The 138,041-nt window shown below is 39.1% G+C and overlaps 4 protein-coding genes and 1 pseudogene across 22 annotated transcripts; 3 read left to right on the top strand and 2 right to left on the bottom strand.

Moving 5' to 3' along the window:
* Positions 1-27,967: 27,967 nt before the first annotated feature.
* On the bottom strand, positions 27,968-69,244 carry LOC138891565 (uncharacterized). 9 transcript variants are annotated; one of them, XR_011407932.1, is made up of 7 exons: positions 69,110-69,243; positions 68,924-68,999; positions 68,132-68,193; positions 65,128-65,439; positions 64,941-65,046; positions 63,519-64,071; positions 27,968-28,201 (listed from the first exon to the last, which is right to left on the bottom strand). XR_011407932.1 is itself a non-coding variant. In XM_070175059.1 (5 exons), the coding sequence occupies exons 2-5, from the start codon at positions 68,926-68,928 to the stop codon at positions 63,994-63,996; spliced, it is 501 nt and encodes a 166-aa protein (XP_070031160.1). In that variant the 5' UTR covers positions 68,929-68,999; positions 69,110-69,242; the 3' UTR covers positions 63,231-63,993. The 9 variants fall into 9 exon arrangements, 2 of the variants coding, with proteins under 2 accessions (XP_070031160.1, XP_070031161.1); XR_011407929.1 differs by lacking the exon at positions 68,132-68,193 and having other exon boundaries at positions 69,110-69,242; XR_011407931.1 differs by lacking the exon at positions 68,924-68,999 and having other exon boundaries at positions 69,110-69,242.
* A 915-nt stretch (positions 69,245-70,159) lies between these two features.
* On the bottom strand, positions 70,160-100,764 carry LOC104086744 (OVARIAN TUMOR DOMAIN-containing deubiquitinating enzyme 12-like). Of its 11 annotated transcripts, XR_011407922.1 has the most exons (17): positions 100,334-100,757; positions 98,045-98,388; positions 97,790-97,959; positions 96,364-96,437; positions 95,633-95,687; positions 94,195-94,269; positions 93,814-93,887; positions 93,688-93,736; positions 91,410-91,494; positions 89,537-89,593; positions 87,796-87,867; positions 86,170-86,210; positions 85,944-86,036; positions 83,896-84,817; positions 78,445-78,508; positions 76,400-77,935; positions 70,160-70,433 (listed from the first exon to the last, which is right to left on the bottom strand). XR_011407922.1 is itself a non-coding variant. In XM_009591074.4 (13 exons), exons 2-11 carry the CDS (start codon positions 98,370-98,372, stop codon positions 87,797-87,799), a joined length of 1,038 nt encoding a protein of 345 aa, XP_009589369.1. In that variant the 5' UTR covers positions 98,373-98,388; positions 100,334-100,764; the 3' UTR covers positions 85,725-86,036; positions 86,170-86,210; position 87,796. The 11 variants fall into 11 exon arrangements, 3 of the variants coding, with proteins under 3 accessions (XP_009589369.1, XP_009589376.1, XP_009589385.1); XR_011407923.1 differs by lacking the exon at positions 78,445-78,508; XR_011407924.1 differs by lacking the exons at positions 76,400-77,935; positions 78,445-78,508.
* On the top strand, positions 83,107-84,814 carry LOC104086781 (COBRA-like protein 7; annotated as a pseudogene).
* A 3,423-nt stretch (positions 100,765-104,187) lies between the features above and the next one.
* On the top strand, positions 104,188-104,827 carry LOC138892731 (uncharacterized). The gene is made up of 3 exons (XM_070176467.1): positions 104,188-104,357; positions 104,420-104,522; positions 104,759-104,827. The coding sequence occupies exons 1-3, from the start codon at positions 104,188-104,190 to the stop codon at positions 104,825-104,827; spliced, it is 342 nt and encodes a 113-aa protein (XP_070032568.1).
* A 15,723-nt stretch (positions 104,828-120,550) lies between these two features.
* Positions 120,551-123,753, top strand: LOC104086763 (annexin-like protein RJ4). The gene is made up of 6 exons (XM_009591099.4): positions 120,551-120,701; positions 121,246-121,391; positions 121,954-122,175; positions 122,264-122,476; positions 122,882-122,983; positions 123,314-123,753. Exons 1-6 carry the CDS (start codon positions 120,629-120,631, stop codon positions 123,515-123,517), a joined length of 960 nt encoding a protein of 319 aa, XP_009589394.1. The 5' UTR covers positions 120,551-120,628; the 3' UTR covers positions 123,518-123,753.
* The last annotated feature ends 14,288 nt before the right edge of the window (positions 123,754-138,041 follow it).

Raw genomic sequence — 138,041 nt, 5'->3', positions numbered from 1 at the left:
ATGATCCTAATATGAGAAGCGCCACAACATGTCTAGGTCTAAGTGCCTAGACATCTTACGGGTGGCACAAGTTGGGGTGAGCCTCATGGGCGAGTTCCACCAACAGACACAGGATCGTGCTTGAAAACCTAGGAAAGGAGATGGGCTGTCCTGCAGTGAGGGGAACTGTAAGCACCGCACGGGCAATTCGGTGCCGCTAGCGAGCGTAAGGGAGTCGGCCCATGACACGTGGTATCAGAGCTGATTAAGGCCATACTATGCCATGGAACAATGTCAAGGTAAGGGTGGAGATGGCAAGTGCATGTTGGATGTCAGTGCTGAGATCACGTCAAAGCAGAGATTGATGTTCATATGCCACCAGAGTTCGAGAACCCGATACTACTGGTCTAAGAAAGAAATGGGTGATTCCATTTTCTTTCTAAAGTCTAGGGTGCTACTGAATGAGGTGATATGCCGATGAGTCGGTTGGTCAAGAGAAGGCCATGTTTGCCAGGTCGTGTAGCCATATTGCAAAGAGTGGGAGCCATGGACTATAAACATACGGCATGATCATAGCGGAGATCTTGCTAAGGATGCGTGCAACGCATCATTTGAGTGTCTTTCCTACGGGTTAGACTTTTGGACTGCCTGAGGGCATTGCCAAGGCGAGGAGACAGATTCGAGGGTATAGCAAAGCTTCGAAATTGGGCGAATTTCCAAGTTAGAAGGTGTCATTATGTAAATAGGTATGCCGAATGATCGGGGACCGTTGAGAGTCCAAGTGCGAGGCACAACCGAACCGGGAAGCCGTGCTAGCAGGACCAAGAGAGTACCTGTCTATAGGGCGAGTATTGACGTACTACCAGGCACATTGGGTACTTGCTGAGGAAGTGACAGTTGGAAAATAAAGAGCTTTGTTCGGGAATGCGGCGATGCTATGACTTTGAGAATGTAGTACTCACTAAGAGTCGTCCCAAGAGCTGGCCGAAGGCCAAGTGGGACGACAACGCTGAGAAGTATCCTCCACATTGAGTATGGGAGGATCCGCCTATGCAAAGAGGCATAAGGGCGAAGTTGTGAGTCTGGAAGCGAACACATCTTCAAGGTAATGAAGGCAAGGGAAAAGCTACGGGAGCGGAAGGCTACGGGAGCTATGCCGGAGGGTGTTTGAAGGCTATGTGAGCGATTGAGCTACTAGAGCCGCACAAAAGAGCACGTTGATGTGCTTATCATTGAAATAAAGCTTCAGACAGACATGAAGGATATGAGGATCATGGTGTGATTGACTAGTGTGGGTTAATCACAAAGTTAGACACCAGAGGGTGCAAGTGCGGAGACACTTTCCAAGTGAACACCGAATGGAGGTGAAGTGCAGAGGCACGCTTGGAAGATACTGGGGGGAGAAGTGTATGGGGGCATGACTCCTTTGGAGACAGGACTTCGAGGAAGTCCAACCCACATGACAAAGGGAGCCACGAAGTACATACCTGGGGGGGCAGACTTCGGGATGTCGTAGGCCATGATGTGTCATCGGGGATGATGACATAATGAGTGTGGGAGGATGTCACAACCCGCACTTTGGGGTTGTGATTTCGGCCAAGAACTGGTGAGAAAAGGCTCTTCTAATTGTCTAACGTAGATCTGTCTACTCGGGCAACTTGGGCTTTTTAATTTTAAGCATATATAAGGGGGTATAGATGATGAAAGATCCGACCTGCCTCCCCCATACGTGCTGCCATCGAGCCGTATTGAATGAGCTACCTTGGGGGAGACCTCAAGGGACTGCCTGGATGACTCAAAGGAGTGTCCTAGGTATCCATATGAGTTAGGGAACTCTATGGACAGCGCAACGCCTTCGGGCTAGCATTGGGCATCAAGTAGGCGCTGGAGGCTCGATGTGTGGGATGGCCTGCCCCGTGGGCTGTCGAAATATTGGAAGGAGACCTTCGTGCCGATTGTATACTTGATGCACCTATCTTAGGGGTATCATGTGTCGACTTGTGAGCATGGCTTGGGTTCAACCATGCAAGAAAGGGTCCGTTGGCCTAAACGTGCAGTTGTGGGACGACACTGCACTATTCAGGATGGAAGTGTATCGCGAGGGATATGTATGGGCATGGCATGAAAGAAGCGCATGACAATGGCTAAGGACTAAAGGTTGCCCTACTTGGGTGAAGCACGAGCTAGTTGCAGATGCACTAGGCGAGTGTCAAGCTTGAGGATTGGGCTGTGCACGCGAGAGCGATGCTCAATCTTGGGCGAGGGACAAGACATGTCCTAAGCCAACCCCCAGGGAGCACATGGATTATGATCCTAATATGAGAAGCGCCACAACATGTCTAGGGCCAAGTGCCTAGACATCTTACGGGCGGCACAAGTTGGGGCGAGCCTCATGGGCGAGTTCCACCAACAGGTATAGGATCGTGCTTGAAAACCTGGGAAAGGAGATAGGCTGGCCTACAGCGAGGGGAACTGCAGGCGCCACACGGGCAATTCGGTGCCGCTGGCGAGTGTAAGGGAGTCGGCCTATGACAGTAACACTCCTTAAACATTTAAATAAATTTTAGGACTTGTGCGGATGATTTGGTGAGATTTCAAGGGATCGTGTGAGTTTCCATGTTTAGCGAAAGTTGGAATTAAATTTTAAAAAATTATAAAGCATGTTCTAGTGCACGCGCTATACCACCTGCAGCACAAAGACTTTGTGCGTTGGAGGGTGCGCTGTACCACCTACACCACTGGGGTCTTATTATGCATTTGGAGTGTGAAGCACATGTTGTGGCATGATACCAAAACTAATATAAACGCGACTTAGATAAAATGATTATTTTCCTCACAAGTCTTGAACGATTTTGAGAGCTAAGAATGACCCCAAGCCCTAGGAACACCAAGGTAATTGGTGTTTTATGATATTTTTGACTTAATTACATCAAATTATGGGATATTATAATAAAGAAAACCTTGAATGATGATAGATTCTCTTAGAGTAAGTCTTTAAGACTTCAATCTTTGAGCTTTTGGATTAAAGCAACAAAAAAGATAATCTTTATACTCCGAATCTATTATATGGGGGATTGTTGAACATCGTAGTAAAATTTATAACAAATTTTATCCATAGCTTAACGACTAGAACAGGAATTAAAGAGAGGAATTAAGAAAGTCTATTTTTATAGTTCTTCAACCCAAATTGCCGATTTAAAAGGGATAACATTATTAAAATTTAATTTGACTAGTATTCTGTAATTCGCTTGCTGAGGAGAATCCATCGATGGTCATGGTCCGATAATTCTAACGAGTTGACTGGAGTTAACTTGTAATGACTAGACATGTTATTTTACTTTCTAGATCTCTGTTCCTCTAATTAAGACTCCGCGTATATACTTTTACTATTTTAAGACTTGCGGGGATGGTTGGTTTGGGTTGAAATCAGAACACTTAGTTCCTTAATAGTGGCCTAAGATGGCCAAGTGTGACTTGAGTCAACATTTTGAGTAAACGATCTCGGAACAGAGATATAATGGTTCCAATAGGTTCATATGACAATTTTGGACTTGGTCGTGTGTTCAGATCGAGTTTCGAGTGATCCGGGAGCGTTTCGGCGCCTAATGTTGGAAGTTGGCGCATTGAAAGTTTTCAAGTTCTTTAAATTTGGTTTGAATTAGACTTTGGTGTAATCGAGGTCCATTTGGGATTCCGGGCATGGAATTAGGTTCGTATGATGATTTAAGACTCGTACGCAAAATTTAGCATCATTTCGAGTTGTCTAAGTATGATTTGACGCGTTCGGAGCTAGTTGAAGATGTATGAAGTTCATAAGTTGATCAATTTTGTTTTGGGGTGAGATTCTTAGTTTCGATGTTGTTTACATGGTTCGAGGGTTCAAGCAGGTCCATATTATGTTTATGGACTTGTTGGTGCAGTTGGACGGGGTCCCGAGTAGCTCGGGTGTGTTTCAGACCACCCATAGCTAAGTCCAAATTGCGAACGCGGAGAAGCCCATGCATTCGCGATGAAAGAATGGGGCTGGGAGAAATGGTTTTCTACGCGTTCGTAATAAGGATCTCATGATCGCGATGCTCTGGGCCACTAGTCATCGCATTCGCATACCTGGGTCCGCGATCGCATATGAGAAATGGGGTATGGGGGGGTCAGCTGGCCAATTGCCCTTCGCGTTAGCGAAGGTTTGGTCAGGCAAGCCTTCACGTTCGTGTGTCCTTCTTTGCGTTCGCGAAGTACATTTTCAGGGGGGCTTGGTAGCTTGCCTTCGCGATCACGATGAAGGATCGTTGGGCAGTAGACTTGATTAAAAATGGGACTTTGGCTTATTTTGTTCATTTCTATCATCTTGTGGCCGATTTTAGAGCTCTTTGGAGTGGATTTTTTTATCTAGCACATTGAGGTAAGTAATCTCTACATAGTGTGAGTTTAATATATGGATTATGGGTATATTTTAATATATAAAATGTGAAAATTTTAGGATTTTGTTGAAAAATCTAGGTTTTGATAAAAATGGGATTAGACCACGAAAATGATTATGGAATTGAGTAGAAATTATATATTGTGTTCGTGAGGTTATGGGTAATATTTATTTATAAACTTTTTCGGAATCCGAACACGTGGGCCCGAGGAGTAAATTTCAAGAATCTTCCAAAAGGGGTTGGGTAATTACTCTAATAGTTAAATTATAAACTTTTGAGAATATATTGATTCATTTGTACAACCTTTGGCTAGTTTCAGATTGCTTGGCACCGATTTGAGGCTTTTAGTGTGAATTGTGGACTGGGAAGAGGACTTGGAGACGAGGTAAGTCTCTTGCCTAACCTTGTAAGAGGGAATTATCCTTGTAGGTGTTTTAAATAGTTATTTGCCAATAATTGTGGGTGCTACGTACGTAAGATGTGACGAGAGTCCGTACGTAGCTAAAATCATGCTTATGTCCGAGTAGACTTAGGACTTTACCATGTATTACTTGTATTATTTGCACCCAACTTGTTAGTTTAATTACTTGAATTTATAATTGAAATTGGATAAAGGTTTTCAAAAGACTAAGCTTCATTACTTTGAGTTTGGCAGAATACTTGATTGTTAGCGGAAATTATGCCTTCTTTGAGTATTATTTCTATGTAGTAGTCATTGATCAGAGTCTGTAGAGTTCTCTCTATTCTTGTGAATTGGGCCGAACGCCTTGACAGTATATTAGATACATCTATGGTTCGCGTCGGTCGACCCTCGACAGTGTACACACTATTCTGGATCAGGCCATACGACCTCGACATAAATCGTGCGTGATATTGCTCCGAGTCCGATTATACTTGATATTTCTTTCTTGATCTGAGACTTGAAAATTACTTGGTGGCTCTTATGTGTTAAAGACTTGGGCTGTGATATTTGGAGACTTTAAATTGATATTATGTTTATGAATTACTAATTAATGTTTAATATCTCACTGTTATTGTTGTATTTCATGCCTATTTATGATTTCTACACTTTATTTATTGACCTCTAGTAAGTGTCGATGTCGACCCCTCGTCACTACTTCTTCATGTCTATACTAGATACTTACTGGGTACATGTTGTTTATGTACCCACGCTACATTTCTATACTAATCGTGTAGGATTTGAGGCAGGTGCATCAGATAGCCAGTCAGGCGCGTACCCCCGCTATCCGGAGACTTAGTGGTGAGCTGCTTCCTATGCTCCGTTCTGTAGCACCCGGAGTCTCCTCCTTGTTGTATTTACTTTTCTGTCTATCTTACTTCAGACAGTAGAATAGTAGGTTTTGTATATTCTACTAGTTTGCTCGTGCACTTATGACACCGGATTTTAAAAAAAAAATTTCTAGTAGATACTCATTATTTTTGTTTATTAATTTCACTACTTCACTCTTATGATTACTTTATGCTTATGTTGCTACAGTCTCCTACTATTTTTTCTTTATTAAATAAAAATAAATGACTTTAACAATAGTATAATGAACAATTAAATGAATAATTTACCGTTGGCTTGCCTAGCGGTGACATTGGGCGCCATCACGGCCCATAGTGGGGATTGGGCCGTGATGTAACTTTTGGGTCAACCTTTGACTACAAGTTTTAATTGTGATAAAATTAAGAGAATATTCACCTATGGATTGTTGACCATTCTTGTCATGACCCAAATCTCACATGTTGTGATGGCGCCTATCGCAATACTAGGAAAGCCAACAACCACAATAAACCACACATCTTTAAATTTGAAAACATAAAAAATAAGTTTAAGAGTAAAACCTCATAAATACTGATAAGAAAATACCGCGACTCAATACAATATCCCCCAAAATCCGGGTATCACCGAGTACTTGAGCATCTAAATAATAATATAGTCTGACTGCTAAAAACACTGTCTAGAAGGATAGAATAGTACAAGTAAATGAAAAGAAGGAGAGTCAAGGTCTACGAACGCCAAGGCAGCTACCTCGATAGTCTCCGACAGATAAAGCTCCAAAAGCTAGCAGCTGCCATACCCGGAAGTACCTGGATCTGCACATGAAGTGCAGTGTATAGTACGAGTAAAACCGACCCAATGTACTCAATAAGTAACAAGACTAACCTTGGGCTGAAAGTAGTGACGAGCTCAACAGGTACAGTCCAAATACAAAATTTATTAATACAGAAATGTAGACATGCTTTCAAGTTTAACAGTTAAGCTCAAAACAGATATAATGTGCCAAGTGTGACTGAAATGAGGAATGATACATCTCCATATCTACATGTAAATTATGCATGCCAACTGCAATGCAACACAATGATAAAATCATATGCACACTCTCGGAGTATCAATTCACTCAGTCGTCCCAGTCACTCAATCCTCACAATCACTCAATCCTCACAGTCACTCAGTCCTAACAGTCACTCCGTCCTCACAGTCACTCAATCCTCATAGTCACTCAATCCTCCCAATCGCTCGGCACTCGTGCTCGACACTCGCGCTCGACACTCGCACTCGCACTCGCACTCAGTAGGTACCTGCGCTCACTGCTGGTAAGTTAGACTCCGGAAGGGCGGATCCTGCCCAAGTGCTAAAATAAGCCAATCATGGCATGAATCAATAAATCTTGCTGCAGTGTACAACCCGATCCCATAAATATCCTCACAATCCGGCCCTCGGCCTCACTCAGTCATCAATCTCTCCAGTCTCTCGGGCTCACGAATATAATGACAATCAACCCAAACAATGATGATATGATGTATCGATATATGGAAACATAGACTGAGATATGATATGCAAATGATATATGTGATTGAGTACATGATTGCAAATTAAGCAAGTAATTCAATAGCAACGCGGCCTCTGTGGGTCCCAACAGTACCAACATATAGCCTAAGCATGATTTCTAACACGAATCACAGCTCAATTTCTATAACACGCGGAGAACATATTGTTAATAACAAGATTATCTGACTACACAGTTCCACGGAATCGACCGAGTCATAATTCCTACAGTGCACGCCCACACGCCCGTCACCTAGCATGTGTGTCACCTCAACACCAACCACATAACACGTAATTCAAGGATTCACACCCTCAAAACTAAGTTTAGAAGTATTACTTACCTCAAATCGTGCAAATCTCTACTCCAAAAGTCCATTTGCCTCGCGAATCAGCCTACGAACGGCTCGAATCTAGCCACAAACAACTCGATATAATAAACACAAGCTATAAGAATCAATTCCATATGATAAACCTAAGTTCTTAAGAAAAAGTCAAAAAGTTAAACTCAAAAAGTCAACCTCGGGCCCACATATCAGAATCCGATAAAATTAACCAAATCTGAACACTCATTCAACCACGAGTCTAACCATACTAAAATTACTCAAATCCAATCATAACTCGACCTTCAAATCCCCAAATTAAAGCCTATAAAGTTTCTACAATTTCCCCCAATTTTTCCAACCCAAAATACTAATCAAAATGATGAAAACAATGATATACTCATGTATATTAACCAAATCCGAGTTAGAATCACATACCCCAATCAATTCCTTGAAAATCCCACCATGAATCGCCTCAATCCGAGCTCCCAAAGTCCAATTATGAAATATAACTCTAACCCTCGTTTTTGATATTTAAGAGTCTGCTCAGATTCCCTTCTCGCGATCGCGGGAAATGCTTCGCGATCACGAAGAACAATTCACAAGCTGCCAAAAATTACCCTCCGCGAACACGAATAGCCCCACATGAACGTGACTCACAGGCTCAATACACTACGCGATCGCGGACCTACTCACGCGATTGCGAAGAATAAAAACGCTTGAACCCAGTTTCTTCTTTCCTCTTCGCGAATGCGACTTAACCCACGCATTCGTGATTCACTGGCTTCCCAATCTACGCGATCGCAAACCATATCACTCGATCACATAGACAAACTCCACCAGCTGCCCAAATAAGTCTTCGAGGTCACGAACCTTCCCACACGATCACGTATAAGGAAACCAGACCTGCAACATCAGCAATCTTCTAAGTCCAAATTCCAACCCGTTAACCATCCGGAATCCACACGAGACCCTCAGGACCTCAACTAAACATACCAACAAGTCCTAAAATATCATACGAACTTAGTCGAGGCCTTAAACAATACCAAACAACACCAAAAACATGAATCGCACCCCAATTCAAGCCTAATGAAACTAATGAATCTCCAACTTCTACAATCGATATCGAAACCTATAAAATCAACTACGATTTACCTCAAATTTTTTATCCAAGTCATAAATAACACAACGGACCTATTCCAACTCCTGGAACCAAAATCTAAGCCCGGTAACTACAAAGTCAACTCTCAGTCAAACTTGTCAACTCTCCAAACTTCTAATTTTCCAACTTTCACTATTTCAAACCAAATCACCTATGGAACTCCAAATCAATATACGGACACACACCTATGTTCAAAATCACCATACGGAGCTATCAGAACCATCAAAACTCCATTCCGGAGTCGTTTACACATAAGTCAACATCCGGTCAACTCTTTTAACTTAAGTTTCCAACCTTGGGACTAAGTGTCCCAATTCATTCGAAACATCCCCGGAATCGAACCAACCACTTCGGCAAGTCACATAACAAAAAATAAGCATAGAATAAACAATAAATGGGGAAACAGAGCTACAACACTCAAAACGACCAGTCGGGTCGTTACATCCTCCCCTCTTAAACAATCGTTCGTCCTCGAATGGGTTTAGAATAGTACCTGGAGTCTCAAATAGATGTGGATATCTACTCCGCATCTCCCGCTCGGTCTCCCAAGTAGCCTTCTTGACTGGCTGGCCTCTCCACTACACCTTCACTGAAGCTATGTGCCGATCCAAAATGGCCACCGGCTCCACATCATAAGTCAAATCAGCATCCAACTAAACCGCGTTGAAGTCTAAAACATGAGACGGATCGCCGACATACTTCCAGAGCATGGATACATGAAACACTGGATGAATACTCGATAGACTAGGCGACAATGCAAGCCTGTAAGCCACCGTCCCAATCCTCTCAAGCACCTCAAATGGGCCAATATACCGAGGGCTCAACTTGCCCTTCTTCCCGAACCTCATAACACCCTTCATGGGTGAAACTTTGAGTATCACCTTCTCTCCCACCATGTAAGAAACATCACGAACCTTCCGATCGGCGTAGCTCTTCTGTCTAGACTGTGCCGTGTGTAGCCGATCCTGAATCAACTTAACCTTGTCCAAAGCATCCTAAACCCAGTCAGTACCCAATAGCCTAGCCTCACACGGCTAAACCAACCAACCGGAGACCGACATCGTCTACCGTACAAAGCCTCATACAGATCCATCTGAATGCTATATTGGTAGCTGTTGTTGTAGGCAAACTCTACAAGCAGTAGAAACTGATCCCAAGAACCCCCGAAATCCATGACGCAAGCGCATAGCATATCCTTCAATATTTGAATAGTGCGCTCAGACTGTTCGTCCGTTTGAGGGTGGAATACTGTATCTAACTTAACCTGTGTGCCTAACTCTCCCTGCACTGCTCTCCAAAATTGCTAAGTAAATTGCATTCCCTGATCTGAAATGATGGACACCGCCACACCGTGAAGGCGAAAAATCTCAGGGATCTAGATATTAGCCAACTGCTGTGAAGAATGAGTAGTCCCAACATGAATGAAATGCTCGGACTTGGTCAAGCAATCCACAATCACCCAAATAGCATCAAATTTCCTCGAAGTCCGTGGGAGCCCAACTACAAAATCCATGGTGATATGCTCCCATTTCCACTCCAGAAGCTCAATTTTCTGAAGCAATCTGCCCGGTCTCTGATGCTCGTACTTCACCTGCTGAAAATTTAGGCACTGAGCTACAAACCCCACTGTGTCTTTCTTCATCCTCCTCCAACAAGAGTGCTGCCTCAAGTCCTGATACATCTCTGCGGCACCCGGATGAATGGAATACCACGAACTGTGGGCCTCCTCAAGAATCAACTAACATAGCCCATCCACATTAGGCACACAAATCCGACCCTACATCCGCAACACCGTATCATCCCTAATAGTAATATCCTTGGCATCACCATGCTGAACCGTGTCCTTGAGGACAAAAAAATGGGGATCATCATTCCGATGCTCTATGATGCGATCATATAAGGAAGACCGAGAAGCCACACAAGTTAGAACCCGAATGGATTCCGAAACATCTAACCTCACGAACTGATTGGCCAAGGCCTGAACATCTGATGCAAGCGGTCTCTCACCAACATGAATAAATGCAAGGCTACCCATACTCACCGCCTTTCTACTCAAGGCATCAGCCACCACATTGGCCTTCCCGGGATGATACAAAATGGTAATATCATAGTCCGTTAGCAGCTCCAATCGTCTTTGTTGCCTCAAATTTAGAGCCTTTTGTTTGAACAAGTACCGGAGACTCCGATGATCCGTAAATACCTCACAAGACACATCGTAGAGATAATGCCTCCAATTCTTCAATGCATGAACGATGGCTGCCAACTCCAAATCATGAACATGGTAGTTCTTCTCATGGGGATTTAACTGGTACGAAACATAAGCAATCACTCTACCCTCCTGCATTAAGACACGCCCAATACCAATCCGAGAAGCATCATAATACACTGTACAAGAGCCTGACGCTGAAGGCAAAACTAGAACTGGAGCTGTGGTCAAGACAGTCTTAAGTTTCTGAAAGCTCTCCTCACACTCATCTGACCACCTGAATGGAGCACCCTTCTGGGTCAACCTGGTCAAAGGCGCTGTAATGGACGAGAAACCCTCCATGAAGCAACGATAATATCCGGCCAAGCCGAGAAAACTTCGAATCTTAGTAGTTGAAGACGGTTGGGCCAACTCTTAACTGTCTCTATCTTCTTTGGATCCACCTTAATCCCCATTAGAAATCACGTGCCCCAAGAATGTCACCAAACTGAGCCAAAACTCATACTTAGATAACTTGGCATAAAGCTTCTCATCCCTCAACCTCTGTAGTACAATCCTCAAATGCTGTGCATGCTCCTCCTGGCTATGTGAGTACACCAAGATATCATTAATAAATACTATGACAAACGAATCAAGATATGGCTGGAATACACTGTTCATCAGATGCATGAATGCCGCTGGGGCGTTGGTCAGCCCAAAAGACATCACAAGGAACTTATAGTGACAATAGCGGGTCCTGAATGTTGTCTTCAGAATATCCGAGTCTCGAATCTTCAACTGGTGATACCCATACCTCTAATCGATCTTAGAGAACACCCTCGCTCCACGAAGCTAGTCAAATAAATCATCAATGCGCGACAAAGGATATTTATTCTTTATTGTAACCTTGTTCAACTGCCTATAGTCGATGCATATCCGCATAGTACAATCTTTCTTCTTCACAAACAAAATTGGTGCACCCCAAGGCGTCACGCTAGGCCTAATAAAACCCTTATCAAGAAGCTCCTGAATCTGCTATTTCAATTCCTTCAACTCTGCTGGTGCCATACGATATGGAGGAATAAAAATGGGCTGAGTTCCCGACACCAAGTAAATACCAAAATTAATATCCTTGTCGGGTGGCATGCCTGGCAGGTCTGCAGGAAACACATCCGGAAAGTCTCACACTACTGGAAAAGAATCAATAGTAGGAGTATCAGCACAACATCTCTCACAAAGGCCAAGTATGACAAACACCCCTTCTCAACCATCCGTTGGGCCTTCAAATATGAAATCACCCTGCTGGGAACATAATCCAGAGAACCTCTCCACTCGATCCTTGGCAACCCCGACATAGCCAACATTACAGTCTTAGCATGACAATTCAGAATAGCATGACATGGAGACAACCAATCCATACCCAAAATCACGTCGAAATCAACCATAATAAGTAATAAGAGATCAACTCTTGTCTCCAATCCTCCAATGATCACCACACACGATCGATACACACGGTCCACAACAATAGTATCGCCCACCGGCATAGATACATGAACAGGTGAAACTAAGGACTCACGAGGCATATCCAAATAACGAGTAAAATAGGATGATACATAGGAATAAGTAGAACCAAGGTCAAATAATGTGGAAGCATCTCTATGGCACACTGAAACAATACCTGTGATCACTATATCTCAAGAAACGGCTTCGGGCCTGGCAAGAATAGCATAGAATCGAGCCTCACCACCACCTGATCGGCCTCCCCCTCTAGGGAAACCTCTAGCTGCCTGATCCCCACCCCGAGCTGGCTAGGCGAGTGGTGAAGTAACTGGTGCGGAAATCATCACCTGACCCCTCTACTGAATTAGGCCTCCAAAGCGACGGGGACACTGTCTCCACACATGCCCAAACTCTCCGCACTCCAAGAAACTCCCCGTTGGTGGTGGGGACTGAATCAGGCCCCGAGAACCAGAATAACTGCTGGAAGGACTTGACATATATGAACTCTGAACCGATGGAGCACGGGATGAACTTTGAGCTGGGAGTGCATTGAGAGATGACTGACCCAGACGAGCATTGTATGAACTATGGCTAGCTGATGCGCCACGATGAACTAGATGAGCCATCTGAGTGGGCCTATAAGGACGACCCCTGCTGTGGTAGGACTGCCCCCAGAAGGAACACCGCTGAAACGACCCGAACTACGAGGCCTTCCTGTCCTCACACTCCTAACTATAGACCAGCTCTAGCCGTCGAGCAATATCAACCATCACATCGAACCTAGCACATAATGCATTCTTCCGAGTCATAACAAAATGCAATCCATAGCTGAGGCCATCAATGAACCTCATAATCCTCTCCCACTCTGTGGGAACCAACCAAATCGTACGACGAGCCAACTCGGAAAATCTCATCTCGTACTGGGTCATGGACATACCCTCCTGCCATAGCTACTCAAACTGCCTACACAATATCTCCCTGTGGATCGGTGGCACAAACTTCTCCAAGAAGAGAATGGAGAACTCATGCCATGAAAGTGGTGCAACATCGGCTGGCCTATTCCGCTCATAGGCCTCCCACCATCTAAAGGCTTCCCTCGTCAACTGAAAAGTAGTAAATGAGATCCCACTAGTCTCCAGAATACCCTCCGTGCGAAGAATCCACTGGCACTTATCCAAGAAGTCCTAAGCATCCCCTGACTCAACCCCACTGAATGTTGGAGGCTTGAGCCTCCCAAACCTCTATAGTCTCTTCTACTCCTCATCACTCATTATGGGACCCACCTGGGCCTGAGCAACTACAACCGACTGGGCTGGTATTACCCCCAGTGTTTGATGTCCCTGCATCACCTGCTCTGGAGTACGGGCAGCGGGAGTTTGAGCACCTCTCCCGGCCTGAGAAGTGGCTGGTGCGGCCGAAACTGAAACTGCCTGAGTAAGGCTAGTGCAAACATTCAATATCTGGGCCAACGCCTCCTGAAGGCCTGAAATCACAATGGGCACAACTGGTGCCTCAGCTGGTCCCACCGGCTCAACCACATCTGGAATCAGCTCCTGAGCTGGAGCAACTGGTGGATCTGTAGGTATTGCTTTAGCTGCTGTACGAGCTGCACCTCAGCCTCTACCACGTCCCCGGCCTCTCATGGCCCTAGCTGGTGGTACCGGTGGCCGTCTGCCCGGTCCGGTAACATGTGTCCTCACTATCTATGAGAGAATAGAATAATAAGAGTTTAGTTTCTGGATTAAACAAACTCGCCCGACAAGAATACAAGAAAGTGAAGTTTTCCTAATGGTTTGGCAGCCTCTCGAAGATAAGTACAGACGTCTCAATATCGATCTGCAAGACTCTACTAAACCTGCTAAAGACTCGTGAGACCTATGTAACCTAGGCTCTGATACCAACTTGTCATAACCCAAATCTCACATGTCGTGATGACGCCTATCACAATACTAGGCAAGCCGACAACCACAATAAACCACACATCTTTGAATTTGAAAATATAACAAAATAAGTTCAAGAGTTAAACCTCATAAATACTGATAAGAAAATACCACGACTCAATACAATATTTCCCAAAATCCGGGTGTCACTGAGTACCTGAGCATCTAAATAACAAAATAGTCAGACTGCTAAAAACACGGTCTAGAAGGATAAAACAGTACAAGTAAATGAAAAGAAGGAGAGTCAAGGTCTGCGGACACCAAGGCAGCTACCTCGATAGTCTCCGACAGATAAAGCTCCAAAGGTTAGCAACCACCGTACCCGGAAGTACCTGGATCTGCACACGAAGTGTAGAGTACAGTAGGAGTACAACCGACCCAATGTACTCAATAAGTAACAAGACTAACCTTGGGCTGAAATCAGTGTCGAGCTCAACAAGTACAATCCAAATGCATAATTTAACAGTACAGAAATGTAGACATGCTTTCAAGTTTAACAGTTAAGCTCGAAACTGATATAATATGCCATGTGTGACTGAAATGAGGAATGATACATCTCCATATCTACATGTAAATTATGCATTCCAACTGTAATGCAACGCAGTGATAAAATCATATGCATAATCTCAGAGTATCAATTCACTCAATCCTCTCAGTCACTCAATCCTCGTAGTCACTCAATCCTCACAGTCACTCAATCCTCATGTCACTCGGTCCTCACAGTCACTCAGTCCTCACAGTCACTCAGTACTCACAATCACTCAATCCTCCCAATCGCTCGACATTCGCACTCGCACTCGTGCTTGACACTCGCACTCACGCTCGCACTTGACACTCGCACTCAGTAGGTACTTATGCTCACTGCTGGTAAGTCTAACTCCGGAGAGGCGGATCCTGCCTAAGAACTAAAATAAGCCAATCATGGCATGAAGCAATAAATCCTGCTATGGCATGTAGCCCGATCCCATAAATATCCTCACAATTAGGCCCTCGGCCTCACTTATTCATCAATCTCTCCAGTCTCTCGGGCTCACAAATATCATGGCAATTAGCCCAAACAATGATGATATGATGTATCAATATATGGCAACAGAGACTGAGATATGATATGCAAATGATAGTTGTGACAGAGTACATGATTGCTAATTAAGCAAGTAATTCAACAGCAATACGACCTCTGTGGGTCCCAACTGTAACAGCATATAGCCTAAGCATGATTTTTAACACGAATCACAGCTCAATTTCTCTAACACACGGAGAACATATTGATAATAACAAGATTATCTGACTACACAGTTCCACGAAATTGACCGAGTCATAATTCCTACAGTGCAAGCCCACACGCCCGTCACCTCAACACCAATCACATAACACGTAATTCAGGGATTCATACCCTCATAACCAAGTTTAGAAATGTTACTTACCTCAAACTATGCAAATCTCTACTCCAACAAGCCCTTACCTCGTGTATCGGCCTCCGAACAACTCGAATCTAGCCACAAACAACTCGATACAATCAACACAAGCTATAGGAATCCATTCCATAGGATAAAGCTAAGTTCTTAAGCAAAAGTCAAAAATTCAACTCAAAAAGTCAACCCCGGGCCTATATCTTAGAATCCGACAAAATTAACAAAATCCGAACATCCATTCAACCATGATTCCAACCATACTAAAATTACTCAAATTCGATCACAACTTGACTTTCAAATCCTCAAATTAAAGCCTATGAAGGTTTTACAATTTTTTTCCAATTTTTCCAACCCAAAACACTAATTAAATGATGAAAACAATGATATATTCATGTATATTAACTAAATCTGAGTTAGAATCACTTACCCCAATCACGTTTTTGAAAATCCCACCAAGAATCTTCTCAATCCGAGCTCCCAAAGTCCAATTATGAAATATAACTCTAACCCTCGTTTTTGATATTTAAGAGTCTACTCAGATGCCCTTCTTCGCGATCACGGGAAATGCTTCGCGATCGCGAAGCACAGTTCACAAGCTGCCAAAAATTACCCTCCGCGAACGTGAATAACCCCACATGAACGCAACTCATAGGCTCAACATACTACGCGATCGCAGACCTACTCACACGATCGTGAAGAACAAAATCGCGTGAACTCAGCTTCTTCCTTTCCTCTCCGCGAACGCGACTTAACCCACGCGTTCACGATTTACTGACTTCCCAAGCTACGCGATCGCAGACCATATCATGCGATCACATAGACCAACTCCACCAGCTGCCCAAATAAGCCTTCGCGATCACGAACCTTCCCACACGATCGCGGAAAAAGAATCCAGACCTGCAACATCAACAATCTTCTAAGTCCAAATTCCAACCCGTTAACCATCCAAAATCCAACCGAGGCACCCAGGACCTCAATCAAATATACCACAAGTCCTAAAATATCATACTAACTTATTCGAGGCCTCAAACCACATTAAACAACACCAAAAACATGAATCACACCTCAATTCAAGTCTAATGAAACTAATGAATCTCCAACTTCTACAATCGATGCCGAAACCTATCAAATCAACTCCGATTGACCTCAAATTTTTCACACAAGTCATAAATGAAACAAAAGACCTATTCTAACTTCCGGAACCAAAATTTGAGCTCGGTAACCACAAAGTCAACTCTCGGTCAAACTTCTCAATTCTCCAAACTTCTAATTTTTCAACTTTCGCCATTTCAAGCCAAAATCACCTACGGACCTCCAAATCAATATACGGACACACTCCTAAGTCTAAAATCATAATACAGAGTTATCAGAATAATCAAAACTCCATTCCGAAGTCATTTACGCATAAGTCAATATCCGGTCAACTCTTTCAACTTAAACTTCCAACCTTAGGACTAAGTGTCCTAATTCATTCCGAAACATCCTCGGAACTGAACCAATCACCCCGACAAGTAACATAACAAAAAATGATCATAGAATAAGTAATAAATAGGAGAACGGGGCTACAACACTCAAAACGACCGATCGGGTCGTTACAATTTTAAATCTATTTTTGCATAGTTGTAGATGATTACGAGATTTGAGATCGTGGTTAAAATCTATTAATGTTGCTTTAGTTGTAAACTGAGGTAAGTGAGATGTTAAATTTTGGATGCCTGCTTTTTAAAGCATAATTTTGAAATATATTTTATTTTTCTGGTCCATATTTTGGGATGAGTGTGTGCTTGGTAGAGTCGGGGTCTTAGTGGTTAGCCGCATATATTGAACTTTGATTGTGATTTTGAGACCTTGTATAGGTCCTAATGTTTGAATTAAATTTGTGTGCAAAGTTTGATGGTGATTCGAAATGTCTAAGTACGATTCAAACGCATTCGGCAAAGTTGAAAAATTTGGAAGTTAAGAGATAGATTTAATCTTCGATTCATAGTTTTATTGTTATTTTTTATGTTTTAAGCCTTGTACTATGTTTGGATAAGGTATTCAGACTTGTTGCTATAATTGGAAGGGAGCCTGAGGGGCTTGGTTGAGTCAGAGTGATTTCAGATCATTTCGGGGTTGCTTCAGCTGCTAGTTTTCTGGTGTCTCTGATTTGCTTCGCGATCGCGAGAGGTGTGTCGCGATAGCAAAGAGTGTTTTGGATCTGGGAGCCTTGTGCTTCGTGTTCGCAAGGCTGTGTTTGCATTCACATTCGCATGGTGTAGGGGAGCTGGTCAGGCATTCATATGGAGTAGTTCGCATTCACGGAGAAGAAGAGGCAGGATGAAGGCTTGGCCTTTGCGTTCGCGAAGGACATCTAACTTTTGCGTAGGAGGGTGGTCCGTCGGTCATCACGTATTCACGTTCATAAAGGTCCCGTCGTATTCACGATGAAAGGATTTCCAGGTGGTGGACTATTGTGCTTCACGATCGCGAAGAGTGTCTCGTGATCGTGAAAGGTAGTGCTGGGCAGTATTTTTAAGATGTTATTTTGGGATTTTTGCCCATTCTCTCATGTTTTGAACCCTCGGCTTGGAGAGGGATAATTATTTAATGAGATTTTTATACAAGGCAAGAGGGTAAGTAATTTTTACTCATTTGTGATTATACTTAACCCTTAAATTAAGGATTTAAAGTGTAGAAATTGAGATTTTTGGTATGAACTTAATAGAGTAAATTTGGGGTTTTTAACAAGAAATTGGAACCCGATTTGAAATTTAATTATATATTTTGACTCGTGGGGTTACGGGTAGTCGGGATCTACCCCTAGACTCGAGTTTTGATCGTGTGGACCCCGGTTGACTTTTGTTGAATTTTTAGAAATAATTAAAGATTAAAGCTTTTATTATGTGGGATTGATTTCTATAGTATTATTTGACTCATTTGAGTAATATTTGACTAGATTCGAGTCATTTGGAGGTAGATTTTAAAGGAAAAGTAGTTTTGGAAGGTTGAAGGTAGAGGTGTTTCACGGGCGGGTTGGGACGGGCTGTACACAAAAAAAACCAGCTCATCTGTTTAACGTTCCGAGCTGGTAGCGGGCTGAATTAGCGGGTTGTACTTTTTCGGATTTTTTTTGGTCCGTCCGGGTTCGGGCTTAGCAAGCTGGACCGGGCCGGGCTATTTTTTTTTTTTTAAAAGTAAATTTTGTCTTTCTTATTCAATGTTATTGATACTTAAGTGTTTGCAAACTTGTAAAGTTTAGAATTAAACTTTGAAGTTTAAAGTTTTAAATTTTAAATTTGAATTTTAAATTTTAAAAGTTTAAAATTGAAATTTGAAAGTAAGTGGCTACAAAAATTATTTAATAAGGCCAATAGGTAATATGTAAGGATCAGGCTCAGAAGGCTTTCATTTGATATTTTTATTGAATAATATATAATACTTCAAATTAAGTTGCAAGTTCTTTTTTGATTTTTTTATTTTTGAACTTGCAAATTAAAAGTTTACAACAATTATAAAAAATAAGAAATAGTACATCACATGCTTTGCATCATTTTTGTAAGTTCATCCATGTCAACATGAGGTTCTTTGAATTTGACCGTCGGCAACGGTCCAGAAAATAAAATAAAAAAATTTGTAACAGATACCGGGTTAAACCAGGTTGTAGCCCGTTAAAAACCCGTTAACGGGTTAGCGGGCTTAGCGGGTTCCGGTGCACCGGTATCAAAAAATTGTTCGTTTGAAACCCGCTCCCCGCCCAACCCGTCCCAGCCCGCACCCAATGCTACAGTACCGGGCTGAACCGGGTTATAAACGGGTCAGCTCGGCCCGATTAACAAGTATAGTTGAAGGTGTTACCAGGTGGAGGTAAGCCTCTTGTCTATCCTTGTAAGAGGGAATTTTGAAACATGTGATCTATTTGTCACTTATTGCTTGATTTAGGAGCCACGTATATGCGAGGTGACAAGCGTATATGCGTAGCTAGGATATGACCATAACCGATAAAGTTTGGCTTATGATATGACTTATTTGGATTATGTGAATTTGTTATTCATGTTTCATTTATTCTATGATCATGTAATGACTCATAATTACGGCTTAGAAGCATGCTTAAGGTTATGACTTGTTGAATTGGGCAAAAAGAATTATTTTGCCATGTTGAGCTTTCTTATTAATCCTTAGTCATACACTTCCCTTATTTGACTCGTGATTTGGTGGCTAAATGGATTAATATACTCATGTTAAATGTTATGACTAGGCTGATGAATATTGATAGTGTTCATTGAATTATTATAAAAAATTAAATTACATGATTAGCCATAGCCATCTTTTAGCCATGTGAGCTTTTATCCATATTTCTATTATTGTGTTCCGGTGCCTCTTAATTATATCATCTCGTACACATATGCATGAGTTGGAGAGTTGAATATTTAGAAAATGTTAGAATTTTGGCATCAAGGACATTCTGAGAGGATATTTATTATTGATGGTATTATAATCGGATAAGGTTACACGCCGCAACTATATTATAATTGGATTGGGTTGCACGTTGTAGTGATAATATGATTAGAGAGGGTTACAAGTCGCAACAGTTTCATTAGTAGATAAGGTTTCACATTTCAACAATGCTTGAATATGGATCTGTTACTCTGAAGTCAGGTGATTACCCCTGTTATTTTGGACCTTGTGAGTACAGGCACCCAGATTGGTGCTAGTTGGACACTTGCCAAGTATCAGGTATATAGATTTGTGCAGTGAGATATTGACATTGGATCATGAGCATGCATTCGCATCCTAAACACATGCAATGGCTCTTAATATACAAATATTGACTGATTTATATTATGATTATAAAAAGAATTAAGATAATTGATATTTTATTCTAACTTTTTGTTTGAAAAACATGTCTAAATTCCAGATTTATTCTGCCTATACTATTAGATTTGATTGATGATATCACGCCTTATTCCATGTTCTAATTATGTTTCCACGTGATTATTAGACTGTTAGAAAGTGTCAGATTCGACTCCTCATTATTACTTCTCGAGGCTAGACTTGATACTTACAGAGTACCATAATTTTGTAATCATACTATATATTTGTATATTTTTGTGCAGGTTTTGAGGCTGGTAGCAGCGGTACCCTTCGAGCTGAGTAGGAGTATTTGTTGGAGACTTCATGGTGAGCTACTTACTTGATCTAATCCGTAGAACATGGAGTTCCGCTCTCCTAATTATCTAGTTTTGTCTATTTATTTCCTTTGGCACATATGTTATTGGTAATGTGAGACTATTTACTCTTGTCAGATGCTTGTGATGTTGTGACACGGGTTTTCGGGGAGTTGTAAGACAATTGTGATCGTGATTAAACCCTGTCTGTGATTTATGTACTTTGTAATATTTCGAGAGATATTCCACTTTTTATTTATATCACATCTTAGTTAATGACTTAATAAATGGATTCAATTATTGTTGTTGAGTGCTGGCTTGTCTAGCAAGCTGATTAAGCGTTATCACGAGCATTTGTGAGATTTTGGATCGTCACAAGTTGGTATAAGAGATATAGGTTCTAAGGATATCACAAGTCACAAGCAGGCCTAGTAGAGTCTTGTTGATCGGTACAAAGACACCAATATCTATCCGTGAGACGCTACAAGGCTTTAGGAATATTCAGCTTTCTTGATTTCTTATCATGATTTGATTATTGTCTAAGCCTAAATCTTACTCTTCTGCTCTCTCATAGATGGTGAGGATGCCCGCTTTAACAGCAGCAGGTGAGTGAGAGGCCGTACCATTAGCTGCAGTCATAAGGGGTAAGGCCAGGGGCAGGGCCAAGGTTCTCACCAGGAGTCGTGCAATCACAGCCATGGGAAGAGCACTCACTAGAGCCCATGAGTGCACCAGGGTGGTGTCAGCAGATTAGCTAGATGATTAGTTGAAGGATAAGATAATTGATGATTATGTTGAGGCTCCAATGCCAAATTAGCATTCGAAGGGTTTTGTTGCTGCACCGGTAATTTAGGAGGTTATGGCCAAGATAGTTAGCTTTATTGATGCATTGACTCATGTTGGAGTAGTTCTAGTGGCTCCTGCCATATCTCAGGTTGAAGGGGGAGTTCAGACCTCAGCTAGCATGCATCAACGATGATTTAGACGTCGGGAGTACTGCCAGCTAGCGGAGAGCATCCTATTATAGCAACTATACTTGTGATTATGCCTGCTATGTCTTTTGATGAGCAGAAGAGGATGGAGAAATTTTAGAGTTTACATCCTCTACACTTTCATGGTTATTCTTCAAAGGATGCTGGGATTTTCTAGACAGATGTCATTAGATGCTTCACAATTTGGGTTTGGTAGAGTCCAATGGGGTGGACTTCACTACATTCAGTTGAGAGGGGCTGTCAGGAGATGAGGGTAGACTTATGAGCTTCATAGGCCAGCAGGTTCTTGTCCTCTTACTTGGATTTAGTTCTCATAGTTGTTTCTTGATAGGTAAATCCTTCACACTAGGAGAGATGAGTTGAGAGGCCAGTTTGAGCATTTTCAGTAGGATCACATTACTGGGACTGAGTATGAAGCAAGATTCACAGAGATGTCTTGTCATGTTTCTTTCTTGATCCCCACGAGGCAGAGAAGATAAAGCAATTTATTAAGGGTTTGAATAATGGCAGAATTTCTATGGCTAAAGAGTCAGATATTTGGGAATGCTTTCCATCAGGCTATGGAGATAGCTCAGATAATTGAGCATATTCGTAGTCAAGGGAGAAAGGATATAATGATAGATAAAAGACCTCATCATTATGGTAGATTCAGTGGTACCTCATCTGGAGGTAAGGGTCAGTTTGGTAGAGGCCATCATGGTAGGCCAACTCATTCTGCGCAACATGTAGCCCATGGAGTAGTGTCTTGATCATCTTTTGGCACTACAGTTCCATCATCTTTCAATGCTATCCCAGTGAGTTCGTACCGTGCTCCGTCTATTCAGGCTTCTTTTAGAGGGTATTCAGGTCATTAGGGGCAGATTCAGATTCAACAGCCTAAGTCAGCTAGGGGTTGCTATGAGTGTGAAGATTTTTGCCGCATGAGGAGGCATTGCCCCAGATTTTTTAGGGGCACAACTCCATAGATTTATTAGCTAGTGGTTCCCGCATTGTTCCATCCCCTACTTAATTAGCTAGAAGGGAAGGACATGCAGCTAGAGGTCACCCTAAAGGAGGGGGCTAGGTAAGTGGAGGTCAGACCGGTGGCGGTCAAGCTCATCACTATGCTTTTCAGAGTATACCCAAGGCGGTGTTCTTAGATGCTGTGATCAGAGGTATGGTTTCGGTCTGTCATAGAGATGCTTTTTTATTGTTTGATCCAGTTGCTTTTGTGTTGTTTGATCCGACATCTACTTATTCATATATGTCATCATATTTTGCTTCTTATTCGAATATACTTCGTGGTTCTCTTGATATTTTTGTTCATTTCTATTCACCCCTTGGTGATTATATTGTGGTGGATTGTCTATATCGGTCTTGTGTACATTAGGGGTAATGGGACTAGGGTTGATTTTATATTACTAAATATGGTGGATTTTGATATGGTTTTGGGTAAAGATTGGCTATCTTCGTATCGTGATATTCTTGATTGTCACGCTAAGACTATAATGTTGGTTATGCCGGGGTTACGAAGGTTGGAATGGAAGGGTTCTCTTGGCCATACCCCTAATAGGGTGATCTCATTTCTGAAGGCTCAACGGATGGTTGAGAAGGGGTGTTTGGCATAACTGGCCATTATTAGAGATACTAGTGCTGTGACTCTTACTGTTTATTTAGTCCGAGTAGTGAGCGAGTTCTAGATGTGTTTCCTGCAAACCTACTGGGCATGCCACCCAATAAGGATATTGATTTTGGTATTGATATGGTGCCAGACACTTAGTCCATATCTATTCCACCATATCTCATGGCTCCAACTGAGTTGAAGGAATTGAAGGAGCAATTATAGGAGTTGCTGGATAAGGGATTTATCAGGCCTAGTATTTCTTCTTGGAATGCATCAGTGTTGTTTGTAAAGATGAATGATGGTTTTATGAGAATGTGCATTGATTACCGGTAGTTGAACAAGTTTACTAACAAGAATAAGTATCCATTACTATGTATTAATGATTTGTTTGATCAGCTTCAGGGTGTCAGGGTGTTTTCGAATTTGAGATCGGGCTTCCATCAAGTGAAGATTAGGGCTTCTGATATCCCTAAGATGGCTTTCATGACTCGTTATGAATTTTTGGTGATGTCTTTTGGTTTGACTAATGCTCCAACAACTTTCATGCATTTGATGAACATTATATTCTAGCCATATTTCAATTATTTTGTCATTATATTCATTGATGATATCTTGGTATATTCCCGTAATAGGGAGGATCACGAGAAGTATTTTAGGATTGTGCTTCAGATTATGAGGGAGAAGAAGTTATATGCTAAGTTTTTCAGGTATGAGTTTTGGTTGGATTCGGTGGCATTCTTGGGTCACATGGTGTCTAGTGATGGTATCAAGGTTGATCCCAAGAAGATTGAGGCGGTTCAGGGTTGGCCTAGACCTTCTACAACTATAGAGATCAGAAGTTTTGTGGGTTTGGCTGGCTACTATCATCGCTTTATGGAGGGGTTTTCATCTATCACAACACCATTGACTAAGTTGATTCAGAAGGGGGTTCCTTTTAGATGGTCTGATGAATATGAAAAGATCTTTCAAAAGCTCAAGACTGCTTTAACTACAACTTTAGTGTTGGTATTGCTCATAGGATCAGGGCCATACACAATGTATTGTGATGCTTCATGTGTTGGTCTTGGCACGGTGTTGATGCAGGATGGCAAGGTGGTTTCTTATGCGTCGTGACAGTTGAAGCCCCGTGAGAAGAAATATCCAGTTTATAATTTGGAGTTGGCATCTATTGTGCATGCACTCAAGATTTAGAGACACTACTTGTATGGTGTGTCATGTGAAGTTTACACTGATCATCAAAGTCTTCAGCACTTGTTCAGGCAAAAGATTTGAATTTGAGGCAACAGAGATGGCTTGTGGGTTGTTTGGCATTCATTCCAGTTGAGGAGAGGCCTTTGGCTATGGATGTTCAAGCCTTGTCTAATAGATTTGTGAGATTGGATATTTTCAAGTCTATCAGAGTTTTTGCTTGTGTTATTGTAGCCGTTTTTGTTTGAGCGCATTAAGGTTCGTCCTTATGATGATCCCCATTTACTTATCCTTAAGGACACAGTGTTTCAAGGTGCTAAGGAGGTGGTCATTGGAGATGACAGTGTATAGCAACTCCAGGGTCGGATTTGTGTTCCTAATGTGGATGGTTTGATGGCGTTTATTCTTGAGGAGACCCTTTGGTCAAGGTATTCTATTCATCTCGGTGCTACGAAGATGTATCGTGACTTGAAGCAGCATTATTAGTGGCAAAGGATGAAGAAAGACATTGTTGGACATTTTTTTTATAGTGTTTGAATTGTCAGCAGGTCAAGTATGAGCATCAAAGACCAGGTGATTTGCTTTAGAAGATAGATATACCGGAGTAGAAGTAGGAGCACATTACTAGACTTTTTAGTGGGGTTTCCATGGACCTTGAGGAAGTTTGATGCTATTTAGGTATTGTGAAGAGATTTACCAAGTCTGCGCATTTCATTCCGGTGATGGCTTCTAACACTTCAAAGAAGTTGGCTCAGATCTACATAAGAGAGATTGTCCATCTACACGGAGTACCTGTTTCTATCATTTTAGACTACGGTACTCAATTTACATCTCACTTTTGGAGAGTTGTTCAGCGAGAGTTAGGTATGCAGGTGGATCTTAGTGCTGCTTCTCATCCATAGATGAATAGCCAGTCCGAACATACCATTTAGATAGTTGAGGAATATGTTGAGGGTGGTGGTATTGATTTTGGAGGCCATTGGGATCAGTTTCTACCATTGGCGGAGTTTGCTTGCAATAACAATTACTAGTCCAGTTTTCAGATGGCTTCGTATAAGGCTTTATATGCTAGACGATGTCGTTCTCCTATTGGTTGGTTTGAGTATGGTAAGGATAAGTTGTTGGGTACGGATTTGGTTCGTGATGCTTTGGATAAGGTAAAGTTAATTCAGGAGTGGCTCCACATAGCTTAGTCCAAGCAGAATAGTTTTGCTGATAGCAAGGTTCATGATGTGTCTTTGATAGAAGGTAAGAATATTCTTCATAGAGTTTCACTTATGAAGGGTGTGATGTGATTTGGGAGGAAGGGAAAGTTGAGCCCTAGGTGTACTGGTCCATTTGAGGTTTTAGAGATAGTTGGTGAGGTAACTTACAGACTTGCCTTGCCACCCAGCTTGTCGGGAGTTCATCTGGTATTTCATGTTTTCATACTTTGAAAGTATTACGAAGACAAGTCACATGTGTTAGATTTCAATCCAGTGCAGTTCGATGAGAAACTGGCTTATGAAGAAGAGCCAGTGGTCATTTTGGATAGGCAGGTTTAAAAGTTAAGGTCAAAGGAGATTGTATCAGTGAAAGTCTAGTGGAGAGGTCAACTAGTTGAGGAAGCGACTTAGGAGACCGAGAATGATATGCAAAGCAGATATCCTCATATTTGCGACATTCCACGTATGATTTTGAATCCACTCGAGGATAAACGTTTATTTAAAAGGGGGAGAATGTAACGACCTGGCCGATTATTTTGAGTATTAGAGCCTCGTTCCCCTATTTGATGTTTTCCGTATGATTTTTTTTTGATGTGTTATGACTTGTAGGGTGTCACGACTCAACTCCCACCGGAGCCGCGATGACGCCTAACTCTATATACTAGGCAAGCCAATATCCACATAATAATTATGCGTTTGAATAAACATGATTTAATAAACTTAACAACGGAAATATCATAATTATCTAATGAAAATAATAACAATACCGCTAAAACCATTCTCAAAATCTGGTTACATGAGCACTACTGAGTATCAAAATATAAACCAAAATCCTTAGTACAACTATCTGGACAATAGAACAATAATAACGGAAATAAAGGAAAGAGAGTCAAGGTCTAGAATTGCAATCAATCGTCCGAACCACATCAAATCAACTCCGAATGACACCAAATTTGCAGGCAAGTTCCAAATGACGAAACAAACCTATTTCAAGTCTCGAACCCAAAATCTGAACCCGATAGCCATAGAGTCAAACCATGGTCAAACTTAGGAAAAATTCCAAACTTTCAAACATTTAAATTTCGACGAACGCGTCCGATTCATACTTAAACATCCCAGAATGATGCCAAACTTTACGCACAAGTCACAAATCATGATACAAACCTATTCCAAGCCTCGGAATGCTAAACGGACATCGATAACACCGAACTCCACTTCAAACCAAACTTAGGAAATTCTAAAACCTTCAAAATGCCAACTTTTCATATTAGCGTCGAAATGCTCTCGGACCACCCGATACTCAACCCGAACATACGTCCAAGTCCGAAATCATGATACAAATATATTATAACCTTCAAATCCCGATTCTGAGGTCGTTTACTCAAACTTCAAACCTTAGTCAACTCTTCCAACTTAAAACTTCCGAATTGAGAATTTTCCTTTCGAAACAACTCTGAACTTTTCGAAATCCAATTCCGACCATACGCACAAGTCGTAATACATGAAGTGTAGCTACTCAAGGCCTCAAACCGCCGAATGACACTCTAGAGCTCAAAACAACCGGTCGGGTCGTTACAAAGGAAGTGACATATTTCACCATTTCAGCCCTTCTTCTAGAATTAGGTTTGGAGCCACCGGTGTGTGGAACTGTTTGTTTCTTTCGATTTTAAACATTTCTTCTACACATGTTCTAAAAACAAGATACATTTCAGTAAACTAAGTGAATAATCATATATTTATGCATTTCAATGTGAGTTTTCAGAAAAATACCCGAGTTTCTTCTTTATAACGGTAGTTCACAAAGAAAGTCCATTGATTCCGAGTATTACCTACTGGAACATTATCCATAATCTCATCTTTGGTTTTAAGTGGGTCTTCAAACTCATGCCACATCTTCTGCCTACTTGCCGCCTACTTCTTTGCAATAGAGCAATAAACATAATCTCGTGCAACTTCCTCAATGGCCATAAAACAAAATTGAGGCTTCAAAAATAAATCTTGGTTAATTCATCTTTTATATACAAATATAAAACCAAAGACAAAAGAGAGATATAGTTATAAAGATATAGAGCTTATACCTTTGTAATATTATTAAAGCAGTCATTAAAGTATGACTTACGCATATCCGACCATCTCTCAAAGCTAATAGGAAATATAGTACAATCAGTTGCTAAAAGGCCACATACACCTGCAAGAAGGCCTTGTGCTTCGCCAATCGGATCCAAGCAATCAAACTCCACCACAACACGTTCTCCCCGAGGTAAACTTAATGCTTCTCTAGTTTTCAATTTGAGCCTTTTGGTATCTCCTTGTGAATCTGTAATATAAAAAAACAATAAAATTGCTTATGCTTTAGTATAAGGGACTATATGAATAAGTTGGAATAATCGTTAACTTCTCAATTAAAGAAGAAGCTAATTTTTTATACTATGCAGATAGTATAATCTCAAGAAAATTTCTTATTTCCTACGTTTACCCCATTTTCCAGAACTTGTAGTGTATATAACAACAGATCTTGTGACCTTGAACTTCTCAAATACTGTGGCATCTATACCACTTATCATACAGCATCTGAAGAGTGCATAACCAAGTACAACAGTAAGCCTTGTTTGTTAACTTAGGTGCAAGAAGATACTACAAACACCTTGTAGCCATCTCATACTCAATAAAAACTTCTATCACAGTAAGGATTCATCTGACTATGAGAAGAAACGTTTCTGCTCATGTTATGGGCAGAAACATCAATTTGCATGCACAGAAAGAAGCTAGCATCTAATTTTAGAAATAAGAAGCCTAACTACTAGATATAGCCTCAGAAATAATTTTCTTAAAACTTAAAACATCAGTTTTCAAGTTTAAAAGCTGTTGATTGATTGATATTTATGTTTTTACTACTTTTTATAGTTCAAGAAGTCATTGAGTTCGTATTCTTCACAGAAACATTTTGAAAATATGTTTCAGAAGAAAAATGAATTTTGGAATCTCTTACAACAGAATGAGCAACAAGTTTGGAACCGGCAAATAGCAAGACATATAAAAACTAAGAAAGCATGAAACCCTCAATGTTCAACCTATCACTGATCTCACAAAAATTGAGCAGAACATTCACAAGATTGTCAAAATCATTTCGGCACATTTTAGGGGACAGTGTTCGGGTAACGACCCGATCGGTCGTTTTGAGCTCTAGCACGTCTTTCACTAGTTTGAGACCCTGAGCAGCTTCACTTCAGGTATTATGACTTGTACGCGTGGTCGAAATTTAATTTCAGGAAGTTCAGAGTTGATTTGGAAAGAAACAAATTCTAATTTCGGAAATTTTAAGTTGGAGGAATTGACTATAGGGTGATTTTTGAGTAAACGACTTCGAAATCGGGATTTGAAGGTTTCAACAGATTCGTATGATAATTTTGGACTTGGATGTATGTCCAGATTGGGTTTTGGATGACCCGAAAATATTTCGGCGCCTATTGTGAAAGTTGGCATTTTGGAAGGATTTCATAAATTTGGGTTGGAGTTCATTTCAATGTTATCGATGTTCGTTAGAATTTCTGAGTCTGGGAATAGCTCCGTATGCTGATTCTGGTATTGAGAGCGCGCCCGAATGTGGATTTGAAGGTCTGTAGGTCATTTCGGGGTCATTTGGCGAAAGTTAGAACTTTGAAGGTTTTTTTAGAAGCTTGACCAGAAGTGGACTTTTTGATATCGGGGTCGGATTCCGATTCCAAAAGTTGGAGTAGGTCCGTAATATCAATTATGACTTGTGCGTAAAATTTGGTGTCAATCCGAGTAGTCTAAGTACGTTTCAGTGCATTTTGAGTGAATAGAAGAACTTGAAATTCATAAGTTTGATTCAATTGGTTTTGGAGTGCGATTCTTAGTTTTAATATTGTTTCGGGCATTCCAAGAGTTCGAGCGAGTCCGCTATATGATTCTAAACTTATTGTTATGTTCGGGCAGGGCCCCGTGGGCCCCGAGTATCAATTGGACGAGGCTCGGACTAAGTCGGAAGCTTGGAGTAACAACTGAAGCTTCCAGATTTGTCATAATCACACCTGTGCTTGGCCAGCCGTAGGTGCGGGCTCGCAGGTACGAGCCACGAGTCGCAGATCGAGAAATGGAGGGTAGCCCAGAATTCGCAGATGCGGAAGATTGGGCGCACTTGCGTGAGCGCAGGTGCGAGAGACATGGTCGCAGGTGCGGCTAGACTAGAAGAAGCGACCCTCCTTGTCCGCAGATATGGAGCCCGGCCTGGTGATGGAAAGGCGCACCTGCGAGGCATTTGCCGCAGGTGCAGGACCGCAGATGCGTCCCAAAGCACCGTAGGTCCGAAAGTTGCTGGGTAGTGAGGGTTCATTTAATACGGGACTTAAGCCATTTTTATCACATTTTCATTCACTCTTGGGCGATTTGAGAGCTTTCAAGGAGGGGATTTCGACCTAGATTTGTGAGGTAAGTAATTTCTACTTAATGTGAGTTTAATACATAGATTATGGGTAGATTTTAACATGAAAATTGGTAAAAATTGTGAGATTTTGATAGAAAACCTAAAAATTTATATTTTTGGATTTTGACCACGAGTTTGGACATGGAATTGGAAATAAATTATGTAGTTTAGTTCGTGAGGATATGGGTAATAGTTATCTTCGAAATGTTTTGAAATTCGGGCACGTGGGCCCGAGGATTTCTTTATTGATTTTTTGAGAGGAGCTGGAAATTATTATAAATTGATTAATTATGAGTATTAGAGTACATTTTGATTGAGTTTCATCTTAATTGACTAGTTTGGAGCGACGAACACCGGTTTGAGGTGTTAGAGAGGCCGGTTATGGAATTTCGAAGCGAGGTAACTCTCCTGTCTAACTCTGTGAGGGGGAAACTACCCCTAGGTGTTGTAATTGATATTTTCTACTTGTTGCGTGGGCTACGTATGCACGAGGTGACGAGAGTCCGTACGTAGCTATATTCATGTTATTGTTCGAGTAGACTCAGGTTCATGCCATGCTATAACTGTACTATTTGAGTTGTCTCTTGCCTATTTGGTTCCTTATTACATGTTAAAATTTGAGACTAGACTTGTGTAGAGCGGTAGACTCGTTATTGTAGAGATTGGATGAACTTTATGACTTGCCACGGAATAATTGTACTTCTCTTATGAATTTCCCCCGCATTATGCGTTCTCATCGATGGGCTTTCCCCAAAGCTTTCCTAAAACTCACATGTCCCTTCGTGATTGGGGTCAAGGACCCGTAAAAGCTTTCTTATTCTAATGGGAGAGGGCCGTTCGCCTCGGCAGGATAGATATATCTATGGTTCGTGCCGTTCGACCCTCGGCAGTGCGCACACTTTATGGGATCAGGCCGTTCGCCTCGGCAGGATTATGTAACACACTCACATGGGAGCATGCCATTCGCCTTGGCAATATATATAATAGATGTATCTTTGGTTATATATCGGATTATATAGGATCGGGCCGCATGCCTCGGTATTTCTGTCAAAATCCTTCTAGGGATTCGTGCGTATTAATTGTACAAAGGGCCAGTGTATCTGGGAGTTTTCCTGATTTAAATTATGGGGATCCATCTGGTGAGGTCCATTATGTATATCTATATATGTACTCCGAGGGAGGAGGTGACTGCTAATCGAGAGTTGAGTTTATTGTTGAGAGGAAGACTGTACCACATATTTATATTTGTTTAATTCGCGTATTTATTCTGCCCCATATCTGTTTTACTTATTACTGTATTTGCCTTATTGGACCACTAGTAAGCGTCGATGTCGACCCCTCATCACTACTTCTTTGGGGTTAGGCTAGATACTTACTGGTTACACGTTGCTTACGTACTTATACTACACTTGCTGTACATTTTTGTGCAGGTACATATATGTGTAGAGGCCATGTGAGAACAGAGGCATGTATATATGCGGGGACCTTGGTGAGCTGCATTCCATTTGTTGACCCGCAACCAGTAGAGTCTCCTTCAGAGTATTTACATTTTTCCTATCCAATTTGTATTCCGGACACCTTCTGTATTTTATTTTATATTCCTAGTTAATGCTCATGCACTTGTGACACCGGATTTTGGGATGATTATGGGTTGTTCTGTATTGAATTTGTTAAAAGTATTATTATTTACTCTGTAAATCCCCATTCCTTACGATTTAAATTGAAGGAAAAATATGATTTCAAAAATATTAAAATGAGAACCTAATTGAGTAATTATTGTTGGCTTGCCTGACAGTGGTTTTCGGCGCCATCACGACCTTTATGGATTTTGGGTCGTGACAAGTTGGTATCAGAGCATTAGGTTTACTTGGGTCTCACGAGTCATGAGCAAGTCTAGTAGAGTCTTGCGGATCGGTACAGAGATGTCTGTACTTATGTTCAAGAGGCTACAGGGCTGATAGGAGTACTTCCCTTCTTGATTCCTCATTGTGCGATTTGTTTCCTTTGAGGATTATGCCTTTATTTCCTTCCTACTCAATCTTATGCGACGTGAAGTGCTTGTTATCGATTGGGAATCTAGGAATTGTAATGGTATTGTGGATGTGGTGCAGGATGTTTCTCCTTGCTATTTGATCGGGCTATTGTCGTTGCCTTGCGGAAGGATGTTCTATCATTTCAGTTTAGTAATCGATATTGCTTATGGTTTAGAGATGGGGCACTGATTGTAATGATGATTCGTGCATTGCAATCACACAGTGCTGGTGTAATGGTAGGGTGCTCATGTATGGCCCGCGACAATGAGTGACTTGAAAGGAGGATTTCTCAATTCCCGGCTTAGAGGTTCAGCATTTAAATTCCGGCGGAAGGAAGGCAATCAGACTATGGATGTTCAGGCCTTGGTTGATGAAATGACGAGACTTGGTATCTTCTAGCGAGGTGAAATTCTCAATTGTGATGTAGCATTGTCGTCCTTGTTGAAACATTAAGGTTCCCCGGTGTTATGGTCTTCTTTGATTTTTGGCCTTCGGGGCAGGGTGTTGCGAAATGGTGCTTGAGGAGCGGTTGTTAGAGATAGCGGTGTGTCACAGTTCAAAATCGAATTGGTGTTTCTAATCTTGATGGCTCGAGAAAGATGATCTTCTAGGAGGTTTAGAGTTGGTAGCGACTCATTTATTCAGGTGCTATAGGTATGGATTTGACTTAGGGCAATATTCGGGCAGTGAAGTATGAGGAAGGGAATGTCGGGAGGTGTTTTGCGGTGGTTGAATTTCTATAAGGTCAAGAATGAAAAGCAACAGTCGAGGATTTGCTTAAAGGAGAGGGTTTAACCAAAGTGAGAGAGTGGCAGAGTTGCATATGGGTTCTGTGGTAGGATAGCCACATGCCTTGAGGAAAGTTTACAACAATTTGGGGATTCATGATGGGCAATGACTAGGTTCACGGATTTTATTTGGATGCAACATGACTTCGAGTTTGGGATGTATTGTTGCACTTTCAACTGATGTCAATAGGGGAGAAGGAATCTCGGTGGGTCCCAAGGTTATGTAATTGTAGCTTCAAGCTAAGTGGGAGAGCCCCACCATTTATGATTGGATTGTGTGGTTGTCTACTCGTGCGGTTTCTGGTTATCGGTGTATTGGTGGGTTATTACGACTAAGAAAAGAAAAAATCAGTGGTAATTTGAGCAAAGGATTGGAGGAATGTGTGCTAAATATGGCCTTATCAGTTCATGTCCAGGTTTTGGAAAGACTCGGAGTCTATGCTTCGTGTGGACGCGATGTATAAGGAAAGGAAATCAACCAATTGCTTCTTCGAAAGGGTGTTCATGTGCTAGCAGAGCCTTGGAGTTCGATTATATTCGAGGGCAAGACAGAGTGGGTGACTCTCAACAATAGTCCTAGTAGGTTCAAAAAACAAAATTATTAACAGTGCGGTGCCTAAGGATTTCGAGCCAGTAGTATGGTTAAGTATTTGAGTTTTTGCAGTGGATTATGAAAGGTGGCTTGGAGTATTCTACATTATCGTCGATCTGCGGTGTGGCATTTAAGGAATGGGAGAAAATAACTTCGGATTCATAGAGGGGTTTTCAGAATGGGTGTACCAGTTGAAGATGCAAATATGCGCATAAGGAGGGTATGAGATGGTTCGTGGGTTTTGGAGACAATGTGGTCTCGTGAAATAAGGTCACTCAGGATGAGTGCAGATTTGGGTTCATGATGTTTTTAATGGAGCTATCATTATTTCTAGGGCAAGTCCTGAGTAAATTAGAAGAAGTGGCTCGGTTGGTAATGGTTGAATCTGCACGGTTATGGCAGTGGCCAGTCTCTTCAGCGTGAAGTTATTCATGTAGTATGTGGTTGTACACTTGGGCTTGAGCGCCACCACAACTTGGTTGGTTTGGGAGGTATTCGATTCGTAAGGCTTTGTTATGTAAAGGGATTTTCGGAAGAGTTAAGGCAATTTATATTAGGACATGAGGTTATATTTTCTGCGGTTTGGGAATTAGGTTGCGTGTTCCATTGGTTCTTCCAAAATGAGCTAAGTAAAAGGTTTCTATATGATGAAGTGTTTATCCTATTAGTGGATCAGGGGTTATTATGGAATTGCGATACTCTCACATATTGGCATGTTAGGTGCAGTGAGCGGCATGGGAAATTAGAAGCTAAGGATCAAGGTTGCGGTTCGGTGTTGATAAGAATATCACGAGCTCGGATAAGCAGGGACGAATTCAGATGTTTAGAGTAAGCTGGTATTGTCCTTAGCGTCACCTGAGATCGGTGTCCTATGTAAGAGGCTTTGTGTACTGATTTGCAGCTTCTTGATTTGCTTTACAGCATTAGTGTGACCGGTGGTATGGATGTGCACACTTGTTACCTGGTGCGGAGGGTCGTGGGAGTGTATTCCACGGAAAGATTGTATAAGCGTGACATGTTGTCACTTGATTGGTTAAAGATTTAAAACCAAGTATGGAGATTGTGGTACTATCACTAATATGAGAATTTATGCCTGAAGGGCGCTCGATTCATTTGGTTGTGGAATGTGGAAGTTTATTCCGGATTTGACGGCTGTTCTTATGTGTCGTGAATAGGTCATTGTGGGTCCTTGAGAGGCTATTAAGCCAAGCATGGTATGATCAGAATTGGTTGAGGTCCGTGGATGGATCTAAATGTGAATGTGGGCTCTATATCAGGACGGATGTGCTCATCTCAGCATATCGTTGTTTTCGGAAGGGTCTTCGGGCCTTGGATGTTATTCCTGTCGTCAGCTATCTTGTGTAATATATATTATACCAAGTGGGTTGTGAGGTGGTTTGATTATCCGCACTCGTGTTGAGATCCTGTATGGTTTATGGTATTATGTGAGCAGGATGGCTCTCGAGATGCAGATCATATATCGCACCTTAGTGGTGCTTGCGTTTTGTAGTGCGTGATGCTACCCGTCTCCCCAGGATTTGTATTATGCACTTGGCGTGCTTATGGTTGATATTCAGGCATTTCGTGTGTATGAGCGTTACGGCTCGAAATGTGTTTTCTTTAGATTATTATGTGTGGATCAGGTGGCACGCCGCCACAAGTATATGGTTGGATCGGGTGGCACGCCGCCACGGATATGTTGATTGGATCGGGTGGCACGTCGCCACGGGTATCATGGTTGAATTGGGTTGCATGCCACAATGGTATCATGTGTGGATCGGGTTGCACACTACAACAATGTGTTATTGAGTACAATTTCCCATATCTATTATTTTTCGGTTGTTTAATTAGTTACGTGGGTTGAGTAGTTCTTTCCAAAGTTCGTTTTTCCTTATGTATCGCCTTCGAGTCTGTAGCTTGTTGGCACATTGTGGCATCATATGAGATTTTTGGCAGTGTCTGAGGTGGCGTATTGCCTGAGAATCTTGTACTGGGTGAGACGAGATTATTGGACCTGGGATCAGTGCGATCAGATTTATATGAATCATTTTAAAGAGTAAATATCGTTATTCAGTCCAGAATGAGGTAATGGTTCTTGTTGGGAGGAGAGACTCCATAAATTGTGATTCGGCAGGTGGTTATGAGATTTACACATCTTCTCTGTCGTGGCAGTATTGCAAGAGTTGGAACAGGACTTATATGGGTCATGAGGTGTGTTGTGATCATCGGATTCGGGGGATTTTGGCTGTTGTTATCAGGGGATGTTATTATGGTCATGTGAATTATGCGGTGCATGGTGTGGATTCCGCGGAGGTATGAAAATATGTATTGGTGCGTCGTGTAGTGATTAATATGGTGTTCGTATGTTGGAAACAGACCTGGTAGAGGATTTCAGATGTTGGAATTTGGCTCTAAGGCTTATTTGACTAGATAAGAGGGAGGATTTTCAGGTTTGACCGAGCAAATGTTCTCAACTGGGTTATGGTAGCACGGGTAGGTGCACGAGGTGTTAAACAACGATCTCAGACAACTCCAGAGCAGTTCTTAGCATGTTCGCGGACGAACATATGTTTAAGTGGGAGAGCATGTAACGACCTGATCGGTCATTTTGAGCTCTAGCGCATCATTTAGCGGTTTGAGACCCTGATCAGCTTCACTTCAGGTATTATGACTTGTACGCATGGTCGGAATTTAATTTCGGGAAGTTCGGAGTTGATTTGGAAAGAAACAAATTCTAATTTCAGAAGCTTTAAGTTGGAGGAATTGACTATGGGGTAATTTTTGACTAAACGACCTCGGAAATGGGATTTGAAGGTTCCAACAGGTTCGTATGATAATTTTGGACTTAAACGTATGTCCGGATCGGGTTTTGGATGACCCGAGAACGTTTCGGCGCCTATTGTGGAAGTTGGCATTTTGGAAGAATTTCATAAATTTGGGTTAGAGTGCATTTCAATGCTATCGATGTCTGTTGGGATTTCTGAGTCTGGGAATAGCTCCGTATGGTGATTCTGGTACTAAGAGCGCGTTCGGATATGGATTTGGAGGTCCGTAGGTCATTTCGGGGTCATTCGGCGAAGGTTGGAACTTTGAAGGTTTTTTGAGAAGTTTGACCGGAAGTGGACTTTTTGATATCGGGGTCGGATTCTGATTCCGGAAGTTGGAGTAGGTACATAATGTCATATATGACTTGTGCGCAAAATTTGGTGTTAATCCGAATAGTCTAAGTACGTTGTGGTGCATTTTGAGTGAATAGAAGAACTTGAAGTTCATAAGTTTGATTCAATTGGTTTTGGGGTGCGATTCTTAGTTTTAATCTTATTTTGGTCGTTCCGAGAGTTCGAGCGAGTACGTTATATGATTCTAAACTTGTTGGTATGTTCGAGCAGGGCCCCGGGGGCCCCGAGTGTCAATCGGACGATGCTCGGACCAAGTCGGAAGCTTGGAGTAACAGCTAAAGCTCCCAGATCTGTCATAATCGCACCTGCGCTTGGCCAGCCACAGGTGCGAGCCACGAGCCGCAGAAGCAAGAAATGGAGGGAAGCCCAAAATCCATAGATGCGGAAGATTGGGCGCACCTGCGTGAGCGCAGGTGCGAGAGACATGGTCGCAGGTGCGGCTAGGCTTGCAGAAGCGGCCCTCCTTGTCCGTAGATGCGGAGTCCATCCAGGTTAGGGAAAGGCGCACCTGCGAGGCATTTACCGCAGGTGCGGGACCGCAGATGTGGCCCAAAGCACCGCAGGTGCGAAAGTCGCTGGGCAGTGAGGGTTCATTTAAGTAATTTCATTCACTCTTAGGCGATTTGAGAGCTTTCAAGGAGAAGATTTTGACCTAGCTTTGTGAAGTAAGTAATTTCTACTTAATGTAAGTTTAATACATAGATTATGAGTAGATTTTAACATGAAAATTGGTAGAAATTGGTATTTTTGAATTTTTACCATGAATTTGGACATGGAATTGAAAATAAATTATATAGTTGAGTTCGTGAGGTTATGGGCAATAGTTATCTTCAAAAAAATTTTGAATCCAAGCATGTGGGCCCGAGGGTTGCTTTATTAATTTTTCGAGCGGAGTTGGAAATTGTTATAAATTTATTAATTATGAATATTAGAGTACATTTTGATTGGGTTGTATCTTAATTGTTAGAGAGGCTTTGTAGTCGGTTATGGAATTTCGGAGCGAGGTAAGTCTCATGTCTAACTTTTTGAGGGGAAAACTACCCCCTAGGTGTTGTAATTGCTATTTGCTACTTGTTGAAGGGGCTACGTACGCACGAGGTGACGAGAGTCCGTACGTAGCTATATTCGTGTTATTGTCCGGGTAGACTCAGGTTCATGCCATGCTATAACTGTACTATTTGAGTTGTCTCTTGCCTATTAGGTTCCTTATTACATGTTAAAATTTGCGACTATACTTGTGTAGAGCGGTAGACTCGTTATTGTAGAGATCGGATGAACTTTATGACTTGCCACGAAATAATTGTACTCCTCTTACGAATTTCCCTCGCGTTACGCGTTCTCATCGAAGGGCTTTCCCCAAAGCTTTCCTAAAACTCAGTTGTCCCTTCGTGAGTGGGGTCAAGGACCCGTCAAAGCTTTCTTTATTCTAATGGGAGTGGGCCGTTCGTCTCGGCATGATAGATACATCTATGGTTCGTGCCGTTCGACCTTGGGCAGTGCGCACACTTTATGGGATCAGGGCATTTGCCTCGGCAGGATTATGTACCACACTCTCATGGGAGCGGGTCGTTCGCCTCGGCAATATATATATATAATAGATGTATCTATGGTTATATACCAGATTATATGGGATCGGGTCGTACGCCTCTGCATTTCTGTCAAAATCCTTCTAGGGAATCATGCGTATTAATTGTACAAAGGGCTAGTGTATCTGGGAGTTTTCCTAATTTGAATTATGGAGACCTATCTGGTGAGGTCCATATTATATATATATATATATATATATATATATATACACACACACACACACACACACACACTCCGGGGGAGGAGGTGACTGCTAATCGAGAGTTGAGTTTATTATTGAGAGGAAGATTGTACCACATATTTATATTTGTTTAATTCGCGTATTTATTCTGCCCCATATCTGTTTTACTTCTTACTGTATTTTTCTTATTGTACCACTAGTAAGCGTCGATGTCGACCCCTCGTCACTACTTCTTTGGGGGTTAGGCTAGTTACTTACTGGGTACACGTTGCTTACGTACTTATACTACACTTGCTGCATATTTTTGTGCAGGTACATATATGTCTAGAGGCCATGTGAGAACAGAGGCATGTATACATGCGGGGACCTAGCTGAGCTGCATTCCATTTGTTGACCCGCAGCCAGCAGAGTCTCCTTCAGAGTATTTATATTTTTTCGGTCCAATTTGTATTCCGGACAACTGCTGTATTTTATTTTATATTCCTAGTGAATGCTCATGCACTAGTGACACCGAGTTTCGGGATGATTATTGTCACGACCTAAAATTTTCACCTTCGGGACCGTAATGGCGCCTAACATTTCACTTGCTAGGCAAACCAACGTTAGAATAATGTTAGCCATTTTAAAACAATTTAAATTAATTAATAACAAAGAAGCAAATGCGGAAGTAAAGTCTGAAATATAGTGAATAATCCGTAATAATAGCGATATCTAAATACCATCCCAGAACTAGAGTCACAAGTGCACGAGCTTCTAGAATAATACAAATAAAAGTCTGAATAAAATTCAAGCTGTTTGAAAAATAATACACAGCTAAGATAATATAGAAGGGGACTTCAGAACTGCGAACGCTGTGCAGTTATAGCTCAAGTCTCCACTGGTAGTTGTAACCGGGCAAATCTACAGTACGCCGCTGGGACCAACTCCAAAATCTGTACAAGAAGTGCAGAGTGCAGTATCAGTACAACCGACCCCATATACTGGTAAGTGCCGAGCCTAACCTCGACGAAATAATGATGAGGCAATAACAAGACACGTATGTAAACCACCTGCACAAATATATACAAATACAAAGTAACAATAATACAACAAATAACAATTTATAAATTGGGAGGGAACATGCGAAGGGGAAGGATATAATAATTTTAGCAGGAGGAGTGTTACATAGCAACCAATTAATTTATCAACTATAAAATGAGCAAATGATAATATGAAAATGGCACGGCACCACCCTTCGTGCTTTTACTCTCATTTGACACGGCATCACCCTTCGTGCTTTTACACTCACAAATGGCACCGCAACACCCTTCATGTTCTTACACTCACAAATGGCACGGTAACACCCTTCGTGCTTTTACACTCACAAATGGCACGGCAACACCCTTCGTGCTTTTATACTCACAAATGGCACGGCAACACCCTTCGTGCTTTTACACTCTTCCTTATCATGAAAATAATAATATAAATTCGTAAGAGTATTTAAGTACGGGGATATACACTTATCAATCAATTCAATACCAAAATATCGACTTCACCTTCCAAATATTCAACAATAATTAAGTGAATAATAATTTCACGAATAATGATCAAATAATCAATAATAAACTTAACCAGGAATATCTTAATTAAATAAAAAATTATTCACAATAAACAAAATTCCACTCGCATGCTTTGACTCAACCACAACACATAAGTACTCGTCATCTCACGTATACATTGTACCCGCACATTAAATCACGTAGCAAATAGACAATTAAGTCATACTCCCTCAAGTCAAGGTTAACCACGGCACTTACCTCTCTTTGCAACAAAATTTCAAGAATCTAATAAACCTTTGCCTCGCAAATTCGTGTCCGAAATCCTCAAATCTAATCATAAACAATTCAATATACTCAATACAAATCGTAGGAATTAATTTCATATGAATTTACAAATTTTCCGGATAAAAATCATAAACTCATTTTAAAAATTAACAGTGGGACCCACATCTCGAATCGCGGAAAAACTCACGAAATTCGAACACAAGTTCCGATACGAGTTCAACCATACAAAAATTGTCGAATTCTGACATCAGATTGGCTTGTAAATCTTCATTTTACATTTTTGAAAGATTTTATAAAAAAATAATTTTTCTTCCATAAATTCATGGATTCATGATGTAAATGAGTATGGAATCATGACATATAATCAATATAGGATAAGGAATACTTATCCCAATATCTTCCCGTAAAAATCGTCCAAAAACCGTTTTACCCGAGCTCAAAATAGAAAGTGGTGGAAAATGGGTCGAAACCCCATTTCCAGAACTTAAGTTCTGTTTTCCCAGATTTTTACTTATCTCGATCGCGAACATTCACACGCGATCGCGAAGAACAATTTTTCCACTACCCAAATTAATTCTACGCGATCGCAGACACATTCACGCGATCGCGAAGCACACGATTCTAACTCTACGCGATCGCAACCCTCATCACGCGTTCGCGTAGAACAAACTCAGCAGCCCTCCAGTTAACCCTACGCGATCGCAGATATCTCCACGCAATCGCATAGAATAAAACTCCACTGCCCAACTAAGCCTACGCGATTGCAGACACATTCACGCGATCGCATAGAAGAAAAATAGAATCAGATATCAGAAAATTCCAGCAGTTGTTCAAGTCCAAAATTTTGATTCATTAACCATCCGAAACTCACCCGAGCCCTCGGGGCTCCAAACCAAATATGCACACAAGTCAAAAAACCTCATAGGAACTCGCTCGTGTGATCAAAATACCAATTTAACACCTAGAATTACGAATCGGACACCAAATCAAATGAATTTTTTAAGAAAACTTTAAAACTTCTTTTTTCACAATCGAATGTCCGAATCATGTCAAATCAACTCCGTTTCCCACCAAATTCAACAGACAAGTCATAAATGACATAGTGGACCTACAAAAATTTTCAGAACTCGAATCCGACCCCGATATCAATAAAAGTCAATTTATAGTCAAACTTTGAAATCTTTAATCCTTTAAGCTTCTAGTTTACGCCAACTGACGATAATTCAAGCTAGGGACCTCCAAATTAAATTTTGGGCATACGCCCAAGTCCCAAATCACAATACAGACCTACCAAAACTGTCAAAACATTGATCCGAGTTTGTTTGCTCAGAATGTTGACCAAAGTCAACTCAGATGAGTTTTAAGGCTCTATTTCACATTTTAGTCAATTATTTCATATAAAACTTTTCGAAAAAATATACGGATTGCGCACGTAAGTCGAGGAATGATAAATAGTGCTTTTTGAGGTCGTATATCACAGAAATAATTATTAAATTTAAAGATGACCTTTTGGGTCATCACATTCTCCACATCTAAAATAAATGTTCGTCCTCGAACGTTGTTAGAAAATGTACCTGAGCTGGTGAAAAGGTGTGGATATTTACTCCGTATGTCCGACTCGGACTCCCAGGTAGATGCTTCTACCGGCTGACCTCTCCATTGCACCCGAACTGAAGGGTAACTCTTAGACCTCAACTGTCGGACCTGTTGGGCTAGAATAGCTATTGGCTCCTCTTCATAAGTCAAATCTTTGTCCAATTGGACTGAGCTAAAATCTAACACATGGGACGGATCACCATGATATTTCTGAAGCATAGACACATGGAACACCAGATGAACCGCTGATAAACTAGGTGGTAATAGAAGCATGTAGGCCGCTTCACCCACCCTTTCAAGAATTTCTAAGGGTCCAATATACCTAGGGCTCAACTTACCCTTCTTTCTGAACCTCATTACACCTTTCATAGGTGAAACCCGGAGCAATATTCTTTCTCCAACCATGAATACAATATCACAAACCTTACGGTCGACATAACTCTTTTTCCTAGACTGAGCTGTGTGAAGTCGATCCTGAATAACTTGGACCTTATCCAAGGCATCCTGTGCCAAATCGGTACCCAACAATCGAGCCTCTCCCGGTTCAAACCATCCAACTGGCAAACGATATCGCCTTCCGTATAATGGCTCATATGGAGCCATCTAAATGCTTGACTGGTAGCTATTATTATAAGAAAGCTCTGTAAGTGGAAAGAATTGATCCCAAGAACTTCCAAAGTCTATAACACAAGCTTGTAGCATATCTTCCAATATCTGAATAGTGCGCTCTGACTATCCGTCTGTCTGTGGATAAAATGTTGTACTCAACTCAACCCGCGTGCCTAACTTACATTGTACAGCCCTCCAGAAGTATGAGGTAAACTGCGTACCTCAATCTGAAATAATAGACACGGGCACACCGTGAAGGCGGGCAATCTCACGAATGTAAATTTCAGCTAAACGCTCTGAAGAATAGGTACTGCCACTGGAATGAAATGTGCTGACTTGGTCAACTTGTCCACATTGACCCAGACTGCATCGAATTTTCTCTGAGTCTGTGGGAGCCCAACAATAAAATCCATAGTGATACGCTCCCACTTCCACTCAGGAATTTCTAACTTCTGAAGGGAACCACCATATCTCTGATGCTCGTACTTAACTTGCTGACAATTCAAACACCGAGCTACATACGTAACTATATCCTTCTTCATTATCCTCTACCAATAATATTGCCGCAAATCTTGATACATTTTGGCGGTACCTGGATGAATAGAATACCTAAAACTGTGGGCCTCTTCCAGAATTAATTCACAAAGCCCATCCATATTAGGCACACAAATACGACCATGCATTCGCAGAACTCCATCTTCCCCCACAATATCCTGTTTGGTATCACCGTGCCGCACCATTCCTTGAGGATAAGTAAATGAGGATCATCATACTGCCGCCCTCTGATGCGCTCATATAAAGAAGACCGAGCGACTGTGAAAGCTAAAACCCGACTGGGCTCCGAAACATCTAACCTCACGAATTGATTAGCCAAAGTCTGGACATCTACAACTAACGGTCTCTCACTAACCAGAATATAAATAAGGCTGCCCATACTTACAGCCTTTCTACTGTTGGTTCCCCAATTACACGCAAGTATACGTGGCCGTCAAGTAATAAAGTACTCAAAAGTCAGATGTCGAACCCACAGAGACTTAGATTGATCATTAACTAAGCAAACTAAAATCAATTAATTATCCAAGCTATTTAAGAGTCACGGTTTTCTATTAATCTACTATTGTGGAAATTAAACAAGTAACAACTAATTTATCAAGAATGCAAATGCGTATGATGAGATTTTACTTCAGAGGAAATGAAAATTCCAGGGTTGTGGTTGGTTTATCAATCCTATTAAGTTTAATAATTACACTCGTTAATCCAGATTATCTATGGTTGCTAATTAACCGGATCGTTTATATGAATAGCATGTTCCCACAATACTACTCGCCTGCCCATAATATATCAATCCTATATTCCTATGGTATTGAGTCTATCATAAACGAATATAATACGGTATTTAATTAAGCAAGACTGTTAGGTATATTCCTATCCTAATCGCGAAATCTTCCCCTGAGCGACGGGTTCAGAAACAAGTTCTCTCTAATTCTACTCTAATCTATACACGGCTTTCCTAATCATAGCATAGATAGTAGGGTGAATTGGTAGCTACAACAATTCACAAGTGAAAACTAAAATTAAAGAAATAACCACAAGATGATAATTCGAATTAATGAAGATGTAATTAATAAACGTTAATAATCATGTCAACCACAACCCTAGAACGTAGAGTGCTTATCCACTCATGTTCGTAGTAATAATTTTCCAAGTATTTTGCATAAACAGCAAAGAAAAGATAAAGGGATGAAGTACTATATGATTTTCTTCTCCAAAAGTGGTTCCACTTGATGTTCTTGCCTCCGGTCGCAAAACTCCCCTAAAATGGTATTTTTTGACTATTTATATGTGTAGGGAAGATACCTAAATGAAATAACAAAGTCCAAAACCAAATAGGAGACAAAATAGGCTTTAAAAATCTGGAACCCGCTCGCTACGGACCTCGCCTCGCGAGGCAAAACGCACAGTCAACCTCGCCTCAGACCTGGCCTCGCCAGCCCTGTAGCGCGCTTGGCATCTCGCATCGCCAGCTCTGTCGCGAGCAAGATGGCTAGCGTCGCTGACTTCTTTGCTGCTTCAATCAATTCTGTTGCTTTTGCCTAACATTCTCTTTTCAAGTTTTTGTCTTCTTTCTCAATTGTTACACTTTTGTATTCTTTTATAATTAAATATCCACTAATTAAATAATCATACTTCTTTCTTGTTGTGTATAAAATACACACAAAATATCTACTTTGCTCCTAATTTCGTCTTCAATGTTCCTACACATAAAATAAACTCAATTAAGCATGAATATAATATAGTTTATCATTAAAGCACCTAAATTGCAAGGTAAGTAATGCACTAAAAATATGGAATTATAGCCAGACATCACTACCCCACACTTAAACGTTGCTCGTCCTCGAGCAATCAAACTACACTTTATATAGACACGGCCTCTTTAAACAATTCTCCTAATTCATCACACCAAGAATCCTTAAAATAGACTAATCACAAGGGTATAACATGTTCACCTCAAGATTTGACTCACAAGTACCACACATTATTCACAACTCACTCACTTACTCTAACAAAGAGGTCAATTACATTACCTTTCCTTTATGAATCAAGTGCCCTGATACAACAAAAGAGAGTAGTTCCACACACAATAAAAGTTTAAGAACAATTAGGATCTCAAGATAGAAAGAACTCAATCACTCTCAGAAATAACATTCATATGCTACAAAAGATGCACCATAGGCTTACCCGTAGTGTACTACTCTACTAATCGAGCTCATTCAGTCTAGGATCAAGCAAGACTTTAATTGGTTGTAATGTAGGCTGCGGGTTGGATAGGATACATTTGGATATACGAGTGACTACACATCCCTAAGCACTTTTATACAAATACTTTAACGTTCAAACCCACTACTTATGTCAAACCATACTCCACCTTCACATCAATATATATTAACTCCATACTTCTTTTAAGCGCAATTACGTCAAGAATCACCACGATCAAGGAATATTTTCCACAGCGATATAACTATTTTTTCCTCTTTTTTTTTTTCACTTCAAGTGGCTCTTATTTTTTTTTCAAAACAGTGCACCTTTCTCTTTATTTCATTAGTTCCACTCAAAAGCCAAACCAACCACCCCACTCTTTAACTTTTATAAAGTTCATTTCAATTCAAGTGCTCATGAAAGGTGAAAAGGTTCAAATAGATGGTTAATTCAAACAAGTGGGTAAGGCTTGCAGTGTGGTTACCAAAGAAATAGGATTACATGCTCAAAAGGGGTTAACTACGATACATAACAATTAGGCGAGTAAAAGCATATAACTGGCTCAACAAAGAAACTCCTATATCACTTCCAAGACTGAACAACACTATTATTTTGCTTTGCAAACACACGGGGCAAGTTCTAGACATAAAATGCAATGCACAGGATAACACACAAACCTTACACACATATGGCATATAACTCACTCAGGATTGGTTTCATCAAGACACTCTAGCCAAAGTAGTTAAGCAAATTTAAGATTATACAATTTAAGGTACTTATGCTAGAGTTAAAAACTGAGCCTAAGCGTCACAACCAAAGTACTCACTATTCTCAAGGCATAACAAAGTCAAGAGATATTGCTTCAATTCAATTCATATCACAATGGATCCTACTCCTAAAAAAAACTACCTATACCCGGTTCAAACAAAACCCTTGAAAAAGAACCACGACACAAAAAAAACCAAGGGGGAATTACTACACTACCTATGAAGAAAATCTTTTTGTCCTTTTTCTTTAGACTTAAATCCCTTAAGAAAACTGTCTAGGAGATCCATTATCGGGAAGAGTCCAATTTTTCTACAATTGTTTTCGATTTTTTTAGCTACTAAAATACTACACAACTACGAAAACAAAAATAAGAAGTTAACATTTTTCTACATCCTACTACTAATTATCTAGAGACTTCTCCCACCCCACACTTAAAAGAGTGTAGTGTCCCCAATGCACAAATAAAGCAAAACAATAACAAGGGTGGACAAGAAACTCCCTGAAAGGCCGAAGAAATAGAGGCTTACGGGGTACTCAGACTTCCCCCAAGTATGATCCTTTATGTGGGCACCCCACACTTAGTTCTCACCATCTAACTTGCTTTTACGTTCTTCCAATGGCTATTCTTCATATTCTTTTAATCCTACAAAACAAATACAACCTTACAACAATAATAAGATAAAAAAATAAAAATAAAAATAAAAATAAAAGAAAGCAGTAAAGATGGGTTGCCTCCCAACAAGCGCCTAATTTAACGTCGCGTCACGACACAGAATCTCGTCTAATCATTAATAAGTAACACCTTCAACTTCTAACAATCAAAGTCACCTCCATAATAGTGCTTTACTCTTTGTCCGTTCACTAAGAACGTTCTCTCGCCACCTAAGATGCGCAGCTCAATTGCACCATGTGGAGTGACTCTTACTACCTCAAACAGACCCGACCATCTCGATTTGAGCTTCCCCGGAAAGAGTCTCAACCTCGAATTGAATAAGAGAACCAATTGGCCCGGTTCGAACTCGCGATGCTGAATATGCTTATCATGCCAACGCTTGGTTTTTTCTTTATATAACTTGGCATTCTTATATGCATGCAAGCGAAACTCATCAAGCTCGTTCAATTGCGTCAATCACTTTTCACCCGCTAAGTCTGCATCAAAGTTCAGCTTCTTTATTGCCCAATAAGCCTTGTGCTCAAGTTCCACCGATAAATGCCATGCTTTCCCATAAACCAGCTTGTAAGGGGAGGTTCCGATGGGAGTTTTGTAGGCGGTCCGGTATGCCCATATAGCATTATCAAGCTTTGCAGCCCAATCTTTCCAACTTGCACTAACTGTCTTCTCCAGGATTTGCTTTATCTCTCTATTTGAGACTTTAACTTGCCCACTAGTCTGAGGATGGTAAGTGGTTGAAACTTTATGTTTGACCCCATATTGCGCTAAGATATTGTCCAAGAGCTTGTTATAGAAATGGGTGTCCCCATCACTTATCATCACTCTCGGAGTGCCAAATCTTGTAAAGATATTCTTTTTCACAAACTTAACCACAACCTTGGCATCATTGGTAGGAAGAGCTATGGCCTCTACCCACTTCGACACATAATCAAAGGCCACCAAAATGTACTTACACCCCTTGGACGAAGGAAACGGACCCATAAAATCAATTCCCCAAACATGAAAAATTTCAATCTCCATAATACCGTGCAATGGCATCTCATGCCTTTTCGTAATTGTTCCTGTTCTCTGGCACCTATCACATCTCCTCACGAACTCATGGGCGTCTTTAAATACCCTAGGCCAATAGAAACCAGATTGCAATACCTTAGCTGCTGTTTTGTCATCTGCATGATGACCACCATAAGGCAATGCATGGCATTCATGTAAGATAGCATTTATTTCAGATTCAGGCACACATCTTCTCATTAGTTGATCAATACACGATTTGAACATGAATGGCTCATCCCACACATATGACCTCACATCTCGCAAGAACTTGTTTTTAGCATAAGGTTCAAGATCAGGAAACATGTCTCCACTTGCCAGATAGTTCACAAAATCTGCATACCATGGTACCTCCCTAGCGGTAATGGCCAACAGTTGCTCATCCGGGAATGTTTCCTTAATGACATCTCCCCCAGCTACATGATTCCGAGTTTCTAACCTGGACAAGTCATCAACCACTTGATTCTCTGTTCCTTTACGGTCTCGGGTCTCTAAGTCAAATTCCTGCAAGAGTAAAAACCAACGGATTAGCCTTGGTTTAGCATCTTTCTTTTCAAACAAATACCTGATGGCTGCATGGTCTGTGTAGACGATGACTTTGGTGCCAACCAAATAGGCCCAAAATTTATCGAACGCCCACACTACAGCAAGCAACTCCTTTTCTGTCACAGTATAATTTATTTGAGCGGTAGTAAGAGTCTTGCTTGCGTAGTAAATAGAGTGAAATATTTTGCTCCTCCTCTAGCCCAATACGACCCCAATTGCTCCATCACTAGAGTCACACATCAGCTCAAATGGCTCGTTCCAGTCAGGTGTCGCTATGATTGGTGCACTCACTAACTTCTTTTTCAGCTCCTCGAATGCTTTCAGACAAGCATCGTCAAACTTGAATGACATATACTTCTCTAACAACCTGCACAAAGGAGTGGAAATTTTGAGAAATCCTTTATAAATCAGCGATAAAACCTTGTACGTCCCAGAAAACTCCTAACTCCTTTCACTGAAATCGGTGGTGGCAACTTTTCAATTGCTTCCACCTTAGCCTTGTCAACTTCAAGTCCATCTTTGGACACCTTGTATCCCAGCACTATACCTTCACGTACCATAAAATGGCACTTTTCCCAATTCAGTTTCAGATTAGTCTCCTCGCACCTGGCAAGCACTTTAGCAATATTGGTTAAGCATTCATCAAAAGACGGTCCAAACATAGAAAAATCATCCATAAAAACCTCCACAAACCGTTCCACCATATCGGTGAAAATAGCCATCATACACCTTTGAAAAGTCGCAGGTGCATTACACAACCCGAATGGCATTCTCTTAAATGCATAAGTTCCATAAGAGCATGTAAAAGTGGTTTTTTCTTGATCTTCCGGGGCAATAGCAATCTGATTATACCCCGAATAGCCGTCAAGGAAACAATAGTATTCCTGTCCATCTAACCTGTCAAGCGTTTGATCAATGAAGTGGAGAAGGAAGTGATCTTTTCGTGTAGCATTATTCAACTTCCTATAGTGTCTGCATATTCGCCAACCAGTCACAGTCTTAGTTGGGATTAATTCATTTTTTTCATTTACTACAACAGTCATACCCCCTTTTTAGGTACACATTGAACATGGCTTACCCACTTGCTATCGGAGATAGGAAATACTATACCTGTGTCGAGCCACTTAATTACTTCTTTTCTTACCACCTCTTTCATGATTGGATTGAGGCGGTGTTGATGCTCCATGCTAGGCTTGTGTCCCTCCTCCATGAGTATTTTGTGCATGCAGAATACATGGCTAATACCTTTTATGTCAGACATCGTCCAACCAATGACATGCTTATGCTCCCTCAACACCCTTAAGAGCTTTTTTTCTTGCAAATCAGAAAAATGAGAAGAAACAATCACAGGTAAAGTGTTAGAATTTCCTAAATATGAATAATGAAGATGAGATGGTAAGGGTTTAAGTTCCAATTTTGGGGCCTCCTCAACTGAGGGTTTAGGAGGCGGGCCGATTGGCCTATCCAGAGGCTCAAATTGGGTTCTTTCTCTTATGTATTCGCACGATGCATCCAGAATGTACAACATCTCCTCAACCTCTTCTTCAAGTTCCAAGTGATTGAACAACATCAATGCCTTTTCTAGTGCATCTTCTTTAAATGCCCTTGGCTCTACAGCTAGTTCATTTATCTCCACCACCGAAATCATGGCCAGGTCCTCGTAATGATGAGGCAACTGAATGGCTCGATATACATTGAAGACTGCTTCTTCATTGTCCACCCTTAGGATCATCTTACCTTCTCGGACTTTGATAATTGCATCTCCAGTGGCCAAAAGAGGTCGTCCCAAGATGATAGGAACTAACTCAACAGCCAGGTAATCTAGGAAGATATAATCTGCAGGAAAACTAAACTTCCCAATCTGTAGCAGGACGTCCTCAATTACCCCCTCGGGATAAATATAAGATCTATCAGCTAACTGTAGTATCATCGTGGTGGGTCTCGGAGCTCCTAAGCCTAATTGTTTGAACACTGACAACGGCATCAGATTGATACTTGCACCCAAATCACACAAGGCTCTACCCATATCAAATTCACCAATCCTCACGGGGATGGTAAAACTACCCGGATCCTTAAGCTTTTGTGGAAGCTTATGTTGAATCCTGGAAGTGCACTCCTCAGTAAGTGCTACAGTCTCAAACTCAGTTAACCTCCTTTTATTTGCCACTATATCCTTAATATATTTTGCATATTTTGGGACTTCAGAGAGCATGTCCACCAAAGGGATATTCAAATGTATCTGCTTCAGCATATCTAAGAATTTGTGAAACATGTGGTCATCATTCTTCTTTCTCAATCTTTGAGGAAAAGGGGGTGGCACCCTCTCTGATTTTTGCTCAAGCTCTCTTTTGTTTTTATCATCTACCTCTACAGGTTTTGGCACTCTTTCTTCTTCAATCCCAGATTGCTCATTTTTCTTCTTAGGCACTTCTACCAACTCTCTCCCATTTCTCAACGTCACTGCATTGGCTTGAGGAGTTTTCTCTGTATTACTTGGAAGAGCTCCAGCAGGTCTAGTATTCTGATTGTTGGCCATTTGCCCAAACTGCCTCTCTAGATTTCTAAAATCTGTGCGCAATTGTTGATTTTCATCCCTGACTTGTTGACTCTCTGCCCTGACTTGTTGATTCTCAGCCATAACTTTCTGATTGTCTATCAAGAGATTTTTCATCATGTCAATCAAACTCTCCTCTGCTTGCTGTGGAGGTTGAGGTGGATGATTGTAATTCACTTGAGGCCTGATATTCTGATTTCCACCCCAAGAGACATTAGGATGATTCCTCTAGTTCGGATTATATGTGTTACCATATTGAGCATTTTAATTTATCGGCCCTCTAGCTTGTTGCCCCACGTAGTAGATGGATTCAGGATTCACGGGGCATATGTCACTTGTGTGACCTTTACCACATAACTCGCAGCAAGTACACATCTGTTGTGCGTGGTGCATTGTCATTTTATTCATCTGATTCGCTAATCTCGCTATATCTGCCCTCATTGCTGAGAAATCATCAAGCTCGATCATACCTGCTACTTTTTGTTTAAGTGCTCTTCGTGGTTCCCCATCTCCTTAACAATTATTATCATTAGCAGTGAAATTGTTTAGCAGGATCTGGATCTCACTATACGGTCTTGCCATGCAACTACCCACACATGCTGAGTCAAGATTCATCTTTGATGCTTCGTCCAACCCATCAACGAAAGTGTGACCCAAAACCTCATCAGTCTGACAATGGTGTGAGCAGTCTCTGAGTAGCCTCTTGTATCTTTCCCAAGCTTGTCGAAGAGTCTCACTATCTCGTTATTGAAACCCAAGAATTTGGCTCCTCAGTAACTTTGTCTTCTTTGTGGGAAAAAAACTTGATTAAGAATCTCCTTGCTAGATCATCCCAATTGTGGATTGAGTTCGCAGGCTCCTTTTGTAACCATTCCTTAGCTTGCCCCATCAGTGAAAAGGGAAACAGTGTCAGCCTGACATAGTCCTTGGAAACGTTCGGATAATTGTAAGTGTCTATAATTTTCAGGAAGTTCTGAATGTGCCTCTGTGGGTCTTCATGAGATAGACCCACATATTTCCTTGTGGAGTGAATCGGTTGTACCATGTACTGTTTGAGTTCAAAGTGACCCGTGATATCAGGCTTCACAATCGCCTGAGTCATAAGAGCCAGATTGGGCCTTGCAGCCTCTATCACCGGACGCTCTTCATTACCTGCCATCTCTATTGGATGTGGTTGAACTATGATGTCCAACTCACTTTCAATTCTAGTTCTAGATTCGACTTCCCTCCTCACTCTATGAAGTGTTCATTCGATTTCAGGATCAAGAGAAAGGAGATTGTTTGCGCTTCTACTCTTCCGCATTCAAGAGAAGAGCCTGCGTTATCACAAATAAAGCAAACTAAAAAAATTAAAACTTGAACAAATAACAAATAAATACTTAACTTAACTAAACAATCAATAACTAAGTCCCCAACAATGGCGCCAAAAACTTGTTGGTTCCCCAAGTACACGCAAGTATACGTAGCCGTCAAGTAATAAAGTGACTCGAAAGTCGGATGTCGAACCCACAGGGACTTAGATTGATCGTTAACTAAGCAAACTAAAATCAATTAATTATCCAAGCTATTTAAGAGTTGCATTTTTCTATTAATCTACTATTGCGGAAATTAAACAAGTAACAACTAAATTATCAAGAATGCAAATGCGTATGATGATATTTTACTTCAGAGGAGATGAAAATTCCATGGTTGTGGTTGTTTTATAAATCCTATTAAATTCAATAATTACACTCATTAATCCAGATTATCTATGGTTGCTAATTAACCAGATCGTTTATATGAATAGTATGTTCCCACAATACTACTCGCCTGCCCAAAATATATCAATCTTATATTCCTATGGTATTGAGTCTACCATGAACGAATATAATACGATATTTAATTAAGCAGGACTATTAGATATATTCCTATCCTAACCGCGAAATCTTCCCCCGAGCCACGGGTACAGAAACAAGCTCTCTCTAATTCTACTCTAATCTATACACGGCTTTCCCAAGCATAGCATAGATAGTAGGGTGAATTGGTAGCTACAACAATTCACAAGTGAAAACTAGAATTAAAGAAATAACCATAAGATGATAATCCAAATTAACGAAGATGTAATTAATAAACGTTAATAATCATGTCAACCACAACCTTAGAACGTAGAGTGCTTAGCCACTCATGTTCGTAGTAATAATTTTCCAAGTATTTTGCATAAACAAATTACAAAGAAAAGATAAAGGGATGAAGAACTCTATGATTTTCTCCTCCAAAAGTGGTTCCACGTGATGTTCTTGCCTCTGGTCAAGAACTCCCCTAAAAATGGTGTTGTTTGACTATTTATATGTGTAGGAAAGAGACCTAAACAAAATAACAAAGTCCAAAACCAAATAGGAGACAAATAGGCTTTACAAATCCAGAACCCGCTCGCTACGGACCTCGCCTCGCTAGGCAAAACGCACAGTCCACCTCGCCTTAGACCTGGCCTCGCCAGCCCTGTAGCGCGCTTGGCATCTCGCATCGCCAGCTCTGTCGCGAGCAAGATAGCTTGCATCGCTGACTTCTTCGCTACTTCAATCAATTCTGTTGCTTTTGCCTAACATTCTCTTTTCACGTTTTTGTCTTCTTTCTCAATTGTTACACTTTTATCTTCTTTTATAATTAAATACCCACTAATTAAATAATCATACTTCATTCTTGTTGTGTATAAATTACACACAAAATCTCTACTTTGCTCCTAATTTCGTCTTCAACGTACCTACACATAAAATAAACTCAATTAAGCACGAATATAATATAGTTTAGCATTAAAGCACTTAAAATGCAAGGTAAGTAATGCACTAAAAATATAAAATTATAGCCAAACATCATCTACTCAAAGCATCGGCCACCACATTAGCCTTTCCGGGGTGATACAAAATGGTGATATCATAATCTTTCAACAACTCCAACCATCTTATCTGCCTCAAATTGAGATCGTTTTGCCTAAACAAAAACTGGAGGCTACGATGATCAGTAAATACCTCACACGAGACACCGTAAAGGTAATGTCTCCAAATCTTCAAAGCGTGGACAATGGCTGCCAATTCTAAGTCATGAACAGGATAATTCTTCTCATGAACTTTCAACAGCCGCGACGCATATGCAATCACCCTGCCATCTTGCATCAATACTATCCAGTTGAGGCATTCTTGATTGATTGAGACAAAACGATTCCCTCAATACTGCACCAAGCCCAACGCGAGATGCATCACAATACACCGTATAAGACCCTGAACCTGTGGGTAATACCAACACTGGAGCCGTAGTAAAAGCTGTCTTAAGCTTCTGAAAGCTCAACTCACACTCGTCTGACCATCTGAATGGAACACCTTTCTGGGTCAGTCTGGTCAATGGGCTTGCTATAGATGAAAACCCCTCCATGAACCGACGATAATAACCTGCCAAACCCTTGAAACTCCGGATCTCTGTAACTGAAATAGTCTAGGCCAATTCTGAATAGCCTCAATCTTCTTAGGATCCACTTTTATGCCTTCTGCCGATACAACATGCCCCAAAAAGGCAACTGAGTCTAACCAAAACTCGCATTTTGAAAATTTAGCATATAACTGATTATTTTTCAAAGTCTGGAGCACACTCTGAAGATGTTGTCCATGCTCCTCTCGGCTGCTGGAGTAAATCAAGATATCATCAATGAATACAACCACAAAAGAATCCAAATATGATTTGAACACCCGATTCATCAAATCCATAAATGTTGTTTGGGCATTTGTCAACCCAAATGACATCGCAGGGAATTCATAATGCCCATACCGAGTCCGAAAAGCTGTCTTAGGGATATCAGATGCCCTAATCTTCAACTGATGGTATCCAGACCTCAAGTCGATCTTTGAAAACACCTTGGCACCCTGAAGCTGATCGAATAAGCCATCAATTCTTGGTAGTGGATACTTGTTCTTGATAGTAGCCTTGTTCAACTGCTGATAATCTATACACATTCGCATTGAACCATCTTTCTTCTTTACAAATAGTATTGGTACACCCCTGGGCAATACACTAGGTCTAATGAATCCCTGATCAAGCAAGTCTTGTAACTGTTCCTTCAATTCTTTCAACTCTGGCGGGGCCATACGGTATGGTGGGATAGAAATGGGCTGAGTGCCCGGAGCTAAATCAATACGGAAGTCAATATCTCTGTCGGGTGGCATTCCCGGAAAATCGGCAGGAAATACTTCTGGAAATTCACGAACAACTGGTATTGAGCCCATAGAAGGAACATCCGCACTGGGATCGCGAATATAAGCCAAATAGGCTAGACACCCTTTCTCGACCATATGTTGAGCCTTTATATAAGAAATAAACCTGCTGGTATAATGACCAAGAGTTCCTTTCTACTCTAATCGAGGTAACCCCGGCATGGCTAGGGTCACCGTCTTGGCATGACAATCCAATATAGCATGATAAGGTGACAGCCAATTCATTCCCAAGATGACATCAAAATCTACCATATCAAGAAGTAGAGGATCCATACTAGTCTCAAGGCTTCCAATAGTAACCACACATGAACGATAGACATGATCTACCAAGATAGAATCTCCCACCGGAGTGGACATACACACAGGAGCACTCAGAGAATCAAGAGGAATTACCAGATATGAAGAGAAATAATAGGACACATAGGAATAAGTAGATCCTGGATCAAATAGAACTGAAGCATCTCTATGGCAAACTGGAACAATACATGTAATCACGGCATCAGATGATTCCGCCTCAGGCCTAGCTGGAAAAGCATAAAATCGGGGCCGGGCCCCACCACTTTGAACTGCGTCCCTCGGACGGCCTCTAACTGGTTGGCCTTTACCTCTAACGGCCTGACATCCACCTCTAATGGTCTGACCTCCACCTCTAGCTGCCTGACCCCTACCTCTAGCTGGCTGAGCAGGCGATGAAGCAACCGGTGCTTGAATCATAGCACGAGAACCCTGTTGCTGCTTGCTGCCCTGAGACATGGGGCAGAATCTAGCAATGTGCCTCGGATTACCATAAGTATAACAGGACCTCGGCTATTGTGACTACTGACCCGAACAGGCCGAATAACTGCGGTAGTGACTCTGGAGTGGTGGTGCATTGATAGGAGCTGAATGTGCACTAAATGCTGGCTGCCCAGAGTAAGGCATAATAGGACCGTAACTCCCTGAAGCACCGGGAGATGCCTGAAGTGCTGAATGAAACGGTCTGGGAGGATGAGCCCTACTAAAATTACCCCTGCCTCCAGATGAGGCACCACTGAAACCACCGAACTGACGAGGCCTCTTATCAGACCTCTTCCATCTCTCCTGTGCCAGAACTATCTCGATCCTCCTCACAACATTAGCAGCCGCCTGAAAGGAAATCTCACTTCCGGCCTCCTTGGCCATCTGAAGCCTGATAAGGTGAGTGAGTCTCTCAATAAACCTCCTCACTATCTCTCCCTCAGTAGGTAGTAAAAGGAGAGCATGATGGGCTAAATCCACAAAACGGGATTCATACTGAGTAACAGTCATACTGCCCTGCTGTAGATGCTCAAATTGCCTGCGGTAATTCTCTCTCAATGTGATAGGGAGAAACTTCTCTAGAAATAGCTGTGAGAACTGTTCCCAGGTCAATGCAGGCAATCCAACTGGTCTGGTCAATGTATAATATCTCCACCACCTCTTGGCGGAACCAATCATCTGAAATACAGTAAAATCGACCCCATTAGTCTCAACTATACCCATGTTCCGCAGCACCTCATGGCAGTGGTCGAGATAATCCTGTGAGTCCTCAGAAGGTGTACCACTGAAGTGAACTGGAAAGAGCTTAGTAAACTTATCCAGTCTCAATAAGGCCTCAGAAGACATGGCAGGCCTATCACCGGCCTGTGCCGCAACAACTAGTTGAACTACCCCAACTGGTGGAACTATTGGAGACTGATTCTGGGGAAATATCTGCTCCGGAGCAGGAGTAGTGGGAGTTTGTGCTCCTCCCCCATCCTATGAGACAGCTGGTGCCACTAGAAATGTACCATTTTGGGCCACGCCCTCCATAAGACTTACCAAATGGATAAGAGCGTCCCGAAGCACTGGAGTAGCTATAAATCCTTCCGGGACCTAAACTGGTCCAACCGGAACAGTCTGAACGGGAACCTCCTCCTAAAGATCCACTTGAGTTTCTACAACAAGTGTTGTTGCTCGAGATCTAGACTGAGCTCTACCTCTGCCTCTGCCTCGGTCCCTAGCACGTCCTCGGCCTCGAACTGTACCCCTGGTCATAGTTTCCATCGGGGGCTCTGGTCCCTGTCCGTTGGTAGATATATTACGTATTCTCGCCATCTGCGAGAGAATAAGAATAGAATGGTTTAATTATCAATGATAGAATAAGATCACACGACAGAATAAGAAAGAAGTGATATTGTTCCTTAACTTTATAGCCTCTAAAAGATAAGTACAGACGTCTTCGTACCGCTCCTTCAGACTCTACTAGGTTTGCTCGTGACTCGTGAGACCTATGTAACATAGTACTCTGATACCAACTATCACGACCCTAAATTCCCACTTTCGGGACCGTGATGGCGCCTAACATTTCACTTGCTAGGCAAGCCAACGTTAGAATAATATTAGCCATTTTAAAAAATATTTAAATTAATTAATAACAAAGAAACAGATGCGAAAGTAAAGTCTGAAATGTAGTGAATAATCCATAATAATAGTGATGTCTAAATACCATCCCAGAACTGGAGTCACAAGTGCACGAACTTCTAGAATAATACAAATAAAAGTCTGAATAAAATTCAATCTGTTTGAAAAATAAGATACAGCTGAGATAATATAGAAGGGGATTTCAGAACTGCGAACGTTATGCAGTTATACCTCAATTCTCCACTAGTAGCTATAACCGGGCAAATCTATAGTACGTCGCTGGGACCAACTCTAAAATCTACACAAGAAGTGCAGAGTGCAGTATCAGTACAACTGTAACACCCCGAAAAAATTCGAAGTACTTAAGTGGTAAGCTCGGTAAATTTTGCAAAGAAAATAGTGTTTCATGGTGTCGGACTAGGTTTACGTGTTTGAGGATTATAGAAATTCTTTGTGGCGAGCTTGCGAGCTGCCGCTAGGACTTTTTGGGTTGAACAATGCACCAGAAAGTAAAAAAAAATTTTGGCAGAAAAGTGCATTTCTGCGGTCCATTATGCGACCGCAGAATCACTTTGCGGACCGCATAATGGCCGCAGAGTGAGGCAGTTAATTGGGCCAATTGGAAGCAATTATGCGGTCGACTATGCGACTGCATAACTGTTATGCGGTGCATTATGCGACCGCATAACGGTTATACGGACCGCATAGTGACCGCATACACAGACATTTATTTTGACTATTTTGTAACCAACTATGCGACCGATATGCGGTCTGCATATCGGTTATGCGATCACATACCTTGTTCCGGAGCTCCATTTTTGAGTTTTTAAAACCTGACCCTATTTCGTTAAATACACTCTTTGGGTCATTTTTGAGCTATTATCTGACATTTTAGAGTGAGAGAGGGTGCCCTAGAGTGAGAAGATATTCTCCAATATTTGTCCTTCAATTCTTGCCCAAGTTTTGGAAGATTAAGAAGGGAAACTCACTATGTCTTCATCCTAGAGGTAAGATTCTACACCCTAACCCTCAATTTCGAATTTTGTGTAGAAATGAATAATAAGCAAGATAATTTCTGGGCAAGAGGATTGGTTATTTTACATGAATGTGTTATCAAAGGGTGTAGGAAGATTGTTGAGCTAAAAATGGTAAAGATTGGGTTGTGGGATGATGGAATCCTCCATAAAAGGGACCTTGAAACCTTATGCACACCTTGTGTTTGATAAAATGCTCAAATCAGCTAGAAACATGATCTTCTTCCTAATTGTGGTCCAATTTGTTATATTTCTAAAATAGATTGAAGTTGCTAAGAATTCCGGAATGTTTTAGAGTTTAAGGAAGCTCAATTGAGGTATGTTGGCTAAACTCTTCTTTAAGAATTGGAATTCTCATTATCCTTGTAAGTTCTGAGATGTTGATTATAAATCGAGTATTCCGATAAGTTTTGTGATGAAGATATATGTTAAATTCGTATTTCAAATGCTATTTTCATATTGCATTATTAACTGAGTATATGTCCCAAACTATGGATTATGTATCCACATGTTATAACTTCTAGTCGTGATTTATGTGAACGTTATTATGCTAAGTTGTGTAAAGATTGTGATTCTGATACACCTCCACCCGCATATATTGGGGTGAGGCGGCATGAACGCTTTGTGTGGGGATTATGGTATAGAGATTGTGATTGTGATACACCTCCACCCGCATATATATATATTGGGGTGAGGCGGCATGACCGCTTTGTGTAGGGATTATGATATTGTGGGACTGCACCTCCACCCGCTTACATTGGGGTGAGGCGGTACGACCGCTTTGTGTATGGTTTTAGTATTGTTGTGGCACCACCACCCGTATACATTGGGGTGAGGCGGCATAGCCGCTTTGTGTTGGTATTGGTATCGTTGATGCATTACCACCCGCATACATTGGGGTGAGGCGGCATAGCTGCTTTGTGTAGGTTCTTGGAACTGTGGTTATACATCCACCCACATACATTGAGGTGAGGTGGCAGGGCCGCTTGATTTGAGTGGTGGTATTATACGTACACCTCCACCTGCCTACATCGGGTGAGGCAACGGGGCCGCTTTGTGTGAAGATGGTTATAGAGGATCTTATCTTAAATCCTATAAATGTTATTGATAGCTTTTAATAAGCTTGCTATGGTTGAGATGGTTATCTATATTATTCTATTGCCGCACTGGTTCATCATAATTATCTTGTATTTCTAAATTCTTAAATTGGTGTTTAGTTTTCATACTAGTACTATTCGACGGTACTAACATCCCTTTTGTCGGGGGAGCTGCATCTTTAAATGGATGCAGGTGGTTCCACAACAGGAGACATTCATTAGTGATAGCAGTACACATTCTTTCCAGCTGACTTGGTGAGCCCCACTTCATCCCGGGGTCATGTATCTTTTGTTCTTTATGTATTATGGTTGAGGTATAGCCGGGGTCTTATTTCCGGCATTATCATTGTACCCTTCTTTATCTATAGAGGCTCCGTAGACATAGTGTGGGTTATGTATTGGTGCTGGAAAAGACAAACTATGCTATGTTATGGTTGTATTACTTGTCCATTTGAGACTTTAAAAATGGTGAAACTTATGGTAAAAAATTGGTAATTGCAGACATGGCCACTTTATTGTTTAATTAAGGAAAACATATATTCCCTTTATTCATGAATGAGTTTGGGTAAAAGAAATCTAACAGGCTTGCTCAGTCGGGTTCACTCGGTTGAGCGCCGATCGCGCTCCTCGGTTTTTGGGCGTGACAACAACTGACCCCATGTACTGGTAAGTGCCGAGCCTAACCTCGATGAAGTAGTGACGAGGCTATGACAAGACACGTATGTAAACCACTTGTACAAGTATATACAAATACAAAGTAACAATAATACAACAAATAATAATTTATAAATTGGGAGGGAACATGTGAAGGGGAAGGATATAATAATTTCAGCAGGAGGAGTGTTACTTAGCAGCCAATTAATTTATCAACAATAAAATGAGTAAATGATAATACGAAAATGGCACGACACCACCCTTCGTGCTTTTACTCTCATTTGACACGGCATCACCCTTCGTGCTTTTACACTCACAAATGGCACGGCAACACCCTTCGTGCTCTTACGCTCACAAATGGCACGGCAACACCCTTCGTGCTTTTACACTCACAAATGGCACGGCAACACCCTTCGTGCCTTTACACTCTTCTTTATCATGAAAATAATAATATAAATTCGGAAGAGTATTTAAGGGCGGGGATATACACTTATCAATCAATTCAATACCAAAATACCGACTTCACCTTCCAAATATTCAATAATAATTAAATGAATAATAATTTCACGAATAATGATCAAATAATCAATAATAAACTTAAGCAGGAATATCTTAATTAAATAGACAATTATTCACAATAAACAAAATTTCACTCACATACTTTGAATCAACCACAATGCATAACTACTCGTCACCTCACATATACGTTGTACCCGTATATTAAATCACGTAGCAAATAGACAATTAAGTCCTACTCCCTCAAGTCAAGGTTAAACACGACACTTACCTCGCTTTGCAACCAAATTTCAAGAATCCAATAAACCTTTGCCTCGCGAATTCGTGTCTGAAATCCTCAAATCTAGTCATAAACAATTCAATATACTCAATACAAATCGTAGGAATTAATTCCATATGAATTTATAAATTTTTCGGATAAAAATCCGAAATTCATTTTAAAAATTAATAGTGGGACCCACGTCTCGAATTCCGAAAAAACTAACAAAATCCGAACACCCGTTCCGAGGTGAGTTCAACCATATAAAAATTATCGAATTCCGACATCGGATTGGCTTTCAAATCTTCATTTTATATTTTTGGAAGATTTTATAAAAATCTGATTTTTCTTCCATAAATTCACGGATTCATGATGTAAATGAGTATGGAATCATGAAATATAATCAATATAGGATAAGGAACACTTACCCTAATATTTTCCCGTAAAAATCTCCCAAAACTCGTTTTACCCGAGCTCAAAATCGAAAATGGTGAAAAATGAGTTGAAACCCCATTTCCAGAACTTAAGTTCTGTTTGCCCAGATTTTTACTCATCGCGATCGCGAACATTCACACGCGATCGCGAAGAATTATTTTTCCACTGCCCAAATTAACTCTACGCGATCGCAGACACTTTCACGCGATCGCGAAGCACACGATTCCAACTCTACGCGATCGCAGCCCTCATCACGCGTTTGCGTAGAACAAATTCAGCAGCCCCCAGTTATCCCTACGTGATTGCGGATATCTCCACGCGATCGCATAGAACAAAACTCTACTAGCCAACTAAGCCTACACGATCACAGACACATTCACGCGATCGCGTAGAAGAAAAACAGAATCAGATATCAGAAAATTACAGCAGCTGTTCAAGTCCAAATTTTTGATCCGTTAATCATCCGAAATTCACCCGAGCCCTCGGAGCTCCAAACCAAACATTCACACAAGTCCAAAAACCTCATATGAACTTGCTCGCACGATCAAAACACCAATTTAACACCTAGAATTATGAATCAGATACCAAATCAAATAAAATTTCTAAGAAAACTTTAAAACTTCTATTTTCACAACCGTACGTCCGAATCACGTCAAATCAACTCCGATTCTCACCAAATTTAACAGAAAAGTTATAAATGATATAGCGGACCTATAAAAATTTTCAGAACTCAAATCTGACCCCGATATTAATAAAAGTCAATTTGTAGTCAAACTTTAAAATCTTTAAGCCTTTAGGTTTTTAGTTTTCGCCAGCTGGCGATAATTCAAGTTAGGGACCTCCAAATTAAATTTCGGGCATACGCTCAAGCCCCAAATCACAATATGGACCTACTGGAACTGTTAAAATACTGATCAGAGTCCGTTTACTTAGAAAGTTGACCAAAGTCAACTCAGTTGAGTTTTAAGGCCGTATTTCATATTTTAGTCAATTTGTTTCATATAAAACTTTTCAAAAAATTATACGGATTACGCACGCAAGTCGAAGAATGATAAATAGTACTTTTTGAGGTCTTAGATCATAAAAATAATTATTAAATTTAAAGATAACTTTTTAGGTCATCATAATTATGGGTTGTTCTATATTGAATTTGTTAAAAGTATTATTATTTACTTTGTAAATCTCCATTCCTTACTATTTAAGTTGAAGGAAAAATATGATTTCAAAAATATTAAAATGAGAACCCAATTAAGTAATTATTGTTGGCTTACCTGACAGTGGTGTCCGGCGCTATCATGACCTTTATGGATTTTGGGTCGTGATAGTTTGCCATTTAAGCCATTGTAAAATAGAAGGAATGAAAACATTGTAAATGTCACGGACAAAAATAAATGCCTACAGAAACACCAAAAGAATGCACTCACAAATATTGCAGAACTTCATAAAATAGATAAAACTATGAGTTGGTTTCGAGCCAGTTCGACTCTCAGTAAAAGCACCAATGTAACGATCTGATTCACACATACATACCCCTTATAAATTTTAATCACTGATGTAAATGATTATGACCAGGAAAGTAAAGAACAACAATTCTGAAAGGGACATATATGAAAGTAGTAGAAATAAGGATGAGAAGAACAGAGGAAGAAAGAAGAGGAGTTGAGAGGGAAAACAAACAGTAACAACTTTAGCCTGCCTCATAGTTTGCTCCTTACTACTAATTGAAGACTACAGAGTAATACATTTCGGTTATACTTTAATGTCCTATACATCAACCACGCCAGAAATTTTAAGCAGAAATTTTAACGAAAGGATAATGATTACCTATTCTATCGACAGTCCAAGGATGTGAAGACTCACGTATAGCACGCTTATTGGATGTTACTTCTGGTGGTGTGGGACTAACAGGAGGCTGAAATGAAGGATTTGATAGTGACGTTTCTTGAAACGAAGGAGTCAACTGAATGGAAGGAGTTGTCTATTCTGTGGCCTGAAATGAAGTGGTTTGTTGTCTTGTGGTTTGCTGTCTTGTGGCTTGAAATTAAGGAGTTGGTAGTGATGTTGCCTGAAATGAAAGAGTCGTTTGTGGAAGGAGTTGTCAGCCTCGTGGCCTGAAATGAAAGAGTTTGATGTCTTATGGCCTGAAATGAAGGAGTAGGCACTGTTGTGGCCTAAAATGAAGCGGTTTGCTGTCTTGTGGCTTGAAATGAAGGAGATGGTAGTGATGTTGCCTGAAATGAAGGAGTCGGGTGCGATGTAGTCGGGAATAAAGGACCCAATTGTGATGTCATATCTTGTGTCACATCAATAGGTTGTGAAGGGGGCACTGATTGGACTGACTTTTGCAGGTTCTAGAAACGTTTGGTCTCCGACATATCTACAATCAACAAAAAAAGTGATAGAAAACAAAATAAAAAATAAAGCATATATAAAGTATATATATATATATATATATATATATATATATATATATATATATATAAAAAATAAAAAAAACAAAGATACACAAAAATTGACATGCCTATTCAGACATATGCTCATCTATTGTAATTTGGATATTCTCATAAGCAACATCAAAAAATTGTTCAAGTTCTTGTTGTTGGTATGGTTGATTCTCATATATTTCATTTTCATCAACCTCTCCCATATCATATAAATCTCTCAGCTTTAGATGTACAGCCACACTCCATTCTTTATCAGTTTCATCATCAACATAGTAAATCATATTTGCTTGAGATGCTACAATGTAAGGATCATCATCCTCACGATCACCAATATGATTTAGTTTAGAAAAATTAACAAAGTTAAAATTCCAAGCATCTTTCTGAACCCTCTTTCACGAGTAGTGTCAGCCCACTGGTATTTGAAGAGCACAACCGTTAATAGAAAATAATTAAGCTCAATAATATCTTCTAACTTCCCATAGTACGACAAGTCTGCTTGCCTTGCACTTCTATCAGCACTAGATGCAACACAAGAGGCGTCAGAGGTAAGAAAAACTCCACTATTTTGAGTTTTTAATCCTTGATCTCTAGACAAAACTCAAAATTTGAATCCATTGATGTTATAGCAGTGAACCTTCTAGCATCTGGCATTGGATCTCATGCTAGAAACTTTATATCAGTAGAGATGGTGTCTGCAATTTTTGGGTTCATAATCTAATAATAACAAACTTATTTTAGTCAAGCATATTAAATCCAAGGACAATAGCTACGTAAAGCAAATATTATTATACCATTCACTCACCCGCTTTGGGAACCAATAAGGAAACTCTTTATTAACCTTCCTCTCTAAATCTGATGCTGAAGGTCTCCGTCCTCTTGTGCTCTTTTTTATGTGATCCCTAAACTCACTTCAAAGGAGCTAACTATATCAATTTTAATTAATTTAATCTAAACTTTTACCGTTATTCATATCAATTTTATTTACTTACTCAATAAATGGATTCACTGCTACACAATTAAATAACACATATCGATGAGCTTGCGTCTTCACCAATGGAGTCAAGGGGAATGTTAAGGAGCTTCCAACTGGTTTACCTTGTAGAGGGAAGATAGAGGACATTTCAGAAGCCTCATTAAGATTTGGTTCATCATTTACACGTCTAGGCCTATTCAGCCTTGACTCAATCCTCTCAAAGTAACGAGAACAAAAAATTAGAGCTTCTTCAACAATGTAACCTTTAGCTATGGAACCTTCTGGTTGTGCCTTGTTCCCTACGAGGGACTTAAAATGACCTAACAACCTATAACATAAAATGAAATAGGTTTAGAACAAGCACTTAACTTGAATTAATATAACATATATCAAAATTCCGAATAAGAAATATTTTAACTTTCAACAAAATACATCCACATGTAATGTACCAGACCACCTTGTATTGCTTTATCTACTAGATGGACAGTTAAATGAACCATTATAGTAAAGAACGATGGTGGGAATAATATCTCCATGTGGCAAAGTGTGAGCACAATGCGATCTTGTAACTTTTCAAGATCCGCCAAACTCAAACTTTTAAGACAAAGTTCTCTGAAAAAAGAAGAAAGCTCTACTAAGACTACAACAACCTCTTTTGGCAGCACATTGCGAATTGCTATTGGTAGCAATTGTTCCATAATGTATCAATCATGACTCTTTAATCCAAAGATTCTCCTTTGGTCCAGATCAATGCAATCAGAAATATTACTCTAGTAACCATCCGACAATGAAATATTCTTTAAAGTTGTGAGAAAGGCCACTTTCTTTTCCTTTGAAATGGTAAACACAGCAAGCCAACAATTATCATTCTCATCAGGCCAAAGATCACACCTTATACCCATATCTTGTAAATCTTTTCGTGCCTTAATATTATCTTTTGACTTGTCTTTATCATTGAGCAATGAATATATAATATTGTCAAACACATTCTTTTCGATGTGCATGACGTCTAAATTGTGGCACAACGAGTTGAATTCCCAATATAGAAGATTAAAGAATATATTTTTTTCCTCCATTGTTGCGCTGCACCTTGCCCAATATTTCTTTGTCTAGATCTACTCAGTCAGTTTTTCAAATGTAACATCAATATCTTTCAGTTATTGTAAAATATCATATCCAGATAACTTTCTTGATGGGTTTATTTCCTCCACATTTCTATCAAAGTGATGCCTCATCAATCTAAATTTATGATTTTTTGCTAAAAATCTACGATGACCAATAAAGCACCACTTTTTACTATGGCGAAGCCGACAAGGTTCTGCATCAAAATTACAAGTGGGACATGCTAAACCAGTATGTGAGTTCCAGCCAGATAAGATATCGAATCCAGAAAAGTCACTAATTATCCACATAAGAGCTGCTCGCAATCTAAAAATCTCATTCTTTGATGAATCAAAAGTTTCGACACCCTCACTCCACAACTCATTCAACTCCTTAATAAGGAAATGTAGGTAAACATTTATGTTATTTTTCGCCGTACGTGGACCAGGAATGATCATTGAGAGAATAAAATTTGGTTGTTTCATACACAACCAAGGAGGAAGGTTGTATGGAACTAAAATAACTGACCAAATGCTATAATTATTACTCATTGTGCCAAAAGGATTGAAGCCATCACTAGTTAGGCCTAGCCGAACATTTCAAGGTTCAAAAGCAAATTCAAAAAAAATTGTATCAAACCTCGTCCATGCCTCACCATCTCTAGTATGCCTCATGATTCCATCTCTGTTACCATCCTCAGCATGCCATCTCATATGTTTTTCTATTTTAGAGCACATGAACAATCTCTGCAACCTTGGTTTTAATGAAAAGTAATACAAAATCTTTGCAGGCTTCTTGATTTTCTTCTAATCTGTAGCAGACACAAGATCTTCATTTCTCTTCTTGTTAGGCTTCCACCTAGAAGTGTGACAATACTTACATGTTTTCTCATTAGCATCATTCCCCCAATATAACATACAATCATTTGGACAAGCATCTATCTTAATATAATCGAGACAAAGTTTACTAATGGTTTTCTTGGCCTCATAAAAAGAATGAGGGGTCCTTGCAAATGTAAATGCGTCCCTCAACAAATCTAGTATCATGGTCATTCCCTTGTCACTTAGCCCAGACAAACACTTTATGTGATACAATTTTAATAAAAATTCTACTTTTGAGTACTTGGATCCTTTATACAATTCTTGACTTCCATCTCTAAGCAACTCGAAAAAGTCTTTGTCATTTGAAGCAGGCTCATCTGTTAACCTATCTTCACCACCCACTACTTGTGATGGACCTACATCAACCCCATCATGACTTAGGCCCCCAAATGCTTCATTGATCAGTAATTCTACAGGATTTTCAGGAGGTAATATATTTTGTATAACCTCAATATTTCTAGAATTAGGCAACGCATTCCTTTCACCATGAATACCCCAAGTGACATAATTTTGAGGGAATAGTTTGCAAATCAAATGATCAAGCACTACATCTCTAGCGTGCCACTTTGCGAATCTATAATTTGGACAAGGACATTTTATTCTATCTCCTACAATAGCATTAGCAAATACAAAATCTAAAAACTTATTTAAACCAAGCAAATATCCAGTGGTGTTCCTTGGCTTTCTAAATATTCATATATGAAGAATCTGTTATTTAAATTCCTTTATTGTATAAGAAAATATGTGGCCTATAAATACAGAAATCTCATAGAAGATAGAAATTTTGGAAAACTCCAATAGATCAGGAAAAAAAGAAGCAGAAATATGGAGCAACTCTTATCCAACCCTATTTATAAGTATATCTAAAGTTATTTATGGACTAAAGACTTATACAGTACTAAACAACTTACAATTTATGAAGGAACTATTTCTATATCTAAAGTTATTTGAGAACTAACGACTTACACATTACTAAACAACTTGAATAAACAAAAAATACTTAAAAAAGAATTGAAACATACAAAATAAATTTCTTACCTCCATATCGACAGAATTCCAAAACCGTCTACTATAATTTTCGATAAATTAGCCTCTATGTCCTATTTGATCAAAACAATAAAAATTATACTCGAAACAGAAAAATATTTGACCAATTAAAAACTTACATAAAGCAGAATTACAAATACAGAGAACTTTTTAAAAGTAAAAGTCAATAATTCTTATATGTTAAGTAAAATGTTGTGCCTATAATCAAATTCAAAAATCCAGAATTAGAAGAAACCGGCATGAACTAGATTTTCCATCATGCAATTTAAATTATCTAAATTACTTACCCAAAACAATAAAATAAAAAATAGAAAAAAGAAACCCTAAACAGTAAAAGGAACTGGCCAACTTTAAAGTATTTTACCTAGACAAACAGGGTAATATTAATGTCAAAACTCTAAATAATAAATGTGATTTTAAATTTTTGTAGGCTCAACCAAAAGTAAAGAAAAAAATGCAAACTGATTGTAAGAAAAAAAAAATACTAGACTTCAAATCCTTAGAACTTCAGCAAAGTTAACCAATTTTTCAGTGAAAAACAAGAAAAAAAGTAAAACGTTTCTTATGATTTACCATATGTGCATGCACAAGTGTATATAAATTTTCGAAAATTTTCACAACTATTAAAAAAGAATACTTCAATTAACAATGAAGAAAGGAAAAATTTGGTACAAATCAAAAAACATCTAACATAAGAAGTAGTAATTGGGGAACTGTATGAAATATTCATTATCTAATCACGATTCCACTATTTACAACAAGCAGTTGGTAGAAAGGTTAAACCTCATGTTAATCCCACAGCCAACGTGAATTGATTTCAACTGGTAAAAAATATCTTGTTCCTAAAATATCACAATGGCTGAAAAAATATATTGTTCATCAAATGGGTGAAATGGTACAGGAGGGAATTTAGTGGCTGAATCCAAAAGCATCTAACATAAATTAACAATATATCCAAAATCAAAATACCTGTAGAGTGAGAATTTCAATTTGAAGAGATTATGGTTTCCTGCAGAGAGAGAGAGAGAGGAGTGTGAAATAAATTAGGCATTTTTTTAGGGTTGCGGAAGTTTACAACCCCCCCCCCCCACAAAAACCCCTACATTGTATAATTTTGTGGGGATAACAAATTGCTGCAAATTTATGCAAATTCCGGAGGTTACTTATACCCTCCGCAAATAAACCTCTGAAATTTACCCATTTTTTTGTAGTGTGCTGCTAGTTGCTTGATTTAGGAGCCACACATATATGAGGTGATGAGCGTATATGCACAGCTAGGTTATGACCATATCCAATAGAGATTGACTTATGATATGACTTATTTGAATTATGTGAATTTATTATCCATGTTTCATTGATTTTATGACTATGTGATGACTCATGATTATATCTTAGAAGCATGCTTAAGGTTATGACTTGTTGAATTGGACATAAAGGATTATTTTTCCATATCAAGCTTTCTTATTAAGCCGTAGTCATATTCTTCTCTTATTTGACTCGTAATTTGGTGGTCAAATGACTTAATTTAATCATGTTAAATATTATGACTAGACTCATCAATGTTGAAATTGCTCAGCGAATTGTTATGATAAATTGAATTACATGATTAGCTATAACCATCTTTTAGCCATGTGAGTTTTTATCTGCATTTCTATTATTGTGTTGCGGTGCCTCTTAATCATATCATCTCATACACATATGTATAAGTGAGAGAGCTGGATATTGAAAAGAATTGAGAATTTTGACACCAAGGACATCGTGAGCGGATATTGATTATTGATGGTATTATGATTGGATCGAGTTGCACGCTTTAGTATTATTATGATTTGATTGGGTTGCACGCCGTAACGGTAATATGATTAGATCGGATCATACGCTGCAACAATATTAGTAGTGGATCTAGTTGTATGCCGCAAAAATACTATCACGACCCAAGCTAACCCTGTCGTGATGGCGCCTATCGTGGTACCAGGCAAGCCGACCTTTCCAAGACTCTTTCAAAATTTTAAGAGAAGTGAATTAAAACATTTAAAATATCCGGAGTTTTTCATAAATACGGTATAAAACCGAAATAAAAACATGAGTGAGAAAAAATAGCCCGACATTGGGGTGTCACTAAGTCATAAGCATCTAGATAACCAAACTAATACAACCAGTGTCTAAGTATCAATACAAGATAGAAAGAAATATATAAAAGGAGAGACAAGGCCCTGCGGACGCTGGCAGCTACCTCGTAGTCTCTGGTACTCGATCTTCCCGGACTCAACGACCTCCGAATCAAACACACCTAGATCTGCACATGAAGTGCAGGGTGTAGTATGAGTACAACCAACTCAGCAAGTAACAGAAATAAATAAGGAACTGAGAAGCAGTGACGAGCTATACAGTACAGTTCATTTTAAAAGTTTTCAGCAAAGAGTGAATGTGCTTTAAAATCCTGTGGTATAAGTCAAAACAGTTCGCGCTCATGTAAAAAGGATATGAATCTTCAAGAAATTTCACAACAACAACAGATACAACCAAGTGCAACAATAAATAAAGCAGGTACAGCCTCTCAAAGCAGCAGTCACTCAACCCATCTCAACCTCACACTCTCGGCTCTCAGCCCTCAATACACACTCTCAATAGGTACCTGCGCTCACTAGGCGTGTTCAGACTCATGAGGGGCTCCTACAACCCAAGTGCTATAAGCACGGACAACTCACGTGTTGCACGGACAACTCACGTGCTATAATATCATATCTGGATCCGCACGGACAACTCACGTGCTGCACGGACAATTCATGTGCCATAGTATAAACATAAGGATTCGCACGGACAACTCACGTGCCATAGAACAATACCTCACAACCAAGCCTTCAACCTTACTCAGTCATGAACCTCTCTAGTCTCATAGCTCTCAATAAAGAAAGGGAAAGCAGCCCAAATCAAAGTGTTACAGTATATCATCAGGGAAAAACAAATAACAGAGACTGAGGTAAACATGTATAAGAATCACTATGACTGAGTATAACTACCATGAACGGAATATAGCCTAAGCATGACTTCTAACATGAAAGGCAGTCAAGTTCTAGTAAACACAGGAATGCATATAAACATAAATAAAGGCTATTAGACTTCACAGTCTCCCGGGACGGACCAAGTCTCAATCCCCATGGTGTACAACCACACGCCCGTCACCTAGCATGGGTTTCACCTCCAAACAGTCACATTATACCAAACTTCGAGTTTCATACCCTCAAGACCAGATTTAAAACTGTTACTTACCTCAACAGCATAGAACTCCTACTCTGAAATGCTCTTGCCCCTCGATTCGGTCTCCAAATGCTCCGAATCTATTTACAATCAGTACAATACCATCAATGTATGCTAAAGGAATGAATTCCACAAGAAAATATCAAATTAGACTCAAAACCCGAAATTGGCTCAAACCCGGCCCCCTGGCCCACGTCTCGAAATCCGACAAAATTTACAAAACTAGAAAACTCATTCACTCACGAGTCTAACCATACTAAATTCATCAAAATCTGACATCGTTTGGTCCTTCTAATCCTTAAATCACTCTCCAAAAATCCCTAGCCCTAACCCCTCATTTTCACTAATTACATTATTAAACAACGGGAAATCACCATATATACGAGTATTAGGGCTCAAGCAACTTACCTCACTGATAGCCCTAGAATCACCCTTCAAATATCACTCCAAAAGCTCCAAAAATCGACTTGAAAATGGTGGAAATGAACCAAATTCGCGAAGGGTTCTATTTATGGTTTCTGCCAAGGCATTTCGCACCTGCGGACAATTTCACGCTTCTGCGCCACCACACCTGCGGAAAATCCATCGCAGGTGCGGAACTCACTTAGGAGCCCAGGTTCCGCATCTGCATCACAAAACCCCGCCCCTGCGAAAGCGCACCTGCGCGTTTTCCTTCCGCTTCTGCGAAGCTGCCCAGCGTCCCCCGCTTTCCGCATCTGCGCCCCCGGTTTTGTACCTGCGGGCTCGCAGATGCGACCTCCAACTCGTACCTGCGCATCCTGCATAACCCAGCGCTGCCTGCTCCTGCGGACTCCCCTTGCTCACCAGTGACCTCGCACCTGCGTCTCCTCCTTCCGCAGATGCGGAAATAGCAGTAGGAGCAGCTTCAACTGCATTTTCCAACTTCGACAAATCTGTTAACCACCCGGAATCACCCCGAGGCCCTCGAGACCTCAACAAAAAATACCAACAAGTCATATATCAACATACAAACTTAGTCGAACCTTTGAATCACTCAAAACAATATCCAAACACAAAATTTCCCTCGGATTCAAGCCTAAGAACTTTTAAATTTCCAAATTCGGCAACCGATGCCGAAACCAACCAAACTACGTTCGAATGACCTCAAATTTTGTACACACGTCACAAATGACACTACGAACCTACTCCAACTGCCAAAATTCCATTCCGACCCCGATATCAAATTTTTCACTGCCGACCAAAATTGCCAAATTTCCAACTTTCGCCAATTCAAGCCTAATTCCACTCCAGACCTCCAAATCAATTTCCGGACGCGCTCCTAAGTCCAAAATCACCTAACGAAGCTAATAGAACCATCAGAATTAAATTCCGAGATCGTTTACACACAGGTCAACATCTGGTTGACTTTTCCAACTTAAGCTTCTACTTTAGAGACTAAGTGTCTCATTCTACTCTGAAACTACTTCAGACCCGAACCAACCAACCCGATATAATATAATATAGCTGAAAAGCACAAAAGGAAGCAGAAATGGGGGAAACGGGGCTATGACTCTTGAAACGATCGGTCGGGTCGTTACATCCTCCGCTTCTTAAATAACCGTTCGTCCTCGAACGGGTCCAGAAACATACCTGGAGTCTCTAATAGGTGTGGATATCTGCTCCGCATCTCCCACTCGGTTTCCCAAGTGGCCTCCTCTACAGGTTGACCTCTCCACTGCACTTTTACTGAAGTTATATCCTTTGACCTCAACCTTCGAACCTGCCGATCCAAAATAGCCATCGGATCCACCTCATAAGTCATATCACCCTTCAACTGAACCGTGCTGAAATCCAGAACATGGGACGGATCTCCAATATAATTTCGGAGCATGGAAACATGAAACACTGGGTGCACACTCGACAAGCTGGGTGGCAAGTCAAGCTTATAAGCCACCTCCCCAATCCTCTGAAGAACCTCTAAAGGCCCAATGAACCGGGGGCTCAACTTGCCCCTCTTCCCAAACCTCATAACACCCTTCATGGGTGATACCTTCAGCAAAACCTTCTCCCTAACCATGAAAGATACATAACGGACCCTCATGTCCGCATAGCTCTTCTCCCTAGACTGCGCCGTGCGAAGCCTCTCCTGAATCAATTTTACCTTATCTAATGCATCTTGGACCAAGTCTGTACCCAAGAGCCTAGCCTTACCCGGCTCGAACCATCCTACAGGAGATCTATACCTCCTTCCATATAAAGCCTCGTACGGAGCCATCTCAATACTCGATTGGTGACTGTTGTTATATGCAAACTCAGCGAGTGGCAGAAACTGGTCCCATGAACCCCCAAAGTCAATGACACAAGAGCGCAACATGTCCTCCAATATCTGAATAGTGCGCTCGGACTGCCCGTCCGTTTGAGGGGTGAAAAGATGTGCTCAACTCAACCTGAGTACCTAACTCTCGATGCACGGCCCTCCAAAACTGCGAAGTGAACTGAGTGGCCCTATCTGAAATGATGAAAACTGGGACACCATGCAGTCGAACAATCTCTCGGATGTAAATCTCAGCCAACCGCTCTGAAGTGTAAGTAGTACCAACTGGAATGAAGTGCACGGACTTGGTCAGCCAATCCACAATAACCTAAATAGCATCGAACTTCCTCGAAGTCCGTGGGAGCCCAACTACAAAGTCCATGGTGATCCGCTCCCACTTCCACTCCAGAATGTCTAATCTCTGAAGCAAGCCACCCGGTCTCTGATGCTTATACTTAACTTGCTGACAGTTGAGACACCGAGCTACAAACCCAACTATATCCTTCTTCATCTGCTTCCACCAATAGTGTTGTCTTAAATCCTGGTATATCTTCGCGACACCCGGATGGATGGAGTACCGCGAGCTGTGGGCCTCCCCAAGAATCAACTCCCGAAGCCCATCTACATTAGGAACACATATCCGGCCCTGCATCCTCAACACACTGTCACTGCCAATAGTCACATCTCTGGCATTACCTTGCCGAACTCTATCCTGAAGAACAAGCAAGTGAGGGTCATCATACTGACGCCCCCTAATACGGTCATAAAGAGAAGACCTGGAGACCACGCAAGCCAATACCCGACTAGCCTCCGAAATATCCAATCTCACAAGCTGGCCCGCTAAGGCCTGAACATCCAATGCCAAAGGTCTTTCTGCTACTGGAAGATATGCTAAACTCCCCAAACTCTCCGCCCGGCGGCTCAAAGCATCGGCCACCACATTGGCCTTCCCCAGATGGTACAGAATAGTGATATCATAGTCCTTAAGAAGCTCCAACCATCTCCGCTGACGCAAGTTAAGATCATTATGCTTGCTGCAGACTCCGGTGATCAATATAGATCTCACAATGAACCCCATACAAATAGTGACGCCAAATCTTCAAGGCAAGAACAATGGCTGCTAACTCAAGATTATGGACAGGATAATTCTTCTCATGGGTCTTCAACTGGCACGAGGCATAGGCAATCACCCTGCCCTCCTGCAACAAAACCCAAACAATTCCCATCCTCGAGGCATCACAATACACGGTGTAAGAACCTGAAGCTGATGGCAAAACTAACACTGGAGTTGTGGCCAAAGCAGTCTTGTTCTTCTGAAAACTCTCCTCACACTCGTCCGACCACCTGAATGGAGCACCCTTTTTGGGTCAATTTGGTTAAGGGCAAAGCAATAGATAAAAATACCTCCATAAAGTGACGGTAATAACCCGCCAAACCAAGAAAGCTCCTAATCTCCGTGGCTGAGGGCGGTCTAGGCCAACTCTGCACCGCCTCTATCTTCTTCGGATCCACCTGAATACCCTCACTGGACACCACGTGCCCCAATAATGCTACTAAACTGAGCCAAAACTCACACTTGGAGAACTTTGCATACAACTTCTCCTCCTTCAATCTCTGTAATACAATCTTCAAATGTTGAGCGTGCTCCTCCTGGCTACGGGAGTACACCAGGATGTCATCAATGAATACAATAATGAATGAGTCCAAATGGGGCTAGAATACACTGCTCATCAAATGCATGAACGTTGCTGGGGCATTGGTCAGCCCAAAAGACATCACCAAGAACTCATAATGGACATATCGGGTCCTGAAAGCTATCTTAAGAATATTCGAATCCAGAATCTTCAGCTGGTGATACCCAGACCTCAAATCAATCTTGGAGAACACCCTCGCTCCCTGAAGCTGGTCAAATAAATCATCAATATGAGGCAAAGGATACTTGTTCTTGACTGTGACCTTGTTCAATTGCATGTAATCAATACACATTCTTATGGAACCATCCTTCTTTTTCACAAATAGAACCGGTGCACCCCAAGGTAACACACTAGGCCGAATAAACCCCTTATGAAAGAGTTCCTGAAGTTGTTCTTTCAATTCCTTCAACTCCGCCGGTGCCATACGATACGGTGGAATAGAAACGGGATGAGTGCCCGGCACCAAATCAATACCAAAGTCAATATCCCTATCAGGCGGCATGCCCGACAGGTCTGCAGGAAACACATCCGGAAAATCACGTACCACCGAAACAGAATCAATGGTAGGAGTCTCTGCACCAACATCCCTTACAAAAGCCAAATAAGACAGGCAACCCTTCTCAACCATATGCTGAGCCTTTAAATATGAAATCACCCTACTTGGTATATAATCTACAGAATCTCTCCACTCAACCCTCGGAAATCCTGGCATAGCCAACGTCACGGTCTTTGCGTGACAATCTAGAACAGCATAACATGGAGATAACCAATCCATACCCAATATCACATCAAAGTCAACCATACTGAGCAACAATATATCTACTCGGGTCTCTAGAACCCCAATAGTCACCACACATGTCCGATATACACGATCCACAATAATAGTATCGCCCACAAGAGTAGATACATGTACAGATAAAATTAAAGACTCACGGGGCATATCCCAAAAATGGGTGAAACACGATGAAACATATGAATACATGGAACCAGGGTCAAATAATACGGAGACATCTCTGTGACAAACTAAGACAATACCTGTAATCACAGCAGTTGAAACAATAGCATCTGGTCTGGCAGGGAAGGCATAGAAACGGGCCTGGCCACCCCCTGATCTGCCTCCCCCTCTAGGGCAACCCCTAGCTGACTGGGCTCCGCCCCTAGCTGACTGAGCTCCACCCCTAGCTGGCTGAGCGGGTGGTGGAGGAACTGGTGCTGGTGCTATCGGCCGAGTACTCCACTGTGGAGTCCCACCCAATAGCCTAGGGCAATCACTCATAATGTGAACAAAATCTCCGCACTCGAAACAACCCCTCCTCTGACGAAACTGCTGCTCCTGATGCCCAAAAGAACTACCCGAGGATACCTGAGCGGGCGAGGCATGATGAGAACTCTGCGTTGGTAGTGCACTGAATGATGACTGGCCCTGCTGATGACTGTGAGAACCATGGCAAGATGATGCATCACGGTGAAATAGCCGAGCTGTCTGAGCCTGTCTGAAATGACGACCCCTACCGTGCTGGAACTGACCCCAAAAGGAGCATCACTGAATCCACCCTGACCACGAGACCTCTTGGCCTCCCTCTCAACTTTCTCCTGACCGTGAACCATCTCAATCTGCCGAGCAATGTCGACAACCTCATCAAAGGTAGCACCAGACACCCTCTTTATGGTCATGAGCAACCGTAGCTGAAAAGTGAGACCATCTATAAACCTCATGATCCTCTCCCTGTCTGTGGGAACCAACCAGATAGGATGACGGGCCAACTCTAAGAATCGCAACTCATACTGCGTCACAGACATGTCGCCCTGGCGAAGCTGCTCAAACTGCCTGCGCAGTTCCTCTCTGCGGGACTGAGGCACGAACTTTTCCAAAAAGACTACGAAAAACTGCTGCTAAGTAAGAGGTGCTGCGCCAATAGGCCTACGCCTCTCGTAAGTCTCCCACCATCTGAGTGCAGCCCCAGAAAACTGAAAGGTAGTGAATGAGACCCCACAAGTCTCCAGAATACTAGCAGTACGAAGTATCCTCTGACACCTGTCCAAGAAGTCCTGAGCATCCTCTCTCTCTGTGCCACTGAAAGGTGGCGGCTGGAGTCTCCCAAACCTCTCCAACCTATGCTGATCATCCTCAGGCATAGCAGGAACCACATAATCCTGTGCAGCTGCAACCAGTTGGGCTGGTGGTGCCTCCGGTGTCTAAAGCCCCTGAACAACCTGCTCGGGTGTGTGAGCAATGGGAGTCTGAATGCCTCCCCCGGCCTGAAAAGTGGTTACGGCAGTCGAGATAGAGACCTCCTGAGCAAGGCCGATAAACGCTGTCAGAATCTGAACTAGGGCCTCCTGAAGGCCTGGAATCACAATAGGCACAGGTGATGCCTGAGCTGGTGCATCAACAACTGGAACCTGGTCCTGATCTGGGACAACTGGTGGATCTGCAGGTATTGCCCCAGCTGCTGTACGGGTTGTACCTCTGCCCCTACCACAGCCTCTACCGCGACCTCGGCCTCTCGCGGCCCTGGCTGGCGGTACTGGTGGCTGACCCTCCTGACCGGTAGCACGAGTCCTCACCATCTGTGAGAGAATGAAACAACAAATGTTTAGTTACTAGAATCAACAGATTTGCACGATAAGAATTCAAGAATGTGGAATTTTTCCTAAAGGTTCTGCAGCCTCTCGAAGATAAGTACAGATGTCTCAGTACCGATCCGCAAGACTCTACTACACCCGCTCATGACTCGTGAGACCTATATAACCTAGGTTCTGATACCAATCTGTCACGACCCAAGCTAACCCTATCGTGATGGCGCCTATCGTGGTTCTAGGCAAGCGGACCTTTCCAAGACTCTTTCAAAATTTTAAGAGAAGTGAATTAAAACATTTAAAATAACCAGAGTTTTTCATAAATACGGGGTAAAACCCAAATAAAAACATAAGTATGGAAAAATAGCCCGACATCGGGGTGTCACTAAGTCATGAGCATCTAGATAACCAAACTAATACAACCAGTGTCTAAGTATCAATACAAGACAGAAAGAAATATATAGAAGGAGAGACAAGGCCCTGCGGACGCTGGCAGCTACCTCGTAGTCTCCGGTACTCGATCCTCCCAGACTCAACGACCTCCGAAATCAAACACACCTTGATCTGCACATGAAGTACAGGGTGTATCATGAGTAGAACCAACTCAACAAGTAACAGAAATAAATAAGGAACTAAGAAGTAGTGACGAGCTATACAGTACAGTTCATTTTAAAAGTTTTCAGCAAAGAGTGCACGTGCTTTCAAATCCTGTGGTATAAGTCAAAACAGTTCGCGCTCATGTAAAACAGATATGAATCTTCCAGAAATTTCATAACAACAACAGATACAACCAAGTGCAACAATAAATAATGCAGGTACAGCCTCTCAAGGCAACAGTCACTCAACCCATATCAACCTCACACTCTCGGCTCGCAGCCCTCAATACACACTCTCAATAGGTACCTGCGCTCACTGGGGGTGTTCAGACTCATGTGGGCTTCTACAGCCCAAGCGCTATAAGCACAAATAACTCACGTGCTGCACGGACAACTCACGTGCTATAGTATAAATATAAGGATCCGTATGGACAACTCACGTGTTGCATGGATAACTCACGTGCCATAGAACAATACCTCACAACCAGGCCTTCGGCCTTACTCAGTCATGAACCTCTCTAGTCTCATAGTTCTCAATAAAGAAAGGGAAAGCAGCCCAAATCAAAGTGTTACAATATATAATCAGGGAAAAATAAATAACAGAGACTGAGGTAAACATGTACAAGAATCACTATGACTGAGTATAACTACCATGAACGGAATACAGCCTAAGCATGCTTCTAACATGAAACACAGTCAAGTTCTAGTAAAAACAGGAATGCATATAAACACAAATAAAGTCTATTAGACTTCACAGTCTCCCGGGACGCACCAAGTCTCAATCCCTCACGGTGTACAGCTACACGCCGTCACCTAGCATGGGTGCCACCTCCAAAGAGTCACATTATACCAAACTCCGGGTTTCATACCCTCAAGACCAGATTTAAAACTGTTACTTACCTCAACAGCGTAGAACTCCTACTCCGAAATGCTCTTACCCCTCGATTCGGTCTCCAAATGCTCTGAATCTATTCACAATCAGTACAACACCATCAATTTATGCTAAAGGAATGAATTTCACAAGAAAAATACCAAATTAGACTCAAAACCTGAAATTGGCTCAAACCCGGCCCCCGGCCCACCTCTCGAAGTCCGACAAAATTTACAAAACTAGAAAGCACATTCACTCACGAGTCTAACCATGCCAAATTCATCAAAATCCGACATTGTTTGTTCCTTCAAATCCTTAAATTACTCTCCAAAACTCTCAAGCCCTAACCCCTCATTTTCACTAATTACATGATTAAACAACGAGAAATCACCATATATACGAGTATTAGGGCTCAAGAAACTTACCTCACTGATAGCCCTTGAATCACCCTTCAAATATCACTCCAAAAGCTCCAAAAACTGACTTGAAAATGGTGGAAATGAACCAAATTCATGAAGGATTCTATTTATGGTTTCTGCCTAGGCTTTTTGCACCTGCGGACAATTTCATGCTTTTGCACCACCGCACCTGCGAAAAATCAATCGCAGGTGCGGAACTCACTTAGGAGCCCAGGTTCCGCATCTGCGGCCCAAAACCCCGCCCCTGCGAAAGCGCACCTGTGCGTTTTCCTTCCGCTTTTGCAAAGCTGTCTAGCATTCCCCCTTTCTGCATCTGCGCTCCCGGTTTCGCACCTGCGGGCTCGCAGATGCGACCTCCAACTCGCACCTGCGCATCCTGCGTAGCCCAGCACTGCCCGCTCCTGTGGACTCCCCTTGCGCACCAGCGACCTCGCACCTACGACTCCTCCTTCCGCAGGTACGAAAATAGCAGTAGTAGCAGCTTTAGCTGCATTTTCCAACTTCGACAAATCCGTTAACCACTCGGAATCACCCTGGGGCCCTCGGGATCTCAACCAAAAATACCAACAAGTCATATATCAACATACAAACTTAGTCGAACCTTCAAATCACTCAAAACAACATCCAAACATCAAATTACCCTCGGATTCAAGCCTAAAAACTTTTAAATTTTCAAATTCGGCAATCGATGCCGAAACCAACCAAACCACGTCCAAATGACCTCAAATTGTGCACACACGTCACAAATGATACTACGAACCTACTTCAACTTCCAAAATTCCATTCCGACCCGGATATCAATTTTTTCATTGCCGACCGAAATCGCCAAATTTTCATCTTTTGCCAATTCAATCCTAATTCTTCCAGACCTCCAAATCACATTTCGGACGCGCTCCTAAGTCCAAAATCACCTAACGAAGTTAATGGAACCATCAGAATTAAATTCCGAGATCATTTACACATAGGTCAATATCCGGTTGACTTTTCCAACTTAAGCTTCTACTTTAGAGACTAAGTGTCTCATTCCACTCCGAAACCACTCCGGACCCGAACCAACCAACCCAGTATAACATAATTAGCTGAAAAGCATAAAAGGAAGCAGAAATGGGGGAAACGAGGCTATGACTCTCGAAACGACCGGCCGGATCATTACAAATGCTTAGTTACAGATCCGTCCCTCCGAGGTCAGGTAATTACCCATGTTACTTTGGGCCTTGTGAGCACAAGCACCCAAATTGGTGCTAGTTTGGACACTTGGTCAGTATCAGGTATATAAATTTGTGCAGTGAGGTATTGACATTGAATCATGAGCATGCATTCACATCCTAGATTCATGTAGTGGATCATATATATATATATATATATATATATATATATATTGACTGATTTATATCATGATTATGAAAAGAATTGAGATAACTGATATAGTATTCTATCTCTTTGTCTGCCAAGCATGTCTATATTCTAGATTTACTGTGCTTCTACTGTTAGATTTGGTTGATGATATCATGCCTTATTTCATATTCAAATTATACTTCCACATGTTTATTGGACTATTATTAAGTGTCAAAGTCGGCCTCTCATTACTACTTCTTCGAGGCTAGACTTGATGCTTACTGACTACCGTAATTTTATACTCATACTACACTTTTATATATTTTGTATAGGTTCTGAGGAAGGTACTAGAGGTACCCATCGAGCTGAGTAGGAGTATTTATTAGAGATTTCGTGGTGAGCTTCTTCCTTGATCCGATCCTCAGCACATGGAGTTCCCTTTCCCCGCTTTTCTAGTTTTGTCTTTTCTTTTTTCGGACGAATGTTGTTGTTCCATTGAGACTATATATGCTTGTTAGATTCTTGTGATATTGTGACAGCGGGTCTTGGGAGAGCTATGAGACAGTTCTGATTGTGTTTAGATCATGTATGTGATTTATGTACTTTGATGATATTTTGAGACATATTTCGCTTGTTATTTATATCACATCTCAGTTAATGCCTTAATAAATGAATTATATTATAGTTGTTGAGTGTTGGCGTGCCTAGAAAGCAGGTTAGGTTCCATCATGACCATTGGTGGGATTTTAGATCGTGACATTAATCCTCCTTATCTTTATTGATACCTATATATCGTGTTGTGATATAACTATTGTGTTTATTGTATCACGCATAATGTTGTGAGTTTGTATTTCCTAACACTTATTCTAGGAGTATTCAAAGTGGTAAGTTGAGTATTTTACTGGATTATAGTTATGTATAGCTCACTCATTACATGCATGTCCACGTAGATATTGTTGCTGACTACGAAGCTAATGGATGATGAATTCATTCGAGTGGATTCTGTTGCTGAGGTGAACTTCCACAATGCTCGTGGAGACCATTATTCCATCTTTATCTATTTTGTGCTATTTATTTCTTTTTAGGGATTTGCATGCCCGATAGTTAAACTCATTCTATTAGATGCCCCATGATCTTAGTACGAAATTTGGGCTAGAGATTTATTAATTTATTGATTATTAGTATTTATAATTTATTTATGAATTTATTTGGATAATTACATTCCTATTTAATTACTATTAATGTATTTGGACTTGCACCTATATTTCTCTCAATGGTTTAATTAAGGTTAAGTGTACGAAAATTGATTTACCTTATAAGTAGTGGTAGTTAGGTGTTAATCGCGTCTAGGGGCAGTTTGGAATGTAACAAAGTTGGTATTAGAGTATAGGTTTTAAATCACGAATTATTGAGCAGTGTTTAGTAGAGTCTTCTTCATGGGCATGTAGGAGCTCATACTGCTCTTGAGACTACTAAGAATTTAAGATATTTTTTCTTCTTTCATTCTTTGATATGCATTGAGATGAATCGAGTTTGACTTTAAAAAATTTCTTTCGCAGATGAATAGGACACACACATCCTCCTCTATTGGACAATCAAATGCACGTGCTAGACATCGTGCTGGACGCGGTACTACTCGAGGTGGTTGTCAAGCTAGGGCTCATCAGACGGGAGCCCTGACTAGGGCACATGCCGCTCTTCAACCTGAAGTTGTGAATGGAGCCTAGCTCCAAGCTCTTGTGCCAGAGCGATTTAGGATGTTCCACCACTACTACCAGCTGTGGTACCTACTATTTTCTTACCTACAGACGTAAAGGCTAGATTGTTGAATGTGTTGGAGAAATTTGTACCTATTCAGGATGGCTTACAGTTCATCGGGCTACTTCACAAATACAAACACCATATGAGATGGTCCCTAAGAAGGTTATTTAGCCAGTAACAATGATAGGGCAATCCAAAGAGCTTAGAGCTTTCACGAGTCTTAAGCCACCAGAGTTCGATGTTATACCAACATTTATAGAGCCTCAGAAATTCATTGAGCATGGTGAGAAGATACTGATTACTTTGGTGTTGAAAGAGACTTGGTATGAAGTTTGCTACTTTCCAATTTTTAGGATATGTAGAGTCGTGGTGAATTTCGATTCAGAGAGATAGACGAGCAAGGTTACCTCTTATCACTTGGTTAGAGTTTTAACTCATGTTTATGGACATGTTCATTCCATTGAGTATACACGATGGTATGAAATGTTAGATCGAGCACTACGCTAGGATACCATGACTGTTATAGAGTATGAGGCTAATAGCCTGTTTGAGCGTTCTTCTTTTTGGCAAAAAGTATTTTTGGGCCAAAAATACTTTTTTCCAAAGTTAAAGTATTTGGCCAAGCTTTTAGAAGAAAATAATAATACTTTTTTAGTAAGAACAGAAGCAGTTTTTGCGAAGCCGAAAAGTAAAAAGTACTTTTGAGGTAAATTTACTTAAAAACACTTTTAAAAAGCTTGGCCAAATTCTAAAATTTACTTAAAAGCACTTTTAAAAAGTTTGATCAAACTCTAATTGCTACTTAAAGTGCATACTCCTATGTTGTTGATACTTCTGATTGCGTTTTCGGGCAACGGGGAAAATTTTATCATAGCCTTGACTTCTCCAATGGAATGAACTGTGAGAGAAGGGCAACAATAATCGATCAACCTCTGGAAAAGACCAATGACACAAAGTTGGGGATGATACCTTTCTGTTGCCGAAATGGGACGATCTTGCCACCTGCCATGGACCCAAGCAAGTCTGCTTCAGCATTCCAGATAAACGTCTTTAAAATGCCTCCGGATCTCAATCGCTCCACTCCTCCTCAGAATTGGAAGATTGAAGGCAGACTGAATCCAGATTATAAATGTGGACCTCCATTCCGTGTAAGCCCCAGCCAGTTTCCTGATCCTAGCGATACAGCAGCATTTGCAAGCTGGCAAGTTGTATGCAACATCACCCAACCAAAAGGAGAAAGCCCTAGATGCTGTGTATCTTTCTCTGTTTTCTTCAATGAATCCATCATTCCTTGTCTAACATGCTCCTGTGGTTTTCCTTCTAATACCGCTCGGACATGTAGCACAAAATCATCTTCCAGTTTGAAAATAGAACCAAGATGTCCCTTGCCTGGGCTAATATTAATCATCTTCCAGTTTAGAACCCATTGCCATGCGGAGATAACTGCGGTGTCAGCATCAACTGGCATTTATTCACCCTCTTTAACTGGGATGATACAACTGGATAAAGCAGCCCCTGGTTTTGATGCGGTGTATGTAGTTCCTTCAATGGAACTATATTAGATGGAGTTAACAATACCTTGTTCATGAAGGGCTTGAGCTATATATATAGTAGCAGAAACAGATGGAGCTAATCCAGAGAAAGATCCCCGAGTACCCTGGGAAACAACAACCAGTAATCTCATTCACAAAGAAGATTATCCCTGGCATCAGCATTCCTGGCTGTGATGGGTATACTCTAATGAAGAAGAGAAGAGTGCTCATTGCCAAAGATACTCCCAACAAGCAGCTCATATCTTCGTTTACTGTCACTACTTCCATACTAGCACTTGTGGTTTTTATGTTGATGCGACAATAGCACTGAAATGCGACATTTTCTCTTTATTCCATACCTGCCAATTGATTCATTCTTTAGATAATGCCAGTCTTTTAATCAATTTATCAGATTATGTCAATGTGTTCTCAGGGACAAGATCTCTTCGGCAAGTTTTGATTTGCATATTCTGGAATTCTTTTTACAGACAACATATACGTTAGTACCTGTATGACTAGTGGGCAAGAATGAATACCTCAGTTTGAATAAAAAATACTAATAATTATCCAAATACAAATTGCTGTTCACCAAAAATACATTTTTAAAAAATACTTTTCAAAATAAGCAATTTTAGAAGCATGGCTAAAGATGCTACAAGTTTACTGATTTATCGAGGTATGCACGCACTGGTTGTAGATGAGAGAAAGAAGGTGAGAAGATTCATGGATGGACTTGTGCATCGTTACCATGGTCCTGTAACACGAGTCGTGCAAGATGATACCTATTCAGAGGTAGTTGACATTGCTCTCTGTTATGAATCTTATCAGGAGAGGGACATAGTTGAAAGAGAAAGAAAGAGGCCCATTTCCATCTGGGAGACAAGAGTGGTTATAATAATAGGCAGTCCAAGCCTACTCTTTCACAAAAATGCCTGGACCTCCGTTTTCATTTCTTATGTGTCATGTCTATGTAACAGGAGTTAAATTTATCCGACAAGGATCATGTCATCGAATACTGATTATGACCTTAGGGGTCGTCTGATTGGTGGGATAAGGGGTAACTATCCCAAAATAAAATATAAAAATTATTTTATCCCACGTTTGATTACGGTTTAGCCCGAAAATTATTTTGTACAGGTATGGCCGGCACCCGGTGCCTTAATGGACCCAGCGTACCACCTCTGAAATATAACATGGACATGCAAGCGTCTGGGCCAACAAGGCCTCAAAATGATACCCATAAGACAACATGTACATAACAAAGTGTAAGTGAAGAACCACCTAAACATATACGTATATGTAAGGTCGACAAGGCCACAATATATATCAACTGACCAACAGGATGGCCGGCAAGGCCATGCAAAATAGCTGTACATACGACCCAAGCCTACAAGCCTCTAGGAGTAGCATAACTTAGAGAAGATCGGGACAGGACCCCGTCATACCCAAAACAAAATGCATATATACATAAGCAGCACAGCCTACCTCTCTATAGCAACTCCAGGAGAAGTGGCGTGCGTCGATCAACCATAGAACTGGACAACCTACTGGGGAGGTTCGTCGGCCTATCTACCCAACCTGCGGGCATAAGACACGGCATAAGACACAGTGCCCCAGCAAAGGGATGTCGGTACGAAAGAATGTACTAACATGTAAGGCAGATAAAATATATATAGAAATGTAACTCAAGGGAAAGACAGTAAGGGTCAACCTGGGACAACCCAACCAACGCATCTTGTCTAGTGCCTCAACCTATAATGACGACAACGCTTCCGTTAAGCTAAGAAAATACTGGTATATCATGTATTTTGAGCGACAAGCTTATTTTATAATGAATCAGACTCCCCTATTTCTTCCAACTTCCACAAGTACAAGAACAACAACAATCATCTTAAATTCACCAATTTCAATCATCAAACAATTTAGAATAGCTATCAAACAGCCCACACGATAATAACAACATCAAAATACGATTTCCCATTATTAATTTTGTATTTCTCATCCCATAATTTAACTACGACCTGGACGAACTTAAATATATCTGGGAGAGGAGAATTCTTATCTTATATGCCAAGAACTACTCTCCTTCTACCTTACTTCACTTGGAAGAAATCTCTGATTTGCTATCCCCTAAAGGAAACCGACGTGGGTATAATCGTTATGCTTCTTCGTGTTCGCCTTAGTCGTAGGACTTAGTATCTTTTTGTTGAGAAGAAATGTAATTTATCTTCTAAAAAATACAGAAAACGTTGCTGCACACCACGGAAATTATGTTGCTGCCCATATTTTCCTAAAGAAAATTATCTCCACTTTAAGATGTTAAGAAAATGTATATAGCGTGTCTCTATGTATATATAATACTAATGTGCAGCACCTTCTATATATATAGAGGAAGCCAACAAAGTAGTAAAATATTTTAAAAGGGGCCTGTAACCACTTACACATGTCATTAATTGAATACCCATTTGATTTGTCATCAAAACCCCATTTACACGTGTATATATTTAGTACACCTTTATCTTATCATCATTTAAACTTGTGTATGTATAGATATGCCGTTGACTGCCACTTGTCAATAATCTACTTGGTTTTGTCTATATAATATTTATCCAATAATCTTAATTAATTTCTTGATCTTAATTTACTTAAATATGAATCACTTTTAACACACTTCACATACCCCACATCATAATCATGTGATATAAAACTAGTACTAGTACATAGCCACTTTTGCCACATACAAAAATATTATTCCCAATCATCGCCGTCACACTTTTAAGTTTGAAATCATTTCGGGACTTCATCTTTTTATACAACAGGCTCTTTATTTGCATACTTGAATATGACCAAAATTCTCCGTGGCTCGAGCCTACTTACATATGTCGAGTGGTTCAAACCATAGCCAGAAAAGCCCGGGGCACTACATTGATGAAACTTGTACTCTTCAAATCGTTTCACCTCGAACCTTCACGACACTCACTTATCACTTGTTAAAAATAGCGTAAACACTTTTAACCTCAAGGATAATCTTATCCTTCGAGCTTATGTCGACTAACTTACGACGCAACTTAACGTACGAAAAATACGGGATGTAACATCCCCCTTTAAGAACATTGGTCCTCAAATGTTGGGTTAACATATATGAAGATTCTAACTCTCGGAATTTTTTAGAAATTTCGCTAGAGTTTACTCTATAAATAGGACTATCCGAAATCTGTCATGCAGCCGGAAAATAGAACCACTGCCTCACAGGGCCATATAATATAACATATATCATCACATCGGCCTCACACGACCGTCTACCATTAAAAGAGTCATATAGTAAGCCATAACTCACCTCAAGTGTTTGATCCTGTGACCTGGGTTGTAACCTGGGTTGCGTCTATCACCTCCTCGTCACGATCATTACCTAAACAAGGTACAAAAGATAAGGTTATCGTTATAGAGTAGGAATAAGAGGAACGCATTTCACGATTATTGTTATAAACCTTCAGTTTGGAATATCTGAGGGTATGTAGACTTCATATCCTCTTGTCTTTTATATCCTGATAACTACACGACCCCAACAAGTTATCCCAGAATTATAATGACAGGAAGATAATGCGGGAATTAAATAATAACTTGTATTCAAAGATGTTTGGTTCATTGCACTAGAAATGAGATATACCTGATATAACACAAAACATGTTTGATTTTCATTAGATAAATTTTATTTGAATTTTAACCTTAAATTTTTAAAGGACTTTGGAAGACTAGCATTGAAGAAAGGCATCTTTGTCCTTTTAGTATTTTATCTCAAAATTATTGTTCTCGAAATTGGTATCCCATCCAATGCCGGATAGGATAGGGTTTTGAATCGTGACACATAGAGTGAAGGATCTTTTATAAGATTAATAAAAACTATTAGCTAAAAGTGTAGTGGCAATCTACAGCCATTAAGTTGCAAGTCCAGACCTTTACATTTTCCTTTTCAATCTATATCTTTTTAAGAAAGTTTATACAGTAGACATCAAGCGGTGATACTGAAGAAAAAAATAATCCAAAATGGGGACCTGTGCAAGAATTGAAACTTGCAAGTCGCAGGTAACTGGTGTAAAGTAGCATTGCATATATATAAATCAAGAGTCGATAGAGCTAACTAAAAATAAGAAATGATATATACACAAAGAATGAAGGCCGTGAAATGGCAAAATTGTTGTGTACCTAAGAGAAAGAATAAAAAAAAAATATATACAATCCGAAGGTGTTGTCACAGTGTCCCTAATCCTCGTGATAAGGTGCTCTGTTCCAGGAAAGAATCTCTCTTCTAAGTTCTACTCATCCAAAAGAAGCTGGCGAATGCTATTCTCAAGTCTCAGCCTAGCCACCACCATTTTTTTCTTTTTCGGGTCTCTCCAGCAGGAAACTCTGTAATAAATTAGCACAAATAGAAACCGTTTAACCAATACTGCATTTTATATCCCTACTACTACTGAAAAAGATAAGCCCTCTTAGCCAGGTAAATCCACTATGTAACTATCTTGTTAAACTTGTCCTGTCAAAGCAAATCCTTAAACTAGAAGTATACCGGTTCAACCTAAATTTCTGGTCCGATAAAACCAGTTAAAAAAATCCTAAAAGATCACTGAATTCTCAGCTAATTGTCTTTATATAGGACTTCCCAGCAGGCACTCCGAGACACAGTATCGGGGAAAACTAGATGCAAGGCCACTGATTAAGAACAGAAGATATAGCCAATGAAACTTTTAGACAAAACAAGTTTGGTACTTCACAATCAGTTTGAGGGGGAAAGCTCAAAACATCGACGAACATGGAAGAGTGGGTTTTCTTTTTTCAAAACCTTGGCAAATGTGGAAGGGTAGTTTTTGGGTTGAGGGTGGAGTTCAAGATAATGTGAGCTTTTCAGAAAATTGTAAACATACATCAGAGACTAATTAGAACACTTCTATTACTAGGTCAAAAGTATGATGAATACGAATAAGATGTAAAAACAATATCTGTTCAATAAAAGAGCATGGCGCTTAGATATTAAATGCATTCTCTAGCACAAAAAGGAAAAAATGACAATGCTCATTTACCTCCTTGCGGATAGATTGAATTGTAGTGCACTTCGGCCCAAAAGCTCAAAAAGATGACTGCATAAATTAAAGAGACATATCATTCGGTCTTTCTGAGAGAGAAAGAAAAGAAAGAGAACAAGACATATCCCTCTCCGGAGGAAGATAATGTGCCAAATTAGCAGCACTAATGTTATTGGTGCTGCCCTCACACGAAAAAAGAAATTAGAACCAGACAAATTGTTATAGGTTCTGAGAGAGAATGAACAGAAATTGAACAAGGTGCGTTTATCAGAGGAAGATAATGTGCCAAATTTTCCTCAGTCTTCAGTGTTATATCCATGTATACTAGAATCCAAGGTCTAGTGTTATCCAATTCCTCCCCATATACAACACCAGTACCCATGTACATTTCTCCTTCCAGAATTAGTGCTGCTTCTAGATTCTCTCACTATTTGTTGTCTTGTACTTCATACAGTTGTATTCATATTCCACAAACTTTCTCTACTCACTGTACTAAAGGGGATAGCTCCAACAAGACTAAACTGTATGTGTAGCTGATACAGATCATTAGGACATCATCTATCACTTGATATTATTCATTTTTATCTATTATTCAGAATTAAAATAGAGATCTTCGAGATAAGGTTTTATATAATCTTATTTTTTTAGTTAGACTTCTAGTTGTTTTAAGAGGTCAAACTTCTTCAGACCTTACTATCCATGAATATGATCCTCATATTCTGATCTCCCTATCTACTCTGATTCAATTTTCACTTCTTAGACCTGGTCTTTCTCTCTTCTCCCTTTTCATCCTACATCAGCAGCTCTATGCAACAGTGATGAATGAATCGACCTAGAAACTCCTGTAATTGCCAATTTTAGGATCCTGCCTTTCTTATAGCTTTCTTTTCTTCTTAGGTATAATAAATCTACCATACATAGGGATGGCAATGGGGTGGTGCGAGTGCGGGGCGGTGCGGGTTTAAACATATGCGGGACGGGCGAGTCAACATAACAACAAATTCAGTATTTTGCGGGTGCGGTGCGGGTGCGGGTTAAGATTTATAATTTTCGAATAAGTACAACTTTTCAGCTATCGATCATTGATATTCAACCAAGAGATATTTGTTTTCCAGTTTTGGACTTATAATTCCGTTCTCCTACGAATTGGATCATTGTAGTCTCAAATTGATTTAGTTTTTTAAATTGATTCATAGTAGACGTCTATTCAGTTTATTGTAAATATGAATGCTTCTGCTAATTGCATCACTGGGAAGAAGAGCTGCTTGTTTTATATTTTATTTACTGCTCCAAAGTCTCACTTTTAACTATATAGTTAATTTGTTTTAAGCTAAGTTCAGGTATATGATCTCATTACATTGTACAATCTGAATTGTATATTAGAATGACATACTAATAGCATTCGGTAGGATTTATAGTTATTCCCAAGTTATGCGTATTCAAAATATGACTTCCTTGGTTTGCCACTGGATTCTGATAGAAACTTTTACATTAGCAATGACATATATAAACATAATTGAAAAGACAAAAATAAAAATAAGACAAATTGGAAAAAAAAAAAAAAAGAAGAGGAAAATTTTGCGGGGCGGGTAACGCGTGGGTGGATGCGGGTGAAAATGCAATGCGGGGCGGGGCGGGTTGAAATTTTGCGGGTTAAGGTAGAACCCGCCCCGCACCCGCACCCGCACCGTTTGCCATCTCTCATACAACAAGATTACACACAAGCGCACAAAAGAAAAGGAAAGAAGAAAGCTAACTTTGATCCCTCTCACCCAAAGAAAAAGAAGGAAAAATAAATAAAGCAAGCTTACTCGGATTCAAATCTGAAATGTACAACAGGAAAAAACACTCATTGATAAAAAAAACTTACTTCTCTTTGACTTTTGAATTTGTGGAAGAATCTCAATGTAGCAGGTATCCTTAAATGAAGTAATGACAAATATCTTAACACCATACTGTAATAACATTGGAACAAACGTCAGTCACCAATTGAAAATTTAAAATACACACTTGAATTGAGAGAATAGTAAATCACAATCATATGACAATAAACAACAAAAGAGGGAAAAATTAGGATTTTCTGTGTTAGGAAAAGAATGGAAAATGGCTGGCAGGAACCAATCAAAGGTCTCTTTCTTTAGGGAAGCCAACTCAGGAACTCCTAACCATTGTCTGAGCACTAAGATTCCTTGAAAGAAAATTCATAATCAATCTAAATGAATCAAATGGAAGAGCGGCGACGACCCTGCCTAATCAGCTACTTCTAGCAAAAATTGGGGTTTGGGAGAGCATAAAAGAACATAGCCATGACATGCATTGTTATCCAGAATAAAGTGAATAATGAGACCCTATAATAGCAACATTTTTATTCTTAACTTCTGTATGGTGCTCTTAGAGGTATACTGCTTATTTTCCATACAGTATTTATTATAATAGCAAGGATAACAGCTGCTTTCAAGATGCAAATGAATTTAACGGAGAATTTAACGGAATTTCTTCTGAATTTAAAATTCTGGAATAACGGTTACTATATCTTTCACAAAAACAGGTAAGAAACACCAAAATTTGGTAATAAGGAATAAGATGTATTACATTTTAGAATCATTAAGGAACATCATCTTGATTCTAAAGTAACTAGTCTTTAGTCTTTTTGAGAGGTTACCCTGTCATCAAAATCCATAGATAACAAGAGTCCCCATGCTTTAGAGGGTTTGTTCATCTTGCCACTATATGTGCTCTTATCAGTTTTGACATCTGATGCATGGGCCATAGTGTGAATAACTTAATCTCATCCAGCAATCATCAAGAGCCTTAATTTCATCCTCTTTGCACTTGTTTGTGAAATACAGAAAATACCAGTGAATTACCAAATCAACCCCATTTCTTCTGGTTGATAAAAGTCAAAAAGTAAACTCTCACAATACATAAAACAAGCTTATGTTTGTTTTCTGTAAATAGTAGTAGGTTCTATGCTCCGGACAGGCGGATAAAAATCAAAAGCCACATAGCAAAAGGGATGATAAGCAAATACATTTTCAAATTCCTCAACAAGCACCAAGAAATTCCTAATACAGATCTTATCAGGATACATTTCTCGTTTCTTATGAATTTATAGATAAACTTCTGTGAAAACCTATGATTTGTCGAATTCAAATCATCAAACTATTTGTTTACTTGGCTCGAATAATTAGGTCATAAAAACAGAATTCACAAATTCTTAGTCAAGAGACTACTTCATAAAACATAAGAGGTCAGAGCTAACATTCACATCAAGAAGACCTAAATCCATCAACAAGGTTTTGGTCAATGACTAGGAGCCCAAAGTAACTCAAGTCAACTCTCTCTCTGTGTGTGTATGTGTCAGAAAAAAATCTAGAAGCCACTAGCAATTTTGTGTAAAATCCAAGGGTTTTACTTTAGAAATCCCAAGAGCCTAAGAGCATATTTATGTCAGCACGTAAGCTCTTCATATTATAATATTTCAAAAGAGGATTTATATCGGAATTCCATAATGTCTCATTCAGACGCATCTAAGCCATCAAAGCAACTGGCATCAAGAACGAAGACTGGTGGAGTAGACTCATTGAATACAAAGTCACTACATTTGATCTAACATATAGGCTGTCTAAAATATATAGGCTGCCTAAATAAATTTCTAAAAAGATATAAACTTTTACTGCCATACTACTCCTGTTCAATTGTCTTAATAGGACTCAACATAACAATAGCATTGAGGAACACACTAAGAATGAGGTCTATACAACTATTTGATTCAAGAGCTTTGTCCTTCTTCACGTCCAAAAGAGTTTTCTCCACTTAAAAGATCCATCCGTTAAGAAAGAACTGAAGCCGGTTTAATCCAAACACGGGTGACTAAGCAAGAACCAGACCCCTGTTGAAACATCTAAAATGGCGCTGAAGGCTAGCTGGTAAATAATTCACTTAATGCCCCGCCAAATTACCAATTAAGTTCAACAGACCTCAAAACTACCATAATAGCCAAATTCTGGTGCTCCAATCAATCAACTTGCAAGTAACTATCAGTTTTGTCAATATATGCTAGGATAATTTCTAAGCAAATCCATTCAACAAATCACTATGGGAAACTCAAAACACCAGAACACAGGGAGAGGGAAAGAGGACAATACTGAATCAGCAGCAGCCTGCAAAGTTATATGATCACCCCATTCGCCAGCCCTGTTAGAAGGAGCACTTAAATAAGAGCGTAATCATTAAAAAGAGAGAAAAAAAGTGTAAGGAGCTTCAGTAATTACTTGCTCATTTTCTTCAAGTATTCATCATAGACCATCGGAACATAACCCTCATACAACTCCCTACGGAACTTGAGCTAATAATAACAACAATTAGAAGTAATCAATAGTATGAAGAAGTAAATAGAAGGACATGATCACAATGCATAGTCATGATTTAATGTAACTTTGTCTTAGAAAAGGTATGCATATGTAAATTTTGGGTTGCCTGGCCGCCTCTTTGTGCCTACACTTTCCTAGTTTTTTTTTTTTTTTTTTTTTTTGATGCAGGGAGCAGTCCTTTTGCTGACAGGCAACTTTTTTCTTTTTTATTTATGTTTATGGTTTACATGCAACCATAGTATTTAAACGAGGTTGAAACTAACAAAAAAATTTGAGAAGAACCTGTTTAACAACTTGTTCCCTCACAAATTTGTGATGCTCGATACTGCGATATATTTGGTCTGACAATGAGCGGAACTGCAAAAATGTCATAAAGCATTAAGAAGTTAACAAGTGTTACCTCATATATCATATCATGCGTAATAGAGCACAAGATAGGATTTCAAAAAACACAGTTGTGAAAGACCCGTCTCTGATACAACTGAAATAGAGCGAGAAAAGCTTTACCTCTTCAATCCCCTACAATATCCTCTCAGCGGTGGGGATCTAAAAAGTAGATCTCTCAAGTTTACTTCCAAACCAAAGGTGAAACAATCCTTAACCCCCCACCCCACCCCAAAAAAAAAAAAAAAAAAAACACAATCCAGCTAGTAATTCACTAAAGAGTCGCTTGGTTAAAAGACTAGTTATACAGAGATTACTAATGTAAAGATTAGTAATACAAGGATCAGTAAAGCAGAGATAAGTAATGCAGGAATTAATAATGCAAGGATAGTATTGTAGGGATTACAATGCAGGGATTAATTCTTGTTGGATGTTTGGTTTATTGTATTAAAAAACAATATATGTCTGAATAGATGAGGGCATCTTTGAGGTATCCGTAGTTTTAATTCATGTATTGCCAATTCCCGTATGCTTATTCCACATTCTACCATGCATAAAATAATACATAGATTCCCGTATGGCTTATTTTTTAGGTCAGCCGCTGCACAAGGCATCCCGCACTCCAAGGATTGTGATGTAGACAGCCTACCCTAATGCAAGCATTAATGGCTGCTTCCATGGCTCGAACCGTGACCTATAGATTCCCGCATGACATATGCGGGTATTATTCATAAGAAAGACAAAATTACTGAGGAGGTTAATTCTCCTTATTCAAGCAACTAACGATGTAAAAGTTATGTTGAATTAAGTGAGGGGATTGATTCTCCTTCTTTGTATAACCAAACGCTAACATAGATCGGAATGTGTCACTCACAGCACCAAAAGAGATGGGAAGAGGGACAAAGAGAAAGAAAAGAAGGGGATAGATCAAGAGCAAAAAGGCAACTCCAGAAGTATCATTCATCAAAGCAAAGGTCACTTTTTCAAGTTTCCCCGGATTAAATTGGATGTGCAACCCAGCAGGATAATACAGAATGGACGTTAATATTTTCAGAAGGCAACATAGAGCAGTGGGGATATCACCCATATGAAGTATGGTGCGATAAACATGGATAAAATCTACTGACATGATAAATGTAAAAATTCTAGGAACTAGGGGAAAAATAGAAAGAAAGCGAAAAAATGCATTTTACAGAGATTTGAAATAAAAAAATATCTTATTCTCTATAGAATTAACCTATTGCAAGTGATTTTAGTCCCAAAAAAAAGGAATTAATATATTGTAATATTCTAGTGATCAGGAAGGAGGTATTAGAAAAGATGAAAATAAACGAACCTGACAGTTGCCATCTCCAGATACTTTTAACTCAAATAGATCATATACTTCCAACCTATAGAAAAAATGTTCTTATAAAAAATCCATCTATCATTACACAAAGCAATTAGAAGAGAGCTTTTCTCTATTTAAAGTATCAATTTTAAAAAATATATATATAAAATAAGTATTACATAACTTGTATAGGGATTAATATACTGTTTTATTACCAGAAACAAAGGATGTGGAATAAAAATAGTATTAGCAATATCTGAATTAATGCACCATGATAAGAAAAAACACCTAACGACTATGAATAAGTTCCCTAAAGTATGGTACCTGATTCTATTATATGGGATTTTAACAAGCAAATGTGCTAAATTGGGAAAAAGAGATCGTCTGTGGAAATACTTTGAAATGAAGTTTGGGAGGAAATGCTAAGCAAGGAAAATGAAGGGGGAAATAAATTTGTTTTTGCATATAAGTGGCATATGTATGCAAGATATTCTTTTTTACATATAAGTGGCATATGCATGCACAATTGACATACAAAACACTGTCTCAAGGAGAGGTTAAATGCATTTGAAACTCTCAGAAACTTCATCTCATAGAGTATTCATTGGCACTCGCTAGCTAGCTTGGAGAAGACAAAGATAGAGAGTACCTGACTGGAAAAGTCACATAACTTGTCTGACAAGTCCACAACTTCTTTTGCTAGCAAAAAACTATTAGTGGAAAGAAGTTAAAGTTACCTGTCCATCAGCCTTTGATGATCTGACGTGGCTTCATCTACTGAGGGTATATCTCCATTGATTTTGGGAACATGCTGAAAAAACCAGGGATCAGAGTTGAAAGTAATTCCAGTTGTTCGGAAATTAATGGCATAGAAACTAAAACAGGAAAGGAGAAAAATGGAAGTTTGAGAATTAACCACTTCGCCATCTCACAAGGGAAAAAATAACAGGGCCGGGGCCGGGGGGGGGGGGGGGGGGGGAGGTGTTTGAAAGGAACTACATAAGCAGCATCAAAGAATAAAGATGGATGCCAGAATATCACAAACTATTGAAATGGCCCAAACATCAACCCCTCAGCAGCTGCATGAACCATAGATTTGTATGCTGGAAATTTATGGGATAAAAATAAAGAAAAATGAAAAAAACCACTATAGCTCATAATGAAGTGACCAACTATAGATAAAGCTTTTTAGCATTTCTTTCAAGGACAAGCACACAGGTCCCAAAAAGGATACTGCGCATGAGGAGTTACAGCTATAAGAATTCTAGCTTTCCATATAAGAACATCATTAACACAACCTTGGGGATGAATTAAGATTGGCCTAATCACGTGTAACCTATTAGTACTTCTGATCTAGTCTACCATTTCCCTCACTTTGCACAAAGTAAAACATTTTAAATATAAGAAATTGGGAAAAGGGAATATGGAGAAAATCCTTCCTCTACTACATCAAGTAATTAAAACAGCAACAAACAAGTGCCTGATTTCAAGATCTTAAGAGGAAAGAACAGAACAGAGAAGCGAAAGAGTCGATTATATGCCACAGAAATAAAAAAGCAATGGTATGTCCTTCCTCCAAAATAAAATGCTGAAAGGCAACAGCTGAAGACATATTTTTCCTCTTCAGACAACAAAGAATGCTTTCAACTGATTAGCACTTTCTTCGGTCAAGGGGAAGATGATGGCAGTCTCCCTTTCACTCTCCTGTATTCTTCTTAAAGCTGAAACTGAAGTTAACAAGGAACTGGAAGTTCATTACTGCTGATCTGGCTTTTATTTTCTAGCTGTGGATGCGAATTCATGAGCATAAAGCTAACCTTAAGGTGAGTTGATGTTTTAACAGTCTTGCTCCCCTATGCCTGTTTACTAATAAATTGTTTCTGTGTCAACGTACACTACTAAAAAGCTGGAACCCTACTTTACTTTTCCAGAAACTATAAGAAGATAGTGTCCAACTATGACTAGCCGCGATTGCAATTCCAAAAGCACATCCCATTTACAGCTAATGCAAAAACCAAGCAGAAACCCCTATATCCAAATACAGTAACATGCTCTCTTTCACTTATGCCAAATTATCATTGGCATCGGAAAATAATTCAAGCAATTAAGTACTGTCTCTAAAATCAGTAAGAGTAAATTTTTTTAGCTACAAGTAAAACTCACAGGGATGGCAGCCAACTGATTCAGCCGTTTCCCTACTTCACCATCAAGAAGAGATTCATCCTCTATCTCCGGTGAAACTTCTTGATGCTCCCAATTGGATGATGCAGCTGTGCGAGGGCAAAATGTTATCATTCCGTTACCATCTCTGTCTTCCTCATTGCCATCAAGTGCTGCACATTCCAAAGTATTATCAACATAAGTATGCAAAGCAGAGCTGTCTAATCCATGTACATAAAACTAACGCCTCTTCTATACCAAAATTGTAATTTCTCCTCGTCGATGCAACCCAATCCTGAGCAAGAACTGATGCTTTTCGATGTTCTTCTTCAGTGTGTGAAGATTCTACAGAATCCACGACTGAAAGTCGTGATAGTTCCTCCTGAAGGGCACGGGCAATTACCTCATCATTCTCCACGTTAACATGCGTAGGCTCACAATAACCTTCTCTCACATATCCATCTTGAGAAAAATCCCTGTCATACTGAGTAACAGTTCTGAGAGAACCACCATTGTTTATAGAACAAACATCTATAAGGTGGAGATTCCACCTCACTACGTCAGGATCTAGCTCATAAACAGTCATTTATGTGTACAAATTCCTGCAGTCCCCAAAGAATTAGCAAGAAATGGAGTCAACACATCTCTTTCCAAAAGTTTTTACGCTAATAGGTTTTACGCATCACGTCAATAATATCAGTCACGTTCAATAGTCATCCATATCCTCTGGAAGAGATTTTAAACAAAAAATAGAAAAATGAGTTCACACAAACACATTCATACATTCAGAGACACATGACACAGACATTTATTGGAGCTGTCAGAACGTTGCGACTAAAGTTGTGCCCATAGCGGTGACATCTAGTCTTTCTGCATCTTAAAAGAAGGGCAGGACATAATACATCAAAGGTAAAATCCTAAAGCTTTATGGTTCCTTTACCTCCATAAACTTTGTACTCTCTGTTTATTGTAGAAGAAGGGCTTTTTCCCATTGTCACTTACACTTCCCAAAATAGGACTTGATTCAATGAATCAACAAATTTCAGTAACGGTTCAAGCTCTGCCTATAATCCCGCAACATATGCTACAGAGTGATTGTATTCTGGTAAATTTCCTTTCCGAAAGGGTCATATCTACCTGCTTTTTTCAGACCTATGGAGGGAAGTTCTAAAGGAATCTACTAGCTTTGTTGAAATAAATACTTACTTATATGGTTGACTTGTGGGACTTAAATAAATGACATCCAAAGGAAAGTCAGTCACTAAATAGAACTCCTTTAATGCTGTAGGATAGACAAGCTAAAAGGTCAAGAAGATTATGCAAAATACAAAATCCTTCTACTTTCAAACCACCCACAAATCGAATTATATAAAATAGATAAGCAAAGTAAAATTTCTAATTCCACAAATGGATTATTGCATGGAAAGACATAATAGGTGGGGCCAATGGTGCCAGACAACCTACAGTAAACAATATTATTTCCTCCCACCCAGGAAACACATCAGCTCTGATAATGCACCAAGTTTTTCACACTTCATCTAGCAGCATAGCTAACATAGCTAGTTGGCTGCAAATACATTTAAAACAACAAAGTATACCTATAGAAATTCTCATTCAAAGATTCATTTATCTTGCAAGAGTTAAGCTCCCCTGATCCCCTTCATTCTAGGAAGTGGTGGCAAAATAAATAAAAACACTAAAAAATTTATTTATTTCTTAATTCCAACTCGTAATAGTTAATATATGTGCAACATCAAAAGGGGGTGTCCAAATTTTGTTGCGCCTACTATCAAATTTCTACTACACAAAAATGATAAGCCTCACATATCTGTACAACTTATACCAAGTTACTAACCATTAACAGTTGCCTAAGTCACAACAATGACATTTCTCAAGAAGTAAATGAGTGATTTATTGACCCAACAATAAAAATCCAAGAACATAAACAAACTTCAACGCAAAGTCACAATGATGACAGACTTATTGAACTACTTAGAAGCTCTTTCTCACAAGTAATATGGCACATCAACGTTACAGATTCACCCAAAAAACAAGTTAAAATACATGCATAACATTAGCATACGTTATCACTACTTCTCTTTCCTGGATAGTAATTCACTAACTTTCTATAATTAATTAAAGAAAACCAAACTAACACGCAAACAACAACAACAAACTCAGTAGTTTCCCGCAAGTGGGGTCAGGTAAAACCAAACTAACACGCGATCAGAAAAAAGACTTTTCTTTTCGGGAACAGCAACGTGTCATGACAGAGCCAGACAAAATGCTAGAACAAAGATTTGATCTTCTTAAACATAAAAATAAATCACAAAACATAGAAAAACAAAATTTCTGCTCTACAAAAGCATTTAGTTGCTTTTTCCAATTCTAACACACAAATTTCCAATTAGCAACAAAAAAAAGTTCATCTAATAACAGGATCATAGAAGTGTAATCAATCCCTAAAATCTCTGAAAAATTTGAAACTGCCAAAAATTTTATTACACGTAAGTATGAAATTGAACTGATGCAATTGAATATACGAACCTTTGAACAGCCACAAATCTTCAAACTTAGGGGAGAAATCTTTACGTCTAAAGAAGAAAAAGAAAAATCTTCAATATATTTTTAAAACAATCGAAGAGTTCGACGCGTAAAAGCGTGAAATCAGCAGAACGCCGCCGTATTTGGAAACGCCGTGGTGGAGTAGTTGAAGAAAGATTGCATCATAAACATTCTTTGAATGGGAAAGCGAAAGGAACGAACGTCCGAATTTCCGGCGTGAAATGGGACTCCTAAGCTGTGGGGGCCCACCCAATCTTCCTCAGTATTTGTGAAACCAACTTAAGATGCGCCGCCAAACCGACACGTGTCCTGGGCGGTGGCACCTGTAAATCTGCAACCGGCAGACGCCCGTGACTTGGTTATTGTGACGTGTACGGATAAAGATATGGGGATAGTGTTAGTGGAACGTGTGATCCTTAACAAAAAAGATTCCACAATTTATTGGGACTTATTAATTGAGAATTTCTTTTAAGAATGTGAGAGAGGAGTGTACTTCACGGAAAAAAAGAGGAGTGAACCGATAAATCCTGAGGTGGTTAGATTCATGAACATGTATAATTTAAACGTAAAATTAATACATTAATGTGAAAAATATAGTATAATTTAAACTTGATAATGTGAAATGCATTTATATGTAAGATTTTGTATCATTGATGTGCGAGAAATTTAATTGTAAATTTGTAATTATGCGCTATGATGTGTTTAAATTTGAATAAGCAAGTTCAGCAATAAAATATGGTAAAATCCCAAGGCCAATAACAAATACGAGCGGCATTGAACATGACAATCGTGTTCTTTCACAACATTGCATAACCAAATATCTTTTATCCTTCTAACAATTTATCAAGACAACCAAAATACTTTAACAACAAATTCATGGCAACAACTTAGAAAGTTTTTATTTTGTGACTCACACAACTGACACTAGTTGTGTGAGGCTTTATTTTGTCTCACAACAAAGTGGACCCAATTCTAACACATTTGAGTCCACAAAACTTTAGATCTACTTTATTGTGAGACAAAATAAAGCCTTAGGATGTGCGAGGTACATAATAAAGTTTTTCCAACAACTTATATTTGGATTTGGTGAATAAACCATTTCAACTTTACAAGCCTAGTTCAAGAAGTGTGCAGATAATTTGGGCTTAGCTGTTAAGACCCACGAAACATTGCTCAAGGCCCGAAAAGGTAAAATAGCACGGGCTAACTAGTTTTCGGACTGATAATTCAAAAATAGCCAGCGTTTGTAAAGTCATTGAAAAATAGTCACTATTTTGCTGCAACACGGACCGGTCCAGCATAATATACTGGAGATTGGTGCACCTGTGTATGAACTTTCAGCATATTATGCTGGAACTCCAATACGGGGAAAGTTCCAGCATAATATATTGGATATTGGATCACTTGTGTATGAACTTCCAGCATATTATGCTGGATCGGTATATTATAATGGAACTCTAGTATATTATGCTGGAATATTTTTCGGATTTTGAACAGTGTTTTCGTTCAGATTTATCTTTACATAAAAAGTGGCTAAATTTCGATTACTTTTGAAACTGTGATTATTTTTCAATTATCACTTGTAAATCTGGTTATTTTTGAATTTCTCCCCCCAAAAAGGCCAACTCATTTTGTGATAGGGCCTTTTTATTATTTTTGGCCCAACGACCCAAAATAATCACAGGCGGTAGTCAAAATATATAAAACATATTATATACATAATATGTATATTATATGTATTTATACTTAACATACAAGATATATATATATATATATATCGACTAGTATTTTTCGGGCGGCCCAAATATATAATTATTCCTTTTTAAGAAATTTTTTCTATAAATATAAAATTAGGTCAATATTTACCCGCTTTAGCTAGCCTTTTCTATTTACAAAAAGTAGATAGAATTTTTTTTAATAAAATATATACAAATTCGATCAATTCGTACAATTTATATACAACCTGTATACAACTTTTTATTGTACACAATTCAAGCTTTCTCTGTCAAACAATAATGGGGGATAAAAATAACATATTAAGTGAAGATCTGGGTCTCTACTATTGTCGTGACAAATTGACGATGGATTGTCACGACCCAAAATTCTATCGGAGTCGTGATGGCGCCTAACACCTCTTGCTAGTCAAGCCAACAATAATTATATGGAAATAAAACGGTAAGAAATAATCTCAAATAATGAAATAGTATAAATAAATAAAGTCAAAAGATGATACAACTGAAACTACCCAAAATCTGATGTCACCGAGTGCATGAGCTCTATAGAGTACTAAATACAAAGTCTGAATAAAACACAATAATCTCTACAAGACTAAAAAACAATATCATAAGATAAAGGAGAAGACTTCAAGGCCTGCGAACGGGACATCAGTGCTACCTCGAAATCTCCGAGCAAATCTGGATGACGACACACTAGCAACCACTGCTATCAGCAACACATGGATCTGCACATTAAGTATAGAGTATAGTATGAGTACAACCAACCCCATGTACTCAATAAGTAACAAGCATAACCTCTGCCTGAAAGCAGCGACGAGGTTGGCAAGGTCCAATACTCTCTTTCAATAGTCAACAACAATAATAACAGCATAATAATGCAAAAGGTAAAACAACTCAAATAATATTAGGTTCAACTCTATAACAATAAGAGGAGAAATAAGCATGCTTTTTAAGTATATCAGTCAAGGCATCAACTTTTTCAGAGAAATCACCTAGACATGGATTTAATAAAGTAAACTGTGACTTCAAGCTCTAAACATCAAATGCCAATTAGCATGCGGAAAAATACAACTCTATGCCTGCATGACAAGTATACATTCCCAAATTAACAACAACACAATATAATCATCAAGTATACAAAATCTCAGCATATTCATAGTGCTCGGTGTTGCGAGGTGGAGCTAAAGAGGTGGCTATTAGCAATGATGGCATATTGCGACTTCAGGGTCGGATTTGTGTTCCTAATGTGAATGTTTGAAAGAGTTGATTCTTAAGGAGGCTCATAGTTTGCGGTCTTCTATTCATCCAAGAGCTATGAAGATGTACCGTGATTTAAAACAACATTATTGGTGGCGGAGGATGAATAAGGGGACATTGTTGGATATTTTTTGTGGTGTTTGAATTGCCAGCAGATCAAGTACGAGCATTAGAGACCGTACGGTTTGCTTCAGAGGTTAGAGATACCGGCATGAAAGTGGAAGCACTTTCTATGGAATTTGTAGTAGGATTCCCACAGACTTTGAGGAGGTTTTACATTGTATGGGTCATTGTGGACAGACTGACCAAGTCTGCGCATTTCATTCTAGTCATGACTTCCTACACTTAAGAGCAACTGGCTGATATCTACATTAGAGAGATTGTCCACTTGCATGGTATGCCTGTGTCTATCATCTCGGATCGGGGCACTCAGTTTACATTGTATTTTTGGAGAGCAGTTCAGCGTAAGTTGGGCATGCATATTGAGCTGAGCACTACATTACACCTCTAGACGGATGTGCAGTCCAAGCTGACCATTCAGATTTTGGAGGATATGTTGAGGGGCTATGATTGATTTCGGAGGCCACTGGGATCAGTTTCTACCATTGGTAGAGTTATAACAACAGCTATCAGTCTAGTATCGAGATGACTCTGTATGAGGCCTTATATGGGAGGTAATATCGTTCTCCGATTGGTTTGTTTGAGCCTAGTAAGTCTAGGTTGCTGGGCACAAATTTGGTTCGTGATGCTTTGGATAAAGTGAAATTGATTCAGGAGCGGCTTTGCACAGTACAGTCAAGGCAAAAGAGTTATGCTGATAGGAAAATTTGTGATGTGGTTTTAATGGATGGTGAGAAGGTTCTTCTCCGAGTTTCGCCTATGAAGGGAATGATGAGATTTGGGAAGAAGGACAAGTTGAGCCCTTGGCATATTGGTCTATTTGAGGTGTTAGAGAGAGTTGGTGATGTGGCCTACGGACTTGGTTTAATACCTAGTTTATCGGAGTTCATCAGGTATTTTATGTTTCCATGCTCCGAAAGTATTATGAGGATCAGTCACATGTGTTGGATTTTAGTTCAGTGCAGTTGGATGAGAATCTGGATTATGAAAAAGAACCAATGGCCATTTTGGATATGCAGGTTCGGAAGTTGAGGTCTAAAGACATTGCATCAGTGAAGGTTCAGTGGAGAGGTTAACTGGTCGATGAGGCGATTTGGGAGACCGAGCATGATATGCTAAGCATATATCCTCATCTTTTTGACATTCCAGGTATAATTCTAAATTCGTTCGAGGATGAATGTTTGCTTAAGAGGGGGAGAATGTAATGACCTGGCCAGTCGTTTTGCATATTTGAGTCCAGTTTCCCTATTTGATGTTCCCTGTATGCCTGTTTGTTGTTTTGTAACTTGCGCAGATAGTTGGTTTGGTTTCAGAAAGGTTTGGGAGTAAATTGGAACACTTTGTTCTATTGTTGGAAGCTTAAGTTGTAAGAGTTGACTAATGTTTAACTTTCGAGTAGATGACCCCTGAATGGTGATTTGAGGGTTCTAGTAGGTTCGTACAGTGATTTTGAACTTAGGTGTACGTCCGAATTTGAATTTGGAGATTCCTATGATGTTTTGACTTTATTTGCTGAAACTTGAAATTTTGAAGGTTTGAAAAGTTTATAGGTTTGACCGGGAGTTGACTTTGGTAATGTCAGACTCGGATTGTTGTTTTGGGACTTGGAATAGATTTATTTAGTGCTTTGAAACTTGTCTATGAAATTTGATTGGGATCCAGAATGTTTAGGCATGATTAGTACATGTTTGGCGAAGTTGGAAAGTTTAGAACTTAAGAAATTAATTTTGATCGCCGATTCTTAATTTTGATGTTATTCGTAGTGTTTTGGGCATTTGGATGATGTATTCGTATTTGTAGGTATAAATGAATGGGGTTCTGGAGGGCTCGGGTATGTTTCAGATTAATTCCGATCTATGTTAGTGAATTAAAGCATTGGTGGTTTGGTAGGGATCTGGTGCATAGCACCTGCGGAGCCACATATGCGGGGTTTTGCTCCTAGAAGCGGGATGGTGGGTGGGCCAAGTGGATCGCACATGCATTGAAGTTTGCAGGTGCGGGGTCGCTTGTGCAAGGGTGTTTGCACAGAAGCACATCTATAGATGCAGAAGTATGTCACATAAGCGAGTAGTTGGCTGGTTTAGTGAATCTCGCATCTGCGAAGGTTTTGCCGCAAATGCGACATCGCAAAAGCAACCTAGTGGTCCGCAAATGTGGAATCATTGGTAGGAGAATATATTTTGAGGGTTTGGCTTATTTTCACTATTTTGAGTTTTGGAGCTCGGTAGAGGCGATCATTGGGGATATTTTCATCACCACTTGGAGGGTAAGTTATTTCTACTTGATTTTTGATAATATATCTTGTTTTCCCATATATTATTACACGTAAATTATGAATTTGAAAGAGAAATTTGGGGGGTTTTGTGCTAAATTTAGAAAAGTGAATAGTTGAGATTTGAACCCCAATTTGGAGTCGAATTTGGATAAAACTTGTATATTTGGACTAGTATTTGAATGAGTAGCCGAGATTTGTGAGTTTTGTCGGGTTTCAGGAAGCAGGCCCATGTTGACTTTTTGGTTGACTTTGTGTAATTGATTAAAGATTGAGCCTTTATGCTTCGTAATTATTTCCTTTAGTATTATTTGACACTGTAGTGTGTTATTTGATTAAATTTGACCCGTTTGAAGGCCGATTTGAGATGCAAAGGATTTTTGGAGTATTGATTCTCGCTCGTTCGAGATAAGTATCTTGCCTAATCTTAAGGGTATTTCCCCGCCAGTTATGATATCTTCTATATGTTAGGTGGTGACGCATATGCAAGGTGAGGAGCACATATACATGCATCGTTGTTATTCATAATCTGGATAGACTTTAGGCTATTACATGCCTTGTTTTGCTATTATGCTTCTTTGATACCGCATTTTCTCCACTTGTATGAGTACGTGAGCTATTATTCATGCTAGAAACCATGTCTAGGTTATTGCTTATTGTCGCGCCTTTTCTCGCGAAAGCAAGTTTCGACATGTGACAACTCTTTTAAATTAGTATTAAGAGAAAGACTTGCCACCTAACGATTTTTAAGGTGCGTTAGGGCACCTATTCGCAAATAACTCTATTTTAACTAGTCTGTGTCACCAAAGATCGGGTAAGGGCTCAAATTACCTCAAAGAGAAGGGGTTAGGCACTCTTTGAGGTTCACAAATGTGGTTCCCGGTCGATTTTTACGCTATGTGGGATTATTGGATTATAATTGTCCTATGTGATCATGTAAATTAAAGGAAGATAGGGATTTCAAATATCCAACTATGATGTAAAACAAGTATAAAGAAGATTGCACATATGAAGGAAATAGACTATACATTAATAGATGATTGGTACAAGTTCTTGTAGATTACAAAGTACAACCTAATTTGTTCTAAGTTCGAATAAACAAAGGTACAAGTAGTAAACGTATGGGGGGGGGGGGGGGCTAAGTTTTTAGCCTAAAGAATCACCCCATGCAATATAAATAATACTTCACAACTCCCTTAAGGTAGGGATTGCTCATATTATTCAGCAGCCACAGACTATCATCTCCTGCTACCCAATTACTATGTTAAAGTTGTTTACCTAAAGCGCTCTAGTTCAATTCTAAACCGCGTCCTATGCGGGTATTACCCGCCCCATGCCTATGGTCCAAGAGGATTTGGACCTACTATTTGGGTGGTTCTAAACTTTACTTAGGGTGCTCAAAATGATAAAACTCGGCACACATTCAAAACAGGTAGGACTGCACATAATAGCAATTAAATGATCAAGTTAGCCTCCACACATAAGCACAAATACACGCGAAATAGTCTCAGATTTTATTCTAACAAGGTTGGCGATGATGCAGTTGGCAGTTTTGGAATTGAAATGCATTAAAGTTGTTCAAACCTATAGACATGGTTTCTATGTGATTGAATGACTTAGTAAAATCTCGTATACAGTACTTCTAGTCAGATTATCGAAGCTGCAGATTATTATCATTATTAAAAGCCTATAGCCATGATCTCTAGGTGATTTACGCTTGGGCAGTGAAACCATTGAAAACTCAGAATTATTCGTCTTTGATCCCATAGGCATGCTTTCTAACCACTTGGTATTTGAACACAAATTCATTTTGTTTATCCCTATAGGCATGTTTTCTAGGTAGCAGTGTGATAAAAATAGCAACAACGACAATTTAATTAATCAATTAAGGTCATATAGACATGGTATCTAGATGAGTCACGTGGCTGGAGGAAATATCAGTGAAAACAAGTCTTAACTACTTAACGTGATCCTATAGGCATGATATCTAACAATCTCATAACAATAGAGCAAGTTGAGCAAATAACCAATAATGTTTAAATCCTATATGCATGCTATCTAATAGCGTATAGAAGTGGAGCTTGTGAGCAAGTTAAACACTTAAACTCTTATAGGTATGTTTTCTAACAGTGTACAAGAATAGGACATATTGAGCAAGTGAAGTGCTTAGGTTCCTATAGGCATGCTTTCTATCAATGTATAAAGCATGTCAAATAAGATAACAAATAAAGCATTTAGACCCTATAGCATATTTTTTACCCATTCATGCAAGAATTAGAGTACCCGACCCCCTTTTACTAATTTTCCGCATTATTCAATTTTATAAGTTATTAGACCATGTTGAATAATTACAGGCCAAATTACAAATATAGGATAACCTAGTAACACATCTAGGCCTTCAAATAGGCTTAGAACTTCACGTGGACGGCATGCCCAAAATCCAGGTGTTGACAATGTACTTCAGACCCCCAATACCAAAAGCAGGACCAATAGACCAGGCCCAAACAATTGGAGTAAATATCTTGTTTAACCGTTATTATTAACAATCAATAAACACACACCAGATGGGTTACAATTTCTTTAAATTAGCTCAAGGTAACAATAGACACTTTAGAATAATCAAGACTTGATCACAAGGAACATGACAACAAAAGTCTGAGGCTAACATTCTCCAAAACTAATCCGAAACTAAGTAGAAGTTCATATATGGGAGCCTAGCATGAAACATATATGATAGAATGTGGTCAAGTGATATTTCAAGTAAACTTTTGCAGGAGAGGTACTTAGCGTGAAAGCCTAAAACAAAGTTTGGCTTGGAACTAACTCAGAGTAGATAAGAAGTAGCAATTCATACAGGGAAATCTCATCATGAAGATCTATAGGAAAACATGGTTAGACTGATCCTACACTCGAAAAAGAATCCTTATAGGAAAGACTAGTATGAAACTCGCGACAAACAAATCATGATCCAATTCTAGTAACAAGTAACAATTCCCACAAGTAAAGGTTCAGCATGAAAATCAAAATAGATGTAGTTGAGGACTAATTCAGAGGAACTGACAGGTAGCAATGCATATATGAAGGACTTAGCATGAAACTCTTAAAGTAAAACACATTCAAATAAATTCTGGGCAGATATCAGTCTCCACAAAATGGTCCCAAAAAATCTAAAGCAGGGCATAGATATTAACTTATAACAGGCAGAAAATATAAAATTCAGGGCTAACATGAGCATAACAAATCAGGCAAAACCTAAGAAGGCTAGAAACCATTCGAGTCAAATGCACATAATGAGAGTACACTACATATGTTGAAGCCTATCAAGTTTGATACTAGAGAACATGGAACTGTAGAACATCACTAAGACAATAAAATTACAGTAAAGCATACAACAATACAATACTGGGGGCTCACAAATAGCAAAGAAACTTACGTCATGCTTGTCTATTCAAACAGTGTTAGCACGTAGATGACACTTACATGAATAAGTAGAGGACTGGCAATTAAATCTGTAATGGGTCAAGAACACTAACGAGCTGCAAAGATAAACGAGCACAAGAGTGAGTAACATAGAATCTCAGCAGTGACAACAGTTGAAAGAGAACAGTAAGAATCCCAAATCCTAGTGCGTCAGAGTTTACAGAGCTTCAGTGAGCCCCGAGTAGTGCTCGCACTATGGAGGTTGATAGAGAAGATTTCGGTGGCCTTGGCTTTCAGCCGGCCACAATCAAGAGTGCAGTATAGTATAGAAGGTGTGAGAGTGAGAGAATAATAGTAGTCCAGGTCTATTAGGGGACACGAGGAAGGGGGGTTTTTATATTAGCAAAATTAAACACACAAACATGGAAAACCAGTTGATTAAACACAAAAAGGAAAGAATATATCCCATGCACACTCGAAACAGTAGAGGAAGTAAGAATTTCAAACACTAGTTGGAATCAAATTTAGGGCAAATCTTTCACAAGCCCCAATCACGACAAAATCATCGGAGATATGCCATAACCAAGAGAAATTTTCTCTTCCTAAGTGTATAGAGCCACAATTGCACCCAGATCCATAGGGTCAAATCTAGATTTGTGAGTATCGAACTTGCCATAAGTAGAATGGTAACGGAAGTTACCATAACTGAGTGATAATAGTAGAAAAGGTAAGTAGAATCCACGTATGAACGCGTATAAGGAAGGTGATGAGAGATCTCTAGGTAGGCTAGGGTTTGAAGAGAGGGTGAAAGGATTTGGGGGCGGCGGTCTTGGATAAATTGTAGGGTTTCGGGTGAGTTTGGTTAATTAAATAGACATGGTGATCATGGGCCGTTGATCTTGAGAGATCAACGGCCAAGATTAGAAATGAGCGGGGCAGGTCGTTTTAAATGGGTTCCGACCGGGTTAAATGAAGGGGTCATTTGGTTTGGGCTACTGAAGGGTTAAATGGGATGGGCTAAGTGGCTTGGGCCTGTTTTTGGTCCGAAATTAGCCATTTATTGGGCTATAAATTAAATACACGAAATTCATTAAAAAGTAAATTATAGAAAATGGATAATAAATAATAAAAAATATTATTTATACAGTAAAATGCTTGAGATTAATAGTTTAAAATTATAAAAACTATAAAATAATATTTTGGCATAAATAATATAATAAACGCAATTATTTATAGAATATAGGTTATTATTGTAACTAGTGTAGATAAAATAGAAAAAAATACAAATATTTTTATGTAAAAATAAGATAAAATATTATAAAATAATAAACTTGGATGATTAAATCACCCTAAAAATAATTTAAAGGGATAATTAATGAATATTTGAACAAATTAAATGCAAGAAAATCAATTTTAAAGCCAAGCACGACTAAGGTACATTTAACAACTAATATCTCGGGAGCCTTCTCGCTAATATAACACCACAAGCTACATAGTATTACAACACACGTATGAATAATCAAGCCGTCTCACAACCCACATAGCATAAAAGGGTAACACATGAAATAGATGACGATAGGAATAACATCCACCACGCCCGAAGACTCATCCATAAGGATTGCTATGTTGAATAAGCATATTTGAGCTGGTGTAGAATATAATTCGCATTAGGCAAACAAATGGTCCTTAAAGCCGATTCCGATCATCCCAAAATAGGTTAATAACCTTCCAGAGATCCACAATGACTCTATCCATGACACATACGATTAGCCGTCAAATCCGGAACAAACTTCCACAGTCCGCAACTAAGGGAATAGAGCGTCTCTCAAACATAAACTCTCCAATCAGCGACAATACCAGAATCTTCATACCTAATTTAAATATCCACCACTTAAGTGACTGACACGTCATACTTATACGATCATCCCGTGGGACATACTCCAACAACCTTCCGCACTAGGTAGCAAAATCTGCACATCCATGACTACCAACCATATTGTTTTTGTAATGCACCTCAAGAATCCGCAAATTGACATACAATGCCTCTTTCACAGAATACTATTCTCCAACATACTCTGAACATCTGAAATCTTCCCCCGCTCCTCCGAGCTTGTGTCATCCCTGTTAAAACTGAATTGCAACCTTGATCCTTCAATTCAAATTATATGCCGCTCACTGCACCCATCATGCTATACACGAGAGTGCAAGAATCCCATCATAAATACTGAACCACTAGTGGAATAAGTACTTCATCGTCTAGAACCCTTCACTTAACTCATTTCAGAAGAAAAATTACAACACGCAGCCAAATTACCATAACTGCAGAAGACACAAACCTCAAGTTATGGCATAAACCGCCATAATTCTTTTGAGACCTATTTGCACTTAACCAAACCATCGAAATTGAATCCCTCTGAATCAACCAAATTACGAAGACTGTCAAGCCTGCAAGTATAGCCACGAAACACCTGTATAGACTTACCACACCGAAGGAACCGATCATTTCCTTAACCATGTCAATCCAAACCACTACTAGATTGACTAAACTTTTTCCGATTTCCCTTTGACTTGCCTACAAGTTCTTTACCAACACACTATGGATCCCAATTAACACTCGTCCCGAGTTACCCCGAACCGTAAGACCATATCGCCTTAATATGCATAAGCCATTTTATACTTTCCTCATGCACTCAATAGTATCTCCAACGGATACACCCGTTTTGAAAATATATTCTGCGGATCTGAAGTTATTTCCTCTATCTCTCTATCACTGGATCGTAAACCCGGTAATATTCGTAGAAATACTCCAAGTCTCTTTCACACTCACTGCAAAACTAAATCCTTAGCCACATGACGAACCCGAAAATCCTTAGGCACCACACTTTAATTCTTGAACCCACTAGAACCATTGTTAAAAGTCTCCCACTCTAAACCAGTGCCGATTATATAACCAAACAACTAGTGCTCTATTAACACACGAACACTTTAAAGAGAAACCTAATGAATCCCTCCCCTTGCATATCACATTCATAAAGAAGTGTAAAATCTGAGTCATCCCACAATATTTGCATGAATCGATAAGGCAAAATATAACACATATCCATTAGATTCCTTTTTCGAATTTCCCCGAACGTTCTCTTCCTCAGTCATAACTAATCCATCAACGTACCGATTACCATAAACTGCAAAGACACATAACCACGTGACCCAATCATCGACGCAGGCTCCCCCACTTGGGTTTAAGCCACAATCACACTAATCGAGAATCCCATAATGACTTCTCCTTCTAACCACCTTGATCCCACACCATTACTCAACCAAATTTCCCGCAAGCTCTTGTTGTACTAGTCATAACGCACCGCGAATTATCATCCAATATCTTGCACTCGACCTCCTGACAGTCGTACCATCTTCTTGAAGAGATCCAAGATTGCATCGTAGTATATGCATCTCATTGATAGAAGGCAGAACTCTTCATAGGACTTCACCAGAAGTCATTCAACCCTCAACCTTTTCACAGGAGATAGCCCACCTGTGTAATCTCATATCGACATCCTGCAACTGCTTTGCCATAGTTGCACCCATTACAAAATCTCCCGAGTCCACACTCATCTGCCGTCCGTAGGAATCCGTTCATCCTATTAGCATCACTGAAGGTCCAACAATACGTTCGAAACTCAAAGCCACATAGCATTCCAAAACGATAATCAAGCATTCATATTCCTCTACATTTCAAGCAGCTCTTTTTGTCACATTCAAACTTCCTGAGTACAGAAGGCACCACCTCAAACGAAATACCAGACTTAGTTATTTGTCCACCATGACCCTAATCACTCTAAACACTCTCAAAGCGTGTGACTATCTTACCATAGAATCCATACAATAAGTTGCCACTCCCACTCCAGCTAAACCATCTTCCTAAGTAAACTACTCGATCTATGTTGCTCGTACTTGACCCGCAAGCAATATAACCACCGTGAAACATATCCTTCCATGTCCCTTCTCATTATCCGCCGCCAATCATGCCACACGAAATCACGATCCGCCTTTGTTACATCCGAACAACTAGATTGCCATTCACTTTAAGCCTCCTTAAGATAATCTTCCTCGAGCCATCAACACCAGAAGCACCGATTCGACCCTGAAGTTGTGCCACAACGCCATCTCTGATAATCGCTTCTTAGGTACCATTTCACGACACTGTAACCCATAGGCAAACAAACGAAGACCATCACACCGAAGAGCCTTTATGTGTTCAAACAAGGACATCGACACCATAATATAAACAAGAATTACACCAAGTTCGAAAATATCCAATCTCACAACTTCGTCAACCAACGCTTGAAAATCCATAGTCCAATTGCCTCTCCTCCGCTGGAATAAAATGCCGAATGTCCTGATCATGAATTGAATAAAAATCCTCCCCAATCATTCACTACCATGACACATAGGTAAGCACCCTACCATTCACACCAGCACTATGCGATAGCAACGCATGAACATCACAATACACTGTGTAAAGCCTCGAAACCACGGGCAACATTAACACTTGGCCGAAATCGTAGAACACTCCTCCACAAGGCGACGATAATAGTCTGCCCGCATACGTAGGGAAAAACATCATGCACCACACTTGTAGCATCTCCACAACTCGTCGGTGCCCAAATAATAGCGAATGCTTGACATCGTGTACGAATGAGTAGAAAGGAACTGAAGACATAAGCTTCGACCCAAATCAATTTGCACGACAAGGAATCAAGAAAGGGAAGTTCTCCTAACAGCCCTATAGCCTCTCGAAGATAAGTACAGACGTCTACGTACCGATCCGCAAGACTCTACTAGACTTGCTCATGACTCGTGAGACCTCAGTGAACCTAGAGCTCTGATACCAAGCTATCAGACCCAAATCCCATAATAGGTCGTGATGGCGCCCAACGATGCTTCTAGGCAATCCCACGCGTGAACCATCACTTAGTTATTCATTTTAATTCCTGCAAATCAGAAATTTCATTAAACAAATAGAACAATACCTAGCACTCATGGAAATAAGTGATTTTCCTTACCAAATTTCTGAGTATAAGTAAGTCATAAAGTGAAGTGATAAAATAACATAAATTAGAATCATGGACATCCACTTGAACCCCTAAACACGGTATCATAAGTGCATGAGCGTCTACTAGAACAATACAACACTACTACAACATCTGTTTGGAACATAAAATAGACAAGATGAAATAAATGAATATGATGGGGACTCTGTGTGCTGCGGATCGTAATATGGAATGTAGCTCACCATAAAGTCCCCTCAGCAGATGTGCCTAAGCTCCAAGATGACCATCGAATTCACATGCCTCATACATGCACAATTAGTGCAGAAGTATAGTATAAGTATGTAAACCAATGCATACCCAATAAGTATCTAGCCTAACTCCAAAGAAGTAGTAACGAGGGGTCAACATCGATACTTCCTAGTGGGCCAATAAATCATGTATACTAAAAGTAGGCATGGATGAAGCATAACAAGTAAAAATAGTGAGAGCATATATAGATACATAATATGATCCACAACTGGATGGAGAGCACGAAGTCCTCAAATACTGGGTACTTCCTCAAATGGAATAAATAATGGTCAACACCAAATAAACGGTCACATCTCAAGTCAGAAAACTCACGGGTACACTGACTTCATATCATGTATTACGCACGATTTTGCCGAGATGAGCGGCCCTGTCCTATAAGAGTAATGGCACGAGTTCCTGTCGTGGCATACAGACCGACCTCTGTTGAGGTCGTTTAGCCCGATCCCATAATCGTGTATACTGCCGAGGGTCGACCGGCGCAAACCATAGATGCATCTCATAATACTGTCGAGGTCGTACGACCCGATCCTTAATAGTACTGCTGAGGCGCTCAACCCGATCCTATAGGAATAGTGAAACTTGACGGGTCACTGGCCCCACTCACGAATATACGTGTGAGTTACAAAATTTCAAGAAACTTTCGGACAAATTCGTATAACAGATGAGAAATCCGTGAAAGAAAGTATAATCGCTACTGCTAATCTAGTAGTTCGCCATGTATTTAAAATATCAAGTCCAATACTCTACACAAGTCTAGTCTCAGGCATCAATATAATTTAAAGCATTTAAACAAGCAAGAATAACTCAAATATTACAATTAAGGCATGGCGTGAGTCTAAGCTTACCCGAACCTAATAATGAATTCTAGCATACGCACAGACACTCATCACCTCATACGTGTGTAGCTCCCATAACATGTATCACATAGCAAATATAACACCTATGGGGTAAATTCACTCTCACAAGATTCAACATGAGACTTATCTCACTCGAAAATTCGATAACCGATTCCAATGCCTCTAACACTTCAAACCGATGTCAAACGATCCGAAGCTAATCAAACAACGTACAAACTAATCAAAATATACTCAAATACTTGTAATTTAATAATTTATAATAATTCTCAACTTCGCTTGAAAAGTCAACAAAAGTCAACCTCAAGGCTCACATGCTCGAATTCCAAAAATATTCGAAGATAAATATTACCCATAGCACCATAAACTCAAATATATAATTTATTCCCAATTTCATGTCCAATTACGTGGTCAAAATACAAATATACCAATTATAGGTTTTCTTCTAAAATCCCACAATTTCTAATAATTTTTATTTTTAATTCCATATATAATCCATGTATTTAACTTACAACAAGTGGGAATAACTTACCTCCTGATAGATGATGAAAATCTCCCCTCAAAGAGCTCCAAAAATCGCCCAACCAAGAGAGACATAAGTTGAAATGAGCAAACTCCCGATTTGCAACTTATATTCTGTCCAGAATATTATCCTTCGCGAACGTGGCATGTGCCTCGCGTTCGCGAAGCACAACTCAGCTCCAGCTCCAATTTATTCTTCGGGAATGTGAGACCAGGCTCGCTAACACGATGACTTACCCAGCCAGCTCTTCGCGAATGCGACCATCCTTCCGCGAATGCAAAGACCAAGCCTCCAGGCCCAGCTTCACCTACACGAACACGAACCTCTTGTCGCGAACGTGATGCACATCTGCCACGTACCTTCGCGAAGGCGAGACCTCCATATCGAACTGGAAGAACAAACAATCCTCCAGCTCAAATCCTTCTTCGCGAACGCGAGCTTCCCATCACATTCGCAAAGAACAAAACCAGAACCAGCAACTAGCAGCATCAAATCATCCAAACTTGATCCAAACTATCCCGAAATACACCCGAGGCCCACGGGACCCCGTCCAATCATGCCAACTAGTTCCAATACCTTAACCTAACTTATCCAAAGGCTCAAAACGTCACGAATCAACTATCGAAATCCTTCTTTTAACTTTGAAATATTCAAACTTTGCCGACCGCGTTTGAATCACACTTAAACATTCCGGAATGACACCAAATTTTATGTACGAGTTACAAATCTGAATACGAACCTATTCCAAGGCTCGAAATCCCAAACGGACATCAATAATACCAAAGTACACTTCAAATCAAACTTAAGAAATTCTAAAACCTTCAAAATGCCAACTTCCCTCATTAAGCGTCGAAACACTCCCGGTCCACCCGAAACTCGATGCGAACATATGCCCAAGACCAAAATTATCATACGAACCTATTAGACCCTTCAAATCCTTATTCCGAGGTCGTTTATTTAAAAGTTAAACCTTGGTCAACTCTTCCAACTTAAAGCTTTCGAATTGAGAATTATTCTTCTAAATTAAATCCGAACTTCTCGAAAATCAAAACCAACCACACATACAAGTCATAATACATGAAGTGAAGCTGCTCAAGGTCTCTAACCGTCGAACGACATGCTAGAGCTCAAAACGATGGTCTGATCGTTACATAATACCAGGCCCAACCTGTACTTCAAAGTAATAATTAATGCCTGTATAGTTCTTATAATATTGATGCGAATCCAACATAAAGTAGAGGAAATTACTATTCGAAAAACGTTGTCATTTTTTAAAGTTCAATTTCTTGTGACAGGATGCAGCTTGTATGTTTTAATTTCTTCTGATTAATAAATGGCAAACTTTCCAGAACAGCAAGAATCAGTAGGAAACCATTTACTTAAGCAAACAACATTCTTTCTAAAATGCTTTGGCTACTAAAATATTATGCACTAATTGTATTTTGTGTCAATAAATAACCCAAAAGTGAATCATAAAGACAAAAAACATATAAGCAAACTGAATAAGATCACATTAACTGAAGGAAAGAGAACAGAGAAAAAGGAAAAGGCAACGAGAAAAAGTGAGAAATAAAGATAAAACATATTATACACAAAATGAAAGAGGATTCCCTAGTTATCATATTGATAAATGTTAAAGTATGCAAAACAGAAGGAATCAGGGGGCAACCATTTACTTAAGCAAACAACATTCTTTTCGTTCTAAAATGCTTTGGCTAGCTACTTAAAGCGCATATCACAGATAAGCAAACGGAATAAAATCGCAATAGCTAAAAAAGAAAGAAAGAAAGAGAAAAAGAAGAGAAATGAGAAAAAAAAAAGATAATAAAGATAAATTTAGTATAAAGAATGGAGGAGGATTCCTTTGCAAAGTTTTGAACTATTTTTGGGTATGGTTGACGAACGTCAATTCAGTCCCACGCGCACATTTGACACATCTAACTAAATTATTCTTGATTTTGGACACTAACAACAACAACGACGACCAGTGAAATAGGGCAACCCTGTATTTACTTCTCTACACGCATACAAAAGTCTACAAAGTTTTCATATTTTTTATCGTTTGGCCTCGTTTAGAAAATAATATTTGACTCATTGTAATTTCATTTTGTAGCTCGATCAGTTAAGTGTTATTCGCCAAGCGGATCTGTAAAGTTAATGTTTCTAGGATGGTCATTTATCTATTCCTATTTATTTGGTATAACCGATGAAATGTCATAAGTAATATTGGGAACTATACATAGAAATAACAAACGGACGAATATATTACCCTAGAGTAATTCACTGCCAAAGAATTTGCTTAGTCTTATCAAAGTAACACCGTGATCATTGTGAGAAACAAATTATTCGAAAATTAGGGCAAGATATAATTAAATATCCAAAACCCAAATAACATTTGTATGAAATATATTGTAAGACTTCTCTATAACAATATTCCTTTCACTATAAAATTTAATTTTTTCTTAGAATTGATTTTTATGTTATATTTTACCTCTATAATAACTTTTTAGTTTATAACAGCAACAACTGTCTTTATAACAATACATTCTTTGTAAACTTATGCTTCTATAATAATTATGCATGTAGAATCTCTAAAATTAACAATAATAAGTCTAAATATCTTGAAAATTTAATGCACCATTTATAATGAAGAATATTATGTTTGTACATACTTCAACAATTAAAGTTTCATTCAATTCCATAAAAAGATATTCTTGGATGTTTCATTCCATTACATTGAAGTTTTCATCATGCATAATGTCTAATATTTGAAGATTTGCACATATTTTTTTAATGAAAGTTTGGACAAAATTCTTCATCAATTCAAGCGTATACCGCCAATAAGAGACTAAAATCTACAAAACAAGCTACAATTATAAATATTTTCTATCAATCTTGAAAGAACTCAATTTTCAAATAGCTTTAAAATGTGTGCCTTACAGTTTAAACCCTTCTACATTTTGTTATGAATTTACTAATAATATATTAATTTAATATTTAATATTTAATAAGTAAAATATACACATCTTTTGAGATTTTAAATTTTCACATTTTCTTATATTTTATATGTAACATTTAAAAAAATATAAATTTTTGATAATTATTGTCTATAACAACCAAATAATTTTTAAACATCCAATGTTGATATAAGTATATAGCAGTCTTTTGATATAATAGTAACATAATATCATAACAAACGAGCCTGTTATAGAAAAATTTGATTGTACAGCTGACTTAGTTTGATTTCCTTTATGGGGAAAACCGGCCCATACTAAAGCGTGAGCACCCTTAATCACAGGTGAAGCGAAGAGAAATGGGCTAAGCCTTAAATGTCCTACCCGAATTTGGGCGCGTCAAGAAAATATTCTTAATTTACGGACACTAACCACTAGGGGTGTATATGATTCGAATTTTTTAATTACCAAACCTAATCAATGGTGTCAGATTTTTAAATTTATAAACCAAATCAAACCAACAAAGTCGAATTTTTCAATCTCGTTTTTTTCGAATTTTTCGGATTTTTTTTAGGTTTTCGGTAAAGTTTCATAGCACAAAATATGTAACTTGTGCTCCAAATATTTCTTTAGTCCCGGTAGGATACAACTATATAATATATTTTTGAAGAAAATAACACAAGAATATGAGATGAGTCATAGCATTATGCTAAAATATTCAATAACAAAGATAATAAAATCGCATAAAACAAATATTGCTAATTAATAAGCCATAATAAAATTGAACATAATCTAAAAGTAACATATATATAATTTGTGCTAAAATAAGTATATCTAATAAGTACTATTAATTACATGACTAAGCACTAAAGAAAAAGATAAACTAAGTTATGCATTTTCATTATAAACCAATGCAAAATCAAAAATAGATATCCAACACTATTGTCATTTTTTATATTGAATTGAATTTATTTTGTTAGTATTAGTATTGATTTGAACTTTATTTGAGTTACTACATTTATGTGCTATAAACTTATTGGATTATTCAAGATTGTTAAGTCCAAGCTTGAAATAATACTTAAAAGATAAAACTGTGAAAAAAATTAAGAAATATTTACAAATTACATTGCAATAAATATGTATATGTATAAAATATTTTTAAAAATTATATAAATGTAATGTCAGGTTAGTTTGGTTTTGGTTTGACTTTTTTTTAGTTAAACCAAACTAATTATGGTTGAGTTATTTTTTTCAATACCAAACCAAACCACATCAAATTATTTTTCCGATTTGACTCGAATTATCGATTTAGTACGGTTTATCGATTTTCTTTCTACGCTCCTACTAACCACATTTCGAGAAACTAATTCGTCATTTTAGCTGAATACACAAGTTTCCAAAACCCAAAGTTACAATTTCTGCAAAATATACATATTGGTATCTCAAGATAAAGGAAAAATGTGTAACGATAATACAAGCATGGTAATCTGGAAAACTCCGCTCGATATCACCTTGACGAGGTCACTGCTCGAAAATAGAAAAGGTGTGAAAGCAGTAAAAGTTATTTGTCCATTTGTTATTCAAAAGTACGTACTTAGTTCATAAGCAATATATATGCCGCCAAATGACGTTACTTTCAATACTGAATAATGCACTTAAAAACATTTTAGTAGTATAAATAGAGGGATGATACATAAGCTCTAGGAACACACCATAAGAGAAGTAGAAATCCATCGATAAGAACTAAGAAAAAGAGATTTAATTAATATTATAAGAATATTATGGCTACCCTCATTTGCCCTGAAGACCATTCTCCTGTGGCTGATGCAGAGGCTATTAGGAAGGCCTGTAAAGGTTATTCAAACTTCTCTATCTTTCCTTTCGCATTCTTGTTTTTTTCTTTTATAAACATTATCATCAAGATTAATTAGTTGCTCTTAATTTGCTCCCTCTTTGATGTAGTAAAGATCTGATCATGCTCATGCTCATGCATTAACCATTCAATGTTTATTCCTTTGCCTTCTAGTAATATACTATAAGAGGTTAAATTGTACAAATGGAGTAAAAAAAGTTATACAGATGTATATTAGTTAAATTCATTTTATTTAGGTGTTACCTTTTTGGTGTTTTCTTAATTGTTTTGTTATTTATCCTTGGGTATTAGTAGTTCTAAAATAAATTTTATTTTTAAGTAGCTATGTACAGAATGAAGACTGACAATATAATAAAGACTGTGAAAGGAAATGTTTCTCTTACATGAGATCTTTTATTGTGGCAACTTAATTATACTAGTTTCTTTCTTTTAGTTGTATGGTCGAGAATTTAATTATTTATCGTCACTATTATTAGTTTCCTTTATTTATATGTTCTTATTGCATTTCTGTCAAGTGGAATTTAGGCTGGGGAACGGATGAGAAGGCCCTAATATCAATACTTGGGCATAGAACTGCAACACAGAGGAAGATAATAAGGAAAACATATGAGGAGATGTACAATGAAGAACTTGTGAAGCGCCTTGAATCTGAGTTGTCTGGACACTTTGAGGTAGTTCTTTCTAAACCAATGCTTGCTAAACATTAAATAAAATACACTCACTGTGTAAAGATATTTTACATCATTATCTTAACATGTTGTAACTGTTGGGAAAAAATAATATCCCGCCCAAGAATAATATCCGCGATAAATAATAATAACACAAGAGGATAACAATGACACCAAATCTTTTAACAGAGTAAAATACAATACCCGGGAGGAGTAATATAATACCACTATAATATTATAATTTTGCAGTGTCAAAAGACTACTACGACTTAAAAAAATAAAATAGTCTGTGGATTACTCTCGAAATTCAAATATTTCTCTCTTGTTTTTAGTGCGTCTAAAATAAAGAACGAACCCTGTTATTTATAGCAAAACTTGCCAAACTTTCGGCAAGTCAAAATACTTGCACATGAAATTTGCTTTGCGAGTTGTGAAACTTTTTTTTCTTGTCATCATTTTCTTTTTTTTTCTTTTTTTATATGGGTCCCACAGTAACAGGTTACCCGCCATATTTTGCAAAACTAGCTAGATTGGTTTAATAATTTTAAAATAATTATGAATACAGAAAGCAGTGTATAGATGGATGCTGGATCCAGAAGAGAGGGATGCAGTTATACTGAATGTTGCAATAAAAGAGAAACCAATCCTAGATTACACTTCCATTATAGAGTTGTCATGCATCTATTCCCCTCAAGAGTTGTTGGCTGTGAAGCGTGCATATGAAACTCGCTACAAGCATTCTGTTGAAGAGGACTTAGCTCTGCATTCCACTGGTGAACTCCGCAAGGCATGCGATGTTTATCAACTACTCTTACATATTTTATTATTTTTGTATTGCCTGGTTATTATAATTAATGTTGGCAACACACATGCAGCTTTTGGTTTTCCTAGTGGGAATATACAGGTATGCTGGTGATGAGATAGATGCAAGATTAGCTAAATCTGAGGCTGACATCATGTGCAATGCAATAAAAAGCAACGACTTTAATCATGAAGAGATAGTTAGAATAATTACTACAAGGAGCAAGACTCAACTCAGAGCAACTCTAAACCGCTACAAGGATGACAATGGCTCTTCACTAACCAAGGTTATAACTTCAAACTCCAAATTTCACATCTTTATGAATTGGGGTTATAACTTAGATTTAACTTATAATAGTGTAAAGAATTTCTATACTACCACTATAATTTAACATATTGCAATAAATTATATGTCTTATTTTACAGGTAAATTGTTCCACTTATTATGAGTATACATAGTCACTTGTACTAATGTTTTATAGTTATCTTTTAAATGATTGTATAGTGTAGTATAGTGTAGAAAAGTTATTTTACACAGCTTGTAAAACTTAAAGTCTTGTAATTTGAAATTTCCATTATCCTTATATTATACTTTCTACGGTCATTATATCAACCGTCAAAATATCCAGAAAACAAGATCTAGCTAATGGGCATCGTAATATGGTCTTAATTCCCTTTTCTTCTTTTTTCAGTACTTGAGGGACGACGAGGCAAAGGCAGCTAATGCTTTCTTAGGAGCGCTGCGAACGACAATCCGATGCATTATTAATGACCCGCAGCAATACTATGAAAAGGTAACAAAATTGTTTGGATATGAGTTGGTTGAGATTTTAAAAAAGTAGTATATATTTCGAATTTGAAATTGAAAAAAGCTCAAATAATTTCCAAATATTATTGCTCAATATTTGGTTCTCTCTTCAAGTATTACTGCATAAAGTTACAATTGCCGTACTACAGCGGAGTTGCACCAGAAATTGTTGAAAATCCCATAGTATAGTATAGTATTTCGACGTATTAATGCTAGACTATTTCTAACTTTTATTGGAAGTCTTTATTCCGGGCACTATTTGAGAACAAATTAAATGGGAGTCCTTAGATTAATATATATAATTTGATGCATGCAGGTAATTCGGCGTGCCCTAATGAAGTCAGGGACAGATGAGGAATCGGTGACAAGAGTGATAGTGAGCAGGGCGGAGAAGGACTTGGAGATTATTAAAGAGCTTTTCTACAAGAGGAACAGTGTCACTCTTTGTCATGCCGTCTCTAAGCACACTTCTGGGGATTATAAGTCTTTCCTTGTTGCTCTCTTGGGAAACCAAAACTAATCTGAGGACTGAGGCGTGTGTGTGAGTTTGTCACTTGAATAAAAACATCCATCTTTGAGGAGGATTGTTACTTAATTGTGTGACTTTATATCTATCTGGTTGTTGTTGTTATTTCTCCAGCTCTGGTGCATGTGATTGCTTTTATTATTTATTTTCCATCAAGGTTCAAGTGCCTCATGTTACTTGTTCATCGTCCGCTTATTTTGTTGCAATAAATTTTCATTCTGTTTTCTTAATATTGTTTGCCCCATTACTTGTGGTTGCTTTCAATATCTAATTAATTTCCCCTCAAGATTCAAGAGCCTACGTGTTTACTTATTCGTCAACGACTAATTGGATTTATCAAGTAAGCTGTAACTTACGGAAGAAGATAAAACTCACTTAGGGACCAACTTATGTGTATTCATTTGCCATATTCATTTGATTTGACCAACTAATTCATTCATATGTCAATTGAAGGACCTTACTTCTGTAAATGTTTTAGATATATTATTTACCCACAACCTTTTCAGTTTTAAGTTTTGAGTAACTAATAAATTAATTAATCTTTCATCAATTAACCTTTTGGCCATAATATTCTAAAAAATATTTAAAGAATCAAACAACTAATTAATGTATAACTTTGATGACTCCTACATTACTTATTGCTTATACTGTAAAAGGAATATATTTTATGTGTCTCTTCCTCCATGACGTAAGAGAAACTTGGAAGTTAACAGAAAAAATATGTATCTTGTAATTATGTTTTATAATGTGTTCTTTTGAAAGAATATTAATTATTAATGAGTTAAGTAGGATAGCTACTCAAAACATAAATAAGGGAGCTAACTGTGATACAAATAAATACAGAAATAAGTAATAGGGAGAAACCCCAATGAACAACCTACGAGGTGAATCCTCATTTATCATATTTCACTATTTATATTTATTCATCCTAATAATATGAAAAATTAAAAAATACTAGAAATTCGCGACATTTTCTATTTCCATACAAATCTTTGAAAGGCTAAAGACTTTTAGGAGCATAAGACGTAAAGTAAATATATTAACATGACTAAAACATATTCCCAATTAGTTAATATTATCTTTATAAATAATAGATCTATTTCTTTTTATTGTGTCCTATTCAACCTCTAAAAAAAACCCGGAACCCAACCACATTCGACATTCATATAATGTGAAGGAGACACCTTCTTCATTACTATATTTCACCCAACTTACTAGAGCGATTCTAGGCCACCATTCTATCATTTGTGCCGAAAAAATACACAAATAATATATTGTTTAAAGTTAAGATGAATATATATATACACACACTGTTTAAAGTTATGTACAATAACTTTGTATAGTAATGGTATATGTTTAACATAATATGTGTATATAAATAAAATATGTTACATATGCTGATTATATACATATATTAATTATCTCAAATACAATTTTTGAGTTTTGGTGATGAGAGAGAAGGCGGCGTTAAAGGAGATCAGTATTGGTTCAAGGATTTTAAGGCGGTGCATATCTGGTGGTTGTTGAAAAAAACTCGGATGATGGAAAGGTTTTATTTATATGGGTGTGAAAGATATAGTCTGTTTAGGATGTCGATAAGATAAAATGATAGGTTGTTCTCAGCAATGAATCATGATAAAGGGTGAAGAGCCGATTTTATAAACAATATAGAGGACCATTCTGGGTGTAATTTGAGAAAATTGGTGTAGTAAGTTGTGAAACTGTTCGGTGGAGGTGTTGGTATTAGGTTGATGATGGCTAGGGTGAAGAGAAGAGGTCGACTGGACTATCGCCAAAGTCGAAATATGCATATTTTCGGTTGTGCAGGCTTGTCACCTAGAAGTCACCTTGTCGCTAAAAGATGGTGGAGGTCTAGAGTTGCAAACAACCTTTGGACAAAATTTGTGAGAGCTAAAAACTCCCCTAGAAGTCACCCTGTCGCTAAGGTTTTGGAGTCTAAATATTCTGTTGCCTGGAAGAAAATGATGCATATCAAAAAAGATATTGAACCTTATATCTTATAGAAGATCAATGATGGTGATAGCTCCTTTTAGTGGGATAATTGGACAGGTCTTGGACCTCTTGGTGCTTGTATCAATGGTAACAGAAAACCTGGTAATATGAACATTAGGGATTGTATCAAGTATGATGCTTAGGATATAAACATTATCTCTAGTCTGGTTCCTAATTGAAGGTACAAAGGGGGGGAAGGGGGGGTGAATTGTGGTCTATTAAAAAATAGTCGACTAACGATGATTTTAGTTGACTGGATTAAGAGCAGAATGTAAGATAAACAATAAATGTAAAGTGAATAACACACAGCGATTTTATACTGGTTCGGTACCGGTATGGTACTTACATCCAGTTTTCCTTGGGTCACAAGGGTTCCCTTTAGATCTTGAAAGTATTACAATACAGATGGTTGTGATTCGTTTACCACCAACGAAGTATAGCACCAATGAATTCTGAATAATGACACAACTCTCTTTTGTGTTCTAATTCTTCCTATCTTTTGAGACACTGATAAACTGAGGATTACAGTATTTAGGCTAAGAAGTAGAAAGACTTAGAAAATAATATGTGTAGTTGTACAAGTCTTCCATTTGATCTTAGCAGACTTCTTATAGGAGAGAAGAGAGTCGTTGAGCCTTCACCGAAAATAGAGGCACGAGAGTGTTTATCACTTTGGTACAGAAGGAGTCATAGGAGTTTTCAACATCTTTGACAAGCTTATCCATCTTTTCACTCATGGAATTGAATGCCCTGGTTCCTTGCCTCTGCGTGGCTTCTATATCCATTCTGAGCTTAGCCACATCTGTACCTGTCTCCTTAGTAACTTCCCTGATTTTGTCTACCTGTTCCTTCATCTCAACCAGTAGCAGTTTCACTCCATCTAGATAATGCTGAATTTGCTGAAGATTTTGAGAGGCAGTCGACTAAGAAGCTGGTTGTTCAGTTTGATCTTCATCTAGAACTGGAATGCTTTCAACTTTGGCGTGCTTAACCCATCCATCATCACCTAAGGTGTACCCCATCATTGAAAAAGTTGTCTTATCATAAGTGCTGGTAATGTGCTTGGGTGTAAAGGGTGCCAAATCTACCTTCATGACTTCGAGAATATGTGAGATGAGAAGACTATATGGTAAACAGGCAGCAGACGAAGAGATGTCCCAGTTCTGGGGAGAAGAGTAGTAGCAATCATGAGGGCCAAGACATGATGTTCAAACTTAAGGTTCTTGGGACTGATATCAAGACGATTATCAGACAAAAAGGTTTTTGCTTCTTCAAAGGAAACTTCAAAATCTTTTGGCCACGAATTTTGCACAAACACATCAAACCCACTAAACTTAGCAGAAAAAATCTTTTTAAATTGATAAGAATCCAAAACAATTCTAGTGCCTAACATCATAGATTCCAAATCATCTTTGTCATTAACAAAAAGGTTTGCATAAAACATCCTTACTGGTTCCTCATAAACAGAGTTTCTAATGGTATCAAATAGAGAAGAAAGATGTTGAAAATCAAATATAGCAGTCACATAACAGTGTAGACTTTTCATGAGAGAGAGAGAGACTTACAGAGCGTCCATAAGCCATAGATTTTGACTTGTAGGGCTCAAACCTTGCTTTTTCACTGGGGCCATAAAAGATTAATTTATCCTCAAGACCAAATTTTGTGTTCTCCACTTTTCCTTTCTTGCATGCAGCCTTTTTAGGGGTTTACTCCATAGGTCTTTTTTCTGCTTTTTTCTGGCTAATGGGAGGATTTTCGGAAGATTCACTACTCTCATTGTCCGTTTTGAGGAAATCTGAGTCAATGGATGACTCCAAGTCTACAGGTTTTTCAGGGTTGAGAGGTGTTTGAAATCTTCAACTGCGTCTAGTTGCAGGGGAATAAGAAGGGTTTCTTTTGGCCTGGGTGAGAATGGAGAGAGTAACAGGGAAGGAAGGGTTTTTATCGGTACTTTTTGGGAGAAACGAAGGGTTGCTTTGGTTAAAGGAAAAGGCGGGTTCAGAAGGAAGTGATGTTTCTGAAATGACTGATCGGCGGTACTGATGAAGAAGCAATTATTACACTTACAAGAAAATTAATTAAACCACACATACTTAAGGAAATAAAATATTTTAGAACGCGGTAAAAGATTTGTTTTACAAATTTGGCACAATGCCAATCTTTTTTCGAAGAAAATAAAATCTTTCTTCCAAAAGTGATTTTGTAAAAATATCAGCAAGTTGAGAATCAGTACTAATAAATTTTAAAACAATATCACCTTTAGCGACATGATCAGAGATAAAATGATGCTTAATTTCTATATGCTTTGCTCTATAATGATGCACAAAATTTTTTGATAAACAAATAGCACTGGTATTATCACAAAATATAGGAGTAGAGGTAAGGGATAAATCATAGTCGAGAAGTTGATGCATAATCCATAGAACTTGTGTACAACAGCTTCTAACAGCTAAATATTCTGCTTCAGTCGTTGATAGGGTAACACAATTTTGTTTCTTGCTATGCCAAGATACTAATGCATTTCCCAAGAGTTGACACGTGCCACTTGTGCTTTTTCTATCAATTTTGTCACCTGCAAAATCTGCATCTGAAAAGCCTCTTAGAGCAAAATTGTTAGAAAGATCATACCATAATCTTAGCTCAGATGTACCAATTAGATATCTAATAATTCATTTAACAGCAGTGAGATGGGATTCCTTAGGAGTCGACTGAAATCTTGCACATTTGCACACACTGAACATAATATCTGGTCAACTGGCAATGAGATATAATAAGGATCCAATCATTCCTCTATACATGATTTCATCAACCTTTTTTCCATTGTTGTCTTCATCGGCCATTGTTGTTGGACTCATTGGAGTGCCGATTGACTTAGCATTTTCCATGCCAAACTTTTTGATAAGATCCTTAGTGTACTTGGTTTGGCTAATGAAAATTCCTTTAAGAGACTGTTTGATTTGAAGTCCGAGAAAGAATGTCAGTTCTCCCATCATGCTCATTTCGAATTCTCCTTTCATGGAAAGAGCAAATTCTTCACATAGAACAGAGTTAGGACTACCAAAAATAATATCATCTACATAAATTTGAGTAATAAGATTACCTGAACTAGAATGCTTAATAAAAAGAGTTGTATCGATATTACCTCTTTTGAACCCTTGATTTAGAAGAAAAGAGCTTAACCTTTCATACCAGGCACGAGGAGCTTGTTTGAGACCGTACAAAGCTTTAGTCAGCTTGTATATATGATCAGGAAAGGTGACGTTTGCAAATCCTAGTGGTTGCTTCACATATACTTCTTCAGAGATGTGGCTATTTAGGAACGCACTTTTAACATCCATTTGAAATAGCGTGAATCCTTTATGAGCAGCGAAAGCAAGTAATATTTGTATAGATTTGAGTCTTGCTACAGGCGCAAAGGTTTCATCATAGTCGATTCCTTCTTGCTGAGAGTATCCTTGAGCAACCAATCTTGCTTTATTTCGAACCACTTGACCTGATTCATTCAATTTGTTTCTGAATACCTACTTAGTTCCAATGATGGATGAGTTTGAAGGTATTGGAACCAATTCCCATACTTTATTTCTTTCAAATTGATCTAGTTCCTCTTTCATAGCATTTATCCAGTGAGTATCTTTGAGAGCTTCATCCACTTTCTTTGGCTCAAGTTGAGAAATAAGAGCCACATGAGATTTGTTCTTCTGTGACCTTCTTGTAGTAATTCCTTCATGTGGATCTCCTATAATAAATTTGTGAGGATAGCCAGGTTCATTTTTCCATTCATTTGGAGTGTTTGAGGAAGGTTCTCTTTCTACATTAGTCGACTGATCTGCTGGAGACAGTTCGAGATTTTCTGCGGGCTCTTTAGTTAGTTGAGTCTATTGAATAGCTGACTCACTTTGATGATCCTTTCCTAAAATAACAGATTTAGGGACAAACGAGATTTCCTCATCTTCAGGAATTTTTTCATTCCTTGGGCGAGGGTTAGTGTCAACAAAAATAACATGAATTGATTCTTCAATGCATAAAGTTCTTTTATTGTAAACTCTATATGCTCTACTTGAAGGAGAGTATCCCGGCTCTCTTCTTTCCTATAAAAAGTTTGCTAAGATCAAATGGAAGACTTGCGCAACTACACACATTATTTTCTAAGTCTCTCTACTTCTTAGCCTAAACACTGTAATCCTCAGTTTATCAGTGTCTCAAAAGATAGGAAGAATTAGAACACAAAAGAGAGTTGTGTCATTATTCAGAATTCATTGTCGCTATACTTTGTTGGTGGTGAACGAATCAAAACCATCTGTATTGTAATACTTTCAAGATCTAAAGGGAACCCTTGTGACCTAAGAGAAACTGGATGTAAGTACCACACCGGTACCGAACGAGTATAAAATCATTGTGTGTTATTCACTTTACATTTACTGTTTATCTTACATTCTGCTCTTAATCTAGTCAACTAAAATCATCGTTAGTCGACTATTTTTTAATAGACCACAATTCACACACACACACACCCCCTCTCTTGTACCTTCAATTGGTATCAGAGCAAGGCTCACAATCTCTACTTAACAGCTGGTGAGAAAAAGATCATGGGATCTAACACTGTTGTTGATGTAGTATTTCAAGAAGGAACCTCTCAGGTTCGACCTCCTTATTTCAACGGACAAAACTTTTCTCATTGGAAAGTGCGTATGAAAACATACACGATGTCATATGACATTAAAGTTTGGCGTGTGATCAAAAAGAAAAATCTTCCAATCCCACAAAGAAGGATGCAAATGGACAAGTCATCGTATCAACTGATCCTCTTGACTTAGATGACTACACTGATGAACAAGTTGTTGTCATAACTATAAATGCCAAAGCAAAAAATCTACTGTACAATGCTATCAGTGGAGAAGAGTATGAAAAGATATCAATTTGTGAAATAGCCAAAGAAATGTGGGACAAACTGGAGGTCACGTACGAAGGAACCAACAAAGTGAAAGAAACAAGGATCAATCTTTTGGTTCGAGACTACGAGCTATTTCAAATGAAGGATGGAGAACTAGTGGAAGATATTTTCTCCGGGTTCAGCAAAATTCTTGGAGATCTGAAGTCCTTTGTCAGACCTATCAAAAGTGGTGAACAGTTTAGAAAAATTCTCAGGAGTTTACCTACCATTTTGCAGTCAAAAGTCATCGCTTTGGAATGTCAGGATCTTGAAAAGAATTCCTACGATGAACTCAGAAGTGATCCAATTGCTTTTGAGAAAACTCACTTGGATAGACAAATTCAAGAAAAGAAGAAAATTGTTGCCTTTAAGGCAACTGTGGCTGAACCAGAAAATGAAGAAGAAGGAGGAGGAGGAGAACAAGATGAAAACATTGCCATGCTCTCTCAAGTTGTAACAAGCACGATGAGGAAAAAAAAAGAAATAGCATAATAGGGAAGCCTAACTTCAGGAAAGGAAGGACAAATAATGAAACTGATAAAAATGATGGAAGGTGCTACGAATGTGGAAAGTTTGGTCATATTCAAGCTGATTGTCCTGAACTAAAGAAGAAACTCAGCAGAAACATGCAAAAGAAGAAATCCTTCAGAGCATGGAGTGATGAAGAAGAGTCTGATCATGTGGACGTTGCTAATATATGTTTCATGGCTATAAATGAAAATGAAGATTCAGGGGAGCTTGGACTAATGGCAGATGGAGATGATGAGGAAGACAACTCAAGAGAACTTGGCCTTATGGCAGACGAAGGAACTAGTAAGGTACGTCTTCCCACATGCCCTAATTGTTATGAACTTCAAGAATTTGTTGATATTGCTCTTGTAGATATCGAAAAAGTTGTGAATGAACTTAGAAAGATCAAGAGAGAAAAGAAAGACTGGGCCCTGAAATTGGAAGTATGTGAAATTGAGCGTGATATGCTATAGGATGAAGTTAATGAGCTTAAAATTCAATTGAATGGATTGCAAAAATCCACCAATCACACATCAGTAAAATCAAATCAGACTACTCATCACAAACAGAAATTTCTTGCTTGTTCCTTTTGTGGTAAAAATGGCCATAATACTAACCAATGCAGGAACAGAATTAGAGCAGAAAAAGGTTCTGGAAACTCTAATAGTCCACTATGTTTTTATTGTGGTAAAAGGGGTCATACCTCAAATCGTTGCAGGTTCAAGGATAACATGAGATGGGTCTAGAGACCTAAATCTTCAAATCAAGCTAACACTCAACATTCTAACCATTCAGGACCCAAGTAGGCTTGGGTACCTAAAAACAAGTAACTTTGTTTTGCAGGAACACCGCAAGAAGAATCAAAAAGGAAAATGGTATCTAGACAGCGCGTGTTCCAGACATATGACTGGTGACAAACAATTGTTCAAATCAGTCACCAAACTAGATGGAGGAGCAGTTACCTTTGGAGACAAATCCAAAGGAAATGTAATTGGTGTTGGAATGTTCCTCTAAGCTCAACATGAGATGTAGATGAAGTTTACCTGGTTGATGAACTCGGCTATAATCTTCTCAGCATTAGTCAACTATGTGACAACGACTATGAGATTCGTTTTAAGAAACATGACTGGTTTATAGAAGATGAATGAGGTAAAATCATTCTTTCAGGCAATAGAGATAGAAATGTCTATACTATCAGCAATTTAGATAATCTTGGAGATCAAATTTATCTTACTTCCATGATTGATGATCCCTAGGTCTGGCATCGAAAACTTGGTCATGCCAGCATGCATACTATTCAAAAGCTTTCTAAAAATGATCTTGTAATCGGTCTTCCAAAACTAGATTTTTCAAAGGATCATATCTGTGATGCCTGTCAACTGGAAAAACAAACTCGCTCTTCTTTCAAAATTAAAAATATTGTTTCCACCTCCAAACCTCTTCAATTATTGCATATGGATTTATTTTCCAACTAGAACTGCTAGCATAGGTGGTAGAAAATATATTTTTATCATTGTAGATGATTTCTCTAGATTTACCTAGGTTATGTTTCTAAGTCACAAAGATGATGCTCTAAAGAATTTTGAAGTTTTCTGTAAGAAGGTTCAACGAGAAAAGGGATACTACATATCTACTATCAGGAGTGATCATGGAGGAGAATTTGAAAGTAGAGCTTTTGAAAATTTTTGCAACGATCAAGGAATCTCTCACAAGTTCTCTTCACCAAGATCACCGCAGCAAAATGGAGTAGTTGAGCGTAAAAATAGAACTTTATAAGAAATAGCAAGAACGATGATTGTGAAAAATTCCTTACCTCATTACTTCTGGGCAGAAGCTATGAGTACAGCATGCCACATCATCAACATGTGTCTGATTCGACCAATCTTCAAAAAGACTCCTTATGAACTATGGAATGGTAAGAAACCCAATATCAGCTACTTTCTCCCTTTTGGATGCAAATGCTTTATCCACAACAATGGAAAGGACAATTTGGGTAAGTTTGATCCTAAGAGAGGCACGAGATCTTCAAAGGAATTTGACCCAAGGGGTGCCTCTTCGAATCCTGCTCTTGGGAGGGATCGGATTCGATCGTAACTTTCCTTGTCACAGGCTTACATTGAGGAGACATTCAAGCTTACAATTGAGCTTAATTAAGGATACTGAATATTTGCTGGCAATAGCTCCTTGATTTGTAATCTGATTTCCTTTGATTGAGGCCAAATGGATGTGCTAAAATTTGATTCCTTCTTCTTGTCCATTAATTCAGCAATCACATCTTTGGAGAGCTTCTCATTAGTATTCTTTCCTTTTGATGATTTCGATTTCTGCAAACCAAGGTAAGTGAACATTGTCAACATTGAAACTTTGGAATATAACTTAACACTAATAATCTGTTGAATGATATTACTCATATTCCTATTGGTAATAGACAGATTAATGACATTTCTGTTTGGACTGAGATTTCTAATGGGACCTTTACTTGTTCCTCTACTTTTAATAGCATTAGGAAAAGAAGGGATATGGATAATATTTGGAAAGATGTTTGGAAGAATAATGTCTCTTTTAAAATGTCTTTCTTTATTTGGAGAGATATTAAGGATAAATTGCATGTGGATGAAACCATAAAGAGATTTGGACATAATATAGTATCCAGGTGCTCTTGTTGTCTACATCCCAAGAAAGAAACCATTTCTCATATTCTTCTTATAAGTGATATTGCTTTTCTAACTTGGAATTTCTTTGCAGGACCTCTGGGAATTAAAGTTGGATGCCATTCAATTGTATATACTTTAAAGGAATGGAGGAACATTCAGAATAAAAATGATATCCAAAGAAACTTATGTCAAGTAGCTCCTATCTTTATCTGTTGGGAACTATGGAAACATAGATGGTTTATCAAGTTTGAAAATATAACTCCTACTATTTTCAAACTAAGACACTCTATTTTGTTTCATATGAAGGTATACATAAAGAAGAGAGGGGCTACTATGGATATGAAATGGCAATGGCATCAAATTTGCTCTTATATTACATTGAAGATTATAGGCCGAGAATCACAAGTACTCCAGTTACATAGAATACACCACCTGAAGGTTTTCTAAAAATAAATACTGATGGAAGCAGTAATATTACAAAGAGAACTGTAGGAATTTGGAGGGGTGGTTAGGAATAGAAGTGGAGATTTGATCATGGCATTTGCCAAAGCTTTTCATTTCTGCACTAACAATCAACCTGAAGTTCAGGCAGCCCTTTATGCCCTTAATTGGTGCAAGCAAAACAATGTGACCAACTGCATCCTAGAGATGGACTCTCTTATGACTATCTGTTACGACCCCAATTTCTCTCCGTAGGATGTCGTGATGGCACCTAGTCTCTAAGACTAGGTCAGCATAAATAACATGCGGAAATAGTAAATAAAAGCTTAGAATTTCAAAACTCCAACAATATCGTAAGTAAAATGTAAACCCAATACGTACAATTCCCAAAACCTGGTGAGATATAAGTCACAAGCTCTAGATACAGTACCGAACAATCTTGTACCTCATTATCTATAAAATCATAAAGAAACAAGGAAGAACAGGGTAGAAGGGGACTCCGAGGCCTGCGGACACGGGCAAGTGTACTTTGAAGTTTTCAAACAAAGCAACTCAGTGTGCTAATACTGGGACTAATAAGATGTACCTGGATCTGCAAAAATAATATGTGCATAAGCGTAGTATGAGTACACCACAACGGTACCCAGTAAGTGCCAAGCCTAACCTCTGTAGAGTAGTGATGAGGTCAGGTCAAGGCCCTACTGGAGATAATAAGAAACAAGATAGAATATATAGTGATATAATGGTAATTACAAGGAAGTGAAACCATAAAGAATTTACGGAAGGTAACAACACGGAATCAAACAGCTAATACAACACAAAAGAAAAACAAGGATTTTACATGTTAAGGAAAATAACAACCAAATAAGTACAACGAATAGAGAAAGATCAACATGGGCACTCCCGAGGTACCGCCTCGTAGTCCCAAATCATAAAAGTGAATCACAGTTTTTTCTTATATCACCGTGGAGGCCTTTACATTTAATTTAAAAATTCATTTTTTCCCGCGAAATAGCACCCCGTATTTTAGCCCACCTTATCATACCGTATGGCTTCTAGTAGTTCCCCTACTAAATATGCGTATCAAGCCCACCTTATCTTACCGCATGTGTTTCAACACCTAGACCTTATACCATAGTATGCGTATCAATAACAACAACGGCCCGGAAGAAACCTCGTGCAAATAGTAACAACAACAGCATGACATAAACCTCAAACAACCAAACAATCCTCTCATGCCAAAAAACACACAACTCAATAAAATGATATTCCACAAGTGGTCCTGATAGATTCACTGGCATATTCTTTCAAAACTGCTGGGAAATTATAGGGGAAGATATACACAACATGGTGAAACAGTTCTATGGAGGAAGACCTTTACCAAAGGTTATAACACACACAAACCTTGTTTTGTTGCCAAAGAAATCAATGGTTCAAACTTTCTCAGATCTCATACCAATAAGTTTGAGTAATTTTATAAACAAGGTCTTCTCTAGAGTACTTTATGATAGGTTGGAAAAGACTCGGCCTACTTTGATCTCTACCAATCAATTAGGATTTGTCAAGGGAAGAAGTATTTTTGAGAATATTATGTTAACTCAAGAGATTGTCACTAACATAAGATTAAGGGGTAAACCTGCCAATGTAGTAATCAAACTTGACATGGCAAAGGCATATGATAGGGTTTCATGGAAATACCTAATGCATGTGCTGAGGAAGATTGGATTTGCAAAATGCTTCATCAATATGATATGGAATCTAATTGCAAATAATTGGTACTCAGTTCTGATTAATGGTCAAGCATCAGGTTTCTTTCACTCAACAAGAGGTATTAAACAAGGGGACCCTTTATCACCAGCCCTATTCATTCTCTCAGTAGAGTTACTGTCCAAATCTTTGAATAAGCTTTTTGAAGACAAACTGTTCAAGGGTTATGGCATGCCAAAGTGGATTGATCCATTGAACCACCTAGCCTATGCTGATGACACTATCATTTTTACTTCTGCTGATAAATACTCCTTACAGAAGATAGTTGAGGTTTTGGCTAAGTATGAGCATATATCTGGGCAGCTAATTAATAAAGAAAAGAGCTCATTCTATGTGCACTCAAATACTGCTGACAACATTAATCAATACAGTAGCAGGCATCACTGGCATCTCAAAGGGTGAATTTCCTTTTATTTATTTGGGTTGTTTCATTTTTTATACAAGAAGAAGAAAGGAGTACTACAATGAACTTACACAAAAGGTGAAGGCTAAACTACATTCATGAAAGGGTAAGCGTTTATCTTATGGAGGCAAAGCCACTATGATTTCCAGTGTGCTTCAAAGCATGCCAACTCACATTCCGTCAGTACTTGATCCACCTGCCAATGTACTACAGCACTTACATAAGACATTTGCAAGGTTTTTCTAGAGCAACAAGGATGAAGGAAGAAGTAGACACTGGACAAAATGGCAAAACTTATGCTTGCCAAAGGAGGAAGGTGGAGTGGGGTTTAGGTCTCTTGTTGATATTGCAAAAGCATTATTTGCAAAACTGTGGTGGAACTTCAGGACTACTAAATCACTATGGGCCAATTTCATGTGGAATAAGTATTGCAAGAAAGAAATTCCTACAGTGGTTCAATTTAAACAAGGCTCACATATTTGGAGAAAAATGTTAGAGGCAAGGGAAGAAGTAGAACATAAATTATTATGGGAGCTGAAGAGTGGATCTTCAAACATATGGCATGAGAATTGGACTGGTTTAGGTGCATTGTATCATGTCATACCTCCAGAATTTCATATTAATGAAGAACTTCAAGAAGTAGCTGAATTGAGAGAGGAAAATGCCTGAAATGACCAACTAGTGGAACAATCTTTTCCAATATAAATTGCAGAACACATAAGACAGGAGGTGTACTATGAGAACAATGATGACTATTGGGACATACCAAAATGGATGCCTACAGCATCAGACAGATTCTCAGTAACCACTGCCTGGGAAATTTTGAGTCATAGGGCACATGTAAATGCTGAATATAAGGTGTTGCGGACAAAGGGGATGCTATTTAAAATATCTTTATTTTTATGGAGATTATGGAAAGGCATGATACCTACTGATGAGTTGTGGAGAAGGAATGGTTATATGGTAGTATCAAAATAATGGTGTTGTGATCAACCCTAAGAGGATTCCTATCAGCACCTATTCTTACTAAATCCTACAGCAAATAGATTGTGGAGGACATTTGTACAGGCATCAGGTATAATTGATAATCTAGTACAGGTTCATCAAGTCATTCGAGCTTGGTGGAATTTTGAATGATGTCCCAAACTGAAGCCCTTATACCAGGCAGCCCCTGTAGTGATCACTTGGGAAATCTGGAAGAGTAGAAACACCAGAAAGTATGGAGGTACAGTTTCATGCAACAGGGTGATTCATGAGGTTAACAAGACACTACATAATCTAGCTAAGATTAGGTATCCTTGGATGACACATATACCTTTACTCTGGCCAGACATAATAAGAATTTTTGAAGGATACAGACCTTATGTTATGACAAAGAGAATAACATGGGAGCTACCTTATGAAGGATGGTTCAAATGTAACACTGATGGTGCCTCAAAAGGCAATCCAGGACCAAGCTCTTATGGTTTATATATGAGGAACAGTAGTGGAGATTTGGTACATACTAAGGCATATAAGATAGGATAGATTACTAATATTGTGGCAGAAGCAAAAGCAATCGTAGAAGGGTTGGCTTTTTATGTTAATCAGCAACTGCACCCTTTGATCATAGAGACAGATTCACTGGTAATGAAGAGAATCATAGAGGGAGAATGGAAAACTCCAGAGCAATTCAATGTGCTCTTTCAACATATTCTAAGGGAGGGCAACACACTGGCGAATTATTTTGCTAACATAGCCTTCACTTTTGCAGGTACAATTGCACTTAACTCATTCACTAACTTGCCAAGTGCAGGGAGA

This window comes from Nicotiana tomentosiformis, chromosome 5 (assembly GCF_000390325.3).
Source record: "Nicotiana tomentosiformis chromosome 5, ASM39032v3, whole genome shotgun sequence".
Classification (NCBI taxonomy): Eukaryota; Viridiplantae; Streptophyta; class Magnoliopsida; order Solanales; family Solanaceae; genus Nicotiana; species Nicotiana tomentosiformis.
The sequence above is the reverse complement of the archived record's forward strand: the minus strand, read 5'-3'. Positions and strand labels throughout refer to the sequence as shown.

Bases quoted from the DNA above. Each gene is read 5' to 3' on its own strand.
- LOC138892731 (XM_070176467.1), top strand. From the start codon at position 104,188: ATGGATGGTGAGAAGGTTCTTCTCCGAGTTTCGCCTATGAAGGGAATG. The intron at 104,358-104,419 runs GTATTTTATGTT...GTTGGATTTTAG, and splicing joins AGTTTATCGGAGTTCATCAG to TTCAGTGCAGTTGGATGAGA. The intron at 104,523-104,758 runs GTTCAGTGGAGA...TAACTTGCGCAG, and splicing joins AAGACATTGCATCAGTGAAG to ATAGTTGGTTTGGTTTCAGA.
- LOC104086744 (XM_009591074.4), bottom strand. From the start codon at position 98,372: ATGACTGTTTATGAGCTAGATCCTGACGTAGTGAGGTGGAATCTCCAC. The intron at 91,495-93,687 runs GTATTGTCCTCT...ATGTTATTACAG, and splicing joins TGCAGGCTGCTGCTGATTCA to TATGGTGTTAAGATATTTGT. The intron at 89,594-91,409 runs GTAAGTTTTTTT...TAATTTATGCAG, and splicing joins AATTCAAAAGTCAAAGAGAA to TCATCTTTTTGAGCTTTTGG.
- LOC104086763 (XM_009591099.4), top strand. From the start codon at position 120,629: ATGGCTACCCTCATTTGCCCTGAAGACCATTCTCCTGTGGCTGATGCA. The intron at 121,392-121,953 runs GTAGTTCTTTCT...TTATGAATACAG, and splicing joins AGTTGTCTGGACACTTTGAG to AAAGCAGTGTATAGATGGAT. The intron at 122,984-123,313 runs GTAACAAAATTG...TGATGCATGCAG, and splicing joins CGCAGCAATACTATGAAAAG to GTAATTCGGCGTGCCCTAAT.
- LOC138891565 (XM_070175059.1), bottom strand. The intron at 65,047-65,127 runs GTAAGTAAATAA...GCTCCTTTGAAG, and splicing joins GCAGTGAATCCATTTATTGA to TGAGTTTAGGGATCACATAA. The intron at 64,072-64,940 runs GTGAGTGAATGG...TGTTGATTGTAG, and splicing joins CTTATTGGTTCCCAAAGCGG to ATATGTCGGAGACCAAACGT.